This window comes from Oreochromis aureus, linkage group 22 (assembly GCF_013358895.1).
Source record: "Oreochromis aureus strain Israel breed Guangdong linkage group 22, ZZ_aureus, whole genome shotgun sequence".
Lineage (NCBI taxonomy): Eukaryota > Metazoa > Chordata > Actinopteri > Cichliformes > Cichlidae > Oreochromis > Oreochromis aureus.
The window spans coordinates 27353184-27497362 of NC_052962.1; the positions used below are offsets into that span (position 1 = coordinate 27353184).

Consider the following 144179-nt stretch of genomic DNA (forward strand, 5'->3'; position numbering starts at 1 on the left):
GCCAAAATTATTGCGACTTTCTGCAAAAAATTCCACCATATTTGCACTGTTGGTGACTTCTAGAATATTTTTTAATTGGATTACATGACAAATAAGACTTACTGTGTGGTAGTATGTGTCCAAAAAGCTTGTATTTCACTTCTGTTAAATAAAACTTTTGTCCTCTAGTAAAATTCTGAGGCTCGACCTTACTTGGAGCCAGCTCGATGCAGCTTGTTGGCGTATGTCCCAGAGCGGGATGAAGAGCTTATCCAGTAAAATTCTAGTCTCTTACTTTGGATTCCACTTTCATCCAAACATGGTCCCTTCAAAACCAGCAGGTGACATCATGGTTGCCATGTCCGTGTTTTATATACGGTCTGTGAACTGCCTTTAAACTGCATATTATCAACAAGCACACCAATTAGAGTTGCTTTGTCTGCTTTGACCACATATTTTTCTGTTTGAGACATGTCAGGCTATGTCTCAATATAAATAGTACTAAAAATAAAGCTTTGCACTGCAGACCTGACCCTGTGTGGTGATGTTCAACACGAACACCTGCTTCTCCAATATCGATGCACCATTCAAGAAAGTCAGTGTAAGAAACAAAAGCAACAGTTTAAGAAGATTTTCTTCATATTGCACCTTTGCAAGCTACCCAAACAACATAAAATGTGACTTTTCTTTCCCAAGTTTGGTTGTTGTGGTTTATCAAACGTTTCCTGATTAGTAAGCATTTGGGCTGATGGCATGCTGGCTCAGAGCGAGCCAAAGTAAAAACCAATCTCCCCCCTCATGTTACTGTAATCTGCAGCATGTGACCTCCTCTGACGGAGGGATGCTGGAAAACCTGCAGGGCTCACCAAACCAGTGGCCGCTCTGCACTGAGAGGATTTAAGGGGAAAAAACACAGCAGCTCTGGGACACATTATATTCCCACTGGTAAATCCTCTCCAACTCATTACCAAATCCTCACTGCAGGGCTGCTAATCTCTAAAGAGAGACGGACCAGGTGCCAGTCTTTTTGTAATGGAATTGCACGGCGGTTTAAGTGATTGCATCAACAATTGCTAGCCCTGATAAATTAGATTAGACGTAGAAGAATCCTGTTTGCACATTATTGCTGTAAGAAACCGAGAAACTTCATGATAATCCAAAGCAAACATCAGATGAAACGCTGTTAGCGTCGATCTACATTCTAACCACATGGCTGATTGCAGTATTGTGTTTGTGCCGGCGTGATTGGGTTTTATTCACAGCGAGGAGAGACGTGATTGGAGCTGTCAGAGAGGAAAATGACTGCAAAAATGATGCGGAAGAAAAGCCTGGCAGCAGCAGCTGTGACTGTGATGGGGAAACAATTGGGAAAATAACTGTTGCATTTGTGCTAATGGAAAAGATGCCATTAAGCTAAACCCATCAAAAAGCAGGGGGAGCACTATGAATTTCAACTCTGCTTTTGTGAAAAAGATGCTGATTTGGTGAGGCAAAATATCCCGGTTTGATCTGATGATTAACTGTTCATCTGTTCTGAAAACGTGTCTGCATGGATCGAAGACGCACGCGAAACACACTTAATAATTGGAGATGGAGAGGCTTCAAATGCTGCTCTAACACGTAATTGATAAATCACTGCTTTTACATGAATGATTAAAGGATTACACACAAACAAATGCAGCATATAATCTCTGTTTTCTAACATACAGCCGCCTCCAGCGAGTGATTGGTGGAGCTGTAACTGGGAGAAGAGCTGTGGTTTTCATCCACAGGAGCGACAGCAGATTAAAACAGAAACTCTGGAGGCCTTCGTTTGGCGCCGAAACACAGAGCTTTCCAGTGTTGGGAAGGTTACTTTTAAAATGTATTCCACTACAGAATACTGAATACATGCCCCAAAATGTATTCTGTAACGTATTCCGTTACGTTACTCAATGAGAGTAACGTATTCTGAATACTTTGGAATACTTAATATATTATCATGCTGTTTACAACTACATGAATGTCCTATTGCTGTGATTTATTACTGTTACTGAAGGTACGTAGTACGAAACGTAGTAAAGGGACCTCTGGCTAATACGTCCGGTTCCCTGTCGGGCTGGTAGCCGAAAAACTAGCTTTACTTTGTTGTCTGGGTCAACTTTGCTTGCGGGGAGAGAGAGAGGCGTTGAAAGGCTGCTCCAACGGAACTTATTTTTTCCGGAGGAAAACACGAACACAGTGTACAGTTGAGTCTTAATAGCTTACTTACAAATGGGCTCGTCAGGCACTCTTCTTGGCTGCAGTGGTTATTATTATATTTACATGCTTCCAGCTCCTGCTTTTGCTCCGTGACAGCTCGGACTTTTCCTTTCTCTCCCTCCCTCGCTCACAGACACATAACGGGTATGGTAGTCCATTCTCCTGCAGCACGGACTACACTGCCCATCAGGCTACATTCTTTAGGGCCATGCCTGTAGCATTCTGCCTTTTAGCTTAGCACAACAACAACAACAAAAAAAGCGCCTCTCACCCAGGAAACACGCAGAGAGAGAGCGCGTCACCCTGTAACCATGGCAACCGTAACGCTGCCGCCTGGAACAACATTACGTAGCTGTCAAACAAACCCAAATAATCCTGACCCGCGACAATATGAAACAGGGAAGTACCGCCGTGTATTCCATTTATTTCAACAAAGTAACTGTATTCTGAATACCACCTTTTTAAACGGTAACTGTAACGGAATACAGTTACTCATATTTTGTATTCTGAATACGTAACGGCGGTACATGTATTCCGTTACTCCCCAACACTGGAGCTTTCACAGTAACACGCATGAGTCTGAGGCTCACGCTGAGGCGCTGCTCGTGGCATCTTGGTAAACAAATCTCGGTCAGTTGCCTGATCTTCCCTCTGCAGCTGTAGAGACCTTGGGATTCTCTCATTTTCTGAGACTCAAACTCGAAATTAGATTTACAATTAACTTTGTTTTACTACTAAATGCAATTTGCTGTGAAAATAGCAGCATGAGGGCAGAGGGCTGAGGTGTGCCGACGGCCGTGATTTCTGCTGCATGCTTGCTTTAATTTTTCTTTGACTAATGAGATCTCAAAATAACGAGACGCGAAAGATGAAGCTGCTGACTTCGGTCACCTAGTTAATAAAACCTGAGGGTCAAAAGTTCACAGGAGGTTCGGAGAAGAAACCAAAACCACTCACTGCACCGCCCTGTTTACACTCTGAGTTTTGGGAGTTTGCTTTTATTTTGCTTTTTCTTGGATAAGCTCTTATTCTAAAATGTTAGCTGGGGTTCCTGATCCCTCTTTGTTAGGCACGGCCTGCTCCAGTTATCATGTTAACTGGCATCCCAAAACCAGGGATGAGTCTAGATGGGTGGCACCAACCTCCTGGTAGCTCCACACCAGTGTCACTGGGTTAGACTACTGTTAATCTTAAACCTGGATTATGCTTTTAGCATCAGCAGGTCCACTCAGGTTCACATCAGGGCGAGGGTTCATCTGAGGCCCCACATGCCTGCCTGTGTTTTGTGACTCGTTCGTGGACAATTTACATTACAAATCATCAACTACGCGTGCATCCCAGGCGCTGGACTTCAGAGGAGTATAAATGATTAACGTCTTGATGCATGCTCAATGATCCAGGTAAGTAAATCTCAAAAAGTGTATTCAGTTCATCTGGACGTAGCGTTTTCAGTGGGAGAAACGTTTCGTCACTCACACCGAGACTGAACAAGTCCCTTGGATGAGTGATGAAACGTTTCTCCCACTGAAAACGCTACATCCAGATGAACTGAATCAACTTTTTGGGATATAAATGATTAACTACTCAACCAATAAAAAGCATTTAAAGACAATTAAGTCATTAAATTGATAAATACATTAATAAATAAATAATAATAATCCAGTAAAGTAATATAGTATAATAGTTACTTTTACTTTGGGCATTTTAAGCATATTTTGATGCTAAACTTTTCTTACGTAGGATAATGACTTTTATTTAACAACCTAAATAATTCTTTCACTACTTTTCATGTAATCTGTATTATGGCACATGAAAATGAAAATCATGCCTTGTGTTTTGTACGCTATTTATTTGTGATTAAATATTTCGATTCTCTTTTTTTTCTCCCACCTCGTAATAAAACTACACAAAAAGTTGCACCGTCATGAGGGTGTGTTGCTTCAGACAGCAGCGAGGCATGAAAAACAATCCAATTCCCCCAGTTTAACAAAGTCTTCAGTCAGGTAGGACCACTGGGCATTTTTTTTGTCAGTACTTTGAAGCATAATCTAAATTAACTTTAATTTCGGTGGTCACAGGGACGTAAAAACTGCATGTATAACATTACCAGACAAAAACTCATTTAAAATAAGTTTTAAAAAGTCGGTTTTTGCCCTGTAGAAGATTTGCCTCTTCTATCTTTATTGTTTCCATGCCCCATGGATTTCTCTCTCTGTTATATATGTCTGGCTTTAATGCTTTTAAAACACTATGCAGCATTTTATGACACCCACAGATATTTTATCTTTACAAGGCCTGAGTTATTAGTCGCTTTATTTAGCTGTTTTATTCTTTAGAACTTCTCACATAGTTCCCATTTTCCAGAGGAAGATTAGGTGTTTTAAACTTCCTCTGGATCGTTCACACGTTAATGTCACGTTGCAGTCATGCGAGAGTCATTACAGTTGCAAGAATAAAGGTGTGAATTGGCATCAAACCTCCTGAGACAGGATGTCAAGACAGCCTTGTAGTCCCAGCACCTCTTTAAAGTGAAGAGAAAAAACAAGAAGCTGGCTTTTCTTCTGCAAGCTTTGGACTTTTTGATGTTCCACATTCACTAGCTGGTTAATTTGCAGTATTGTCTAAGTAAACTTTAACACTGCAATATTTACTTTTAGCTTGGTGATAGCTGAGCAGTGTGCCTCGAGTGTAATCTGTTAACCTTTTTGGAAACAAGTTTGAAAGGCTGTTTCCACACGTGAGGTCCAAACAGTTTGAACAGAATTAGGCTGGGATGTTTTCCACAGGTGTCCTCACTCACTCGTGGCAAACAGCAGGAAACGGTCCACAGCAGGAAACTATTAGAAATAGTCCCCGTCTACTGAGCTGATTTGATGTCTGTGAGTAGTAGTAGTGACGTAAATTTCATCATCGGCTACTGGCTGTTATTTTTATTGCTGTGTGCCCTTAAAGCAGTTACATTACTTTTCTGAGCTTCTGAGACAACAATGTGGGCAACAAATCATTGTCATTTATTTTTATAAAGAACTCAGAAGCTTAAACACGGATTTAAATCGAGGAAAGACATGTTTTTTCCGACTTCCACCCAGTATTCAGGTGTGAACATCCTGCTCCAGCATCACGGTGACTTTGGTGACTTTGATGTAACTTACAGAGCTACAATATTTTCTCCTTCCACATTATGCACATCCTACCCATGAAAAATACACACACACATCTGTACTCTCAGAGTATTATGTAGCACTGAGATTTGGGGAATCACAGCAGGGTGTGCGTCAAAGAGCAGGAGTCACGGCGAGGGCAGGACATCACCGAGTCGCACTAACAGGTCACCGTGGAGACAGATAAAAACTGGCAGCAAATCAGAGAATTAAGATCTCAGACTGTGAACTGAGACACGCACATATTTACTGGGGGGGAAAAAACTGCAGGCGGAGCAGTAACCATATCTAAAACCTCACTAAAAGAAAGTGGATGCTTTGTTGTGTTTGAAATGAAGCTTTTGCAATAAAACACTAAATCTAATTTTCCACATTAAAGTCTGCTTACCCTTCTTTGGAAACCTGCTGCTAATCTCAGCTAAAGGCTACATTAGCTGCTACTAGCATAACACACCCGAATCTGCAGTTGCATTGAGAATAAGGAATAATAAAGGAATGAAAAAGTCCAAGGCTGTTTTAAATGCACTCTGTAGTGGGCATGTATAAACGAGGGACACTGTTATGTTTGTGCATCCATCCAAACAGGCATTTTCTGCCACTTAAGCGGTTTTAGCTTGTGAGGGCAGCAGTCAATGCAGAGAAACCCAGATCTTCCTCTCCCCCCACCTCCTCTAGCTCATCTGAAGGGGATACCAAGGCATTCCCAAGCCAGCTGAGAAATATAATCCCTCCAGCATGCTCTGGGTCTTCCCCGGGGCATCTTCTGGTGGGATATGCTTGTAACATCTCTCCTAAGAGGATGCATCTGTTCAAGGACCCAACACACGCAATGGTTTTGCTTACTGGTTTTCACTTTATTTATCAGTTGCACACACAAAGACACAGTCAGTCCAGACCTCTGTCTCTTCCTTCACTATGAAAAGAAACGGAGACCATCATCAGTCCGATCGCCACCACCTGTGGCCTCACTTGCCTCCCGGCACCGCCCTCTTGAGCTCACTGCACCACTCCTCACCTGCAACTAAGTCAGGGACCACACCTCCGCCACAGCATCCTAGTCAGATGCATGAACCACCTCAACTGCCTCCCAGAGATGGGCAGATTGATCTAAGCATACGATACCAACACTGGTAGTGGTATTTGATCGATGCTAGCGCTAGGACTGATAGGATGCTTTGTTTCTATCCTCTTAGTATGAAGCCTACTGAATTGTGTTAAACATTTTTTTCTTTTGAAATGTAAAAAACATACATCAATTATAATCTGTGAAAAATGTGTAAACATTTTGTGCGGACTGTCATGTGAATTGTATTTATAGCCTGCAGCACATTTAAACAACAGTAGCTGACCCAAAGTGCTTTAGAGGCTGGCACAAAAAGAAATTGCTAACTGATGATGATTCATTTATAAATCATGAAACATAATCTGCCTTTACAGGTTAAAAGTATCTGTATTGGTATCAGCACCACTGGCTGATTTTCATTTGAGTCAGAAAGGTAGAATGTTAAGTTATCAACCAATATCATCAAATTAAATTAGCATTGGCTGCAGGTATAAACTTTACTGGTAGTTTAAAAATTACTAGAATGTGAAACTGAAGCAGAATTCTTGGGTCATTTGTTAGTACAGTAAGCCACACAACATTTTTTGGCTGATAATACATCTAAAATATCTCAAACAAAGTGGATAGGTCTGGTTCAGTCACAGACTATTCGCCTTAATTGAGTTTAAAATGCTCGGTTATGTAAAAAGCCCTCCGGGACTAAACAACAACAAACCCTGTTCAGTTGTTATAAGCATGTAAATCAGCTACAGAGACTGAAACCATGTTTGTAGCAGGCTGTAAACATGTTTATTCCTGCTCTAACATGGGAGTCTGTGGGGATTAACTCATATTTGGAGTTAGTCTCGAGTGGCCACCAGAGGAACTGTAGTTTATAGTCCTGGCTTTATCTTTTTGCCACTTGTATTATGTAAGTATCAGTTCCTTCCACGGGACAGTGGACAGTTTGCATCAAACATCGAGACAACAAACTTAAGGACTAATAATAACAATTATGCAGCAATCTTTACCATTAAAGGATCATTTTCTTTAAGCATGTCCGTAAATCTGGTTCATACCAAATGGTTTATCTGTTCTTCAGTTGTAAATATTCTGGGAAGAATTACACAAAAGAGCTCAAATTTATCTGCAGCTACTGTTAATTAGACCTGGAAAACACTCATAAATGTAAAAAAACATTTATTGTCACAATTATTGTTTCTACAAATCTCAAAACGTGAACAGTGCAAAGGTAGCACGACTTTCAACTGCACTGTAATTAGAAACACACAAGGTTCAACTCAATCACACGTTTCTTGCAAGTTTTTCTTTCTATGATTTGTTAGCTTTAACCATGATAAACAAGCTGGGCTTCAGTTTAGTGCGGCTTCTCCTGAGACGACAAATTTACACTTTATTTAATGTCGTACTTTATTTAAAGTTCTGTAAAAGACTCCAATAGAAGAGGTTTGTATAAAAGCAGGTTTCATGGTGAGTTTTTTCACAATAAAAGAAACATATCTGCACAACCGGATAGCACAATAAATAAACAAGGAATGTTCAGTCTCATTCCTCAGAAATCGTTTAAATTACCTCTCCAGTGCTGGTTTGTGTTTATCAGTCTAACTATCAGGAAAGGGGACGAGAGAGGAAGCAGCTCCTGCGTCACAGGGTCCAGTTTTCTGTGGACGTCGGGCTCATAGCTGCCGCTCAGAGGACGGATAGAAGCGTCCTTACTGATTCTGTATATTCAGTATATTTGTGCAGGGAAGCCTTAAAGCCACTTAAGGCTGAACATTTGAATGGGTTTTAATTACTGCATAAAGTCGACATTCATTCTGTTCATGTGGCAAAACATTAGAGAAACATTAACATACAGAGAACTTAAGTAAATGTTGAATAATTAATTTTCCCTCGCTGTCTTTTTTTCTTCCCCCCTTTTATTACTTCTGACATAATTATCTCAGTCTGCAGGCAGCGGTGTGTTACAACACAAAAACACGTCCATATTTATCATCATAAAAAGTGCTTTTTGTTTCTGTTTTTTCAATCATATCTTAAAAAAACATCTTTATATTCCATAAAAATACAAAAAAGCATAAACAGTACGATACATATAAATGTGTTATAAATGAATATAAAAGTATTTCAGCTTTCAGTTTCCTCTGCGCGCTTAAGAAAGCAGATTCTCCCAGAAAATCTGCTGAGATTACTACTTCAAAATCCTCATATACTGCAAAATTGTTTATATGTATTAAAAGAAACTCCTGCTAAAGTCCAGCTGGGTTGTCTGTGGCTGATATTTTCTCCTTAGATATCGATGAGGTGTAGCTGTTAATGGTTTGACTGGGGGACTGTTAGTTAGCGGGGACCAGCAGGATGAAACCGTCTTTACTCTTCTTGAAATCGGCGATGGTTTGACCGGCTTTGGATTCCACCGAGATGTTCTTGGGCTTGCCTCGCATGTGAATCTCCAGACCTGAGCGGCAAACCTTCACAGGAAACTGGATTTTTTTCACCCTGGAAGACAACAAAGCAAACATTTGGGTTTTAATAACTTTGCCAGAACAGATACGTGTCAATCATATAAGACTCCCTCCTAGCTGATGGTTATCATGGTTACAGGATCATCCATTAAACTGCTGGGATATTGATCTGGTCAGTTAAGTAGCAGAAGAGGTTCGGACACAAAGGCTCAGTGGGAAAATTACAAGGAGCTTTAAAAGAGGTCTACACAAGCTAAGATTCAAGAGTCCCAAACCTGCCCACTGGTGCGTGAGTTTTAGGAACATTGCATTTATTGCTGCTAATCCAAAATCTTGGGATCCCAAAGTTGCAGTGTGCTTCTCTTAGAAGTGTGTTTTGAATGTTTACCGCAACAAGACTACAACATCTCCAGAGCAGGTTACAAAGTAAAAAACACCAAAAACTCCAAAACTAAAGCATCACCACAAAATATTTGTTATTGATCACCTAACACCTGGCTGTTTGCTGAGTTCCCCTGATCAAAGCAGTATCCAGCCCCTCTGCTGACAGCTGGGGCATGGAAGTGTGACTGGGCTCGCTCGGCTGCTGCACAGTCAGCTGAAGATGATCCACTGTGAAGTCGCTGCTTCCTCCTCGACCCCCGGGGATCCTGCAGCCTCAGCGTGGCTGCCTTGACCCCGCTGCTCCACCAAACACAAGCTGGCCCGGCACATGGCTGGATCTGTGCAGCGTGCTTATAAAGAGTCTAACACTGAATCCACCTACGTCATAGTCAGAGGCCCAGGGGAGTTTGAGGCTCAGACTCCTGCTTGTAAGAATGTTTCTCTTGCGAATGTATTCTCTTCTTCTCCAATCAGCGAACACTCTCAGTTTCAATTCAAGTTAATGGTTTTAAAAAAGAGATGAAAGGCAATGTTTACATAATGACTATTTGTGGATGCCTCTGAATATTGGTAATGCGACTGATGATAAAGGCTGGCTTGTAAAGATAAGCCAACTTGGCAAGCTTGAGGTTAGTTTGGCAAGACAGACGAATGTGTTGTTTCAAAGTGTTTGTGTCATCTTCTCCCCAGACTGCATGGTCGTCTTCAAAAATATGGCTGGAAATCATAAAGGATAAAGTCCCATTTTTGGGAAGATTGCATAATTATTGTTATGCAACAGTGCTGGCAATCGCTGGTGCAAATCTGAGGAGAAACACCTGAAATCTTAGGTTTTAAATATGCAGTTTATTATAGTGTTATATAAATATATAACACTATATACATTAGTGGAATAGAGATAGGAATAGGGTGAACTGGATTATATGGTTTTTGTGAGTGCATTGTGTTTTAACTCTTCACCAAAGTCTGGGGACCTCTCATAAATTCCGTTAGAAGTACAATAAAAAAATCTCCTGCATATTAAATATAATCTGAGGCTTTGCAGATATTGATTGCAACGTCCTGATCCAAAATTGTTTGGAGAAATATTTTTTCCGCCAATTAGGCTCAGGTTCATGAATACTCGAGTTTCTCTTTGACAAGCAAGCAAAATATTTTTCTGGAAGTGGTCTTCACTGGAAATTTCAATCTTTACCTCCCTTTTGATTTGTTTGAGTTGAGCAACGACAAGTCTGTATTGAACATTTAAAGATGATGATTAGTATTAAATACATTTAACTTTCAACATAAGAGCAAATAATGAAATTTGTCATGAAACTGGTTGTCAAGTTTTTACTATAGCTAACCAACATGATTACCCTAGCTTAATTGCTAGTTTAGCAAATGAGCTCATTGGCTAAACTAGCAAATAAGCTAGTTCAGCAAATGCGTTTTCTAATTCATTTGGTATAAACTAGTCATGAAATTTTTATGAAAGCTCATCATATTTAGCCTAACTGATAGTATTCAGGTTTCTGGTATGATGTCAGAGGCACATTGTGTACATATGTGTACTCCCTGACGGGTTGGTGAGTGGTTGCTGGTTGTTGCTAGGCTAAATAATAAGAGTGCTTCACCAAAAACCTCCTTTTCTCTGTACTTTGGTGTCTAGCAGATTGTCACGGTTCTTCATAGTTTGCACGGAAGACAACGGGTTGTCTGTAAACACTGTACAAAACACTGTACTATACAAAACTCATTAAACATGTTAAGCTATCAGAGGTGTGACATTTTACTTTGAAAGACAGCTTTTTCCAGTACACAAAAATTAAACAGAAAAGTCTCTTTGCTAAGACAGTTCTGTCACTACCTTGTCACTGATGTGAGCCTGACGGGTACAACATAGTCATGTGGATTCAAGGTCTATTCTGATTTAATTAAGTTGATTAGCTGTGCAGGCTAATGTAATAAAATAGCGACTGCCTTCTTTATTCCTTCCATTTATGTTTCTATTTAAAAACCATAACAGACACCGGCTCAGACTGCTGGCACAATTACAGAGAAACACAGACGCATTCTGAATAAAACAAAAAGATTATCCTGTGGCAAACCTCATATTTGGATCAGGTAATCAAACTGCTTAAAAATATGTTTCAAGTCGATCAGTGGGGATATATTTCTTGAATTTTGTGACGGAAACTGAGATCTCTATTTTTAAAGTTGCAGATGCATTATTTGCTGTGCTCTTTCTAAAAGAGTTTGACCTCAGTCATTGCAATTTTCCAGAGCTGTGTTGCTATTCATCATGAATCACCCCAACAGGTGTGGCCCTGCTGTTTTTTTCTCAGCCAAGCCACCCCCGCCTGGCTGAACCCCCAAACCAGCTGTCCAGCCCTGCTGGGACTATGATAAACCTGACACAAAAACCCACTGACCTCCAGAGGGCTTTTTTAATTTGTGCACAATGCTGACCTCATCGTAGCACTACCAGAAGTGAAACCCAACTCCGGCAGCGGACATTGAGAAAAGCCTCTGGCTGCGCCTGAGGACAGTGGATGACAGGCTGCAGAGGCCTGTGAAGTTTTCTGCTGCAGCAACAGAATTTTGTTTTAAGGCTGAGATTGTCCACAATAACCAGACTGTCCTCCACCAACAGAAATCGGCCCAGATGTTGCTTGTGCAAACAGTTAATGTTCACAAGCACTAGATGGGGAACCACCTTTAACTAGGGGGGTCACTGGAGCACCTCACTTTGCAAATTCATTAAAAAAAAATAACAGAAAAGCCATTTTTAAAGTCTACATAACATGTTTTAGATAACGTACATAGCAGGAAAGACATTCTCTCAAGGCGCACAAGAGGATTAAAGAAGTAACTGCGGACTGGGACAGATGGGAGTCACTGACCGAGTGCACGATTTCTCAACACATTTCCATTTTTTCCAACTTAAATGATGCTTTAAAGCTGCACAAAGCATGTTGTTACATTACAGCCAAACCTCCCAGGAAGCAGTTTGGGGTGGATGGATCGGTGTACAACCAAACCGTCAATGTGTGACACTGTGGTGTCCAGCCTGTGGTTTGCATCCAGCCTTTAACCATCAATTACCACAACCATGACCCTGCCCTAACCAAACCGTTTCATTTACCTAAACCCACCCTTTAGACAACACCCTTACGAATGATTAGTTTGTTTTGATGTATTGGTTTTTGCCATTATGGACTGCTCGATTGTTTTTTTTAATATATGAAAGCTTCTCACAATAATTTTGTTGTTCTGAGTCAATTCAGCTCAGACTACAACTATTTAACAGTTGTTTTTTTTAAACAGACAAACTGCTCAGACAAACAATCCAGATTCTGGCCAAATTCTTGCACAAACCTGTTGCTCAGTAGCCAGAAATGCATCCTCACTCACTCTGAAGTTTCTGGCATGTTTGAAACTATCACCACAAAATCACAGATGCTCTCCTATCAGCCCTGATTTAAGAGAGCAGCAGTGAGAGTGAGAGCGGAGCAGTATTAAATGTAGCGGAAAATAAACAACATGGTGGCTTTAATTTCATTTGATTTGTTTTCTCGTGTAAGGTCGCGTGAGTATTGATTTCAGATGTCTCCAATCTTGTCTCACATCTATTAATGAGCAACAAAATGCCAAAAAAAACCCCCAAGACAGAGACAGTTGTGCAGTTAAATAAGTGGTTTGAGGAGCTCTTGTGGTCTGAGTTTACTTGGGTGAAGGTTTGATTCTTCTATTCTCTTTGAAAACCTCCGATATTAGATGTTAGCATTCTCTGTTGGTACTGTGCACCTAAATAGAAAATAAAAAAGAAGGCCCAGAAATGCAGCTCGACCTTGACATAAAAGTGAACCTGTTGGGATTGCCTTTTTTTCCCTTATCTTCTGTTATATATAAGGTCTAAAAAAGGCTGTTCATTTTAAACATGGCTAAAAGAGGCCAGCGTGTTTATAAAAAAATGATTGCTAAGTTTTCCGGTTTTTTTTCTATTCTTGGCTCTGTATGATGTCAATAAGAGCTGATGTCTTTAATGTAATCATCTGTGAGCATCTTTACCTGCAGGAGGGACAGTTAGTCAGAGGATAGTTAAATTATAGCCCTTTCAGTAGGATGGCAACCTCCTTGCTACTAGGTTAAAGCGGCGGGTTGCCTGATGACTGCATTTATTTTTTTTTGCTTAGGGAAACTGATTGGAAGCTGCTGCAGTGACCAGTTGGTTGTAAAGTGACTGCACAGGTCAACTGGTGGAAGACAACCGGTCTTTAAACAATCGTGCTCTGAATCAGACTGACTGTAATCACTCTCCGACAGACTGACAAAGGTTTGCAAATCTTATTTATAAACCCAGGGAATACCAACACGATGCTATCAATCTGAGTCATTCTGCACCAATAAGAAACACTCGTCTGTGCTGCGTCTCTTTACAGTAGGTGATTCAACTGGTTGCAGACTATTTGGGTTATATTTCTATATGATAACAAGATTACTGAAATTTCTGTTTATGATTGGACGGTTAAGACACATTATGACAAACCCGGTGCATGTAATGTGTTGATGTTAGTGTGACTCAGTCTTATTGCCATTTTATCACTGTCTTGATGCACCAAACTCACTTTGAGGGCAGGTCACAGATCTGGTCGCCTTCTTCAACAAGACTGCAAGCTCACTGAACAAGGTCGCAATAATTGTGTTTGCGCCACCGTCTCCAACCAATGTTTTCCTAATGTTTATACAGAGAGAAGCTAAAGCAGCTTGTGTCAGATAAACTGAGGTGCTGCACCAAGGCTTAGAATAAGATAAATAAAGATTATTTTAACTTTGAGCTGTGAACAAGCTGCACTATCACAGTCCACAAATAAAAAATATGCAGCTGCTAATGAACAGAACCAGTCGTCTTTTGTTCTTTCCTCTCATGAAGAAGAATCACACCTCAGGTTGTTGTGAATGCTGTGTGGCTAAAACAGTCACCATGATTGGAAAGCATTGGCAGGGTTACACGTGCTGCTCTCACTGCTTATGACAGGAGGAGTGAAAAGCTGTTTAATACACAGAATGCCTCAATAATAACCATTTTTCATCCATCTTTCTTTATATATACAATTTCTTCACATATTTTCAAACAAAGATACAAAGATTCCCCTCTACAAACTACCCATTGTAGCTGTCATTGTAATAGCTTATTTTTTGAATATCTCCCCTTTGGTATTGAGTTCAAAATGTCCTCCATGGAAATCATAAAATCAGTGACACATATTAGGAGACAGTCTGTACGGAGCAGTGGGATGTGGTATATAAACATGGTCCACAGGCTCCTGTCTGCAAAAACGTCCTCATGCTGCAGTCAAATAATTCATGGAGACGACGCTGCAGACAGAACTGGGGCGAGCAGCAGCTCCTGGAGGAGCCCTTGGACCCTCCACTCCTCATCTCATCTCCCCTTTTTCCACCTCCTCCTCCCCCTCTTCAGCTTTTTCCAGGACTTCTCCCTGTCATCCCCAATATGATGCTGGATGCTGATAATCCGATGTGAGTACATGCCTCTGGTGTCTCCATTATGGGGAATTACAGGCCATTTCATTTACAGCTGAGCCGCATGTGTGGTGAGGAATAGCCAGTGAGCCTGCTGAAACTCAGGGCTTCTGATGCTGTGTGTACCACTGTAGGAAAATCAGATCAACAACAACAACAGTCCCATGCAGAGTAGCTCAGAGGGAGTAATGTGCCAACACAGATAAAAGATGCTTCTAATGTCTTTTTACACAGTTTTCTTTAGAAACAGTTTGTCCTGCTGGAGGACACTGCTCAGTAAACTGAATATATTATAATATTATCAGAAGCTTCTCTTCACTTTAAACAGAAAATAGGGATCAGTGCCTCCAAGGGACAAGCGGTGACAAAGCAACCACGATTAAATCATGACTGATAATTAAAATGTAACTGCTGAACAATAAAAAGATTATCAGTCCCAAGGAGACAGAAGCATCACACACTTGTATCGGATATGCACATTATGATTAAAACATCACCTGCATTTATGTTTATGAGCCTGTGTTTCTGCACCGCTCTGCCATCAAGACTTGGAGCTGATGAATACATATATCAACTGTTAGTTTTACTGAAACAGACTGGAGAGAAGACCTCAGTCTATACACGCATTGACAGAACTATGACTGGGAAAAAGAGCGCATGTCTACGGTGGCTGAATACAAGCTATTTTATTACAGCCTATTACATTCTTGTTTCACAGAGGAATTATCCTTGTGCGAATCAATATGCTGTAACTAATACTATCAAACAAACTTATCGTAGCTGCGTCACCACGACTTATAGTTACAGCTGTGGGAAGATGCAAATCAGTCTGCTTAATAAGATAATGAAGTGAATGGAAGTATCTGATTCAGGACATCCCCCAAACTTCACCACTAACAACAGCTATTTTTTATGACTCAAATATTTAGTCGCATAAGGCGAGTACATCTGAAGTTCATCAAACAGCTTTATGTTAAATAATTTCATAAAATATTAAATCATAAGTGTGATTTGCATTTTAGAAAGCTTTGATTTCAATCCAGACGCTGTTGCTACTGATTAGAAACCATGTGCTTGAGAGTTTATAGTAGATGGACTGTTTTACTTTAGCCTTACATTAAACTACAGCACCTTCCACACCACGTGGATTCACTTTTGCTGTTGTGCCTGAGGTGGCAGTGTGGGGACTGACAGCTAAATTTATGTCTATACGAAAGGAGAAGCCAACACCTCCATCTGAGGTGATGCAAAACATAACAGATGCCATCAATGTTGCTGTGCTGTTTAAAATCACACACTGCGATGGTATCATGGTGACTAGCTGTGACCCTAAAAGATGGATGCAGCCACATTTTGAAACCAGACATGGCCTATAAGGCGAGATCTGATGGCGGCTGCCTGCTCACTGGCTAATGACTTGTGACTCACTGATCCTTAGCCAATGATCTTAAAAGGTTTACCATACTTTAAGTTTAATGGGGACCATAACTTAAAAAATAATGTTTAGTGTTTCAGTGTGACCTGAAATTAGTGATTGAGCTCATAAACTTTCCCATAGATATTTATACAGTTTTAAGTGTAAATGGTTTAACTCTCTAGAGACGAATCAAATGACAGGTTAAAGATGACGTGGCAGCAAAATGCACCATCGCCGAGTCTCCATTTCAACTTATGTTATCTTATGTTACGACAGTTATATTGTGAGTTATAGGATTTGTGTTTAGTGTTTTGGTTTTTTGGTTTTCTTGGATGTTTGTTTTAAGGCAACTTCTGAATGTCATAGATGTTGGACAAAGAGCCTCCACAGGCAAACTGTACAAGCTGTCTCCAGGTGGGAACCAGGAGGAGTGATGCACTCTGGAAGTGTCAGACCTGTGACAACTGTAAAGTCAGGTTGCGCAGTTTTTGAAGGTAAATTGAAGTATTCAAAAAAAGCCATTTGTGCCTTTGACCCTATGTGACTGTGCACCACCTTCCATATACTACGAACCCTTTTAACGTATCCTCTCCCAATCTGTCATCTACCCATCTGTCCCCTGTCACCACAGCTCATCTTACACTGTGTAGTTTATGTAAAATCTTAATTAACTCAAGAAGTCTCAAACTGTTGAGCTGTGACAACAAAACATAGTATTTTGTTTAAGAAACCTCAAAAAGTACACAATAAAGGAGGAAATGCAGCGTCTGTGGGTTGTTGCTAATTCTCTGAAGTAAAGAGTTTGTATCAGAGGCCTGTCAGATTAGATAACAAGCAGAGACAGCGACAACGTCTGCTCCTAATGATCCCACAGACCCTAGACAACATCAGACTGTCAAAACACACAAATTCTCTTGTGCAGCCATAACTTTCACTTTCTGCTTCCACCGCACATAAACACACATAAACACACATGAACACACATAGCCTGCAGATAACACTTGGGTGTGTGAAAGAACAGGCAGAAACCTGCAAAAGAAACAACAGCTTGACACCTGAAGTCATGTAACGGCACCTTCCATCAGACACTGTTAATGAGAACTTTTTGCACTGTGCAAAAGATCAAAGGTTTCCTCTTCTTCTTCTTCTTCTGGGTTCTCTGGCAACTTCTTTATCTGAATCCTCAGGTTTAGGAAAAACTGGTTCTTGAACTACACAGGTGTGCACAGACTGACCGAGCAGAGCAAAATCTGAGCACGCTCTAAAGGGACTCCAGGTCCAAAGAGGAGGCAAAACTGATGAAGGCCAAAGATCAGCACGATAGGACTGATTAGATTTCACATGTTGGACGACCAAGATGAGATGCTTTAGTTTGCAGACTGCGAACTATGTATGCGCTACACAAGATGTAGTCTGTTTATGTTCATCTGACTGAACTTCAAGTCTTCTGGTTACTTCCTCTCCCACTCTCCTTTTCCTTTGGTCTGTGTGTTTTTATGAAAAAGATTCACAAATAAAATTTTCATGCAAGTGGGAACAATTTCAGTTCATGCAGAAGCATTTTCACAACACTTCTTGCCACCCTGGACATATTTGCATTTAATAGTTTTTTTTTCCCCATTTACTTTGTATTCAGTTGAAGCTGCACAACTGAATACAGTGTGGTATGAACACTCGGTTGTGATTGGAAACTGAACTAAAGGAGAAGTTTGCCATTTATAAAACAGTGTATTTGGTTCATGATGTTAAAACTGATGTCATATTGTTGTCAGTTTAGTACATCTGAAAATGTTTAGCTTAGCACAAAGACACAGAGGGAAACACATCGTCTAAGCAGGGTGATCAAAATAACCTGCAATGCTACCCATAAAAAGGAAAAACCATAGCAAAGTTGAATTTCTCCTTCAAAGCAGGCTGTTTATCCAACTCAAGAGCACTTAAGTACTGTTTTGACTGCTGTATGCAAGAGCAATTTCACCACAAATCTCAAGTTTTGCTTCTGTAACTTTGGTTTCAAGCTGAGCAGACTTTAATGTTACAGACCATCACTGTTGATGACTCAGAGCCAAACAACAATTTTGATTGGACGAACCCACAGTCCCAGCCAGAAGGCAGAACATCGGTTTAAGAGGGTGGACCAGAAACATGCTCATTTTTGTGCACAGCGAATGCATACTGCTGGATGGCCTGCACTGAAAAGGCAAAGTAACATTCTTTGTTCACACCCTGCCCTACCTGCTAAAATGTTCATACAAAATGGAAAATCGTCAACATGTTGATGAGTTGGAGGAGATCCAGCACACCTGTGGTCAGAAATGGACTTGTAGTTTATTTTTGTGGCTAGATGCACATAGACATCATCATGTCACCCGTTTTTGGACTGTAGCCATACACAGAACAAAAAACTACCCAAAAGACACCTAAAAACATCACACTACAAACACAAGCTCACACGCAGTCAACACACAAGTAAAGACACTAAACAGAAACTGACATAGACAATACTAACCAGAAACCAAACCTCTGAAATATAACAAAACCCACGGACCCTGACACTATGGGGACTGACTTGTTTTGGAGCAAGACGCCAATAGGTGGATATTTAATGTAAAACAAAAAAAAGTGTAAAAACAAGATGTACAGCTAAACCACTTCTTAGTTTGGAGCAGTAAACTTCCTGAAGCTACTCAGATAACAAGCATTCCCTTCAACACTACATTTTTTGTATAGATCACACACACATTACATAACATCAGTCGGTTACGATTAATTATTTGTCATTACTTAACGTGACCCTGTTTGCTGTCTCCGCCTCTTTGCAATCTTCTATCCCATCCATCTTCTTCTCAGAATTTGACACTCTGTCCTCACAATCCTCCAGTTTTCCCCTTGCAGTCTTAATTAGCACTTCCCCAGCTGCCTGGCAACCATCGCTGGGGCAACAGCATCATCTGCAGTCCCCACAGCGGGGACAACGGGGGGACAAGTCTTCGGGTATGAGGTGGCTGGGCAGGCGGGGAGCCGACCATCCTGCAGGGTTCGCTTTAGCGTCATAGCGTTGATCATCACCACCCATCCATTATGATAACCATCAGCGTCATCACTAACAGTGGGCCTATCTTAACCGGCTGCCCCCTGCGTCGTGAGCCTCAGCAGGGGGGCATTCTGGGAAAAAAAAGTGATTCATACTGTAACAACAGCAGAGTGGATGCATACAGAGCGACTTCTCCGAATGGATAAAATATGATTTAAGATGCGACGCCAACACTCTGCAGACTTAAAAATGGCTCATGCACATGGCTTGAATCACTGAGTGAAAGGCACTTAAATAATTTTCCTGGTCCTGATTAATTCTCGGGACCACAGACATGTTTCTGAGATAAGAGCAAATCCGTTTAAGAGAGAGTCAATGACGGAGCGCACAAAGCAAGAGCTCAGCGTCTCCTGAAATTGATTATCGATAAGGCGGTCGAAGTTTATCAGGGGTTTTTATGCAGCAGGAACATTTGTTCCACCTCAGGGTGAGTCACTGGATAGGCAACTCTTAGTCATGCCTGCTACTGAACCCGTACTGGTGCAGATATCTTCAGCTGAGTGACGACAAAACAAACAGCCAATCATGTGCTTTGTTAAAAACATTTCATTTTTTACTGTTTAGTAGTTGGTACTAAAGCAACATTGTAGTGAAGAATGAAAATGATTGTGACGAATCCATTTGTTGCACTCAGAGGAGGATTTGGAGGCAGCACGTGTGCCGTTTGAATCCACAAAGAGGCCTTTTGATGCAGTTTCAAGGTCAGTGGCTCAGTCTGAGTGCACCCAGGAGGCTTTAAAAGTTAAACAAACAGGAGCCAACGTCTTCATAAACCTGCTCCTCCGCTGATGCTGTCTTTGATGTAAATGTGTGAGAAGGCGCTCATTAGGAAAGCATGATGTAGTATTCACTTTCTCTAAATCTTTCACAGCACATTTGATGTTTCGAACACATCTCACGGCTGTACCGTAGCATCTCCTTCATCTGCATTCATGCCGCTTTCAATTTAATTCAATCCAATACAGTTTGATTTATATAACACCGTTTCACAACAACAGCCATCTCTTCATCATCATAAAGAGCCAACGGTTTCAAAGAAAACCTCAATGAGCAGACTCGGCAACAGAGGGGAGGAAGAATTCACTTTTAACATGTAGAGACCTCTGGCAGAACAAGTGTTAGGGATGCACAGTTGGTGGGGGTGACAAGAGAGAGAAGAAGAACAAGGAAGGAACAAGACTTTTTCATGAGAAGCATAAAAGTGAATGCAAACAGTGCACATGGGCACATTTGCATGCACACTGTGCTCAGCATGTGGATAAATATGCAGGACACAAATCAGACAGGAGTAAGGCAACAAAAAGCAAGCTTTAAAGGGGGTCGAATAATGTTTTCCCTCATTTTCTGTCATAAAAATGATATTAAAATGGTGAGTTTAAAGTTTAAAAAGATATGGTTAATGTATTTGCAAGGTATACCAGTGAGCCAACAGCTTAGAATGTCTTTAAAGCTACTCTTTAATAAAAACACTGGAAATGAACAGTAAACTTTTGCTTTAATAATAAAAGCTGAAACAGAAAATTAATATTCCAACAGGGAAAACTGAACTGTGTCTTTTCAGAAAAATAGAGCAAAACCAAACCAGGAAAACAGGAACACGAGAGGAGCACAGGAGAGACAAGAAGTCAGAGAAAATGGGCTGCAAACTCAGGTAGGCAAACAAACAGAAACAAACAGATGTCCTGACAGAGAGGGAGTCAGGGAAGAGAAGGTTATATATACACATGGAGCGGAAAGGGAAATAAAGAACAAAAGAAACAAATCAGGGAGAGACAACCAATTAAAAAGGGGGCGAAAAACAAAGACTTCAAACTAGCAGAGAAGCAAACCAAGAAATAAATAAGAAACAGACACAGAAACACAGGGGACACGTGCAAAAGTACAGAATACTAAAACACAAGAGGGGAGCCAAAGAAAAACTTTGAAAGCACATAGTACCAGAAAGGGCTGTGTTAGGAAGAAATACCTGACAGAACCTGTTGTGCAAATACACAATATGCACTCTAGCTCCACTGTGTGAACACCATCAGGTAGTAAACTCAAATATGAGAATTTAGAAACTTTGCCATAAAGTTCTGTGACATCATTATTTTAAGGAGTATGCTGTACTGGGCCTGTTGTTGAGGCTATTTGGTCCATTTGGTATACCTGTAGTGAGACTGTTTGGCCTTGCTGACAGTAAGTCAGAGTCGTTCCTGTTGGGAGCTGGGCTTCACCACGGTAGCCATTTTTTTGGACAGAATTTCTTGGTGCAGTCAAAGTGGTGAAAAACAGGCCCAAGTCTTCACATTGTCCCTCTGGCTTCATTGAACATCTACAGTAGCTCAGGCTACAGCGGTTTGCAGCTCAGTGTGAAGTAGCAAGAAGGAAAATTAGCACCTCCAAGTCAAAAAGCGCATCCACACTGAAACGACTAGCAGTGATGTGACAACGGGAAACAGCAGAAACTCTGCTACATTCTGTGACCTCAAGTATAAATGGGTAAAACTACTGCTGGTGATCTTAAGTTGCCAAGTCCTGGGTTAAACTTTTCTCAAGTTCAAGGCAAGCAATCGAACTACCAGCAACTACCAGTGAGAATAAACAATGCCACTGACTGATACATTACAGCATGGTAATTATATGAGAAGGTTACCTAGGCAACTTGAGCCTTGAATGTCTGCCAGCAACTGACTTCTAGCTACAAAGTGACTTGCGACAAGCGAATTACTCCCTGTGTGGACACACCCTTGACGCCATGGTTCTCTGTAGGAGAAAGGTTATATGTCCACTCGAGTTTGGGAAACAGCTCTTGCCCCAAAGTGGAGGAGTTCAAGAATCTCAAGTTCTAAGGTTCTTGTTTCCGAGTGAGGGATTGGTGCAGCGTCTGCAAGGATGAAGAAGCTGTTGTGGTGAAGAGTGTGCTGAGTGTGAAGCAAAGCTATACACTTACACAAGGTCATTACAAAAGGGCCATGGACACAAGTGCAGAAACAAGTTTCCTCTAAAGAGTGTCGGACGAGCATTTAGAAATAAGGCGAGGAATGGAGTCATTCCAGAGGAGCATCTGGATGGGATCATTGGGGTCTAAACACGATGTGTAAACTGGACTGTTAATAGATTTTAATCTTGTTTTTCACCACATAACCCAGTCATTTTCACAGTCCTAATTCCTTGTTGTTCCTCAGGTCTAACTCACTGGTCACCCTGTAATTTAAGGCAGGTTCAGACAATGCCTTTACATTTTAAATACGAATTTGAAGCCCTGTTTGAGCTCATTGCCCCACACACAAGGTAACAACAGACTAAAAACAAAAGGTTTATGGTGATGTTGTAACCCATATTCTGAGCTGTGCTCTGAATGTGAACCCTGCTACAGGTATCCTCTTCAGTCTATACTAAGTAGCAATTTAGCAGAAACACAATAATGTGTGGATGATGAGATTACAGCTAAATGATTTCCTGAACATAATGTGATACCAAATGCATGACTATGCCTGCCTGTAATGAAAGTCACATGGTTTTCCTACATGGTTTGCCAGGGGCTAAAGTGCCATCCAGAAGGGTGAGGGAGAAGGAGAGATATTTTATTACCAACTTCCTGTAACATTAATGCTCTTTGAATTGGCCTTTTGTGAGTCACTCTCTAAAATGGATAAATGAAGCTTTTTCAGAAGACACTACAGTCACGTGTTTCATATGAAGTCTCATCACATACAGTCTGTCACACTGGAGAGTCCAAATAAACAATAAATTTGTTGTTGTTGTCAGTCTGTCATGCGCCACACACACTGCCTGTAGTCAGTGATTTCACTTTTGTATCCTTAAAACTACTGAATGTTTTTCATATGTTTTTGTTTCATAAAACTTCTCTCAGTCTTTTCTGTTGATTTTTTTAATAAGTTTATCCAGATGCTGAACAGAATCACACGAACACTACCAAATATAGTGTCTATTGTTGTGAAAATAAAGGTTAAAACCAATGATATATATATATGTATGTATGTATATATATATATATATATATATATATATATATATATATATATATATATATATATATATATATATATATATATATATATATTTATATATATATATATATGTATATATTAAATTAAACTTGTAAATTACACTTATTTTCCCTAAAGACAACTCAGACTTTTCATAATAACCTTTATATTTATTATTAAAAGTGAACATTTTTGTGCTTAAACATCCATTTTCTGCTGCTTAGTCAGGTTGCGGGTGTAGCATAATTAACAGAGAGAGAAGCCCAGATGTCCCACTTCCTCGCTACCTTTTCCAGCTCTTGTGGGGAAACGCTGAGGAATTGCCAAGCCTGCCAAGACATGTAATCTCTTCAGTGTGCCGCGAGTCTGCCCTGGAATCTCTTCCCAGTTGGACTGGGACTGCTCAGTGTGGAGGAGTAGCAGCTCTACTTTGAGTCCCCTGGCCTTAAATGACCATGTTCCTCAGCCTATCTCTAAGGGAGTGCCCATACACCTTTCAGAGGAAACTCATTTCTGCACTTTTGATTTTATTCTTTCAGTCGCTACCCACAGCTTATGACCACAGGTGATGGTATGAATGCAAATCAACTGCTTCGCTTTCATGACCAGCTCACTCTCCACCACAACAGTTCAGTGTGGTAGCGGCATCACTGCCAAAGCTGCACCAATTGGCAGCATTAACAGTTGAGGGGAGAATGAACCTCCCACTCCCCTCACTTGTGAACAAGACCCTGAGATAATGGAGCTCCTGTGCCTGAAAGCAACTAATCTGCAAACTGGAGTGAGCACTCCACACCATGACCTTAATGTGTTTACATCAAAAAAAGGAACAATATGTGTTATTCGCTATGTGAACTTGCAAACAATCTAAAATGACACCCCTGATTTAGACCATGTGTCTGATCTCTTAAAACGAGCATCTGGTCAAAGCCCAAAAGAGGGACCAAGAATATCATGGATAATGTATCACTGCCAGTTCTTTCTATAGCTACTCAACTATAATGTGTGTGGCTGTGCCATGTGATTTTGTGCACATGGGATGAATCATTCACACTTGCGCTGGTGGAAGTCAACCACACACTGCACATGTCAACAAGCCGTTTTGACCGACTTTAATTAGCAGTGCGACTGAGGGTGGATTTTGTGGCTAAATGAAGAAAATCAGTGAAGCACATGACCTGCCAGCTCTGTGGGAACTGAGAAGGAAATAGGTCAGAGTTTATATACATTATTTACACCCGTCTGGGTTAAAAGCTGCTCCTGCAGTTGCTTTGCATTCGATCAAAACTCCTATAACAAGCAATTAAGTCAAAACAAGAACCTGATCAGAAGCTGCAGGTTTGGAAAAATCTTAAAAGAGACCAAAAAAATGAGGGACAAAAACAAAAGATGGGACGAGCTGACCGAGGAGAGTTGGAGCACAAGCTGCAGCTCCTGTTGCTCCAGCCAGCAGGACCGACTGTGAGATGAACACATTGAGGACAGCCACTGAGGGAGAAAAAAAAAGGGGAGGCAGAGAAACAGGGGAGGCTATTTCAGGACTTGGATGACGCCTTTCACGACCTAAAAACTGAATTTAGAAACGAGAGGGCTGATTTCTCTCACACCTAGACTAACTGGCAAACTGTTGATGTCCAGCGAGGTCAAACAAGTCCTTGAGTCCATCATTAACAGGTGAGCATGTGTGTTTATGTGATTCTCTTTGATCTGGGCATTAACGCCTAATCACAAGTCCTCTCACATACACTTTAGGGTTAATGAACTTGCTAAGCTGTAAAGGGATGGGTGACCCAGAAGACTGCTATTAATGCAACATCGTTCCAGGTCTTTCCATATTCATAAATGAAACTGCTGATGTGGAGACGAGTGGAGAAAATGCTGGAGAAGAGTCTGGAAGGAGCAGACTGAGGAAATGAAAACAAATAAGAGTTAGTGGAGGAGAGTGCAAGTGAGGAAACTAGATCTTAACACTTTGTGGACTCAACAAATCATTCAAGTATAGGTTTACTTACAGTTACAGAGTTTAAGCCTTTCATTACATAGGCAGTGAAGACTTTAAATTAAGGTGGGCTATAAAGATTAGTGCAACAAATTTAGCATCTATATATATTAAATATGATAAAAATCTCTCTTCTGTTCCTGAGTTACTGTGCTGTATAAACACCAGAAATACGAAAAGTCAATGTGAAGTTGACCTTTGACCTTTTTAATGTAAAATGCCATCATTTCATTATTATATGGTAAAACATTAACATAGACATTTATAGTCTGCTGGATCACAGAGACCTCTAACCTCCAAAATCTACCCTACCGATAAGGAGGTTAGAGTGATGTAACAACTGGAAGGTCGGAGGTCGGTGTGAGTGTGCACATGAATATTAGGCAAGGTGCTTAAGTTTAGAAAAAAGGACTTGCATTGTTTGTGTGTAATTGGGTGAATGAGGCTTGTAACGGGGCTTTGAGTACTCAGAGTAAGGTGGAGTAAACTCATCTTTTAGTTCAAGAGGTTGTGCAACATGAAGTTAAATCCCCTTCAAGTCTTTTAAATCATTTATCAAGAATGGGGCAGTCATGAGGTCACTGTGATGTTCACCACTTCATCCTTGAGTGGTGAGGGCATTGAGCGAGTGTTTGTGTTAAATATGAAAACAGTATCTGTTTCACAAGAATGGGATTGATGAGTAACCTGAAAACAAAAAGCTACAGCCGACATGAAGCAACGCAGCAATTTGGAGCTGAACTGACATGTTGTTCAACCACATCACAAAATAAACGGGTGATCTGAGATTGTTGGGTAATATTAGTAACATCTTACTAAACTAAATCCAGTAATTAAAGCAAAGTTACAAAAACAAATATGTCATTAAAGAAAAGAAACGTGGTCTTTTCCTGCACACTCGTGCTACAATAATCTGACTCCTCTGGAAGGAGAAGGAAAAACAGAGAAAATTTTAAGGAGTAGAGGAATAAAAATAACTTTCTTTAAATGTGCTCAGGCCAGGTATCGATCTATCGACGCTGTACTGATGCACACAGCATCCACTTAAACAGGCTAATGCAAAGCTAGCAATGAAGAACCTCTGACCCAGAGAGATAGTAAAGCTGAGCATATCAGTCAAAGTTAAAGTCAGCATTATTGTCAAAAACCATATGTACAGATGATGCACAGGAATTTGAAATTGCTCCCACGGCCCTCAGTGTACACTAAACAACTGAAAAATAAAAAGATAAAAATTTAATAAAAGTTTTATATACAACACAACACAATACAATACAATCTTATATACATAATCCAGCAATGCAACCAAAGCCTGATAAGCAGTGATGAGCAGTCAGGCAGTCAGCTTTCTGTTCATACATACAGCGTAACGGGCAGAGCAATTACATTCTCTTCCACTAGAGGGCAGTACAAGTACCTGCTCTAATTAAATGGGTTGCCAACTGCCAGTAAAACCGAAGAAGACGGAGAAGAAGTGTGGGATGAAAAGAAAAAGTAGCCAATCTGACCTGTGTCCTGGAGAAAATTCCGACCCAGATGAAGGCCCTAGCATGAGTAGTGGTCAGAAGAAAGCAAAAAACGTACAAACCGAGCCAATTCTGCTGTACCTGGTGCGCGGGGAAAAAATGATCAATATGCTTTTTGTGACATTATTGTTTGGTAGTGTGCCCTGTGATTTTTCAAATTTTTCTAATTTTTGTTAACACTGACCTGCGAGTTATTCAAGGATACAAAAGGCACCTAACTCAAGGGATAAACCATTATTGTTTCTACAAATAACAGACAACTTATCATTGAACCAATTTTAGACATTTTGTTACGAGGAACCTGCTACAAAAACGCATCTTACCATGTCTTTATCTCAGTCTAAAAGAATGCCAAAGGTAACACAGTTTGACAGGTATAAAATTGTATTTTTGCACAAACAAGGTCATTCCCAAAGAGCTTTTAGCCAAAAACTTGGCATAGCTCAACAAATTGTAATTAGAAAATTAGACATGTGGAGGACAAAAGAAGAAATAGCAGCACAAAAAAACTACCTACAGCAGATAAGCAGTATCTGAAAGTCATCCAGCAAAAACCTGACGTAGTACCTGAGACATGAATCTGGCCCTTCAGTTATTCCATCTGCTGTTTGAAGTCTCATTAGAAATGGTCTCAGTGGAAGAATAGCTGTCAAGAAGCCACCCCACTCACTTATCTATTTCCTATTTTCCTACCACAATATAAAGGAATGAGTGGTAGCTCAAGACTTTTGACAAAGCACTATAGTTAATAAGTTGTACATGATGTCAGGGTGGGTTTTGGACCAAACCAATTTGATAGAGCAATTAAAGTTCATTTTATCTTACATAAAATAATTGTTGATATATTTAATATATACAGACAATAAACAATGTTCCTCTATAAGAGGAACAATAAACTCAATTTCTGGGCTAAGTGTTGTATTTTTGTATTTTATATATAAGTCAGGATCCTTCATATCGAAATCAATCCACAGACTGAGAATTTTACAATTGGTTCTGTTAAAATCTGTTCAAAAACTGTCAATATAAAGCATCTAATATCTGAAAAGTTGCACGAAGGATGTTAACAAACTGCACATTTTGTACAAACTTCTATTTATTCTGAAAGGAGTCTGTGGCCGTGATCAATAAGATTATAAACCCCCCAAATTGCCTTTTAAGTAAAAATCCTCCTAAATCTTTTGAGGCAGGAGCAGATCATACCCTAAATCCTGCCTTTAGCTCACTCATACTCCCCCAGCTGTCCCAGCAGATGGTCCAACCCCCCGAAAAACACACAAACACACACATACACAGTATTTCTCTCTTAGTAAACAGACACACTCAACACACACACACAGCTCATTCATACTGACAGCTCTGACCCAGGTGACAGGAAGAGAAAGCAGGAGAGAATCAGGGATGAGAGGATGGGGTTATGTACAGGAAAGGAGAGAGTGAAGGAGCGCGGTCTGCCGAGGGAATGAGAATCGGATGTGACATGACAGCAAACCAGACAGCTTGTCTTTGCCATCCTCACCGACAACACAGAGCGCAGATTTTACCTTGCGCCTTTAACGCTGCCTTTCCTGACCCAGTTTTGTACAACTCACTGTGTCACTGCAAACTCTCTCAGCTGTGAGCACCGGCGGCCTCACAGATCTGCTCACTTACTCTGAAGAGACGAGGAAAAGCAGCAGGAGTCACAATCACTCCATTGACTGTTTCCTCCTCTGACCGTTCTCCCCACCAAACATAAAAACTAAAATGACGTGCGCGTGACTCTCAGAGTCTGGCATCCCATTTCCTGACAGAAGGAAGCACAAGAGGAGTGTGTCTGTGTGTTGTCATCCTCACCCCCCTCTCGCACATGCGCACACACTTGCACATCTCACCCCTGACTTTGTCTCATGAGTCTCCTTTTGATGAGTAGCCTAGCTGAGGTCGCGCCCCCTTCCATTCACCGCAGATGGTGGCACAATAACAGGCGGAGAGCTGAAACCGACTCCCCCTGAGACGCCTGCCGCACCCCGACACAGAGCCACGCAGCTGCCACGGGGACCCTGCTGATATAGATACCCATACACCCCCCCTGAAAAAACCCAGACCAAAAGTCTAAGACTCGTAAAATCCACAAAAGCCTCACCGGGGATCTGGGATCAGGAAGCTGAACATACACACAGAGAGACTCATAAAAGTGGGAACACACAGAGACACATGCACCCTGGTGCGGCTGCTGACTCGCCGGCCTCTGAGCTGAGAGCAAAAACAAAACGACGGACGGGACAGAAGAAATAAAAAACATGTTGATGTGAGTCAGCTGATGGCTCAGTCTACATTTCATCTGCACTCAGTGATTCCAGAAATCACATCACATGGTTTTCAATGATGATTAGAGCATTTTGTTTGGCTTCCAACACAGCACAACTCAGTAAAAGTAACAATTTCAGCCTGTAACGCAGTAAACAACTCTAGAATCTATATGAAGGGATCACAGTCCTGGGTTTTTGAATTCTTTGTTATTCTAGAAAATTCATAAGTCGTACCTATAAGAAAGAAGAGTCTGTGATGAATTTTACAAAAAGGGAAATGAATTCAGATATGAGCTCCACTGTTTATTTATTTATTTTTTTTAATTCTCTCAGCATGAAGCTGGCAGGATTTGCAGGAGATCGATCACTGCAGACTGGGTGAGGACTCCGAGGGCAGTACTTACGACAACACGGCCACACTTAAACACACACCCGCCCACGCATGCACAACCAAAACAGTCTGCTGTGTGTGAAAGCTCGTGGGCCGTGCCATTCAAACGGAGTCTGGCAGAGATGAATGCGGGTGGATGTGAATCAGGTTTATAAACAGCAACGACAAATCGGAATCCGAGTGATAAATGTGATAAATGTCAGCGTGACTGATTCATTTCACGGTAGTTATTCAGAGCAGGACACAGACAGCGACAACTATGACAGTGATAAATGCCAAGGATATGATTTACGTAATTGTTATGCAGCGTTAATAGAGTTCGTTGTAACCGAGACATTTGGCGGGCAACAATGGGGCTAAAGCTGTGTCGTTTCTTCATGTCGCACCGAGGCCCGGAAAGCGTCAGGTTTTCATTTTGAACAATCACTTCACCGGCCGATCTCACTGATTAATTAATTAAAAGTTTTGTGAAGAGTGTTTTGTTCTAATTAAAACCTATGTAATTTTGTCAAATGAAAGTCAAAGATGCGAATTATCGGCATGAGAAAACAAATTTGTTTCTGAATTTGCGGATGATCTCTTTGAGAATGATGACCACTCTGTGCACCCTGTTACGCATGCCGCAGTGGGCCGACACATCCGCCATCTGGTTATTGTTTTCTTGCATCCTCATTAACCTGCTCTCTTCTCTGCTTCACTTCTAGTGCTGATCGTCTGTGGAGGCACACCTGCTGAGCCTCGCCTCTCCTCCATCAGCATCGGTATTCCTCAGATCCTTTTTTGAGTTTCGCTTATCACTGCCAGCCTCTCTTGTTTGTGTTCAACACTTGCAAGTAAATTTTCTTTTGTAGAACTAAACGTTTCCTGAAAGGCAGCAGTGTTGTGGCATCTCTTTTGAGCCATGAACCCCTTCAGTTAGTGCAGGGGCAGGCAGCATTTCTCCCCAGAGAGCCATACTGACTTCAATAAAGTAAGCAAAGAGCCAGACATTGGATAACTCAATCGAAACCAGGTTATATTTAACATCTTGCCAATTGTCTGAAATATACCACTACATAGGTCACTGATGAAACAGACTGCACTGAAATTGAGTTAAACAGCGGTACAGACTTCCTGCAATCATTCGTCTTCAGATTCCTGTGCATGATGCTGCCTCTGATCGACTGGCTGATTCATGGGTGTTGTTTTGTTTTCCTGTTTGCTATGTCTGGCCCAAAGGCCATATTTTACCCTTGTGAGTTTATAATTTCTTAAAGTAAACCCATTATGCTCATTTCAAGCTCCATATTTTTATCCCTTGATTCTACTAAAGATGCTTTGCATGATTCAGAAGTTCAGTATAATGCTTATTTATCTTATGCAGGGTTGTTGTTGTTGGTCTTGTTGTAGTCCCTCAGTTCATCTACTGTCTAAAACAAGCTGTTTCAATGCCACTCCTTTTATCCAACTTGTTTCTGATTGGCTGCCCCTTGCAAATAGAAAGTTATAACAGCAGGTGGGAGGGGCTGAGAGTCAGAGATGTGTGTGAGATGACCATAACTCGATATCTGCTCTCACTGACATCATAAAGACCCAACAGAAGGGAAAAAAAAACTGAACCAGAGCATTTGAAGCAGTCTGAAAACTGAGTTTTTTTGCTGACAGGGATTACTTGCACATACACTTACCTCATTATCATTAGTGTATCATCATTGTATCAACTGTAATGTATCATCATTATTATAACAGCATATTTATGGTAGAAATTCTGGCTGAAATTATTTTCTGCCAGAAGTTGTTTGACTTGTGCCTGTTTATAGGGTAACCCACACTCAGGTTAGGAACCATTGCTCCAGGAGGAAATCCCCCACAGATGTTGAATAAGTATATGCTGATGTCAGGTAATGTAATCGCACATAGCTGCAGAGCACAAAGAATCAGATTTCAAACTGAATAAACCATTTTCAGATACCATGACCGAGGCCACAGCACTTTCATATAAGCGTGAAAAATGGTAGTTTATTATCATTTCTGTCATCTTTAGGAGCAAATACTTGCATTGCAATTATCTGCAGGCTAGTACTGAGTACTTTTACCCTCTAATGTGCATTACAGGCTGACAACATAAGTATAAATGAGTGCGGGATAAAAGACAAAGGAAAAAAAACTGTCTGTAACTGACCGTGTGAAGTGGTCCACAATCGCTCCCACCAGTTCACCCACTCTGTCCTGGTTGGGGCACAGCTCGCCTCGCTGCAGGCACAGCAGGACGTCATCCTGGGAGGACGTGTGTAACGCCACCATCTGGTCGACCCCGGTGGTCACGCTCACTCCGGTAAACTGCGGAGAAAGAACACGTTAAAGGAAGATCTCAGCCAGATCCAAGGTTGAGCTCATGCTTTGTATGACTTTTTCATGTAATATGATACACTGACAGATAAACAGTCTGTAGTGAGGGTCTTATAAATAAATGAATACATATATTTTAATAATATTGGTGCTTTTATTGATAAGTTGCTTGTTATTTTTTCTGATTATGGTGGCATTGGAGCTCCATACCCTTTACCTCCAATCGAGTATTTCATAAACGCTGCATTGCTATTTTTATTTTAGCAAAAGACCAAAGGCGAGAATTCTCCTTCCACTAAAGCCTCATGCATGACCTGCCTATAGGTTGAGTGACCTTTAATATTCATCGACACAGACTGCAGCATTGGGGATTCATTTGTATAAAAGTGTCAGGGATTATAACATCAATGTACAAAACCTGTGAGTTTAATACAGTACAGCGCAGCATATCTTGGATCAAAAAAATTCAATGCCATAAATGAAGCCGGTGGATTATTTCTGCTCAGAATATGTAAGCTGGAGGTGCACGTGTGTGGGTGCAGTGAAGGGGAAGTCATGAGCTGTGACCCAGTTGGAATTAATGTACTGATTTACCGCAACGGAGGGAGAGGAGGGCAGCGGGGTGCAAATGAAAGAAGGAGGAAGAGAGAGGAAAGAAATATACCCATATAGGTCAAAGACAAAACCAGAGGAGAGACATGCAGACAGAGAAAGTGTCATGGGTTTTTAGAAAGCAAATGGAAGGACAGAGTGGACTAAGCCTCTTACGGCCTCCAGCCATACAGGTTAATCCAGCAGGGACGACAATGTGCAGGATGTCCCAGCACCGACCAACTCTGGTTAAACCTGCCCTTCAGTGAAGGGGACGCTGCACAGCTGATCTAGCAGCGTGATGCTTTTTACTGTGTTCCAAATATATTTTATAAATTACATTACTTTACTTTGTTCTATTGTATCTGCAGTACTTCTCTTTGCAGTAGCGGTGCTTAAATTACAGCTCTAAAATAACACAAGACGGATTTGACTTGAGGCACATTTATGATCTTTTCAGTTAATCGTTTACTTCAGTCTTTAAAGTTTCACTAAATAGACAAACAAACTTTGGCTGCACAGTACAAGACCATATCTTTTAGGTGCTCACTCCGTCAACCCAACAAAAAAATCTAAAAATATCCCATTTATAATTACAATATAAACGTCACAAATTTAAGAAATGCAACTGCCCTGCATTAGATATTAGTGGCTGTTTTAAGTTTTTATACTTTGCCTTCATTATCTGCTTTATTCTTATGATTAAGGTTTAAACTGGAACATAATCTAGGGGTGTCAAACATAAGGCCCGTGGGCCAGAACTGACCTGGCAAAGACCCCAATCCAGCCTGCTGGATGGCTTTGGAAAATGTGAAGGAGGGCAGGAATTTTGGACTTTTAAGTGGGTTTTTGCTAGTTTTAAAGCTTTTCCTTCCCATAAAAATCTCCCTCATTCATAAGTAATAAAATTATAGATATCTGTCATTTGACACATTTCTCCTTACAACTGAAGCTCAAAGACTCATGCTGACTGATTTCTTTCATTTACAACAGCAGCATTTCTTTACCATGTAGGAAAACTGAGAAATAATGTTGAATATTGCACTTTTTTGTCTTATCTCCTTGATTAAATCTGTAGTTAAACTTTTTACACCAACAGAAATTGGAGTTTTACGGGTTCAGCCCATATAAAATCGGAGCGGGCTGCGTGTGGCCTGCAGTATAAAATGAGTTTGAGGTCCCTGATCTAGGAGAAGACTTCATGGCAGATAAATCAAACCTAAATTCAATCATGACTCACTCCAAACACAGAAAATACAAAGGAGCGAGACATGTCCCCCAATAAATCATAAATTAGTATCTATGGGAGAGTTCTGTACCTCGAAGATCACGCTCTTTCCTGTTTTATTTTGAAATCACTGCTCCTTGTGTATTCCTTTCATTTTCATTTCTTCCTTTTCTTGGTTCCCCCTCATTGCTCATCGTCTGCTCCACCTTGATTAATCCCACCTGTTCACTATTTGCCAATAGCTCGCCTGCAGTATATAAACTCCCCGTCTTCTCTGTTGCTGTGAGATTGTGTTGTTGTGTAAAGTTTTCAGTGTTGTTTTTAGTATTCCTTCCTAGCGGTCTTTTAATTTCACTTTGATTTCTACTTTGAACATTTGACTGTTCTAAATAAAAGAGGCATTTTTCACATAGTTTATCTTTTATATAAACAAATCAAAAGTTTAATGACTGTGGAAATACTCCAGTGTGAGAAACGTCCATTAACTTTCTATCAGTTATTTAAATGACTAAATGTTTTAACAGTAATTATTTAAGCTTACAAATGGTTTATGCAAAGTGAATGCTGAGTTTTTAATTTTGTCTACATTTTCTGAAGACTGAGTAAACATAAGCGCCAGTTAAAGTCAGGTTTTCTGAATTTGACCAGTCAGAGGTACAGAGCTTGTGTTTTGCTTCAGGTTTTGACCTCAGCTGTGACCTGGGTGATATTTCTGGTGCGGGAGTCTGAGGTGCACTGCTTCTTTAATGCTGTATTCTGAGTTTCTGACCTGGATAAGACTCATATTCCTCATTCTGAGCACCAGAGTCCAATGGCACCAGCTATCTTTAGCCGCTCCGCTGCTGCATAATGATAGTTTTTAACCCTCTGGCATCTTGTAAGCGCTCTCTCTCTCTCCATTTCTCTCCTATCTCGAAAACCACTGCTGGACGTCCAGCTGTGCTGACTCATTACATCTCACGAAGGTGTTCTCAGTGAAAGCTATTTTGCATTCAGTACCTGAGTCACCTCAAAGTCTGATGGCGCTTGCACACACTAGTAATCTCCAACTTTTGTTGGAATCCATCTCAGTCTCAGATTCTCTCCTTCGAATTCACCTCAAGGAGAAACTAATGACTATTTGTAAGAAAAAAATAGGATGGAAATATCATAAACCAGTCAAACTATCACATCTTGATATTTTAACTCAGTTTAAGAAATTTCGATTTAAACGTAGATATAAAAAGAGATCCAGTGTTCCAAATGTTAAATTCTTTAATCAGCCCTTCACTTTCTGTATGTTTTCCCAACACCAAGGTTCATGCATCAAGCTGTAGAAGAAAATCATCATTTCTGTTATTTCAAGAGAACTTCAGCATCATATTAAACACTTTCAGCCTCTTGCCCTGCAGAGCCAGCAGCCCTTTGAGATTCCTGATCCAGTTTCTCAGCTGAGGTTCGCCCCATATGGCAGAAAATCTAAAGCTAAGCTTGGCAGCTGCCTCCCAAGCATGACCACGGCGTCACATGTTGACAACAAAACTTAACGTACACACACAAACACGCACACAAACACTGACTGACTGATCAACAACCTCACAATTCTTAAAGGTCATCAGCCCTGAGAGCCAAAGGAAGACTGTGTTCTCACAGTGTGAGTCCTCTTATTGCTCTTGTACTTATTGATGGATGGCTGTGACCTGGGTCAAACAGGACGGAAGATGAGTAGGTGCGCGCGTGTGTGTGTGTGTTTACACAACTGAGGGGACAGAGTAAGAAATAAAGAGCAGCCAGAATAAAGCACAAAAAGTCTGACCCACATTCATTACAGCTGTTAGGGAGTGAGTTTGCAACACTGTCTGTTTTTTTTGTATTTGTACCACACTGTAAGGACAAAACCTTTAATAAACCTACGTCTAAGGTGTAAAAAGAAAAAAAGTGCCTGAATTAAGTTAAAAGACTGGTTTCATAAACTAGGAAACGCCGCAAATATTTAAATCTTTTTTGAAGGCTTTGCTCAGAAAACATGGTCAAAATATTCATGTTATTTCCTCAGCTGAAAAAAGTCAAGATGCATCTGCCAGCTGTCAATATTCCTGCTTTGGTGATTTTCTACCACCAAAGAAAAATTTTCCAAGTTGCCAGTTGCAGACCTGGAAACCACAGGTACAATTCCAGGCCTCTGTGTCCAGCTAATCTCTTACTCGGTTGGCCAGTGTTCCTTAGTGCGAAGACATGCTGAAGGCGAGACTTTAAAATAAATCTACATAAATATCCTGGTTTTTAAACCTTAACGTAACAGTGGAACACTTTCTCTGTTTTGTAACAAAGAAAGCAGTTTGATTGTTAAATGATTTGGTCACTAAATGGTTATGAAAAGAGATATTTTATCAAATAATTTTTGAGTTTCCTCCGTAATTTGTCTTGGTTTTGTTCTGTGCTTCGTTCTTCAGGAGCTAACAGGAGAGTAACCAACGGCATGAGCTGCACCTGGGTCCAGTGAGCTTGGCTAAAAAAGCATGTTTTTGTCAGCAGTTGTGTCACACTTGCTTTCTGTCCTGATTTTGACATAAGTCTTCTGATTTGTACTTGCTTATGGGCGGCATGATTTCTGGACTTATTCATTGCTTTTTTACACATTGCCGCACATTTTACTGACTTGCTGTATACAAGTACAATAATATGTTTCTTCAGTGCTTTAATGTTTGCTGTAATGTTCCACTTAAGTGATATTTGGATGGTTAGAGTTCCTGATTTGGGAATCTACTTTTTATGTGCTTTTACACAATAATGTGAAATCTTGGTAATTTTCATGCTACTATCAAAATTTTCTGTCTAGTCAAGGCTCCTCCAGCTGGAAGGCATCAATCCATTTTATAAACTGTTTATCTAGTTCATATCTGCAGGGGGGCTGGAGTGATCTGTCACAGGCCATGAGGCCTTGACACCTGTGGCTAATTACAATCCCCAATTACCATAACACAGGAGCGTCCAACTCTCAGCCTCAAGGGCTGGTATCCTGCAGGTTTTAGATGTGTCCTTGATCCAACACATTTGATTTAAATGGTTAAATGACCTCCTCAACATGTCTTGAAGTTCTCCCTAGAGGCCTGGTAATAAACTAATCATTTGATTCAGGTGTGTTGATCCAGGGTAATTTCTAAAACCTGCAGGACACCGGCCTTTGAGGCCTGGATTTAGAGACCTTTGCCCTAACATGCACGATTGTGACTGTAGGACAGGGGTGTCGAAGTCCAGGCCTCGAGGGCCGGTGTCCTGCAGGTTTTAGATAACACCCTGGGTGAACACACCTGAATCAAATGAGTAGTTCATTACCAGGCCTCTGGAGAACCACGGCCGTTATCAATGCCCTGGGCACGCGATGCGCACGCTCGCGTTCTCGGTGAGTACGTGCTCGCCGAGAACGCACGCGAGAGCACGTACCCGCCCGAGAACGCGAGCACGGACTCGCGATATGTACAATTGGAACACCTGCGTGCGTGATGATGTCACAGGTCCGGAGTTTTTACTGCCGCCCCTCTTAATTTAACTGTGAGTAACATGTTATGAAGCTTAACTTTAATCACAGCCAAACCGGTTTACTCAGGAACAAATAAAACACTGACATAAACCAAACATTAACATTTAGAAGTGATCTAAGTGACTTATATATCATTTTTAACCTCAGTAGTGAAACCTCTATTAATAAAAATAGTGTACATGTACATACGTGTACATACCTTAATAAAAACAAGCAGATGTTAGATGTTTTTATTTTTATTTTAGTGGACACTCAATACTATAGACAGCTGCTGGGGTTTCTTTAACCTGAGTAGTGAGAAGACCGCGGGCGGGGGGGGGGAACGATGTGCCGGGAGTCCGCTGTTGAGTTTTGGACGAAATGCATTCTGGGATATATAGCTGTCCCAAGTCTACACCGATGCATGCTCGATAAAACGGGCGGATCGAGAACACATCCGGGACTTTTTCGCGTGCTCGGCTTGATGCGTACTTCGAATTGGAACAGTACTTGGTCTCCGACTGATGACGTTTCACGAGTACACGAGAACGCAAGTACGCACAAGTACGCATATTGATAAACGCCCTACAAGACATGTTGAGGAGGTAATTTAGCCATTTGAATCAGCTGTGTTGGATCAAGGTCACATCCAAAACCTGCAGGACACCGGCCCTCGAGGCCTGGACTTCGACACCTGTGCTGTAGGAGGAAGTAACCAGAGAGAAGACAGAGAACATGCTGGCCTGTGGAGTCAAACCAGTGCAGCAATGAGCCGTGTCCAGTTACAATTAAATGTCAGCCACAAACATTATATGCAATATGTGAGTTTGTACTATTTATCAGAAATGTATTATGATTAATAACTCTACAAATTGTGCATCAAAAGAGTTGAGCAGACATTCAGTCACTCTGAGACCAAATGAAAGCACAAAATAAGTATAAGGACAGTAAAGTGAATTTAGTACTGACTAAAGCAATTAATGAAAAATGAAAGCATTCATTACTGTATTAAAAACTGTAAAATAATCATATGGTCTTATGGTAAAAAGTCAGTGCCTGCAACTATGAGCATTGTTGGGGACAGAATATGTTTAATCAGTCTGGGGTTTAAGGGTGAGAGTGATGCTCTAATGCAGTGAGTTATAATGTATATCAGGCTGTAACATACGCTCAGATCCCAACAGGGTACGTTTGCAATGCTGGAAATATTGGATAAAGACAGCAGGAGTGAAGGTAAGAGCAGGGATTTATTCACTGGAGATGCTAGCAAATGAGTCTGTGTGTGAGCTTGCATTCAGAGTGTATGCTCTCCCACGTGAGTACTTACTGAGTCTAAAGGAAGCTTCTTCAGAACCTTATACTGTTTCTTTGGCTCTAATTTGTAGATGTACTTGTCTGTGATGAGCAGGCCTCGGTCTGTGCTTTTGTTGAACCTGTTCACCTGAGAGAGCAGAGCAGGGGAAAGAAAAAGCTTCAGCATGTTTGTTCATTTTCTATTTTCTGTGAAGAGCCCTTCATGCCTCTTGCAGGATCTTTTGGGTTATTTCATTTCAAACACAGGTTTTCCTTGTAAAGCAGCAAAGAAGCAACACACAAGAAGACATAAAAAAGACTGCTGTGGTGGGTCTGTGAGTCGGGGGTTGCTTCAGTTCACTGTATCAAAGGCTACGTAACTTCAAATATAACTAAGCTGTACTCATAACTTAGGCGAAGCCCTCAATGTTCAGTCCCTGATATGGAAAGTATGGCCATTATTATCCCCAGGGAGATGATAAGAGGTTCAGCATGAGGTAAAATAATAAGCAGCACTTCATTCAGGTTAAGGGAACTTGAGGACTGAATTCATAGTTCAGTTCCTTTTTATGATTGATCCTCAGATTACTTCCTGAGAAGGCTGCGTTCACTGATGGAACATGAAATATTGAAGGATGAGCTGTTACAAAAGAGAGGAAGCATGAGGGGGTGGAATGGGAAACACATCGAATGAGAAAAACATGCCAAAGCTAAAAGGAAGCAGCAGAAGAAAGAAACTCCTTGTGGCTACAAAACAGACATTTCCATTTCCCCGTGTTCTTTCCCCACATACTGTACCTTCCTACAGAAGCTCGAGAAGAGGACCTGACTGTACTCGTCTTTGTTCTTCAGCTCCTTGGAAATTCGGATGAAGCTGGCGCTGGTCTGAGGGCAGTCTCGGGCCTGCAGAAATGAATGACCAGTATTATTTCAGGAGGTCGGTTGAGGCCACCATCTTCAGTACAGATGGAATAGGAATGCACTTCGCTGTTAGTCACAAAACTCCAGGTGACCTCTCCCAGCCTCTTTTAAGCCTTTTTATCGCTTTAATTCCATAAGCAGCAGATCAAAGCTCAAGGCCCCCGGCTGCTGTTACCAGACACGGAGCCTGACGTGCCGTTTGAGACGGTCCAAAGCTGATGGGAAGTACATTTGGTGGCAAATCTAACACTCTGTTATAGTCTTCCTCCTATAAAGTGCAGCTATCACGGTCATTTCTTTAACATTTCTCCTACAATCTATTTTACATGCTTTAATATATACAGTACACGGTTTAAAGCTGTGGTTCCCAGACTGTGTGCACTGAGGAAATCCAGGTCTGACCATCGTACATTCATTTTGCAGTAAATAACTGTAGACAGACTATATAAATAAATTCAGTCTCTGTATCAGTACTTTCTGCACACTCGTTTCCCTTAAAAAATCTCTTCTATCAAAGTGAACCTCAGTCTGTTTGAGGAGTATTATGAGAGCATGACACATCAAAGGCTCTGACTGACAGCAGGGAGGATACAAAGGGGAAAACAGCTCACTTTCTTGTGCGAATCAAACCACAACTAACCACCAGTCCAGCCTATTCGCCAACTAAAGAAAAGAGAAAAAAAATCAGCAGGGAGCATAGAGGAAAGTGGAACTGCCTAATGGCTTCACTTGCCCGGAGATGTCAATGTCCCTTAATCTGAATGTGTGCTAACATGACGCCAAGAAAGCCTAAAGAGCCATTTGGAAACCAAATATCCCCTCTGAGAGAAACTAGGCCTACTTCAAAAGAGCACCGGATGCAAACCAAGAGGCTCCAGGACCGCCTGTTGATTGGTGTGAAGGTGTTTCATAAGGTGATGGAGGCAAAGAGACACTTCAAAAAACTACATCTCTCTGAAGTCTGATGGTGTAATCAAAACAATGATGTCAGAAGACAGAGGATATATTTTTCACAGGTATGAATACTGGTGTACTCTTATATTATGGCTTATCGTTTGGTGTTATTTGGAAACGGTAAGTATCCAAAAAACCTCTTAGTTTTTTAAACTTGTACCAGCTTCCTTGGTTCCAGAGGTAAATCTCAATACTACTGAGTGAACTGATATGCTAGTGTGAGTCCAAATTTCTAGCAACAGCTTAGATTCAACATCTCTGACTATGTATAAAAGATGAATGTAGCCACCATCTTTGCTGAATGGGAAAATCATTGTGTCTAAATAAGTTCATTTAAGTAATATGAAACGGGGCAGGTTCAGGCACCTTTTCCAGGTCTGAGTGTTGATTCCTTGAAAATTTTCCTTTGTTGAAGCTTAAGACTGGACATGAACCCCCTGGACTCTGTGAACTTACAACCACAGTAAGGATTCAGCCTGACTGAATGCCACGATGCATGCACTAATCTACAGGTCACTGTGGAATTAAATGATCCCTGAAGGAGGCCAGCAAGTCAGGGGCCGGCTGACAAACTAGCAAAGGGAATGACTCAGGACTCTCCGGCAGTCACGCTCATGCTCCCCGAAGGCATCTTTAAAGTCAGAAAACAACCTCATATTAGCTGGTAAATGAAGCAACTGTAGTATTCATCAATAAAGGGCTGTGTTCACACGAACAGCCCTCTTTTGGTCATGCTTCACAGCCCGAGGCACATCACATGCTCAGTATACATTCACAACAAAAGATGATCCTATACACAGCTGATTGTTCAAGTCTTTTTTAATTACTGTGATGAATTTGTGCTAAAATTTCTGCCAGTGGGCTGCAAAATTTCCAGCTGAACTAACTAAAAGGGAGTCATGTGAAATGACAACTGCTTAAGAAATTCTTCTGTTTTGGAAATTAAAGAGGCAGAAAAACAAGCAGAAAACTATAAACTACAAAATGCTTTCATGTTGTTATTAGTTCACCAGTGTTTGATAATCTGTTTCACTATTTTAACATTGATATGTTAAAATATATATAAAGAAATCAGTTTCTTTTTTTAATCTGGAGTGGAAAGTGTAAAAACGGCAGAAAAGTCAACTACTCCAGCTTTTCAATAAAATGCATTGCAATATTTTTTCAGGTGATTTCAAAAGTAGTTCTACTTTTCTAGCTGAGATTTAGGTGTGTTGTCTGAATCACAATGATCACAGAATTAATGGCTGGTTTCTTAGTTTTAGTTTTGCCATCTAGTTTATTTGGTGGTTATAGTTTGCTTTTATTCCCTGTTTAAGTTTTCTGCCTCGCGCGTGTTTTCCATGTCTTAAGTATTCATCTCTGTGTTAGGTGTTCTCATGTTCAAGTTCTAGTTTGTTGTGTGTGTTATTATTCGGTTTTACCTCCCATAATTGTGTTTCCCTGATTGCTTGCACCCAGGTATTCTCCACAGCTGTACTCATTTCCTCTAAGTAGCCTGTGTGTCTAACAACCCTCAGGTTTAATGTGTTTTGTTGGTGTTTTCTCTCATAAAATGTTGCCAATAGATTTTTATTTTGCTCACATGTATTCTTTTCTCGCAGATATAGTTCCCTGTTGGATTTTCTTTGTTTTTCTTTTGTACAATAGCATAGTACAAAAGGTCATTAAATGCACACACAAGTTTCCATATTGTCTGTGTGTCACAGTGACATCACAGAAAGGTGGATGACGAAATCTGGATGAGCCCTACTCCAGATTTCTGGTGGTCTACAAGTGAAAGTTTCATACTTTTCCACTGTTATCTGTAAAACTTAATGCACATATAAGCGTGGCATTACAAAATCTTAAATTGCACGTATTTTTCTAATGACATCTCAGACATCTGATTTTTTTTTATGAATCACTGATACATATATATATAATATACTTCTTCACACTTAAAGAAAGGAAAAAGTCTGGAGAGGTGGGGCTTTGTTGGTTTGTTTCTTTGTTTTTGTTTTTTTTGCAATGCTTTTCCTGGTCTGGATCACTCTATAACTTGTAAATATACCTCAACAAGAATGATCATGAGCCAAAACGAGTTTGACACTCCTGACCTCAACCTTCAAGAAAGTAAGAGAGTCGGTGCCTTTGTTACAAAGTCTTGACACTTCTATGGGGTGCTTTAAATATCCTCTGTTGTTGTTTCTGCTTGGAACTGTGCAAAATCAGCTAAGGTATCAGCCATACAGACCTGTCAGAGACCCCGCCCCCCTGGCAACAGCTAGTTGCTAGGGAAAAATGCATAGTTGTAGTCACACAGAGGTATAGAGTGCTGCACTAAAAAACTTATTGTTTTGCTCACTAGCAGGTTTTCACAGCCAACCTCTCTACAAAGACAAACTATTTGCCAAACTGTAGTGAAATGTGTATGAAAAGTGTGATGTAAACTGGAAACAGGGACTGTTCGCCTTAAGAGAGTAAATGGTGACTGCAGAAAAGTCAGTATCTTTTAAGCAAACTTTGGGAGCACCAATCTGCTAGTGACCTATCCATCCATCTTTGAAACTGATGACACATGGTAACAGTCAGCATCTACTCACCAAACAGTGTGGCGTGCGTGTGTGTGTTGCCTCATCTTTGCATATTAAGGTGCACACTCACAAATTTGTGAGAGATTTCATATCTCAAGAGTCCAATTTTCTTGCTTAAATAAAGGTTAAATAAATCAAGTGTCTTCCATAGGTCAAAAATAAATCCCAAAACAAATAATGCTATGACCTATTCAAACATGATGTGCTGAAAAACAACGAAGGTACCCAGGATTCATCTTGTTACTACTGTGATTCTTACATTTCCCAGGTAGTCCCTCTCCCAGGCTCGGCTGACTCCCCAGTCTTTTCTCTCTCCGCTCAGAGCCGTCATAGCTGCCACTTTGGCCCGAACCTCCAGCATGTCCGACGGCGGGATGTTTTTCACGATCTGCCTCGCCCACCACCTGACACCGAGGGATGAGAAAGAGACAGCATGCCATGAGGGTGGATATTACTTCAAAGGCCCAAATCACACAGCCAAACACTGACTCGACTTATTCTGCAGCTACTAAGAATTTAGTGACCTGAAGAGATGAGTTGATTTCAACACATGTGCTTAAAAAAGAAACCAGATTTCTGCACACTTTACAAAATGAAGATGAAAGAGACGGAGGAAGAAAGCAAGGAGGGTAGAGAAGAGGTGGAGAGAGTGGTGGGGGTGAGGGAGACGAAGTGAGGATAAAGAGGTAAGGATGAAGAAGAAGGAGTAAGACTTTAACCCTAATGGATAGAATTAGGATTAGGTTAGGGTTTGGCACTTAGTTCAGATGGTTAAACCTAGGGTTAAGAGGCTTGAATATGCATAATTCTATGTGCAGTGGGGCAGGCAGCAGTCACTGTATGGGAAACACTGCTAACAGAGAATAAATTCCAGCTAAAATATAGAACCACTTATCCAAACCACTTCAAACTCAGGGCTGTACTTCCTCAAACCCCAGAAAAGATCCACCAAGTCTGAAGTGGATCAAAAGAACGGCAAATAACAGACAGATGAATCAGTCTCGCATCTGTGCATTCAGGCTTTATCCAGCAGCCACTTCGCTTAGCTTAACAAAAAGGCTGTAAACAAGTAGAAAGGGCTGTTTCTCAATATCTCTAAATGTTAATACTTTATTAACCTCTAAAGCTAATCCACTAATTAGAAAGTTACATCTCTTTTGTTTCATCTGTAATAATGTGTCTAAATTGTTTCACATCTGAGCAGCAACCTCTGGGGATGAAAAATGAAGCCAACATGAAAATCCCCAAAGCGGCGTTTCCTAAAACTGCCACTTCAGCTTGGCTCCAAAATCAAGTCAGTCCCCAGAGACAACGATTTGATAACACCCAAGTTTAAAACTGTGTGACTGTGCATCAATTTTTATGAAGGCCAAAGTTATAAGAAACACGACAGCTCAGAGTGGCATGGGTGGGAACAGAGTCCTCCTGGTTCCCATGGACGCAGTAGGGATGGACACTGCTTCTTTTGGCTATGCTTTTATTAAATAAATAATGACACAGCATAATATGCCAGTACATGTGATGTAAAATATCCTTAGTATTTCACAGACCACAGAGAGTTGCACATTTTTATGTGCTCTGACCTGCGATGCAGCATGACTGTGATGCTGTGAAACTGCGACAGTGCTGCAGGCGGCGTCGGCCACTCCAAGCTCTTCCCATAGTCGGCCATAGTTCGCACATTAGCAAACCTCCGCTCCACCTCCCAGAAGTGCGCCTTGACCTTGTAGCGCTTATAGCAGCCCATGATGGCGTAGATGGCCCTCATCCGCCGGCACCTTGCACGAGCTAGAGTCCCGCGCCACACCTGTGGGTCAGGTTAAAAAAACAACAACAAAGGAGCGTGTGAAAGAGACAAAACAAGAGTAAAATTATTGCCTCTGCATCTCACAGCACTTAAGACAAACTTTTCCTCCAGTTAGAGTTCCAGATTTCTCTGCAGTCATAAAGTAGGTCAGAGGAAAGAGAAAAGAGAAGGGTATTTCATTGAGCAAGCGAAGTAATTGACTTTAATGCAGCTGTGCTCTGGATCGCATTAATTATCCCAATTATTGTTACAGGAAATTAGGATTCAAGCTGGCAGATGAATTTCAGTCAAACATAACCAAGAGCCACATATTCATGAGCCTGAGACAAACTGCAGTTTTTATTCTGATACCCTGAAGCCTGGTGGAAAAAACACTGTATGTTATTAACTTCAACACACTATCTGAACTGTTCCTGATGCTGAATTAGACGTCAAATTATCACATCAACGCATCTTTAAAATTAAACATTAAATCAGCTGTGAAGCATGGTGACACTTTCATGCCTCACCTTCTGCAGGAAAGTCACCAGGATGGGGATGAGGTTGTTTCTCTCCTGCTCCAGTGTGAAGAGAGACCGCGGCGTTCTCACAAACAGCTTTGTTTGGCCGTATGCTACGTCGTCCTGGAAACCATGCTGGATGACGATGGCCTCGACAGCTTCCCTGTCTGACGCCATCAGGTGGTTTGGCCAGGTGTACTCGCACGTCATTTTATACCTGAACAACATTCAGCAAGAATCAGAGAAGATGATCACATAAGTGTTTGCAGTCTGACCTCAAACTTGGGTAGAGATGGTTGATGTCAGTGAACATCACTAACTCTGCTACCTGAGAACTCAATTGCAGTTTTCTGTAAATATCCTGCAGTTTCCAAGTGTCATATTGAGGGATCAATATCAGAAGCATGACTGAGAGAATGTTCACTGTCACTGTGATTTTGACATTTGCACATTTTTGTGCACCATGAACTCTCAACGAGGGTCACACTTTATCCAGATGCTTTCTGTGATGGAGGGCAGATATCTTAATTTATGGTATTAGAGTAAAGTGTAGCTTTGATTAAAATTGGAGAAAACATTGTGACCACACCACAGTAACACTCTGACATTGTCCATGTTTTTGCTTCCTTTCATTGGCTCTCATTGAAATTTTTTAAAATCTGTATTTAATTACTTACACGGCCATGCTTCTGCCACATCTGCTCAGACCTTATTCTAATGTAGCACTTTCCTGCTCCCAGACAATTTTGTAACTTTAACCTTTTGACATTTGCTATTGTGACATTGTGCACCTGCTGACAGGCTGTTAAAGAAAAACTCAGGAGTTTATGAGTAACACAATCACACTTGAGCTTTCCAGTTTCCAGATCGGGCTCACTGCTACTTCCTCCTCTTCCCAAAAATGGAATTCAACTTGAAGGTTTGCTATTTTGAAACTGTGGAGGAGATTCAGCAGATGGTCCGAACAGGACTTTAATCCTAAAATAGCTAGGGTGCTTGCAGTGGTGCAGAATTACACAAGAAGACAACCCTGAAGGGAAAGCAACCACAGTATAAATGCTGAACATAGTCTGAGAAATGAAGCCATAAACTTTTTCTTTTTAATTACCAGCAGGGGGCGATCTCTGTAGCTCCCAAAAAAACTTCCAGTCCTGTCGAAGTCTGCCCTCCACTTTCTTGTGATGGGACCTCAGTAAACACTGTCCTGATGACTAATGACTCATTTTCTAGTTTCAGGTCATACTAATTAAACTATGGTCATTTTAATGACTTGTCCAACACATAGTGACTTCAAAAAATACAAAACATATCATCACAGGTCTTTTTAGTTGTGTTAGGTTTTGTTAAAAGAGGCACCAATTGTCTAATAGTCTAAATCTTTTCGGTAGTACTATTTACATAAATGTGTGCCGTCTTTTTAAGGTTTCAGATCAAAGTGCATTTTGGGTAAGAAAAGTAATTTTTTAAAACTTTTTTAACATATTTTACTCATGGTGTTACACTCCGCTGCTGAAGAGACCACTTCACTAGACGGTAATCACGTTTTCTTACCTCTGCAGGAAGCGAGCATAGAGCTGCCTGTAGGCAAAGCCCGCCCTGCGTACCCTCACGTTCTCCAGCAGGCCGAGGTAGGCCACCTGGTGCTGGCAGCGGGCGTCATCAAACAACACCGGTGACTTCATTTCGTTGGGCTTTATACATCGCACATAGTATGGCTCCTGCAAAACAGAACAAGTTGTTCAGCTGGCATTGTGTGAGCTTTATTTGGCTGTATTTCAACAAGCTTGTTTGCATTTTCAATAAAGTGTTACATCACTGGTGACACAGCAACACTGCACTTGGACTGATACTCTGAATGTATTTTTTCATAACACTCTTGTTTTATCACCTGCACAAACTTGAGCAGGTCTTTGATTTTTCTCAGTGTTCGCGTCACCGCTGCGGTCATCACTGTGCGAGTAAATAAACTGAACTCAGCTTGTAAACTGTCACCGAGCTGCACCACAGCCAAGCTGCAAAACTGGCAAACTGAGTTCAGTGACCTTAATCAGACTTGCAGAATGTTCCAACAAACGCCACAGTGAGCAGCTGAGCCTCACAATAGCCCAGCCCCGCGCAGCTACTCGCTAGCAGCACGCCGAGCTGCACTTTAGATGAAGCAGGGTCATGGCTGGATGCCTGAACCTTGACAGTTATAGGGGGGATGCACTACATCCTGTCAAAGAACAGAGGCTGTTGTGTTTTCACTGATTTAACTGCTCTGTCCATTAAAGACAAATAAGGCGAAGCACTTTCTGACACCAAACACTGATCCCTGTGCAGGCTTTGCCCGGAGTTTCGAATCAGCTCGGCAGCAGTTTGAGAAAATGTCAGAAAATGAAGGCTGAGAGGAAATGAAGTGGGAGGCCTGAGCACAGGTGCTTCAGTACTGCTGCTGAAGAAAACTGTCTGCTCTTTCAACGTGACCTACAGGAAAAAAAACCCTTCAGGCATGGGAGTTTACTTTCATTTCACCTCAGCCACATCATGACGAGATGCTACAGCAGCCCGGCAGCAGGCCGTCCCAAAATAACAGCAAGAAATGTCAGACTTCAGTCAGTGAGATGAGGCCAGGAGAGGTGAGGTGCACACTTTATGTACCACCTCCATCTCCTTCTCCTCCTCAGCACCCTCTAAACGCCACAAAAAGCCAGATAGGATGAGGACAACCTAAAAACACTGCTACTCCCTGACACCATAAGGAACAGACTGCTATGTATACACGTAAATGCTACACTTCTTCTTCCTCTTCCGATGTTTGTTATGCACCATCCAAAGGAGACATCACACAAACACATTGGCAGTCTCAGAATAGTCTGTGAGTCATGCAGGCTTACAGGGACCAGAACCGCCTATAACTGGTGCAGAGCATCAGTACAGACAGCAGAGTAAACTGGGGAGATGATCTATGCCGGTACTAAACACAAACTCTGACACAGAAATATAAACAAATCTGTAGGTTTCCAGAGTATTTGATTTGACTTCAATTTATGTTCTACAAAAACCAGCAAAATAAATGCTGCACTGGACTCAATCTTTCATATGTGTTTTACTAGATTAAAGTCTGTAACCTATATAAAGAAATGTGTTATGTGTTTATGAAAACAGCATATAAAAAACACAAACCATAGAATTATAGACTGGCTGTATAGCTAATGAGACAGTCATTCCACAAAGCTAAATCAGGCAGTAGCTAAATCCAATCATGATGGAAGAAAGAAGTCTACTAAAATCCTCTAAAGCTAACAAGCTTAGAGCAACTCTGTAATTGGGTAACTTCCTGGAGAGTGATGCTAAATAATGAAAGAAAGGCATATGAAATTTTACTTGATAAGACGGGCATGTAGCTTAGCTAAAGCTAAATCTAAAATGACTGATTCAAATATATCTTTTCTTACGTTTAATTAAATTATATCTTGGTAATTTATCTAATGATTTGAGGGAAAGGCATTTTGTCTATTTCTAAAGTTAGCAAGCTTATAGAAACTCAGTAACTGGGCAGAAACTAGGTAGCTAAGCTAAATAAAGCAAGAAAAGGCTAATTAAATGCAAGCTTGTGATTAGCCTACATTAGCTTTAGCTGAAGCTAAACTAAACTGAACAATATTACTAGAATCATTTTTATTCTTTCTTTTTTAGTGAGATTTTATTTTGGTAATTTAACCAAGCTTGAGCTAAAAACTAAATTTCTCACTAACTCACTAATTAGGTATTAATTAGGTAACTACGCAGCTAAGCTAAATAAAATGAGATATGCAGCTGGTGATATAACCACTTTGTTTTAGTTAAAGCTAAATCCAAACTGAACAAATCCGCCTTAACTGGTTTGTGCCTTTTAATAAAGTGACATTTTGGTAGTTCTAATAATTGAGAAAAAACAAACAAACTCAAATAAAGCTAACAAGACTACATTAATAAGTAGATAGCTACACTATAAAAAAGAGAACTATTTGAAATATCATCTGGTGAGACGGCCACCTACAGTATATGTGTTCAAAAGTACTGGGTCACCTACACATTAAACCTACAAGAGCTGGCCATGGAAACCATACCATAAAGCTCTCAGCGCACAGTTTTTGTGCTGATGTTAATGCCAGAGGAGGCCTTTGGGACTTTTAAGTGTTATGCTACATTGTGACTGAGCTCTTGTAGTTCCTAAACACCACAGATATTGTGGGAGATCTAAGAGGAAAGACATTTCACTAACTGATGGCATCTTACTACAATACCACACACAAATTCAGCGAGCCCTTTAGAACGACTCTGAACATTTCCAATAAGAGGGGAAATCCAACTATTTCAAATTCTGGCTTGAATGGACTAACCAGCGCTACAGCCTAAAAGTGTAATGGTGATAGGGTAAAAGTAACATATTTGGCACTTTTCATTATTTTTTCAGTATAAAAGCAAATACTTTACTGTAAGCATAATAGACGCTACAAGTCATTTTAGAGCATTCACCATTTTGACCTCACACCAAACTACTAACATTTACTAGCAGTTATCTTATACAATCAGGTGCTATCAAGGTAGCACTAGGTAGGAAAAGGTACCGTTGTAAAGCCTTAACCATCCAATCAGCACACTTTTGCAAAACACTGTTCTCTCTAAGTAGACGGAGTGGTAGCGATTAATATAATTATCTTGAAACAGACATAAAGCAGCGGTATTATGGATTAACATATTTACAAACTAGTTTAGAAATCAGTTTTCTCAACTTTAATGCTTCTTCATTTACTACTCTTTGACTGTGTGGACATCAAACGTGCATTAATTAGCTGAAAATACATCCACAGCCTCCCTCTGGGGTTAAGAGAAGAAACGAGGAAGTCGATCATAAGCAGAAATTACTGACCTTGCACGCCAGTTTATCAACCAAAGCCACAATGGAGTTCTTGAACAGGGTGGCAGCAGTCAAAGGCCGCTTGGTGACCTCTGTGATGCTCAGATGTCCATCTGGCCACATCTCCTTTAGGACTGGGTTGGCACTATGAGAAGCAAGAAAGCGGGGTAAAGAGTAAAGAAAGGACACCATTAACTAGGCTACCAGAGGAGGGATGTGCAGACCGAGGGAAGAAGAAACTCATATATACACATGACCCAGTTAATGAACTGTCAAGAGTATTATGATGCTGGGAAAAACTGTCAGTGATGCTTGTGTTTGGCACCTGTTGTACATAAGGCGCTTGAAGTCTTGGAAAAGCAGGTCCTTGTTCTTGTCCAAAAAGCCCTCAACGGAATATCTGCAATAGATGTAGAGAGGGTGATATGACAGTAATTATTTAGTAATGAGAGGGAGGCCCCATTGATGAGTATTTGGAGCGAACAATAACAATCAAGATGCTAAAGTTACACAGAAGTCGGACTAAAATAGCAACAGAGTTTAAAGAGTAAGCGTCTGCCACTCAAAGGGTCGCTATCATTAACTGCACTCTCTGCTACTAATGACTCACAGACCTCCGGCAAAGGATTAGAGCAAGAGTCATGCTGCTTAGTCAATTTACAAATTAGGTACATGGTCAAATTCTCCCCATGGCTCACGTTTAGATGAAAAGAACTGTCTACAAACTAATCTGTCTGCCTTTTTTTTTCTCTCCACAAACTGCTCAGTTGGTTTTGATGAGGCATCGGTGGGAGGTCACAGGCACATTGTAAGGCACAGTTACATAAGCTGTCCAGCTCCGGGGGATGAGCCTGCTGTAGTGTAAGCATTGCCTCATAAAAACCTCTCCCTCATATTCACAGTGTAACAATATGATGCACAGTGTGGATGCATTTCTGACTTTAAAGAGTGCATCCCTTTTATTGGACTGTGCACATAACCTGTAAAAGCACATAACCTTTAAAACCGGTAAAAGCACCAAAACAAAAATGTATACAAATATTCCCCTAAAATTACATTCTTTTAAACTACATTATATATAGGGGTTTTCTACTCTTATCACCCAGTTACAGGACTTTGGACTATAATCCACATTAACATAATCACAACAATGACACGTTTGGGACACTTTTGGGGTTCAGTGTCTCACTAAAGGACACGTATGTATGCTGATTATCACAAGTTGGGACCCAGTCATCAACTTCCTGATTACTGCAGGACTTGTTTTACCTTCAACTACTAAACCACTGGTTCTCAAACGTTCTCTGTCTTTCCCCACTTGAGGTTCCCTTAGCTCTGGAGGCAGAGGCAGATCATCTACTAATTGGAAGGTTGGTGGTTCAATCCCTGCCATGCCAAAGTATCCTTGTACAAGACACTGAACCCTGAGTTGCGCTCTGATGTGTTCACTGGAGTGTGAATGTTATATAGAAAAGCACGATTGTAAGTGAATGAAAGCATTATATAAGCACCAGTCCATTTAGAAGCTAGAAAGCCCTGAAACAGCCTTACTTTTATCCAGTTATTAACAATAATAAAGTATTCAACATGAATTTTACTTTCAATAAAGGCCACCCCATTGGCTTCAGAATACTCTTGTTTATTTTAAATTAGCTTCCCTTCATATTCAGTCCAATGCCAGAGCAAATGAGTCAGTGTCTGGTCTGATTTGCACTGTTTCTTGGGGGGCATATGATGGCAAAAACGTCCATATTTGAAGTCTGTAAAGGCTTATGCTGGACAGAATGATTTCACTGCACACTCTAGCATCCTAAGTTCAAGTCCAACATGTCACAGATTTCCATAATAGACAGTGTAAAAGTTGGACATAGCCTCCAGATCTTAGAAAGGATGCCAACGTGGAAGTGCCTTAAATCTGTATTTTAATGGCCACCAGGGGGCGATACCTGTGGCTCCAAAGAGACTTCCAGGCCTATAGAAGTCAAAGGGGAAATGGTCCAGGATTCGTTAACAACTTATCAATGCCTATGACAGATGTGTCTCCTTGGCTCTCAGAAGTCAATATAACCTGATCAGATTTCTTGGAGGCTTGTTGGAGTAAGACAGTGTGAAAAGAAGGTGAGGGTTCAGGACTCACAACAAGAAGCCACAGCACTCATTTACAAGAGTAGGAAAGCTGTTGCGACAGAGCAGACAGGAGAGGACAGGCAAAGACAAAGGCAGCCGGTCTCCAGAGACACGACAATGATTTAGAGGAACGTATATTAAAGTATGAAGGTCAAGGCTGGTGCAAGGAGACCGCTGAGTGGTACAAGGTGAAAGGGAGCACATATGGAGAGAGTCAGGTGACAAAGACGTGAGATGTCCTGCAATATAAAGCTGTAGAGTAGGAATATATGAAACTGTATATCTTTCCTGAAAGTGCTGCATGTGCAGGCTGAAATTCTGCAGGGATTTAAAAGCGCGGATAGCAACGAGAGCCAGGTGAGAGTTGCAGAACAGAAGCAGGAGAAGAGGAAACAGGATGAGAAAAGACAGAGGAAAAAGGAGGAGAGAACAAAGTAGGTCAAAGCTTCTGATACTGGTGGTTTGGTGAGAGTGGAGAAGGGGGGCCAGCGGGTGGTGAGGAAGAGAATATATTTAGCCAGAGTAAGGAAAGACTGAGACGGGATGGGATGGGACAGGGGATGGTGCCACCAGGAAGCAATATACGAGAGGTGACAGCTCAGCTGGAGAGACCCCGTCGTGGCCCTGAGGTGATCAGGGGCCGGATGATGGGGACACGTAGTGACAGGGACAGCCATCTGTCATGACTTACTGCAGGTCTGTGACACACGCTCTTATCCAGCCCGTCATGTTACTGCTGGCAGGAGTGGGACGCAACTGTAGTTTCAGACCCTGATGACATGGTTTTTCTTGGATGCTCATGACTAAACAATTAAACAAACTTAATATTCAATAATTTAACCCTCTCAGACTCAGCGTACGTGTGTGTTTTTTCTCTCACAGCGCAGTGGTCTGGCGATCAAAATTAATCTGCTTATCTTTCCAAAATGTCTAACCCTAACCCTAATGTCCAGACGAAAAGGAGGATTTATGAGCGTTAGAAGTTAGAAGGGAGTTAGACAGTTGAATTTTACACAATATCGTATTCTGACTGAAGTATTTGTATAAAATCAAAAACATACAGCGCTGCTTTAGCTTTAGACATAAACAAGGATGAAAAGCTAAATACAAGGAACATTTGGCAGGTTAGTGAAGTTGGCCTAGTTGACTTACAGGAAAGTGAAAAAAGCATTAAGTACAACCTTACTGCTTCCATAGTTACATCATCACTTAACAAGGCTGAATGGAGCACTCCATCTCTGACCTGATGTGCCAGATGTTTGTTACTAAGAAAACATCTGGGGAGAACGTTTAAGGACAGGCACTTTCAAAAATGATTACCTGGTATTTGGATGAACCATCTGTTTATCACTGTCTAACTGGCTAATTTCATCCAATCAGATCAACGAACCACTCGACATAGAGAGCTAGATGCAGCTGAAAGGGAGTGAGCCATCAGTCCAACCAGACAAATGGTTAGCATGTTGTAAGGTGATTCTTTGTAAGCAAAATCTTCATTTAAAAAGCATCTGCAGGCAATGAAAAGAACTTCAGAAAGTTCTTGACTAACACTGATGTTGATCAACCAACTGTCACATTATTTTGATCAAGTGGTTGACTCAAACTTTTTCTTTTGGAGTAGCATTAAAAAAAGCATACATTTGTGAAATAATTGAAATTAATAGAGTAATTCTTAAAAGAGTCTTGTTAGTTACAACCCTAATAATAAAATGAACAGCTACTTGCACATTACTGCATCAGTAATAATATTTTGTCTCATATACTACATCACTACTACAAGGACCTTTTCTTTTATGCATTTCAGGGGAATAGAAACACTATTGCTAACAGTGGGTGAGAGCGATCCTGAACTGATGCATGAAATTGTCCTGTGTTTCTGTGTGTGTTTGACATCCTGTTAGCCTGGATTTCCCAGAGTCACAGAACCTCAATAAACCTCCTTCAGTACTCTTTGATTACTGCTGCTGTATCACACAGAGACAAAATTGTCTCATCAGCTGGCTCCATCTCTCCTCATCCTCCTCCACTTGCGTGTTCCCTTGACATATTAATGTCCTTCCCTCTCTAGATTGAGGGCAGTACACGTGAGCTGTGGGGATCCAAAGCCACGGCGGGTGACTGCTGGCCAGGGGCCTCATCTGGCCGCCGCAGTGTTTAAATCCCGATAAGGAAATGGAGCAGTGATGGAGAAGGAAGCTGAGCAAAGTGTTTCTTCTGTAGTCTGTGTGTCATAAACCAAGCAACCACTAACATCAATGAAAAATAAATTCAACTTTCAGAGCAGGCTAAAAGCTAAAAAGCTCAATATGCATATATCAGTTTTATAGCCGTACATTTGATTTATGATGTCATCTGTCCTATAAATTGTTTTCTAGCAGCTCAGAACGCCTCCTGTTTGACTTTAGTAAAGTACACTTTTGCAAGCCGCTGCCAGGGTAACTATAGTTTTTTTTTTAGTTTTTAATTTTTAGATTTAGTCTACTTTTACAAGTATAATTTATCTGTACATTTACTACAGGGTCATGGTTGCAGGGGCATATGTAGATACCCAGACCTCCTTATTAAAGGCCACCTCATCCAGCGTGACATTCAAAGCCTGACATTATTAACGTTATTTCCCCAGTGTCCCGGGTCTTCCAGAAGGCCATCTCCTAGTTGGACTGGCCCAAAATGTCTCGTCTAGGAGGCATCTAAAAGGCATCCTAGTCATATATCTGAATCACCATACCTGCCTCCTTTCAAGGTGGAGGAGTAAGAGCCCAGACAGTTTTAACTGCTTTTATCTGCTTCAGCGTTTGCAGTGTTTTTGCTATAATGATAAAGGCTGATCTAAGCAAGTTTTCAGAACATATCTTATAAACACTTGACTCATAGTCATGTTTACCCTCCAGTCTCAATAAACATATCCAAAAATGTCACTAAAACGAAACATGCTTTTAAAAATCTTTACTATCTCTACTTACCTTTTATTAACAATCATTAAAATATCTTATTTTTCACACATAGTTTAGATTTTTGTGTAGTTTTAGTGAACTAAAATAACCTTTGTCACTACAACAAAGACGACATCAGTAATGAACGGTTGTCTGTCTCTCTGTATTATCCCTGAGGTGGACTGATGACCTGTACCCCGCCTCTGTCTCCCCACGACAGCTGGAACAGACTCCAGCACTCCTGTGACTTCAAACTAGATATGTGATCAAGAAAATAAATGGATGGAATTCATTCTATGTGTTGTAAAACATATATTTAAATTATCTTTATGTGATTTAAAATTTGACGCATAAAATGTTAGCGGTTCGGAAGTTTTTGGACATGAATGTCCACTGATCCTGTAGGAAATCATGTCTTTCCAGCTCTTGTAAGCAGATGTGTGCGTGTCCTCTCCGTGCCTCCACATTGCCCTGTTTATGTGCACAGTCGTGTCCTACTCACATATGTATATGTGACATCTGAACCCCACTGTAATCTGTGGAAACATCCACTGTCCATACAATTATACATTAAGTGGATATGAAAAGTGACAACATCTTTCCAGGATTGCACAGATTTTGGTAAACATGGGAATTTACTACATATTCTGCTCAGTAAAGCTGTCACTCTGGACCACTGGAGCCCAAATGATGTCATTGCCATGAGCTGACCTCCTTTAATAGGATTATATGGCTTACACTCGTGAACTCAAGCACAGCAGCCTGTCATTATTTTTTCTCCACAGAGAGGCCTTGGACTGAAAAACATGACAACAAACAGTGCAAAATGTAGCGACTCACGTGACGTCTCCGGCATAGTGGCGAATACGGAAGTGTTTCTGAAAGTCCATGCTTTTGTCAGTGGGGCTGAGCTGGAAACAAGAGAAGACAATGTGAGTGAAACATGATCTATTTAACTCAATTACAGACATCTTCAGTATCAACTTTATGAGGAGCTTTGGAGATCCTGCACTTCATAAAGCATCTCATATCTGGAGCAAACCTAAAAGGAAAAATATTGGAGAAACTCTGCTCTCTACTGGTAAAACCTCAAAACTGCACCTGTTCTTTTAGGTAACTATGGGTGTTTTTATTCTCCTCTATATTTAAATAAAAAAAATAAAAAAAAACCTACAAACATTTAAACGGTATTGTGCAAAATTCTCAAACCGCCTCTCATTTCTTCACATTTTGAACACTGAGATACCAGATCATCGATTTACTGAAACATGGAAACATGAATACAAACACAGTATATAAGAAAAACTTTGCCCCAAACCATGACACAGCTTAAATCGCGTTTTACAGATGGCCGTTGACCTTCTCTGTACACAGTGATAACAATTTGGACCAGAAATTTCAAATTCGGTCTCATCACTCCGTAACACCTGCTACCACTGATTTTCACTCCAGCTCTGATGTAATTTGGCATACCTCAGCCTTCTCTCCCCGTTTCCCTTCCTTAAGAGTGCCATCTAGAGCGCCACCCTTCTATTTCTGATGAGGCTTCAGTGAACAGTGGATGATTGAACTGAAGGGCCAAATGCATCTCTCAGGTTCTGTGTCAGGTCTTTGCTGTTTTTATGTCTGATTTCCTGACAGGACTTTCAGATACTGTTCATTTGATTTTAGGACTGTCACTTCCTCTTTATCTGGACTTGTTTGTTTTCCTCAATTTCTTAATGACAGAGTGCACACCACGCTGAGTTATGCATGATAACTTTTCAACCAATAGTTCTTTGAGAATCAACCTCTTGGTACAAAAACATATTTTATGCCTGTCAAACTGTCATCTCTGGTATTTTTCATATATGAAATAAAGAAATGCAAATAGGCTGTTTTTGCATCAGGCTGCTAATAAGTGCCCACAGACATATTTTAAAATTGGTTCTTTGCTAAGTTGTCTGTGTAAAGACAACACGGGTTCCTACCTTTCCTTGAGTTAGGTGCCTTTTTATCTTTGAATGATTTTTAAGTCAGTGTTAAGTAGCTTAACAAACAAGTAAAACATTCCTCTGATAAAGGTCAGGTAAAAGGACTGGAAATGAGTGAAAAAGCAGCCAATGTCCCAAGTAAAACATATGAAGGACCTTCAGACAGTCTAAAGAACTGTTGCTCAACAATTCCTTTAAATATTGTGACTGGTTAAATTATACGTCCACATAAATGGACATTTCTAGTCCTTCAAGGCTCAGCACTGCCTTCCATTTACTAATATCTGAAAGAAGATTTCATCTCATTTATTGATTCTGACTAGTTTGGATTTGTCTCAACCTTTATCCAACAAATTGCTTCACAGAATTGCTTCACTGGCTTTACTGGTTTTGTTTTTACATGTTTACAATCCACCCTTCCTGAAAATGAGCGAAACTCAATTTATTTTAGGTTGTAGCATTTCCACTGCTTTACTTCGGTGCTTCTAACCTACAAAAGGCAAATATTGGCATTTCTATTTTGGCAAATGATCAGATTTCTTCCTTCTTTTGCCTTTTAGGTTTACTGTAAGTCTGATGAGAACACGTTGAGAATAAAACCACTTCCTTCCCAGTTAATTCTGAAAGTTCGAGATCCTGTTTTTAAACCACTTTGTGTTAAAAACATTTAAAGATCTTCTGCTTTTGTTAAGAAGCTTGATAACCTCATCATGTTATAATTCACAAAAACAAATACTTTTATTATTGTGCACTGGCAGAAGTGCTAATGAAACCCAGTCATTATGAAAGCATCTTTCCAAGTATGAAGCAAATTTCTCCTAAACTTGCTAAATAATGCCTTGGCCAGGCAGAGGATGTGCTCTTTGAGTGCCCTTTTAATTGTGTGCTACTATTAGAGAGTATAAGGTTATTTTCTAACCTTCAAGTCTATTAAGGGAATCGTAGCGTAAATGTTACATGAGGAGACGTAGTAATTAGTTCTGACCTTGCGGGAGGTGTAGTGGGGGTGCTGTGCCAGTTTGGTGTCCATGCTGTCCAAGCAGACTGTGTCAGTGACTTTTCCAACAGTGAGGCAAGCCTCATCCAGAATGGAGATGATGCCTTTGTGGGCCTGCTCCACCAGGTCGACAATGATCTGGTTGTTGAAGTATTCGATCTGCGCATAAAGAGCATGACTGTCAGTACAAAGAAAGAACAGATTGGTTTGTGAATGAAGTGGTTGCTCTTGTTACTGCACGAGAATTTTGTTCTGTTCATGTGAGCTTTCGTGACAGATGTGTCCACATACAGAGAGTGCGTGGTTTTGGTCAGTTTCTTGGTTTTGCAATGACACCCCAATACAAACAGATTCACACATTGTTATATATCTGATGTTAAAATAAACTACAAGTAACGAGAGTCAACACAACAAGAGACTAGCAGTGATGTCGTAATCGGAGGCCATGGGATCTCAGTGAAAATCAACAACATGTGGCAACAAAAGGCAACGTAAGAGTCAGCAGTGCAAAGCTAAAGGGTAACTTTTCTCAACTTTGAGGTGAGTGATTGAAGAGACTACAAATGGGAGTGAAAGATGCTTATTGACATAAGAAAGTGTGTAAAAGACATGAGAGGGTTACCTAAGCAACCAGGTGTCCACTAGTGAGCACACAGGTCAGGGTTTTAAGCTCACACGAAACTCGTGTCTTTTCGTGACACTTTAAATCCAACACTTGATTAGAAGATTTTCAATCTGAAAACCTGTGATTTAAGAGTTTCCTTTTTAGATCAGCATTATGAAGGATAGCTGTAGCTTCTGGAAGCGAAAAGTGAAGCCAATGCACAAGTTTCTATAACCTGCATTAGTTTTAATAGAGTCCAGCAGGGGGCGACTCATCTGGCTGCAGAAAGACTTCTTGCATAGGCATCTATGGGGAAAAGGTCCTTGGCTCACTTTGTCTGTGTCCTCAGTAAACACTTTGATGAAGACTTCAGTGGATAAATCATAAATAAAACATGAAGCTAATTTGTAATTTATGGTCCTCATTAAAGTCAGAAATGAGGATTATCCAGGGTGTGCTAATTTGCAAAAAAAATTCTCACTGACAAGTCCAGTGTCCTCAGTTTCCCTCATTTGAACTGACCAAACAGTGAGGGGCTGTTCTGGGTTTGGGGGACAGTAATGCTACATGGGTTATCCAAAGTAAAAGTATAATTAAAACACGAATTTGAGATGGGATGGGAACCACTGAAGTTGATGTTGAATGCAAAAAACACTTTTAATCTCCCAGCCTGACCTTTAGATACACATAGACGCAACATTACATTTCAAAGTCAGAGTTTTTGGGTAGTTTTGCATAGTTCACTGTAAAATTATGGCTATTTATCTCATACTGGGTTTTGATGCCCACTTCATCCCCTGTCTGAAATCCAGCTTTCCTCTGATTGGCTGCCTCTCTCAAACAGAAGGTTTAAACAGCAGGAGTGTGAGGCTTCAGTGCAAGATCTGTTTGCCTGAGATGACCATATAAAGACATCTCCCTATTTGAATCACAGAGACAAGGCGAGAGAAATCTGTCTGGAACGGAGCATATCAAGTGGTCTGAAAGCTGACCTTTTGACCTTATTATTTTAAATTTTGTCATATTTCAGCATCCACCACTGGAACCGGATATATAATACAAGAGAAACAATGACAGGCTCACTTTGAGTAAGAACAAATATGGACGCAGCAGTTCTTGAGCAAGTGCTTGTGTTTGTGTGTTTTCCTCACATGTTGCCAGGTGATGCCTTCTCTCTGATATTCGTCTTGTTCCTGTCTGAGGATCAGCTCGATGAAAAGCTGCTGCAGCTTCTCGTTGCAGTAATTGATGCAGAACTGCTCAAAGCTGGCCAAAAACAGCGGAACAAACACTTGAGCAACAGCATCAACAATGACTTGTATTCACAAGAAAAGAGGGCGGATGTCAAAACACTGTTGTGACACCCACCTGTTGTTGTCAAAGATCTCAAAGCCATAGATATCCAGCACACCAATTACAGTGTTTTTCCCATGCAGCACTGGGTCGTAGTCTTTCACCTCAATGATGCTGTTGATGCGGCTGACGATCCAGCCGAAAAGCCTTTCATAGAGAGCCTGTAGGAGAGAAGGCAGAGCTTAAAATAATGTGACAACTGTGAAAATATGATAAAAGGAAAACACCTCACTGTATGTTGTAAACATCTATATTCATCCTCAGTAGCTGTAACACCATTTAGCTTTACAGTTAATGTGATCGTGTTGAGCTATTTTGGGCCTGTTTCTGGCACCTTGGCAAAAGCATCCCGTCCAAAGCAGGCATCCTGCTCTGTGTGCCCCTTCTCAATGACCTCGCCTCCTCCAGTGGCCACCGTGCGGTACAGGAGGCTCTTATTGACGCTGTCCGGTTCTGTGGCCGTCAGTTCTGAGATGTGATTCACAACTTCTTGTCCCACAATATTAACGCTCTCACCATCGCTCTCAAATTGCATATTGCCCTGAAAAAGAAACCAATATATTTCATTGGATGCTTAAAGTATATTAACCAATTTATGTTTTTGGTGTATTTCAAGAAAAGTCATTAAACTGAGCTCTAAAATACCAAAAGCAGAATGGTGGCGAGGATCTGATAAACTGAGTTGATCTCCTCTTTTGAGAAGCCAATAACTTCCAGTGCGCTCAACACGGCTTTGTGGCTCGAGCGATCATTGTTGGAGGTCTGGAAAGCGAAGAGATAAAATAAAAATGCAAAACAAAACAAATTTGCTTCTCCGTGACAGATGGGCTGCTGGGAATATTTTTCCAAATTATGCAAAAAATTTAAAAAAGATTCATTTTAAAATTCAGACAGTTTGTTTAATTTATATCAGTTATTCAAACTTTTATTCACTCTTAAACTAAAACTCTCAAGATGATATACTCACAGCAGTTTCCGCTCCCTCTTTGGTATAAACATAAACAGCAGGATCATTCTGCAGGTGAAACGACTGCAGCATTTCATCAGAGCCTCCACGCAGCAGCTATGAAAACACAGCAAATATACCAGCTCAGCACCATTGTGACTGCACAGCTGTGCAGGCATCACTGGGCAGGTGACATTTATTGTGGAGGTTAGATTGCACAACCTCGTTATTGCTGCGGAGTGAACGTGTTCATGTGTTCATGTGTTCATGTGATAATTGCGATAACTGTTTTACAGCAGAAGTGCAGACTGCGGTTTACCTGATAGAACGAGTGGAAGTTCCTCTCACCTCCTTGCTGTTGCACCACCCTGGACTTGAACAGGAAAACAGATTATGGTAGCAAATAAAAAATGCTACCTAAGGTACTCTTACAGTATTATACGATTATTCTGTGATGACGAAGCTTTTTCAAGAGTTACTTTCAGTCAGGTGCAGTTTCTGTAACCAATGTTAAGGTCATTCCTCAAAATGTGTTACACATTATTCGGTTCCATAATGAAAAATAATGCATTACTTTACTTATTCCTTAGAGGAGGAAATAACTTAAGACTACTCCATCCAGCCCCTTTAATTCAGGGTCACATGTGGGTTTTGAAGGCTATCCCAGGTGTCATGAGGTGAGAGGCAGCAGACGGCCTGGACAGCTCAATAGTCTATAACAAGGTTAGACTCCCTAATTAAGCAAAAGCACACAGAGAGAACCCCAAAAGAATTTGAAACCTGGGACCTTCTTACTATGATTTAACAACTACCACTCTACATCCTATTAGTTTTCTGCTACTGTATTACACGACCTGTGTGACTGCTATATATCTGCAAACCTCAGACAATTGGCGTTAGCTGGAATATACATCCATATATGTTTTCTAAGGAGCTTGGAAAGAAAAGCAACTGGACTTTCTTTCCAAGCTCAGATCACCATCATCTGGATGACTGAGAACACAAACATCCATATATGTTCATATATGTTCTCAGACTAAATAAATATTAGAACTGGAAGAATAAGACTAAATGTATCCTAAATATATTTGGTCACTTTGAATGCAAAACTGACAATAAATAAATCTGTCTGTTTGTTAGAATTTGTTCTCTTTTGCTCACTGACATTAAATGAAATATTTATCTGACAAACTCGACTTCTAACCTTTAAAATTGAAAATTGAAAAATATCATTACACCTTTACTACATACTACAGTCCAAAAAGGAACCGTGAAAACAACACTATGCACTCAGAAAAATGAAATTGGGTGGTTGTTACATTTACACAACTCTAACTTGTAATTTGAACAAAATAATTTCATGTTTATATGGTGAACGTAATTAAATCATGTAGGATCTGTGTGAAATTCAACAACTTCATTTGTTCTTGTTGAGATGACGTGACACAATCTAGTTGGAGTGCAGTGGTTAGTTGACTGGACTCATGAAATGCACAGGATCACACGAGACTTCAAACCACAGGAAAACCAAACACACACTACGTAGACGCTATTGCTACTTATTCATTGTGGTTTAACCTGTCAAGTACAAACATGTAGAAAAAATTCTGTATCAAGCCTTATAATCATAGCTTTCCTACTTTTTAAAGTCTGGATTGACAGCCTGGTGGCATGGCGGTTAGCACTGCAGCCTGGGTTCAAAACCAAATCCACAGTCTGGCTGGGTTTGCAGTGGGTTCTCTCTGAGTACTATGGTTTCCTCCCACAGTTAAAAGTCATTAGTTAATTAGTTAGGTGGTGATGCTAAATTACCCATAAATGTGAACATGAGTGCAAATGGTTGTCTGTCTCTCTGTGTTAGCCTTGCGACACACTGGCCCCACACCTGTCCAGGGTTTACTCCGCCTCTCACCCTGTCACATCTGGGATAGGCCCCAGTGTGAACAGAGCATCACATGTGATGCTAGTCAGCTGCCATTTTCAGATATCAAAGATTAATATTTCCCTGGATGTTTCTGAAACACCGGTGAAAAGTTTTACCTCCAAGAAGGACTTTCATGGCTTTTCCGAACACCAAATGAGCTTTTAGTGGAAGACTACACATGTACAGTCCACATACAGTAAAAATATAAGCATTTGCATATGTATCGTCCTAATAAACAATTATGCTTTAGTAAATGAGTTAAACAGCAAAAGTAGTGTGGAAGAAAAGAATTTTCACAGTGCTGATGGTTTTCTTTTGTCTCTGCTGTGGTGTCAAAAATTAATTTCTCCAGGAAAAACTGTCTTTGCTTTGTGTTTTAGACAACTACAACTCCAGTGCACCATGCAAATAAGACCAGACCACCTAGTTTTGGAGGAAAAAGTCCAAATCTCCACCAGCTGTATTTCTAGCACTGTTTCAGTTTTTCATCTCTGGATTTTTTTTTGCTGCTTCGAGACAGCGTGGTTATTTCTGCCCTCTGAGAATAAATCATGGCACCATCATTTAAACTGGATCTGAGTGTCAGACGGTTTTTTAACAGAGCGGATAAATACAGCAGCATCAAGTACCCCCAGGTGAGCAATTCATTAACGCGCAGCAGCAGGAGGATAGAGGCTTCACAGACACATCTATTCATGGATGTTCCCTCACACCTCTTTGTTATCACCTCATGAAACATTCATGTTCAGCAGGAAAGATGTAATTTAAAAGCTAAATGAGAAGAACTTTTTGGTACTTTTCAGCAGAGGCTCGCTGTGAAGGCCCTCTCTCTGCAGTTTAAACCCTTTCATCATCTCACCTTCTCCAGCAGGTAGTTGTTGATGTGTCCTCCGGTGGGATCGCCGTTGAAGTTGAAGTTGATGTCCATGTACTTGCCGAAGCGGCTGGAGTTGTCGTTGCGATTTGTCTTGGCGTTCCCAAAGGCCTCCAACACGCAGTTGGACTTCAGCAGCACATTCTTCACACTGATTGATCACGTTGTGGTAACCGATGATGGATTTACAGAATCAGCCATGAGGGAGGTAAAGTGCAGTCACAGGAATAGAAGAATGACAAGTTATTTATGGCAACATCAAATTAAAATAAAACCTATGAACCTAATGATCACGTGAGGGCTCACCTCTCGACCTCTGCCCTCTGGCTTGGGTTTGTGATTGCTGCAATGTACTGCATGATGTATTTACTGGCTTCTGTTTTGCCGGCCCCACTTTCACCTGCAACGCAAAAAATGTTTCACAACCTTTTTGAGCATGGAAGTGAATATAATATCAGAATAATTACATGATGTGAAAAAATGGCATCTCACTGACATGAGAATGTATTTAAGCAGCATGCCATCTAATGAATGAGGATACAGACATTTGGTCAACGCAGTAATAATCACTATCCAGCAGATCATATTGTTTGACAACCTTTATAGTACTATATCTATTCCTGTCTGCATAAAATAAGTCTTACATCCTGCCTGCCTACAGAGTGAAAGAAATAAGTAATAGTAAAATACAGTATACTTTATTTATGGCAAAGGTTGAAAAAATCCCCCTCTTACAATAGCCAACAAAATATATATATATATACAAAAAAAGCTTGGATACACAGAACAGGCACATATCTGAATGCACATATATTTACACAATGATAAAACAGTTTGATCAATGAGGTAAAAACTACACAAAGGTAAAGCGCTCAGAAATAAACTAAAAAATCAAACATAAGCCAAACACCCAAGCTATGGTGTGACTCATCACCTGATGACATCTTGCTTTTGACCAAAAAAGGAGTATAAATTACATTTACACAATTACAGTGTGTGAATGTGTGCGTGAATGGGTGGATGACTGAACGTGTAAAGCGCTTTGGGGTCCTTAGGGACTATGTAAAGCGCTATACAAATACAGTCCATTTACCATTTCCAAAAATACCCAGCTGAGTATTAAAACTGCATTAAGCGGAAACCCAACACCAAACACAGGGCTGATTTGTGTATGTGAAAATACGTCAGCGTTATTGTTTTGCCTTCATATAAGTAAAACCACACTCTCCCATGCTGTCACCTGTTTAACCCTAAATTGATTTTACAGTCACTGGTTTTGACTTGACCTCAGTTCTGTATCCCTATTGTAAAACCTGTATAGGTTTTAACTATACTAATATGTACTACTGTAATTAACAGTGATAAAAGTCTCCCATTATAGGACTAGATTTTCTAAAGCCTGAAAACAGTGTATGAATCTAGGTTGCTCCAGGAACACTGTGATTACAATTCAGTCAAAGGTCACGCAAAAAACGTATTTTTAAATCCAGATTTAGGCAAGCTGCCTGTTCAGGTAATGATAGAAAACCAGTTTACTAATTAATACTGCTACTGGTATAGCCACCTTATTTGGTATAGTTAAAAGTATAGCATCCATGCTTCCTAACTATTCATTATTTCCTAATTAATTAAATAACTTTTGTTTCTAGCATTAACCTCAATGTCCCAACATAACAGTTAACTTTGAGATTAGCATCATGCTAGTTAACTAAGGACCGTGGAAAAAAATTAAGAAAGCGACTGGACTTCTTTAAGTGGGTTGAAAGGCCTTCACAACACTTAAAGAAGTCCAGTCGCTTTCTTTGGTAGTGTAGATCCTGAGACTACCATGACCTGAATGACCGAGAACCTATACAAGCTAGTTAGCTTTGCGTTTTAAATGTTAGCACGGTGCTTTAAGCTAAATGTTCACATTATTATTATGTTAACTGTTGAATTAACAATGATACTAAGTGGTAAGTGCAATGTTTTTATATTGGGTTGAACATAACTTGCCTGTTCTTCTTGGTAACTGTGTAAAGCTAACTGCTATGCTAAGAGACCAGCTAAAAAAACACTTTTTGTGTTTTGAAGTGCTGATAGAGAATTCTAACTTTCTATTAAACAATAGTACTATTGTAAGCCTACAAAGCTGTGAGGTCACTTTTACAATAGAAAAAATCCTAACAGTTAAAAATTCTAACAACCTGATAACTTACACTCACCAGCCACTTTGTTAGGCGCATTTGTTCAACTACTCATTAAGGTATCTAATCAGTTGATCACATCCCAATACTTCACTCTTGATGTCTACTATGGACATGAAAGTGAGTTCACTGTACTCAAAAGGCCTTCACAGTTCCCTGATCTCAGTCCAATACAGCACCTTTGAGATGTGGTGCAATGGGTGAATGACATCATGTGCAGCAGACAAATCTGCAGCAACTGTGTGATGATGTCATGTGAACATGGACCAAAATTTTAGAAGAATGCTGCCAGCACCTTGATGAATCCATGCCATGAAAAATTAAGTCTGTTCTGAAGGCAAAAAGGGGTTCACCTTAGTGCTAGCAAGGTGCACCTAAATCAATTTTACATTTTTAATTCCATATTTTTGTCAAAGCACAAACAAAGAAAAGCAGAGTCACACTTAAGAGGGTTCATATTTTGACTAAAGTTTAGTTTTCTCTTTAATTTCCCTTTAAGTAGCTTTGAAGTTGTTAAAATGATCTCATTCCTCATTGGATTGTTCCAAATATTTAATAAAATAAAATCAGAGAAACCAAACAAGGTTTCAACATTGAACAGAAATCCCACCAGTCAGACATTTCAAGCTTATTATGAGGTTATTGAAAGTAAACAGCAGTGAGGTTAGTCGGACCTGATATGACGATGCAGGTGTCTTTGGCCCGTCTCTTCATGGCTTTATAGGCAGCATCAGACACTGCATACAGGTGAGGAGGGTTTTCATACAGCTCACGGCCTCGGTACGCTTCAATGTTATCTTTGCCGTAAATGTCCATCTGTCTGTATGGGTTAACGGAGACGACCACTTCTCCGATGTAGGTGTAGATTCGGCCCTTCTCAAACCTAACAAGACAAAAGGCAATCGCATACACCTGCTGTTATTAAAGATGGCATTTGTGGTATAGATATTCCAAATGCAGTAACTGCAGACCTGCTGTGGACATTTGAGATTAAAAGAAGACACAAAGCACAGTATTCAGCCATAGAGTCAAGATCAACCACAGATCAGCTGATCTTAGTGCTAGCTCATATCTACTTATACCCTTTTACAGAGCAAGTTAGCAAATCAAATGCATGTATTAAGCTCCTTTGTGCATGAATAAGCCACTGTGCAACTTGCCTCTATGTCAGCCTCCTTTTTTCAATACTTTTTCTGACTCAGCCAATGTCATATATTTTCTATCTGTATCTGTTTCTCCAGTTCACTCTCTTGTTAACGGGCAAGCAGGTGCAATTTAGCTGCATTTGCCATTAATTTTTTCACAATGCACATGAAAATGAAGATCATGCACCACTATGTCACAGCTGACAGGAAGTGACACAAGTGTCTGCATACTGAAAGCAGGAAATGAAACTTGTGGCTCGAAGGGCGTCACCAAGCCTTGGGTAATCTAACTGTGGGTTTGTTGAGCTGGGAGGGGTTAAGACTACATGCCACAGAGGTTAAACAGGTTGCTAGAATGAATAAGACCTAACAGTCGTGTTGCATGTATAGCTTTGTAGATGGTAGGTGTTGTGTTTGCTCAACATGTGGCAGAAATGCTGTGTCTCAACTCAGAGGTTGGAATCTGTCTTAAGGAATGATTACTGTTTATTTCATGGTGTTTTTAATTTAATGTGCTTGTGCTGGCTCTTTGGGTCAGGCTAAGTTTCAGGCTCCACCAGGATATGAAAGTAAGTTCAGACCACTTGCATAATTGTCTAAAACTTTAACCTAAAAACCATCAACATACTAAAACTTGCGCATGTGCTTTTATTATAACCGTTGTGTAATTTGTTGGTTTATTGTTCACCCATAGAGCCAGTTTAGAATCACCAATAAACAACTATGTTTTGGACTGTGAGAAGTAGCTTGAGTACCTGGGCAGAACAACGGCACAGGAAGAACGCACAAACTCTTCAGAGAAAGGCCAGCCAGCAGATAGGAAACAAGGAATCTTTTTGCATTGAGGCCATAGTGTTAACCACTCCCTGATCAGTGCTGTGAATGTGAGTGTGAAACATTGTCAGTCTCTCTGCATCGGTCCTGCGATTCACTGTTAACATTATCATTGCATTACACCTGCCTCTGGCACTGTGACAGCAGAGATACGCTCCAGGCCCTGAACTGGTTCAGCGATTAAAAATAGATGGATGAGTTTATTGCTTCTAATTCATTTTATCTGCTCCAATGTGGTCATTGTGCTGCCAATTTTAGTCATGCTACTAGCTGTCAGACACCAAAACTGCTTCTTGTTTCAGCTGTTCCCACTTGGGGTCACCGTAGTGGGAACAGTTCTTGCATCCCCTTCTGTCAAACCAACCCTCTGCATGCCCTCCTGCACTACACGAAAAAAACATCGTAGAAACAAAAGTTAGTAAACTATGTTATGCTTTTTATTTTTATGTTTGTGGACTATTTGTGCATGGCTGATGTATTCAAGCTCAGTTTAACAGCTTCTATAGTTACGTTCTTCCAACCAGAGTATTCAGGCAATAATTAGCTATACCAGAGAAACAAGAGGGAGACGTGGCTCTATCAGAGAATCCTGAATTTGAAATCTATTGGAGAATTTTATAGCGGCAAAGATGTTGATAGAATAATAATGTTCAAGAAGAAAAAGCTGTTTATCTTGTGCATAGTTTTGAAGCAGTTTTCATTCAGATTTGATGACTATGCAGTTTTTACATGCTAGTTGTCATCAAAGTCATTGGAAATTAGAATAGTGTTTTTCAAACAACTGACAAAAGTGGCCAAAAGCATTTCCAAGGCAGTTGACAAGTGCTGAGACCTGTTTCTATTACTACTACAAACATCTTTTAAATGGCATAAATTAAGAAAATAAGATAAAAACTTGGTTTCTTCATAATTTGGGGAATTTGTTCGTTACAGCTGTTAAAAATTAGGTTAACCTTTTGAGGTTTAAGTCATCATAGGTGGTAACTCCAACACTAAAACCCTAAACCAATTAATTTTTTTAAATCCGTGTCAGTTATAATATTTTTTTGTTTGTTTCTCCATAGCCAAGCCTTGGCAGAACAGTGTAAAGAAAACAAAAACAAAATTGTCACCCATGGCTTAGACCTAAGCCATCAGCGAGTTGGGTCTAAAGTCAACTCAGAGGGTCAAGCACAGGGTGTTGCACACTCAACCTTTCAACTGCAAGGTGATGGCTGGAAAACCTGCTGGGAGCAAGTCTCCACACACTCTCAGACTGACTCAGTGTGACTGCAATCTCTCGCAGATTAATTGGCAAAAGTTTCACTATAACTGTACTCTAACTTATAAATGCAGACAGAGTCACGACACATTGTAAACAATATGAGTTGGTCTGTGCTGAAGAGCGCAACTAAACTGCACAACATCTATTCAGGTTATAATCCTACATTATATTATATAATGGTAAACCTACATTAAAACAAGGTTGCCGAGCAGATATGACATTTTGCTCTAAATCTTTGTGTCTGTGCATGAAGACAGCAGCTGTAAAAGACAGCAAAAGATTTGCAGTGTTTGACTATTTGTCGCAGTTGTTGTATTATCACAAATAGATTGCATGTAATTGGCAACTTGACCCCATTAAATTGCAAGCGGATAGCAGACTGTATCGAAATATATGTAACTGAATGTTGTAAATTTTGTTTGTGCATTGTGAATCGCCAACAAGAAACAAGATAGAAATTAGCAGTAGCTGTAAAATCTATGTGCAGCACATCCGTGTTGGAAGAGACGGATTGAAACTATGTTAAAATTGATTGTCCCTTTCAAACAAATGTCGTATTAATGCACCGGAGTTGCTTTGAAGATTGCAACTGACAGCGAGTGGTCCCAACCTGGTCCTCATTTCCAAAGCAACCATTTGAAAGGCAACAAGGCTGCAAGTTCACTGTACATGATTGCACTATTTTTGGTCGTGCCACAGTCCCCAGCCATGATGTTCCTTAGTATGGCTGTAGCATAGGTTAAACTACTTTACATGTTAGTAAATGAGGGTTAGTCCTTAATGATTTTTAAAATTTGAATGCATTCAAATACATCAATCCATGTACTGATGAAGAGTTCAAAGTAATTAAGTATTTAGAGGTGTCAGTAATCGTGTAGTTTCTGTAAGTATTTATAAAGTATCTCCCAAATGCAGCCAAGAAATGCAAACTTTCTTTCCCTGGATTGAGAGAGTGCAGCCATTGCAGACCTCAGTATCTATAATTTATGCCCCGTTCAAGTTATTCATATCAGCTCATACAGTAAAAGTGTTCTGACTGACTGAATGGTACTTAGTAGTATTCCCAAATTGCAGATGGCTGAAAAATCTAAAGAAAAAAAACATGAAGAATCTGATGAGGTGTTTGTGCACCAGATATAACCATTAAAAGCTCCTACACACCTTATTAGTCATTCTTCAGGTCTTGGGAACTGTTAGGAAGGAATATCATTTTTCCAAAAGATATAATACTTTTGGTATTTTGATAAAGGTGGAAAGCAAATGATTCATCAAAACATTTACTGACCTCTTGAAATCTATGAATGGGGACACCATCCTCAAAGAGACCACTCCCATTAGGAAAGAAATGTTTCATTACTGGTAAAAGTCTATCAGTCATAAAACCTTTGTAATGATTCAGTGAATGTTTCCTCATAGGAGACTAGCAGACTATGATCATGTCACTAAAGTACTTCTTAAAGTGACCAGACACCTTATTTCAAACTTTTTCCTTTAATTTGTCTCCTGTCTATGAGTTTGGTAGTTGTTCTTTGGCCCCAGACAAGTCTGATCAAGCTTCTGATGAAACTCTATGGTGCCAGGCCAGAGTGATGTGAAAAATGTTCATCTAGAGCCATCAGCTGTGCACACGTCAGCTGAGATAGTGTGATTATTCTCTCTAAGTCTCATTTAACAGTGTCTGACATTCTGGTGTTTTGGCTCCCTCTGCTCATCCTTCAGGATGATGATGGCCTGGATAAAAAGTGCCGTGTGACTTCTCACAATTTGAAATGAGGACACGGTGCCCCTCTAAGAGGACTCTGAGGAAGCGAGAAAAGTCTGGACCGAAAGCATTTACACGCTAAAAGTCATAAAACAAAACCAGAAAAAATTTATATCTGGATATTAAACTGTTTAGGTTTGGTCTGTTGCCATGCGTGTAATTTGTTTCCCTTGACAGTCAACGAGGTGTGGTGGTGAACAGATCAACCACAAGCATTTACACTGAAGCTGAGCGGGAAAGTGGGGGTAGAAGTGAGTCATGGTCTTTTTTTCCCCTTTTATGTTTTATTGTAACATCCTCTCTTAGCCACAAGCTTATAAATTCAACACGCCAAACTGTTAGTATCAGTATTGTTGTATGAAATTTATACCGTTGTTTTTTAACATGTACATGTTAAATCCTGTCAGTATTCACCTTAATTTATCTTTAATTTTTTTATTCCTTCATAGCTGGCTAAACAAAGATAAGTAAAACCCAGCTGTTTTCCTTCACATACCACCCGGTACACGTGAAGTATAACCCTCTGCATCTCTGTCATCCAGCTGCTTCCACCCTCCTCCTCCCCTCCCTTCCTCCTCTCTAACTGTATCTCAGGCCTTACCTCAGCTTCAGATTTTCCATAAACTGCTCCATCGTGACCTCGTCCAGGAGCACAAAGTCTGACTTCCCAAACTCCAGACCTTCCAGCTCCGCCATCCCTGCTTGAACTCGCTAGACACAAAAAAAATAAAAGACAGACCAAACCCTGGGGAACAGAAAGCACCTCAAGGAAGAAGAAAGAGAAGTATGCTCGACTTCTGGGACCCGGTAGTGTGTAGAGAGTGCGCTGTAGGCGTGGCGTGATCTTTGGTTGGGTCTTGAGGCTGTGTTCAGTCAAGTCACTGCTGTGGTAACATGCTACAGCACGTCATGCTGTCAGTCACTCGCCTGTGCCCTCACACGGACCTATATAAATAGGAGGAGGCTATCTTTAAAAGCTCAAACCGCTTCTGCATCCTCCTTCGGCTCTGTCTTCCTGCCACACGTTGTCCAAATTTCTTAGCTGTCACTGAGCAATGCTTAACGCGCTTGCCTTTCAGCCGTGTCTTTTTGTGTGTCTGTGTGTGGATGTGCGTTTTTTGTTTTACTTATATCTTTACTTTCCAGGAACAGAAACTCACATCTGAGAAGCTGCCAGACAAGAACAGTTAACCTCGCTAATTTTGGGGTAGAGAAATGGTCTTTATCTCATGGCATTTCCTTTCTTAGTTCTGCATCAGCAATGCATCATGTTCCTCAGAGATTTCTCTCAAACCAGTTTCCAGTTTGTAGATGGTGAAGATAAGGTTTTCCAGCAGCATGTTAGTATGTAAGTATGGGTGATTAAGTTCAGAGCATACAGGAATGTTGACAAAGACAGATTTCCAAACCCATTTTGACTAAACATTGCCCCATTTTTGGCTTTTAGTCAAAGATCATGAAGCAATGAATAAGTAAGAGCTAAATTTAGATAAAAGGTTGACAAATAAAAAAAGAATTATCGAGACTTATCCACTATCAACATACAGTAAGCAGCTATTAACTTCAAGATGACTCAAGATCTCAAATCTAGGAAAAGTTCCCACCTCACACCCTCAGTATCATCAGATTTGTTTCTACAATAACTTAAGCCAAGCAAAATTTCATCTTCATACTGTGAAAATTTCAGGCTCTTGTCGTGCGTACACTGGGGTGGGTTTGGCACTCTTTACATTGTTTGATCCGTTTCATTCTCAGAACTGCAAAAGGTGTTAAATCTCTGTGAAAAACTGCAACCGAATTAATTTTACAGCCTTTTCAAGTGTCAGGACCTCAAGCTAAAATCATTTTGACACTCACTCAACTTTAAGCATTAGTATCATGGGGCTTATTACTGCACCAGTTTCAAATCTAACAACAAAAACAAGCATTAGCATTCTGGATGTTTTATTTAAGATACTTTAAGCTGCTTCTTTGGCACCATGGAGCAAATACACTGGATGTTTTATCCAGTATTATAATTCATTGAAGAAAACTTCAAAAAATGTAGCAAAAACACACAAATTAAACTGAACAAACAAGGGACATAAATCAAAGTCAATTTTTAAAGTAGATTTGAAGAAGCCTAGGAGACGCTGCAGGCGGATCTCCTCCCAGCATATAAGCGTTTCCCTGTTTTATTGTCTGTTTGTCTCTAAATGGGGCTGTAATTCACAAAAAGAGCATCAGTTCTTGTTAAATGAGACTTGAAACTAGAGACTGAGGACAGTAACTTATCAGGAAAGTGTGTATTGGGGCCTGAAATCAAGTGAGCAGTTAGGTCAATTTTCCACAGAAATCAATACAGTGGGGTTCCCTTTTGAAACTAAAGCACTGCCCCCTGCTGGTGATCAGAAATAATGCAGGTATTTCAGACGCTTCCATATTAGCTTCGTTTTATAAACGTGGCAGTCTCATTTAAATATATATATATATATATATATATATATATATATATATATATATATATATATATATATATATATATATATATATATATATATATATATATATATATATATATTCAACCTCATCTTTTCTGAGCGGTTAATGATGAATTTGGCTTTCAGTTGACTTTGATTAATTATGTCTTCAGCCTTTATTAGAAACATGTTCAGATAAAAATGGTGACGTGTAGAAAATGACGGAAAAACATCACTTCCTCTAAATTTGTCTAAGTATAGAGTAAGACCAAAGACTTGATGAATAGATGCCTAAAAATGTATTTATTCTCAAACCTTGAAGCCCATTTAGCCCATTTGGATGAACTCATACATTCAGATGATTACATCTGGATTCCTCTCAGCACCGAGTCAGTGAGTCTAAACTCGGTCTTCATTTCCAACATGCTCCTGCAGTTCGCACTTATCTTTCCAAGCACAGACAAGTGACACAGCATGACTCAGCTGGACTGTTTTTGCCATGATGAGGCAAATCCATGCCTGTATTGTCTCTTTTGATGAATGGAGTCTGTGATAAGGATAAGAAGCTGCTTTTTATGAAAACCATAAAAGTTTTGCTCTAATATGATGTGGAAGTGCTTTTAAACCTGCATTTTTTCCAGTGACCAGCAAGAGGCGACTCCTCTGGGCGAAGAAGCCTGGTTTTATATTGTCCTTTAGACGTGATTAAGGAAATTCACGGAAAGGATGTCTCATTTTGTTAAATGCCTGTTGCCTTCATTTCCTCTCCTCCCTTGCCTCCTCCGCTTGTATCTCTTGTGGAAGAGATTAAAATGTGAGGAGAGGAAGTAAGAACGTGCACACTGGGAAATGGACATATTTTGGCAATCCCCACTTACCCAACCAATTATCCAAGAAGAACTATACACATGATCTGGGTTAACTAAACTTTCCTGTCTATTTACAAGAAAAGGGAACTTTTGAACCCTGATCAGTGTGTTAAGAACTACTTAAAATGATAGAAACCATATTTGGGAAAAATGTTTTTAGGGTGCGGGCTTTATGCCGTATCCTGAAGTCAGACCAAAGTCAGTCACACCATGAATCAAGTTGGTAAATCCACACACTCACTGGCTAATGACTTGTGATTGGTCACCATGCCCTGGATAATCATCCTTTTTGACTCTAATACTCTGGCTATGACACAAAATTTCTAACCTGTGTCTTTGTTTCTTTCTATAAAGTACTTTTACTTTCTTTAAAGTGCTCAAGTAGAGTAGAAAAGCACTATATAAGAGTCAGTCAATTTACCAAACTGGATCTGAAAACTCCTCCTGTGCCTTCAGGAGTTTAACAAACAAACTCGGTGCACAGGTACATCTTAGCCTCTTAAAGTTCCTATCTATTTCAGATATAATGATGACATCATGCTATGAACACCTAGCAACAACCTAAAAAGTCTTAATGCACCGGAAACAACAAAAAAAGACATTATATCATTTTTAGAAAAAGACCTGTTTTTTTCCATTTTAATTTCTTGTCAGTAGCTCAACAATAACGATCTGATTTATATCCACAAATGTTTAATCAAAACTGTATAGCAACCACCTAGCAAAAGGCTAGCACTGACTATTTTTAGCTACCGCCCCTGTGACTTTGTATGTAAGCTTTCCAACATCGCAAACAGGCCAAAAACACTGTAGCTCTTTAAGCACTAGTGACCATAATTCACTTAATTTCCCTAATTTAGAAGAAAACAAAATTAGCAATTAGCTCCATCAAAAAAGTGTACTGTGGTCACAGATTAAGGAAGTTGAGGGTTGTTTTCCCATAGACTATGCGACTGGAAATCTTTTTGCATCTAGAATTGTTGCCCCCTGGTGGTCAATAAAAAGAATGCATTTTTCAGGTTCTATACTTTTCAGACACCGAAGCTGTTGTCTGTGGTTTTCATATTTAATGCTAAGAATCAACTTGCGTAACCTTTAAGTCAGCATGAATGGGGGAGTCTTTATGATAAAAAATGCCAACAAAAGTCATTTGATGAAGTCTGTGAAACAGCTGAAAGCTTCAGTAAAGCGCTAACTTGAGGTTGACATGGGATTGGTGTGATTTGGCTTCTCTAACTGTTGAAGTAAAACTGGTTATCTTTAAGTTTTCTGTCTTGATGAATAAAAAATATGTCAGTATTTGATTTCATGTTCAGTGTGTGACTGAACCTAGCAACAGACTGATAACAAAACAGGGAAACCACAACATGAGGCTGCATGGAGACATTTCTCATCATACTAATGTTTTTTCTTTATTAAGTAAAAAAACAGCCTTTGAATCATAATCATAGTCATCAGTGTGTGGTATTGTTGCTTTACACTTGATACATACACTTACTGGAAACTACACGTGTAAAGGGACTTTTTGACCAAAAAACAAAACGCCTACCTACTGCAGGGCGTTCATCTACCTCTTGGCATCCTCTAGCCTCCTTTAAGTGTCCAATCCTAAATCTTTTTACCACAAAATGGCAGCAAAATCCACTCAAACACTCAGCTGGTCTTTCAGTTACTACAGTGAGCCTGTTAGATCCTCATCAATACTTCCTCTCTCAGGTCAGATCAACGTCAGAGACGTTTTCACTTCCTGCTCTGGCTTCCTCTCATCTTTTTCTGACTCCAACCAGGCGCTGCACTTCGGTGTTACAGGGAAAATGTAATAACACAGAGCACACAGTCACTAAAAGATCCAGAAGGAAAACACAGGTGTACCACATTTAATAAACATCACATGCCCTTAAAATGTGCACAGTGCTTGCTTTTTATTCACTGGTTTATACATTCACATACTTTGCATTTCAGTGAGTCATTATGATCCAGAGCAAATACCGATGTGTGAAATATTAAACAATGGTGGTGCAACCATCAAACATAACGATTAAGAGATGTCAGTCAACTGAGTTGACAATAAAAACGATTCATTAACTATTAAATACAGAGTCATGGTCTCTTCAGTTAGTCTCACTGTCGTCTTATCTTTGGGCTGCTCAATTTATGGGTCACAGTGGATCATCTGCCTCCATCTCACCCTGCCCTTAGCATCCCCCTCTGTCACACCAACCCTCTGCATGTCCTCCGTCATGACATCCTGGTCTTCCTCTTTTACCCCTTCATATTAAGCATGTCCATTATATCCATTATCCCTCCTCTGCATATGTCCATGTCCTGCCTCTTTAACGTTAATCCTTTTTATGTAAAGCTTATTTTTAGTGTTTAAAATGTTAAAAAAAATCTACTTTTAAAGAGTGTTGTGTCAGAATCAAAATCAGAATATTGCACCACAAAACAGAAATAAGTCAATGTTTACACTTAAACTATTAAAAAAAGTTAAAGGTAAACAATGGAGCTAAACATCTACACAGCTGATATTATAAAGATAGGCGTACTTGGTGTACCTGCCAGCATTGACAGGTTTGAGGCACGAACCTTCATTCTTCAAGCAGTCTGGACTTTATCCAAATGAACCTCTGGAAAATCTCCCAAAGTCTGAACAGCATAAATGACCGACTTCATTCAAAGGTCACCAGAGGATAATTAGATCTGACCCGACTGACAGATTACACCATCATCTAACAAGTCTGAGTGTAAAAAAGCAGCAATAAAACAGTTCAATCATAAACAGAAAATGAACAGAAAACGTCCTTTGGTTTAAGCTCCTTAGACATGAAATCTGCTTTTTTTCTTGTTTAAACAGAACATTGATTCACATTTCTTTGGGTTTTGAAAGCTTGTTTACAACACTACACAAACTATTTATTAATTTAGTCGATTCTAAGTAAAAGTCAGATTTGAAACTCTTCAGATTAAAAAAAAAGGGTAGGATGGAGCTGTTTCTTTAAAATGACTAATCACTGGGTGGCTCCATCGACTACATATTGACCAGAAGACTCAGAAAAGGGGAAGAAGGCAGGGCTCACCTCTACCTCCTCTGTTGTTGTATGTAATTATTAAACAGGAAACTGATTTCCTGGGTGGTTTTTTACTGGTGGGGAGGTCCACAGTCTCATGCTTTATGCAGACATTTTATTACTTCTGGTTTCAGATGACTAGCTCTGTTTCAGTATTGTCAGGTGAACAGAGCTAAGTCAGACACACCGGTGGTATCTGCAAAAATAAAATATAAACTTTTGTATCTTTTCAGAAGAATAATCGGACATTTTGAAAAATATGCAGATTAATTATAAATCTTTTGTTTTTTTAAATGTCAAATTATTCTTTGCAGAAACAGCACCAGGCTAGGACATATTCTCCCCCCAAAACACGTTTTTTGTCTGGATTAAATAAACAAGATGTAAAGTGTTTCATGGTGAGGTTTAGTGTCATTCTCCAGTCGTTATGCTAAGCTAAGCTAACCACTGATCTAGGCTGCATTTCCTTTAAAGGCAAACGCATATTCCTTTCAAGCTTGAGCCCTGGTTTCAGTATTAGTGGTGTAACACCACACAGGTACTCAGTAAGAAAAAAACCATGCATTTAGACCCTTTTAAATACTCACACACAAGAAGAACAACAGTGCTCTGCTTTGTGTCAACAGAGATTCTCTATCATTTCTTTTTTAAATTTCTATTTATCTTTTTAAATGTGTTCTTTATCTCATTGGAGTTAATTCTGAAAAGGTTTTTGAACTTGGATGATTTCTGAGGTGAAGGTTTACTTTCTCTTGGCTGGCTATGGTAAGCATCAACTTCCCGCCCAGTCGTGGCATCTTTCTGTTCATCATCCCGGTGCTTCGATGGCGAGTAACCTGCGGCTCCACCGGGTGATGTATCAGGGTTGGCAGCTATTTCTGTGCTTTTGCGATTAGTCGGTGGAGCGGAGCTGCTCCTTCCCCTGGAGCCTTTAGCTGAGGCTCTCCCCGTGCGTCCGTGCCGGTCACGCCCATCCAGCAACCTCTGCTTTAACTCGAAGCTCTCGCGAGATGAGCCAATAAGATGGAGCCTGTCGCCCATCTCGCACACCAGCACCAAACCGTCGATGTTTCCTTTTTTCTTAATTTTCGTTAAAAGCGTTTTGCCATCATCAGACATGTCCTGCAGGGGAACTTCCTGTGTGCGTAGTGTATTGCTGAGAGAAGCCATAAGGCTCTGCACTTTACTCAGTGCTGTCTTTGAGTTCCTCCCCGTTAAAGTGATTTTGACCATATCACCACAATCCTTTGCTTTCATTTTCACATCATGGCTGATCAGGATGCTGTCCATTTCTTTTTCCCTGAACCGGTCAGCATACTTGAACACATCTGCATCAATGACAAACGTCTCCTCTCTGTGCCTGAGGGAACCACGCTGGTCTGGGGACGAGGCTGCAGCGTACCCCTGAGAGGCTGGACGGCTACGAGAAGGGCCTGGCGCTGATGATGAGGAGGAGGTGGGGGAAGATAGAGCAGCATGTGGGGGCTTCTTTCTGCGACTGTAGTTTTTGGGAATGGCTCCAGAGGATGCAGCTGGGGTTGGTGAGGATGATGAGGATGGCGACATTTTGGTTTGTGATAAGGGAAGCTGTTCTAATTCAGCCTTTACCTCTTTGAGCTTAGAAAAACGACCCTTTACACGCACCTGACCTTCTCCTACATCATGCATCTCAAAGCCATGCGACCTGAGGATATTCTTCACTTCTCTCTCATCTTGAAACTCTTTCAAATGTAGTGTTGCCTCCACTGGGAAATCCATCTGAGGACAAGGGAGAGGGAGAGAAGGACCAACAGCATGAATACATAAAGGATAAATCTGACCTAATAGAACATAAATAACAGTAAATGTTCAAGTTACCTCAGACATTTTCACGGTTAAACGATACTGTTGATCATCGATCTGCAGCACATCAGTCTGCTAAATTCAGCAGGAACTGTTAAAAAAAGAGGTTAAAATTCTTTTATAGCCTCAACTTGGGCATTAAAGTGTCCTGATTCACTGAAATAAAATATAATCAAATCCCTTATACCTCTCACCTAGTGCTGGTAAATTTATTATAATGTTTTGGTTCATGTGACCTCTGACAGGCAGTAAGCGTAAAGGTGGCATGAGTAAATATTTAATCGTTTATATGTTTTAAGTTTATTTTCTCTGATGATCTCTGATTTTCCTTCAGAAATAAACACATTTTTAAAAAAGAATTTTTAATATAAAGCAAGAAGTAACTGGAATGATACTGTGCACTCACAAATTAACTAAAAACATGCAGGAAATGTCTTTATTTTTGTCAGTTTGGTTGAATTTGTTTTTGTATTTACAGAGGCTCTGGGCATCTACGTGACTGTGAACCAACTTGCTGTTAAAATGGGTTGTTATTGTGATATCTGTTCTGAACTTTTAAAAAATGTACTCCTGACAAACATCCTCCATCATATAATAATTAAGAAAACTAAAGCTTACACTGAACCTAACAAAAACTAAAGAATAAAAAAATAAAAACCATAAACACCAACCTAAAACAAGCAAACCCACTCTGCAAACTAAATTTCTGCAAACTAATATTCACTGCACAGCTTGTTTCAGAGGATGAACTGAGGTCTCCGATAGGGCCCGGGATCAGATAAAGAAAGACTATTTTGACCTGTGAATCATGCAAAGCTACTCCATCAGAGTCCAAGACAGAAACGGGAGCGCTGAGGCATTTTTAACGTTGTTGCATTTCATTATACCGCCTACAGAGGGCGCTAAAGTATCACAGATTAATGCACCCTGAATGGCTGAAATTATTATTATCCACACAGAAACTTTCAACCCATGTCAAACACCTTCACCTCCAACTGACCCCCTGTTTAAGGTCAGCTGAGGTGGACTCACCCTCTGGTCCTGGGCTATGATGACGGCCTGTCCGGGCAGGTGAGAGGGGCACACCCACAGCACCTCCCCTCCTCCGTGCTTAGCTCTGAGGAAATAAACTGGTGTTTTTTAGCTGTCTTGTCACCTGGTGAAACACCTGGACCCCCCAACAGCCTAACCAGGCTTCCCTGCTTATGCATCTTCAGGAAGGAGCTGGAAACACCTTGAGACTCACTTGTTTTCTACTTTCTGGTGCCAGAGAGACAAAGCACGGGATCTGTGGCGTTTAGTTAGTTTAATCGAAAGTGAAAGTAGCGCTTTGAGGTCAGTCATAGACACAAAACATGTGCAGATTAGCATTACTGACCCGCAAAATGGAATAAAAGATGTGCAGGTATGATGTGCAGCCACTGCAAAGCAAAAACTTCTGATTTTAAACCCCTGTAAACTTTTTTTTACGAACACTGCTCCTGCTGATTCAGGAGATTACCTCATCATAGTTTCATTACAAACACCAGAAACAGACTGAACCGGCACACCGACGATCTGACGACCCACAACTTACTGTTACTGCTCACTTCTCTGTCTTCATGACACCGGGTCTGTTTACTCCACAGCCCCGTGGAAGTCAGGACGAAATCGAAACTCACACGTCATGTCCGCCACACACTTTTTACACAGAAAACCATGCAAAATATATAATTTATTACCACCAATAATTAAATTATAGCTTAAAAATAAACCAGTTTTAAATGAAATCTCTTGGGATACATTAAAATAGGTTCATTTACACTTTAAAAAGATGTTGGTTCACTTCCGCCTCATTCACAGACTAAAATGTCTCACTGTTGTGTAAATGTCGTTAGAAGCCATTAAACTTGTCATATCAATTTATTAGTGTTAGATAAACAGAGAAACCCAATTAGATCACGGTCACCCTTTAAAGTCAAACAGGTCTTTAACCTTTAGTGCCTAGATGTAATGCAATGGCGCCCTCACGTGGATGTAATGCAGAATTAAACATTTAGGCAGAATTAGTTGTCTTGGGACAAACCTCCACAGCTGCTAATCCCCCTACATAAAGCATCTACACAAAACATTTTGTAGAGGGCATTAGCAGCCGTGACAGTTTGTCTTCAAATAACAACTTAACTTTTTATCTTTAAATAGTACTTTTTTCAATAATTTTTTTCTTAATGTTCCCCTAATACTCCATCGTACACCTAAGCATCCTATTAGATACGCCTCTGGTATCAGTTTCAAAATCCTGTCACCTTGTTAACGCATTCACGACATTATCAGAAAACTTGACCTCTGAGGTCAAGGTCACTGAGATTTGAACTCTCCAAGATTTTTAATAGATGTACCTACAGTATCAATTTAAAACTCTAATCATTCTCCAGTTATCACATTTACAAACGGTCCCCTCACCCAGCACGGTGTTGACAATACCCCACAAGCCATTTATGGCTGGGGGATATAAAAAAAAAAAAAAATCTTACCATCTATGGGCAGGACAAACTTTTATCAAATGTATTAGTGTTCTGAAACTTATTTTTATTCATTATATATTGGGACAAAAGAGGCTGAATATGAAGCTGCCAGGGGGAGCAAAGGGAAGACCACAGAGATTTAATAGATGTATTGAAAGAGGACATGTTGGTGTGACAGAGGAAAGATGGTCGGGGACAGGCCGAGATGGAGGCAGATGATCTGCTGTGGCCACCTCTACAGGGAGTGCAGAATTATTAGGCAACTTCCTTTCCTTTGGCAAAATGGGTCAAAAGAAGGACTTGACAGGCTCAGAAAAGTCAAAAATAGTGAGATATCTTGCAGAGGGATGCAGCAGTCTTAAAATTGCAAAGCTTCTGAAGCGTGATCATCGAACAATCAAGCGTTTCATTCAAAATAGTCAACAGGGTCGCAAGAAGCGTGTGGAAAAACCAAGGCGCAAAATAACTGCCCATGAACTGAGAAAAGTCAAGCGTGCAGCTGCCAAGATGCCACTTGCCACCAGTTTGGCCATATTTCAGAGCTGCAACATCACTGGAGTGCCCAAAAGCACAAGGTGTGCAATACTCAGAGACATGGCCAAGGTAAGAAAGGCTGAAAGACGACCACCACTGAACAAGACACACAAGCTGAAACGTCAAGACTGGGCCAAGAAATATCTCAAGACTGATTTTTCTAAGGTTTTATGGACTGATGAAATGAGAGTGAGTCTTGATGGGCCAGATGGATGGGCCCGTGGCTGGATTGGTAAAGGGCAGAGAGCTCCAGTCCGACTCAGACGCCAGCAAGGTGGAGGTGGAGTAATGGTTTGGGCTGGTATCATCAAAGATGAGCTTGTGGGGCCTTTTCGGGTTGAGGATGGAGTCAAGCTCAACTCCCAGTCCTACTGCCAGTTTCTGGAAGACACCTTCTTCAAGCAGTGGTACAGGAAGAAGTCTGCATCCTTCAAGAAAAACATGATTTTCATGCAGGACAATGCTCCATCACACGCGCGTCCAAGTACTCCACAGCGTGACTGGCAAGAAAGGGTATAAAAGAAGAAAAACTAATGACATGGCCTCCTTGTTCACCTGATCTGAACCCCATTGAGAACCTGTGGTCCATCATCAAATGTGAGATTTACAAGGAGGGAAAACAGTACACCTCTCTGAACAGTGTCTGGGAGGCTGTGGTTGCTGCTGCACGCAATGTTGATGGTGAACAGATCAAAACACTGACAGAATCCATGGATGGCAGGCTTTTGAGTGTCCTTGCAAAGAAAGGTGGCTATATTGGTCGCTGATTTGTTTTTGTTTTGTTTTTGAATGTCAGAAATGTATATTTGTGAATGTGGAGATGTTATATTGGTTTCACTGGTAAAAATAAATAATTGAAATGGGTATATATTTGTTTTTGTTACGTTGCCTAATAATTATGCACAGTAATAGTCACCTGCACACACAGATATCCCCTAAAAGCTAAAGCTAAAACTAAAAACTACTTCCAAAAACATTCAGCTTTGATATTAATGAGTTTTTGGGTTCATTGAGAACATGGTTGTTGTTCAATAATAAAATTATTCCTCAAAAATACAACTTGCCTAATAATTCTGCACTCCCTGTAAAGGTGAAGTGAAGTTCTCCAGAGGGCTGGTAATGAACTCTGTTTGATTTCTGTGTGTGGACCCAGGGTGAGATCTAAAACCTGCAGGACACTGGACCTTGAGGCCTGGAGTTCCCCATCCAGCTCTAAGGGGATGGGGTTTGGGGCGGTATAACAGGAGCAGAGAAGCTGCAGAGGCGTGTGAGACTGCAACTCTGCTTCCTGGTCCCAACTCTGAATAGTCACGTTTTGGAGGGTTAATAAATTTGGAAGAACAAGCAGCTAAACATGTCACTCCTGGTCTGATGTGTCATTACAGCCGATGTGAATTACAATGTTACTGAATTTACATTTAGCCTTAGCCAGCAGTTTTAAACTTCTCTCAATGTCACCTACTCTGGCCCCTGGAAGGAATGAAATAAATAAAATCAGATCCATTTTCATTATTTTATTTTAATGTTTCTCTAGTATTAATTTCAGCTGGTCAAACACTTTCATGTGTTTAAATTTGTAACAGATTATAATCGATTTATCTCTGTGCAATACATTTTTCTAGTTTCTTTAGTGTCACAGATTCTTTCCACATTAAACCACAAAATCTGCAAGTCAACTTAACCAACAAGTGCTTCAAACGACAGTCAACCTGTACATTACTAAAGCAGTGCAATAAAAATAATATTTTAATCTTTATTTCTTTTGCTCGATCAACTGGTTCTCCGGCTCTTTTGTTCTCTGCAGATTTCGTCCAATCTAAGAAGAAGAAGAAGAAGAAGAAGAAGAAAAAAAAAAAAGAAACGACAAAGTTTAGTAAAAGGGTTTTAAAAAATAAAAATAAAAGATGTCAGATATTCATGGATTCATTTTCTCACCTGTGAAGTCAGACTCTTAAATCTCTGGCGCTTTGAGCAACAACAACCATCCGCACGATGACTGGAGAGCTTTCCTCTGGAAGCAGCGCCGTGCTAGAAAAGATGAAACACAGGTTTCACTTACAGAACTGTTTATGTGCAAACTGACAGACATCACCCAACAACCTGAGTGAGCAGGACTAAACGTACACACGCAAAAGTTCACTAAATAAACATTTGTTTATTTATTTGCGCCTGACGTCTAAATGCTGAAACATGGCAGATTTAACAGAAATATGTTACTGATGTTAAACACGTAATTCTTTTTGTAAACACAGGATTTAGTGGTGGGTAATGGAGCTGAGTGAGGCTCCTGTCTGTGAGAGGACCGTAAAACAATTCGCACTTCTGGATTTAATGAAAGAGCCTTTGTGTTAGTCCAGAACTGCTGCTATGACACTTACTACAGTTAAGAGATGTCCAGGTGAACGTGTGAGACAGCCACTTGGCATCTATTGAGACATCAACAGCAGATACATGCAACAGAAAAACAGTTTCAGTAAAGAAGCTAAAATACAACACTCGAGTGTTACAACAAGCCTTCAGCTCCAATTTAAACAGTAAAATAATGTTGGAGGTTTACCTATAACCCTGCAGTGAGAGTGGTCACAGCAGGGCCTCAAACAGCCTCACATTACTCTAGCAGACACAAGAGGAAAGGACAGAGCCACTGCAGGCTGAGCCTCGCTGGAAAGTCTGCACACCACCTACACATTCACGTCATGCGTGACGGAAGATGGCGATGAAGAGATTACCTTATTTGCAACTCGTGGTCCACGCGCCATAGAGGAACTGAAGATGGCAGCTGCCCATATTCATGTGCTACTCCTTATGAGTCATTGCTGAAGAAGCCAGCCGCCTGTGTAAACGCAGAGAAAGATAAATGTGAGGTTTACGTGGTTTGAGATCCATTTCAAATATTAGTATCTGTAAACTTCAGCAAGGAATTTTGCCTGAAATGTGACCTAACTTTACTTCTGACAGTATTTTTGAACTTTTTAGAAATACTGAAGGTTTCAGATTCTGCAGGACAAAAAGTCTCTTTGCAGAAGGTTTAACACACATCTTTTCATACCTGGAAGCTGCTTCTATCTTTTACGCCGTCTGTGTGTGGACATTAGTAATGCACAGAAATAAGGAACAAAACAAAAACAAAACAAAACAACCTGTCCACTTTGTCGGAGGTTTACCTATAACCCTGCAGCGAGTGGTCACAGCAGGGCCTCAAACAGCCTCACATTTCTCTAGCAGACACAAGAGGAAAGGACAGAGCCACTGCAGGCTGAGCCTCGCTGGAAAGGTCTGCAAACCAACTAAATGAGGGAAGATTATGATGAAGAAATTACCATGGTTACATCTGGTGACCCATACGCCATTGATGGCAGCGGCCAGCCTTCATGCACTGCTCCTGTGGATTAATGCACAATCCAGCCACCTGAATAAACACAAATGTACAGAGACAACTATTTGATACAATGAAAACCAAAATGGCTAAAATCACTCTAAAATCGGCTCACTTTGTCTGAGGTTTACCTATAACCCTGCCATGATGGGTCACAGCAGGGCCTCAAACAGCCTCACATTTCTCTAGCAGACACAACAGGAAAGGACAGAGCCACCGCAGGCTGAGCCTCGCTGGAAAGGTCTGCAGGATTTTCAGAACAACACCGTAAAATGTTTTCAGCCTGTGGACCCAAAGTAAGAAACACCGGCTGTTGTCAAACTCAGTCTGCCATGTGTGAGACAGCCAGTTAGAAGAAACGAAAAAGAAACGCGGCGTATAAAACTTTAAAACACGACTAATGTAAAAATAATTAAATTGTAACGTAACCTACCCGCTTCAAAGTCATAACTTGGTGTGTGAAAGTCGAAACACTTCATATTTCAGGTTGGATGGAAGCAGATTAATCAAACGCACCGTCACGTTCGTCCACGGAATTCAACTGGAGACTCTGTGCGAATGTGACGTAGTTTTACAAGGGCTTTGGAGCGTGATGTCACGGGGGTGGGCGTGGAAAGGATTTTGGCCCGATCCGCCATTTTGGGGGTCTAGCGCAAGTGAAAAGGGAGCGAAGGCACACACAACAGCCATGGAATGCACCTTTCAGTTGTTTGCCAACCGCCAATACAAATGTAAGAAGAAGAAGAAGAAGAAGAAGAACAACAACAACAACAACAACAACAGCCATGGTTCGTATTTGCTGTGTGGTCGGTTGTAAAGTTAGATCGCACGACCGGCAAGAGAATAAGCTTGAAAAGGGTTTATCTTTTCATTCTTTCCCAACCTGGAAGCAACATGAGGCAGCTCATGTATCGGATGTTACCAAATGAAGGCGTCTAGCCTGGATAGTAGCTGTGAGACAAGCTGATATCCAGCTCTCTTCCATCTCCAAATATCTGTTGGTGCTCCAGACAGTTTCATTCCGGTAAGTTCTAAATATGTTCATATCACTCTTTATAGCCTATTAGTTTTATTTTCGATGCACTCTGAGCTCATAGCAAATTAGAACAAACATCCTACTGAGTGATTTTGCAGCACTACCTTCTCTTTATAGAGTTTCTAATTATTTGGCATTATTGCAGCAAACCAGCCTATGAAATGGATGAAACACATCGTGACTGGGTTCCAGTGCTACATAAGGGACCTGCTTCAAACATACCACCATGCCAATCAGATTACTTCTTCCATGTGAGGGTGAAGAGGTGACCCTTCTGGATAAGATGGTGAAGGTTTGCTGTGTTTGTTGAACAGTGTGGTAGTAAAACCAGGGAACAATGAAACTTGCTCCTGTTAAATATTCTTAAGTCTTTTGCTGTATAAATAGTGGTATTTTTTTTTTCAAAAGATACAGTAAATAATGTTAGTAGTGGGTGATATCATGTAAACACTGTCATGATTTTGTGTAAACATTTTGTCTTTTATAAACTATAAATGACCTGGATTCTACATTGTAACTGATGTGATGTTCTATAAAGTGGTTTTAATAATAAAAAAAGGCAAAACTTAGTTTGTTTCTTTATTCAATTTTTGAACAGTGGTACTCAGTCAGTACATATTCAGTAAATGCAAATTATTTACATGGCAGTGCACTTCAGGCATAAATCTGGACCCCTATATAAAACATTATGTTTTCCAGCAGGGGGCAGTAAAAGACCAAAGATGGCTACCGAATGTTGGTTTGAATTTTTTTTCCTTTGTAAATTTTTTAAATCAATAAATACATAGAAATATATATACATGCATAGATAAATAAAGCTAAACGGTTAAGAATGTAAAACTATGACAAAAATAATAATAGACACATTTAATAAAAATAAGTTTAAATCTTTTTAAAGGATAGGGGTTTTCTATTGGTTACCAGTTTCAGTGACTTACTCAGGAGGTTAAACTTGTTCATCCACTGATTTATGCATGATCAGTTTTGAAGTACTTACTTTATGTGTAAGCAAGCCTCCCTAATAACAATAAAGGATTGACAACACTCTCCACACAGATTGTTGCACTTGTTAGGTGAAACAAGGAATTTTTAAGCAATCTTATCAGAATCAGCTTACCCTATTATTCCCTAAGGAAAGTATGTGGGTTACAGTTATCACATTCTCAAACAAAGGATACATTCCAGTTCTTAAAGCAGAGAAAAAAGCGTGGTGGTGGTGACGAAAGAAGCTGTAGTTGGTTGGCAGGGTCAGCAGCAGACCACTGGGAGTCATTTGATGATGGCCCTTGGCTCAGGTCACTTTGCTGTTAAGAAATGGATCAATGAACTGATCATCATTGGGACAGTTGACTTTGAGCAGATAATATCCTTAACACATATCCATTTGTTTTGCAGTTTTTGAGTAAGGTTATGTTTGAAAACTAGATGCAAAAGCTCTTCGTGGTTTCAGTATCCTTACTCATGCTGGGTACCATGATTGCTGCAGAACACTAAAGTACTGTGGCAGGAATAATTAAACTGATGTTACACTGCAATAGCTTATTGGCAATATGGGTGGTTAAGTTTTTCATTACCAAATTGTATGAATGCTTGTAAGTTAAAGTATATCAGTAGAATTCAGCTAAGAGGGTATATTGGCTTGGGTTGGCCTGGATCTCTGAGGTTCATCCATAATCCCGATGCTGTTGGTTGGTAAGTATGCAAAGGAATTTTAGTGTACAGTCTGTGGAAAAACATCACCAACACTGAAGTTAGAGAAAAAAAAGAATTTCTTAAAAAGAATTTACCAAAATCTATACATATAAAGCAAATCATAATACATTAAAAACTTGAGCTTAATAAATCTGTTTTTCTCAAGCCAAAAACACTAAACTACTGTTATTTTTTTTTTTTAGAATCACCACATTATGGGATCACACCAAAGCAAATACATGCAGGTTTAAGAAAAGTGCTTTAAAAATATTTTCCTTGGACTGAGCTGTTGTGCTCTTCTAATAAAAATTTAATTAGCAGTAGTTTCTCTAATGGATGTTACATAAGACTTTACTGAATAGAACCTTACCCATATAAGAAAAACATTTTGAAAAGTGCTTTTTATCTACCACCATGGACTATTTCTACGTAGGAGGGCTTTTATAACCCAGTGGACAGCCGTTGGTGGTGGGTGTTGGCAGCTCTGGAGCGTCCATGAGGAGATCTCTTGTGGTCGATGAGTCATATTGCATGGCGGTACAACAATGCGAGCTACAGACGAGCAACCGTCTGCCCGGGCCTGCACCATCAGCAGACGTCCGAAAAGAATTTCAGCTTTGTTTGCCTGCAGTGACGCTCGCTCAGCTGACACGGCCTACATACAGATGAAGGCCTAAAAGTGACAAAACACAGGTTAATATTTTTGGCAAGATGCTGAGACTTAAAGAAAAACTGATAGATTTTTAAAACCTACATAAACTGTAAACAATAAACCAAATATATAATAATCCTATTTCAGCCTTTAATTCCAAAAGTGTTTTGTTTCATGAGGAGATCTACCCGAAACAGCTCTAAACTGTTTCGATCAGAGAGAGGTTGAAATTGAGATGATTTTATTTCAGCCTCTGGTCAAAAATGACCAAAAATAAGAAAATTCTTATTCTAATGTTAGCTTTCCTTTCACATCAGTTATTAGATCATAAAAAGAAAGGAAAGTAGTCCCTGCTGGTGTCATGTGCTCATGTCTTATACATGGAACTTTGGGATTTTACAAACCAATATCAAAAACTTGGGTGTTGCCACCAAGTTGTTTTCAGAAAATCAACTAAATTATGATTGGTGCTTGCTTATGATTTAGCTTTATTTATCCAGGAAGAAGGACACAACAGTGTCCCAGATCTTCAGAAAAAAACTAATTTCTGGGTGAGTGCAGCCGGCAGCTGTGCTGTGTTCATTGGTTGTGGCTGCCTCTGATGAACATGCTGACCCAGTGTGTCCCAGACGTGTTCAATAGGAGACATACTGGCACTGAATGTGAGCCAGGAAAGCTGCAGCAACAGCTCAGCTGCACAAACCCAGCCTCAGTCGGCTTCAGTTAGTGTCTGTATCAGTCAGTGAGTATGGTGCCACTGATGGCACCGCTGTGCAAACACTGTGTTGTTTTGTTTGTTTGTTCTTTGGATGTGTGTGTACTGAGACTCTCGACGTGAGAATGCAGTAAATTAAACTAATTTTGTGTGAGTTGATTTGAGTTTGATCAAACAAATTATCATCTCACCATTGATTTAAAGTAATCACAGAACACTTTGGGTTTTCTAAGGCATTGAAGACAAAGACTAGAAAGATATTTCACAACATAAAGCTTGTGCTTCTTTAATGATACCAGCATGAAATTATTCTAATGTCCCGTTTGAAGCTTGTGTGTTGCTTCTAATTTACCCCCCGAGAAACTGAACTAAAAATTAAGAAGCACATACTTGAGCAAATAGATCATATTTTTCAGTTTTTCAAAGTTTTCAACTTAAGTGTCAAAAATAATTTTATTAAACAATTTTGAGCTCTTAACCACATCTACAGCCGCTCTACACATCCACTGCAGCTCTTTGCAAGAACGTTTTTTTCAGCTGAGTGTGAGGATGCAAATGCACAACACAGTCATAGTGGACGTTAGCTGGTCTTTACCCTGCCAGATCCTGAACACAAAGTCTTTGTAATGTTGGATAGCACAGGTAACAGCATAGTGTGTTACCCACCAGTGGTTGGATGCACACTCTACCCAGGGAGCACCTGTATCTAAACCACATCCAGCATTGTGAAGTCATCTGAATCAGATTATTTCCTGCTGTGTGTGTTGCAACTATACAAAAAATGTCTAACTTATTCTCTCAAAGTGATCTGAGATCATGTGTTAAGAGGGCTTATATACAAGAAAAGCTTCCAAAAGACAGGCAGTGTTGTATTCCCCAGTTTAAAAGCATGACCTTAATACCTTTATCATCTTATAATGACGCCGCTAAATTGTTATTTATGGCAGCTGTAGAACATTTTGTTTCATTGGAGGGGTTACAGAGGTCACTTCCCAGAGGGACCAAGCACAGTTCACTTAAAAGAGGAGCCTCCACACAGAAGCTGAGTCATTACATTCATACAATTGAGGCTTCTTTGTTATGTGAACTCTTAAAGGCGCCCCTTGGTCCTTTCTGCATGAGTGAACCCAGTCTCAAAAGATTTCCACCACAGCACTGTGGGTTGTTTTAGACCAGAGGTGGGCAATTAATTTTCCCAAGGGGCCACATGAGAAACTGGGACTGTTCCGGAGGACTTCACCAATAAACTTACAAAGAGATAAAATTAATACTGAGCATAATTGAGTTTAGCGTACCCACCCACAAAAAATGTCCTGACAGTTTGCAAAGTTAATTGTCGTGGGTAATAAAAAGCTTTATTATACTGAATAGAGAGAAACAGGAACCATGCGAGTCTTAATCAAGTTGAATGGCTGGAGAGAGGTTAGATAGCAAAATTAAATTTCTGGCGTCACAGAATTGGCCCGATCACAGAAACCACTTCATTGCCAAACCTGAAGTGTAATCCAGCTAAAGGCCTTTTGGCGAGCAGGCAGCGAATGCTGCTCCATGTGATGTCACCGCCTCTGATTTGTTTCAAGGTGACGCTCCGAGGCTCAGCACCAGCTGAGAGAGTAACACGTAACGACTCCACCCTAAGAGCCTTTTCTCAGAATCACTTTGAGGTCACATAATTTACTTTAAATCCAGCTGCCAAGTGCATTCACATCCCCCATTTATGTATATTTATATAAATGCAGTGTAGAAAAAGGGAGCTGCAGGATTTGTTTGACTTAAGTGAGACTTATGTAATGCGCATTAGACCATATTGGGTCGGGATGTGAATAACGCCTTTGTGTAAATCAGCTGACCAATGAAGGGACTGCTGAAGCTAACGATTAACTGACCCATAACTGCTATTTTGATAATTGTTTAACCACAAGAGCTATAAATTTGAGAGAGCTGTCACAGAACTGATCAGACGTTAAAACCATGTAAAGTTTACATATAAATCTCAAAGGTAGCCTCATAAGTTATTGATGCACATTATAAATCTTATTAAACAACAACAAGTTTACCAATCTAACAATCTGCAATGTCTGTCTCCATTTTTACCCCTCTGACTTTAATCTTTACTGGCAGGGCCCCTTCTGTTTTCGTGTTGGGGAACATTCTTGTGGCCCTTCTCAGTTCGGTCTGATCTGCATGCTACATCAATGATGGAAAACAAGGAGAGCTGAGGTGCAGCTGAGGCTCCAGCTGGTTCCTCCCCCTGTACAGGAGCTCCCGGCTACTCTTATGAAACAGCGCCGTAATTTGCAGGACTGCGGTTTGGGAATAATTGTGGTTTGACGCAGAGTTTTGTTTTAGTGAACACATAATCCTTTCCACCTGATCCCTCCCTTCTGAAAGGAGGTGAAAGCCTCCACGACACTAGGTTGAGAAACATGGAAACCCAGCAGAGTTAAATGGTTTAAGTCGGCACCTGATTTTTCTGTCTAACTCGACTGAAATTTGACAAACATCACATATGAACCCCAGGAGGATGAGGAAGAGTGCATCCAGTCCGTTTACGCCCGTGGTTATAATTCAGGAGCTGGATCACACACACTAAGAAGTTTTCCAGTGCACGATCTTCTCACTGTGCATGTGAGTCAGGCTCTTAACACTACACGGTGCTCGAGGCAGGATGTTCCCTCTCTGTCCCACTGAGTCAGCTTTTTCTCATCACCCACCCGCCTCCTGTGTGGCACCATATCGCCACCTCTGCACCACTAATCCATGCCCTCTCCCAACACCTAGCCAGCTTTTTCCCCGGTTCTCTTTCTATCAATGGCACTACCATCGAAAGCTTAAACCCTGGTTATTTAAAGAGGCCAGATCCTCCTCTAATAGCCTTATCACATGACATACACTCCTGACTTCATGACTATGCAGATACTCTCATCGTTGCCTGCATGGGTTCGGGGAAATATGCATCATGAGTTAGTGAAGTGCAGTCAGTATCCTTTTCTAGAATCAAGAAAGATGCTTAAATTATTCTTATTTTAATCTAAAAAAGTGTTGAGTGTTTTCAGTCCTGAGCAATATTATTCAGCTAAGCACACTGCTTTCACAGCCTGCAGTGTGGAGAAAGAAAAAAAAAATGTTACTCATTAGTGTTTCCAGTCCAAGTGGATCAAAATGTTTTGTTCTTAAGACTTCAAAACAAGAACACATTGCACATGAAAAAGGATTTCCCCAAGGTAAAGCAATAGCATTAGTGATAAGAGCATTTTTATGATCAGCAACCGGAGTTACACTGCCTGCTCAGAAATGTTTCACAATGGAGGCGATGATTGTTTTGTTGTCACCGTTTATTGCAATCCTGTACTGCCCCGCGCAAGTATAAGCCAATAAAAATACCAGAGTCACATCAGGTATTAGAATGAGCGCCACGGTTGTTTTTTTCCATGTGTCTGCATTTATGGTTTCTTGTGCTGTCACATGCGGTGAACATGCAGGGCGATGCTGACAGAAGAGTGACTGATACGTCTGAGCGCGTGGAAAAATCCTCAGGTCACAGTGGGGCTTTAGCCACACGCGGTTGACACACTTAATCTAATCCATCCTGAGTTCTCACACTCGGGCCTGGATGATGGAAAAACACACAATCAAATCTTTAAAAAACAAACAAACAGTGTTTCCGTTTAAACATAAATAATCAACACTGCACAGCAAACAAGCAGATCCAATTTCCTTTCAGTAGGAGCTCTAAAACAGAAAAAGAATACAATAATATTACCACGGAAAGCTTGAACCCTGGTTATTTATTAAAGAGAAACTATTTATATAACTTTAATAACACTTTAATTTATGGTCATTGCTTATGTGCAGCCTGAGGTTGGCCACAGACTAAATGAACTATGCAGGCTACGGGGTCGGTGAAGGACAAATTGTACCTGCTTCCCAAAATGCTTCACTAAGTAAAAAAGCACAAATGGAAGTTGTTTTTTTTCTACTTTTATGGTCTTAGCAGTAACTGTTAGGGAGCTGCTCTTCTGTCACTCTGTTGATCATCTTTGGGTTTCAGTGGGGGATACACTCGCAGATTACCACATCTCGATTTCAGCCACATGCTTCTTGAGAAACTCTTTTGCACACTTTTGTAAATTGGAGCTGATCAAAATGTGGCCACTGATTGAGTCACTTTGGAGTTTTTAAGTGTTTTCCGTTTGTTTTTACTGCTGTTTCAGTGCTGTAGTCCTACATCTTAGACTATTGCTAGTTTGCATTTTAGATTTCATGTTTGCATTTCTTTATTATTCTACTAAATCATCAGTCTTAGTTCTGGTGCTCTTTAAGCCCGTTAACCAACATTAAAATGTGATTGAAATCTCTCTGTGATGTGATCATACAAGACATTTCCAAAAAACTGTCAGTACCGATACTTTTGAAATATACGATGACCAAATAGTGCCGTGTCTTCAGTGCCTTCAGAATCAATTTAGGAATCAATCTGGTACCAAAGTATTACTTTTTGTGACATCTTGGTTAAGTACAACTGATATATTCTATTATTTTACTTTATTTGTTTTTCACTTTGATTGAACTCTTTTGTGTTGTGTAATTTTTATATGACTTGTTTTGTCACAAACAACAGCCTCGTGATGTCATAAGGTTGTTGTGGTCTCAAACCTGGGGAAATGGAAGGTTTTGTATCAGGAAGGCCATCCGACATAAAGTCTATGTGAAATCAGACATGCAGGAACAATTCGCTGTTTAAGCCTTTGGGAAATGAAAGGAACTGAATCTGTCTTGTTTTTTCATATTAAATAAAATGTAATTAATTAAATGTAATTTAATTTGATAATTTATTTAAGCTATCTTGCTATAGATTCTGAGTCACCTTTGGCTGTTGTAATGAAGGACTGTTGTAATGGCTACTTTTGTGTCATAAATACACTGCTTCTTCTCTTCTCATTCACTGGCCTTTGCAAATAAAACCAGTGAGGGGTTCAATAGGCGCCTTGTCAGCACTGGTGCCTAATAAATCTCAGTATTTTCCTTATCTGGAGCCAGATCTGAAAAGGAAACTATTCCTAGTCTTGAGTCAAACCCACAGACAGGAGGTAAAAAGTGAACATAGCCACAATAATCTTACTGAGGCAAATGCATGCTCATATGGTACTAACTCATAACCTTCAGCATGTCCTGCTTTGTTGTCTGTTTTGCTGTAAATGGGACCATAAATTTAAAAATGAATATCATGCTCTGTTAAAGAAAACTTTAAACTGGGAACTTACACTAAAAAGTATTAGAAAAATACATTGCTGCTGTAATAAATCATGTGAACTGTAGGGCACTGTAGGACTTTTTCATCTGTCAGAGGATCTACCCCCTGTTCGCCATATGAAGGAGTGCAGGTCAGATGCACTGGTTTCACTATGTCTGTTGTTCTTAATAACGTATGATCAAACCTTTGCACCATTCTCTGTTTGTGATTATCTGGCCAGAGGAAGCGAATGCTGGTTATACTTGAAGCCTCCCTGACCCACGCGGCAGCAGCTTGGCACACATCGCATATCCACAGCAGAGACTCATGAGCGGAGCTGAAGACTGATTTGATTGCTGCAGTGACTAGCACTCCATCAGACAGGCAGTAATTGTGAAGTAGATGTGAGGAGGCAGACAGAGGCGGGGGGCAGAGCACAAGCAGCTTGACAGCAGGCCAGGTTAGAGGGAGGAAGTCCGGAACATGCTGATCTTCTGCTGCCGCTTATAATTGGTCGTCTGTTTCTCTGCTTACCTGTGGGTGTTTTCAAAAAGAAGCCACAGTGTCACTGCGCCTCCTGCCCGGAGTCCACGTATTTGGGGTTTAATGGTGCACATGTGGGAACCCTTTTTATCTGCACAGCAGTTCTACTGGGAAAATCAATTAACAAAGGCTAATGGAAACACTGTTTTGGGTTTTTTTTCCCCCTCTGATGGCTTTAATCCACTTAGATTTTTGGGAGGGTGGATGTTTTTAAGCAGTGCTCCACATGTCTGTGTGCTTCAGTGACTTTATCAGATTATCATACTTGGTTTTCCCCTCTCTGCCTAAAGAAAAACAAATCCAGAGTACTTACTTCACAGAAGCTTATGTGTCCACTTTTTACTGTAAATGAGGTGCAAGATACTGCTCGCTTTGCATGAATGAAAGAGGTAAAAACCACAACAAAGTCACTGAAACACTGTGTTTCTGCCTCATTCAGCAGAACAATAAAAAAAGAAGAGGCGTTGGCTACTGTTAACTTAGATATAAATACCACTAAGTGAAAAGAACCTAGTTTCAGACAAAGTTTTCCTAGAGACAATATTACCAAAACTGCAAGCAGCCGTAAGGGTTGATTATACTCTGTTGCGAACATCAAGGACTACAGTCATAGTCAGAGAAAACAGGTAGCCCGTCACCCTCATCGTATGACCCTAATGGACTAGCAGGCATGGAATGTATAATCCCTGCCTTATGCATGATTTAGACTCCTACGGGAAATCAAGGTCGTAACTTACGACAAAACCAGAAGCTCCTCTTAGCCCCACACACAACCTTTCACGCCAATCAGTTGCTTAGGGCTTGTGGACCTAATGTCTATTTACATTTCTCAAGTTACGTGGAAGGTGATGGTGTAGGGTTAAAAGGGTTTTCTGTTAGACTGTAAGTTACGACATAGATATTCAGGCATCATGTGCTGGCTAAATTTGTCCCTTGATTTTGCAGCTTGCACAGACCTAACCACTGAAACAGGTCCATGCCTTTGACATTTGTTTCTATCTTTAGCACGACTTCAGAGTACATGGAGAGGGAGCAAGCAGGCAATTAGTCTGCAAGGGGAATTTTATTTTGAAAATTGACCACTGTGCCACACAGACCCACATGCTCACCAACTGATGATGAGAAATTTACATTACAATGTTAAATGTCCACCACCTGAAATTTCACCCAGACACAATGGAGTCCCTAGCAAACCCTAGTGGATGTGGAAAGTATAATCCCAAGTTTAAGGGTTGGGTAAATAAATGTGTAATGCTATAGGATTACATGAAAACAGCCTCACTCACGCAGGCCAAGAGACTAAATCCACAACCATCTGGGAATCCCTGCTTGTAGGGAAAATTGTTCTCCCCAACCAGTTGGCAAGTGGTTGCTGGTGTTTGTGGCCTGTGTGACTGTGTTAAAGCCACAGTCACACAGGCCACAAATGCCAGCAAGGATGGTCAGTGACCCAGCACTTGTATCCACGGGTCATGACGGAAAAATTTGTATTTCTGTGGGCTTTTAATCTGATTTTAAAATACTAGAGCAGTGCTAAACAGGGGTAACACTTGAAATTTAAACCTAAATCATGGTGGCATTGCCATGGCATAGATACAGTCAAGCTTTATTACTGTGTTTTATGGTGGTTGTTAATCTGTGTTTTAGACTCTTTTTTTTTTTGCTGTGTAGATGTTATGGCAAGACTCTAAAAAGTAGGAATAAAGTAGCTTTTACAGTAGTTTAATTTGAATTTTTATTTAATAGAATAGAATAGAATAGAATAGAATAAACCTTTATTATCCCATGGATGAGAGATTTCGGTGTTACAGAGCTCTTACAGCAAGGGAAAATAAAATATAAAAGGAAGACATAACCCCTAATAGTTAAAACTTGAATCCTTCCTATGAAGCTATTATGAGAAACTGCTCAACACTGATGTACAATACGTTGACAGTACAGTAAAGCATCTTTCTATTGTAGTTCATAAAAATACGTTCATTCAGCTTTCCTCGACATGATTTTTAATGTGATTATTCACCAGTTTTGTCTCTGTGAACAACTAATACTGAAATGCTGAAGGCTGAGGTTACTGTGTGGTACGTCTTTTATGCAAATTTGCTCTTGAGGGATATCATCTTATCTGTGGCCTTCATTGTCACAGTTCCTTTCGCTGCAGAATTTAAAGTTTAACAGTTAAACGATGAATCACTTCAGTCCTCCGGTAAAAACCCAACATCACCCTCATCTCCCTTGTCAGCTTACGTGGAGGTTATTCTTGACTTTTAACTAAAGGGCAAAAGCTCTCTGAGACCAAGGCCAACTAAGGCAGTCGCAGCCATGGCAACAAGTTCTCAGGACCTGACCTTTTGTGGCCTCCCTCCCACTGATACCTGTTTTCATACAGAGCCCACCACCTACACACAAGAGCCTCACTTTACACTGAAAACAGAGCAAGGTTTAGCTAAATTAAGGCAAACTGTTGAGTCATTCATGCAGAGAACACTTGAAATAAACTTCACTATACCCACCTGAATTATCTGAGTCATGCCTAAACTAATTTACAGTTATGCAATGTGTTCTTTATGATACAATTTAACCCGGTAAACTCATGATGTGGTACTAACTAGGGGTTACTGTATTTGGGCTCAAACCACCATCATAAGCTTAAATCTCTGGTTTTACGTAAAGCTGGCTGAGGTGGGAGTAGTGGGGGGGCTGTTGGCGACAAGAATCTGAGAACTTTACCAGCAACAAAAACCAAACCATTTAAAAATGAAGAGGTTTAATGTTTTTAATCATGGGCAGACCTCATGTCCCTATAAACATACATCAGGAGATGTGGCTGACACGTAACGACATGCCAAACAAAAAGCAGTCTGTTTGCAGCCATAAACGGTGGTTTGGTTGGAGCTCATAAAAACAAATATGTCTTTGGTAACAAAGACAGAAACACCCACTGGCCACTTCTTTAGGTACATCAGTTGGTACTGAGGGGCCCAAAGTGTGCAAGAAAATATCCCTCAGACCATCACACCAGCAGCAGCAGCCTGAACTGTGCATACAACACAGGATGGATCCATGCTTCCATGTTGCCTATGCCACTCTTCTGCATACTTCTATTGTAACAAGCCATTATTTATATACCTTTATCACCTTTTTGTCCAATGAACTGAACTTACTTGATATTTTTTAATTTTTCAGAGCGTTCTCTATAAATTGTCCTGGTGAATCTAAAGCCTGTCGGTGCCCAAGGTAAAAATTACAGTGCCCCACCAACCAGCGTTCATCATAATTATGTTATAAATCATCTATATTTTATTTTAATCTTGTGTTTTTATGTATTTATTTAGGGAAAGTCAAATTGAGTACATTTTAGACTTTGTCAGAGACAGACATCTCCTGGTGTGTTTAACTAGCACTTAAGAATTTTGCAATTATGATGTTTTTCAGGTATTTTATTTGATTAAAAGTATATTTATATTTAAAGTATATTTACAGTAATGCACTGAGAAGTAAGAGACTGTTTTTCCCGAAAATGCAGACCCCCCCATCCTTCCCCAATAATTTCCATGATGCCCCTCCATGCCCCTGCTTTCGGTACACCCTGTTGGAATTTTCCACCATGATATAATCAGCTGACTGCTGTCGATCAATGCTGCCATCCCAGGCCAGCAGGTTTAGAGACACTGTGATCTGTTGGCAGTTTTCCATGTCAGTAGGCTCAGTGATTAGGGCTCTCATTGGGACTGGGCAGCAGACATCTGTCTCTGAAGTGTAGTATCTGCAGCCCAGATCCCACAGGATACTCTGCTAGTCCCAAATGAACTGAAAAAAAAAACGAAAAAAAAAAAACACACCCACTGATTACTTCACTTGTGGCACTTTTCATCTTTTAGCTAGAAGCTTTATGTTGTCCACAGTTTCCCAGGAGACTCTAAGTGAACTCTCTCCTTATGTTGCCTGCATACACTGCTGCGTTTGATTGTGAGGTTTAAGCTTAATCTGCTGTTTGACTCATTGTAATTTGGCTCAGGTCATTAGTGGGCACAAGATAGTTGCCACAAATGTGCATGATTAGTCCTTCATTTTCAAATTTTGTGACCCGGGATAATAATTTGAAGATCACCAGACTAATTGCTGGTGATTAGTCACTTTGAATCAGACTTAAATATCTCAGCAAACTTTAAAGTACATGTAGTGGTCCAGCCTTTGCTTAGGTTGCTTAAGTTTCCACATTAATCCCAAGCTGCTCTCCGATGCATCCACTGCAGCATGAATGTTTGATAGAAAGCATAGAAAAGTGCTTGTGTGAATGAGTGAATGGGGCAAGTTCTATAAAGTGCTTTGAGTGCAGGTAGAGAATAAAAGTGCCATAAAAGGACCAGTGTGTTTACCACTGACTGTGTTGTGTTTACAGCCAAATAGGAAGTGCTAGCATGCCAGGAAGCTAAGCTAGATAGCTTACTGCAAACAAACCAAACATCACTGTTAGTGTTAGCAATGTTAGCACGGACACGTTAGTGTTCTTAAGTTAGCCTGCCCAGTTTTCTGCCAGCTTATTTAAGCCCTTCACAATCTTCTGTCTTAAGGATTAATAAAGTATTCTGATTCTGATTGTTTTCTTTTTATTTCGGTTGTCCTAATGTCTTTGTTGCATGCACATTATATCTCATACATTTGTCCACTGATATGGAGTTACACACACACGATGATTAACATTAAGTTAAATAAATCTTTGGTAGTTCATAATCAGTTGGTGGCATGACTCCATTCTGTACTGCAGTGTACAAGCCAGTTGTACCAAGGTAATAGAAATTTGAGTGGAGCACTTTGTAACTTTGTTAAGAATTGTACCGTATAACTAAGTTTATTATAACAAAGATTATTATTAATTACCATTGTTTCTTTCATGTTTACTATTATTACTGTATTACTTTTCATGTTTTTCTTTGGTAGCTGTGTTTCGCTTGTCATTTTTTTGTTGTTTTTTCAGTCCCTCCTGAAATGGATGGATGTTTGTGTACTTTTTCTTCAGCTGTTAGAGCTCACGTTTTGTTACGTTATTCTCCCTCTGCCACTACAACGTGACACACTCTCCTGGAGCACATGTCGTTAAATTGTTTATTAAAACGCAAAAAAGCTTAAAATTGCTTACATGTGAAGTTAAAACCAATAAAAGTGCATCATTATGGTCAAATATAAGCTTTAAATTGCTTGTTTACACTATAGTTGTTCAGTATCCAGTAAAGCCTCAGTCCCTAAAATGTTGACAGCTTGCAGTGTTTTCTCGTCTCATCAGAATAAGCTGCGTGACCTGATGGTGGAGCTATGAACAGAAAACAGCAGAGAGCACAGACTAAATAACAAAAACAAAATGTTGCCTCTTAGTGAACTTTATTCAGCAGGAGTCGTCAAAAACGGCAGGGCAACAAATGCACATAACACCAGATGTTTGCAGTCATCCTGGGCGGTGAGCTGCTATAATTAGCCAGACACATTTGATTCGCAGCCAAGGAAAGAACATATCTGCAGGAGGCTAAGTCCAAACCATCCCCAGTGCTGCCGGGAACTACTCGGCTCACTTTTGATGTCTCTGCGGGAAACACTCATGTCATAAAAATACGGTCTGGGCTGCAAGGGACAGTCACGCATGTGTGGAAAACACTCACAGAGCCCGAAGTCTCCACTATCTCTGAAGATAACCTACATACAGGAGAACTCTTTTTCTGCACGACGACTTGTGCTACAAAGAGATCCGCTTAAAAGTCAGCGGCATCAATTCTCAGTACATCTGGCACAAATCGCAGCGTTAATCTCCTGAAGTTTGCTGTGTGCCTCAGCTTGTTTGTGCCTCTGCTCCTCCAGCTGTTGCTGAGATCTGGTGACAGGCCAGCGAGCGACATTTCAGGACAGATTTCGAGTTCGTTCAGATGTTCACTCACATAAACCTAACACGACCCTAAATGTGAGTCCCAAACATAGCATTGCTGGACCCAAAGGAGAAAACAACTAAAGGACCACCGTGCAAGTTGTCGTGCTGTGGAAGAGACCATAACTATGTTAAAAACACCACCATCTCTGAAGCATTCTGGTTTTGTGTTTTATGTGTTAACTGAGAAAAACATGTTAAATTCTGAGGAATGTTTAGTGACTTCTGGGCTGGTTATTGGTCAGCTGCAGTAAAAGTCTCATTATCAAAAGCCTATAATTTTCTCTTAAACCCCAGTGTGATGTTTTTGTACTTTGGCATTCATTTCTGAGCTTAATTTCAGACTTCAGCATCACAATAATGAGCACAATAATATGTGGAGATAAAATACATTGGGCATTAAAACTAAAACGAATATTGGATGTGACTGTGGATCATTTTATCCTTCCTAGTTTTGTATCTTAGACATCTCTTAATGTCCTGTTTGATTTTAAGTGTGTTTAAGTTGTATAAAGTATACTTTACTACTTTGGTTTCATTTGGATTACATAATAATGGAGTCATACCCAGTGTTGGTCAAGTTACTTGAAAAAAGTAATTAGTAATTAATTACTGATTACTTATTTTCAAAAGTAATTAGTTACTTAGTTACTTTTAAAAAACATGATACACAACCTGAATAGGTAATAAGGTAATAGACCTTTCAGGCCAATTCTACTTTTTATGCATAATCTATCATATAAAATGTAATCAAATGAAAAAATCTCTTTTTAAAACTTGTTTTATGAGTTTTAATCTTTTAACTTTTTGCACATTGCATCAAGCAAAAGTTAAATTTCAACAGTCTTTGACTGTAAGAAACTTGTTTAACATTTAAACCCATTTTCTCCATCTTCCAGCATATTTTGTGTTCACACTCACTCTTTCAAATAGATGCAAGTAAAACAGCAGAAAATAAATAAAATCAAAGACTCAGCAGCACTAAGTCCTGTCACTCTTAAATCTATTGTCGCCTGTTAAGCAGGAGTGGAGCAGGTGGAGGTTTGCCCTGTGCTGCAGCGGTCATGTCAGTGGGAGGATCCAGGGGTTTCTCTGTTTATTTCACATTCCCGTGGCAGCGTGCTAGGTACTTGCTCAGAAGTTTAGGGGGTTTTTTCACTGTAAAAAGAAATTGTCTTCCCACACAGTGTATGCTAATGTTTTATGTATATGTATATATATATTATCCATTGTTAATCTGCACACGTCTGTTACCACGAACGTCGCACGCCCTTACGTCATTGTCATGAGACACTCTCACAAACAAAATCACGGTTTAGTAACGCAGTAATGCCACGTGCTTACAGGAAAGTAACAGTAATTTAATTACTTTTTTGCAATAGTAATCCCTTACTTTACTCGTTACTTGAAAAAAGTAATCAGATTACTGTTTTCACTTCTCATGTGTGCCGCTTTTGTACATAGACCATCTGAATAATACATGTAACCACAGACCCATCTACTTCTTACATGCTGGGACTAAATGATGAGTTACTGGTTTATTTTTGAGACCTTTTACAAGTTCTGCTGCACTGTGCTTTTAGGCTTGTGGCTCAATCGTGGAGCTCCTACTCTTAATCTCTGGCTGCAAGCTGTGTGAAGTATCATTCCTTTTGAAACCTTTTCTGCAGCATTAAAGGATAAACCCTTTTTATCCTATCAGCCCCGGGACCCATTTCTTAAGTACCTGGGTGCCTCTGCATCTCAAAGGATGAGCTTGGCACTTTTGGATCATGCCTGGAAAAAAGGATAGGAAATCATAGTTTGATATGATACTAGCATGCAGTATGTATTACAAAAATACTGCTTGTAGCTGGTAGTAGGTGAGATTGGGTTGAAATTTAAGCCCAGGTATTTGGAACTTAAATAAAGAGTCAATACTTATCTGACAAAGAGTTTTCACAGGATGCTGTGTGAATACACGCTTACTGCTTCCATAGGAATGAAGAAGGTAAGTATCAGCCTGCTGCTGCTAATCATGTAGACACATTTATAAAAGTAGAGGTTGTGCTGGTCTGCCCACTCAGGAGTATGTTAACACAGTCTTCCCAGGAGTGGATGTCCCAGTGAATTCACTACAAGATCAGGCAGTAAAAAACAAACAAACCAATAGCTACATCCCAAACTCTAGAGTCCTCATTTTGCATGTTAAATGTGAAATTTTATGACAGTAAAATTAGAAAAGCACAATAGCAAATCTACAGAAGTATGGCTGAAAAAGAAAAGAATCAAGGTACTACTATGGCCCAGACAAAGTCCAGACCTCACCCTGATTAAAATGTAGTGCTGACAGAGCTGTGCTTAAGCAAAAGCCTGCAAACTTCAGTAAAATAAGTCAATGTTGTAAAGACGAATTTGCCAAAATCCTCTGCAACAATGCAAGAGATGGATAAAAGTCATATAGAAAACCATTGCTGCATGTTTTTGTTACTAAAGGTGGCTCTACCAGCCCCTGAATCATGTGATTTATTCACAGGCGTGTGATTCCCTAATTTCACAGCCAACTTACCTGGAGGTTTATGTTTGCTGTATTTTGACAAAGCTAGTACAAAAACATTTCCAAATGTTGAAACATTGCTCTAAAACTTCAAGAAGAGATGTCCAAACTCGGTATTTTTATTGTACATTTAAGATCTATCATGTTTTGCTATCAAACTCCCCCTCTTGCCTCTTTGAAACATACAATAATAATTCCCTGCCATCCATGATTAATAAAGACTCTTATTTTATCACATAATGCAGTTTGCTGAATCTATCTGGTTCTAATTACTAACCTAATAAAGTTTTTCCATTTTCTTGTACCTGCCCAGGACATTAGATGCTATTATGATGACAAATGAACACACACACATGACCTGAGGATAAACCTCCTGGTCCATCCTCCCACTTTATCCATTCATCCCATTCATCCACTCATTCATTCATGAAGACAGATTAAGCTATTAAATCCCTCGCGCACTATTCTCTCCAATCCCCTTCATGTACCCGGACTACATTATAAATCTGAGGGTGGGAGGTGGTGGTCGGAGTGGTGGGGGAAGAGGATGCAGATGCTTTTATTTTTGAATGATTTTTTCCCCAGATTATTGCAGAGAATCATGCACTGGAGGCCAGATAATCCAAATTACGCACACAGAAGACGTATAATCCACTCCCAGCTGTTGAGATGAATATCGGCCAGACGTACTTGATGTTCCCAGCTCACCACAGAAACATGAAAGCAGCCATAAAATAACAAGTGCAGACAGATTTTATTTGTTGCCCATTTGATTTACTGCTTTAATTATCTCCAACAAAGCTGCTATTCCCACATAAATGCCAATGCTTTTATTGTTTGTGGCTTTAAATGTCACAGCATGTCCACATTCATTCTCTGAGACTTCTGCACACACAGGATTACATTTATTGGATTATTGAAATTAAAAGGCCTAAAAATATCTGACTTCTATTTATCTGCTTACTATGTACAAATTCAGATATTATTACTTCTTTAAGCCACTTTCCTTTCACCTCCATTTTTTAAATGTGACAGCAGTTTTAAACCTTGGTCTCATGACTGAATAAGCATCTTATGTAAAGGTCACAGAGGCAATCTCAGGCTATAACATTTCCAATAAGCATACGGCAGCAAACTGAATGACGTCAAAGAACACTCCACATGAATAAATCTTTTTATTCAGTATTTATTTCTCACAAGCACAATTAAAAATCCAAAGGGGGTAAAGCTGGAGCATCACACATATGACCACATGGTGCAGTCTGGTCCAGTGGATGGTTTTATAGAGCATAAACACAGAAGAGAATGAGGGCAACATTTTCAGATTTCTGTGCTGCAAGTTGTTAAAAGATCACATCATTAAAGTATTAATTTAATCAGATTGAGAGGTGTGAGTCACTGTCAGCTGCACAGCCTTCTTACATTACACACGGCCTCCCAAACCACACCAAAGTAAGATGAGCCACGGAAAAGTGTGCTGCACTTTTCTTTGACTCGCATTTCTTTGTAATGACAACAGACGAGTTTTATGGTTCCTCTTTCAGTCTGTTTCACCTCTCTACCTTTTCTGGTGTCTTTCCCGTTTGTATTTCTGTGCATCCTTCCCAGATGTGTCGCTTCCATCTCCTCAGCTGTCTCCTGTGGCGTCGACCTCCCGAGTTGCTTTGCCTTTGCTGCTCCAGGTCTTGCCCCATCGCCGGGCAGGTATCCAGAACAGCTACTTATATTTGGACTCTTGTGCTCCCTGTTTTCTTTTTGTTTGGTTTAAAATGGCTGTTGTAATTTGTGTAATGTAATAGAGTCATATTACTTTTTCTTGCAGGCAACACAATGAGGCATAAAGAGAGATGAGGGCATGCATAGGTAATGTGCTTAGGTGTGGAGACTTAGCAGGTGGGAGAAAAATAAGATTTAATTTTGTGAAAATTGCAGGACTTCTTGTCTGCTAAGAAATTTTTTGGCACCAGTGATGAGGTTCTGAATGGTTAGTGCAGCAACAGATGGAAATTGAACCTGACTGGATCCAAACTGCCATTAACCCCACAGAAGAAGAAAAAGGATTAAGACTAAGATGCATCATTACTACCATTCTTGTTTAACTGTGACTCACTAAATAAACCATACACGGATTACTGACCAAACTCTATCTGTGAATTTGTGGCAGCGTTGAAAAAACATCCAACATGCATCAGGTTGCATTCCAGGTATTTCTAGCAGTAGCTGAATGGTTTTGCCGCTATCGAGCAAACAAAGCCTGTTTCTCTGACTGCTTCTACTGGAACACAGTCACGCTGGGTTCCAACATCCGACTTCCGAGAAAATAGGAATGCAACAGAAAGAAAGTTTTCCCACGCACTCCCCACGAGATTGTCTGCCTGCTTTAGTGGCAGTTAGTGCAGCAGGTAAATGAAGCTTTCAAACATATACAAGTTCCTTTGGAGCAATTAATTTCAGAAGTGTTATTTTCCACTTGAATTTTCATTTTGGGATTCTTTTTTATTTCTTTTACTAAATTTCACCAACTAAATATATGCCAGCAGTTTTTCTCTTACTTTCTATTATTTTGACTCCATCTCCAGAGTTTCTTTGTGTCCAATAAAACTAAATAATTTCAGTGACATGATTCCAGCCTGCAATATGTCTTATAAAAGCTGCAGCTCCTCAGTGCTGTGTAGGTAACAGATGACCTTTTTACTTCTTTTATCTCGCTATGATGCATAAGACCAGATTTGATTTGAACATTGAAAATTAATCGAATGACTTTGACAGTAAATTTCATGTAATCAGTGCACGAATGCTCCTTTACTCTTGGTTCAGCTCTCTCATGCTGGCACACCCTGGCATCATTTAATCATTAACATGCAACAAGGACAGACAGATAACTATTTACTGTCACACCAACAGACACTTTAAAATCACCAGTTAACCTGACCAGCATGACTTCGGACCAGTGAGGTGATTGATGCACCACTGTGCTGCCCGGCTATTTGTTACACTGGTCGACTCACGTTACTAATCCATCTACATTATCAAGTTAGTTTGGTTAGTGTTTTACCTTCTTCTAGCTTAGTCCATGATAAACAGACTGTAATTTATTTAATGCTTTTCTTTTTTCTCTCACCTAACACTCACAGCACTCTTTGCATGCAAACCCAGATAGATGCACGAGACATTTCAACCACCGACCTCCTGAACAGCAGATAACCCACTCTAAATCCTGAGCTAACATCAATAACAACCTTAATAATAATAATCCAGGACATGTGACTGAAAACTGTATTATTACACACCACACCCTTGTTAGCAAAAATTCTTCTGAAGACTTCTGAGTTTGGCTTGAACTGTGATCTGACACTTAGTTGAACAAAGCAGGTCTAGTTTGGTTTATCTGACAAAAAAAACCTAATATAAATAATTGGCATTATTAAAATAGAAATCATAAAAGTGTTCAATGAAGAGTATGCACCAATGTTTGATACTTGCACCCACCTGTGAGCAATTTCCAACCACCCACTTATCCTTTTTCTGGGTTGTGGGGGTGTCGGAGCCTATCCCAGCTGTCTTAGAGCAAGAAGCAGGGTCCACCCTGGACAGGTCGCCAGTCTGTCGCAGCAACAGGCCACTATTTACACTCACATTCATACCTATGGGCAATTTAGAGTTTCCAGTTAATCTATCCCCACTAACTGCATGTCTTTGGACTATGGGAGGAAGCCGGAGTACCCAGAGAGAACCCACCCACAGGAAACACAGGGAGAACATGCAAACTCACACAGAAAGGCTCTGGTCTGATTGTGGAATTGAACTCAGGACGTTCTTGGTGTGAGGCCACCGTGCCACTGTGCTGCCTGTGAGCAATTTCCCTGTAGTTTTCTCTGCTGCACTAAATCTCTGATGTTGTAAAATAGTGCTCTCTCCAAGTCTCACCTATTTTCTCCCACTACTCCAGATTTTGATACCTGCCTGCCTTCTCTACAGTGCTTCTCCCTCTGAGGTCCCTCTCTCTGTCACTGTACCTTTCTGACCCGGCCATTTAACCTTGTGAACATGATTATCCAAGCAGTTAAACTTTAAACTTTAATTTTGAAATCTCTGTAAAAAAAAAGAAAAGAATCTGCTCCTACAAGATGCAAAGTCGTTATTTTATTATTAATAATGATTGCTTTTGGCACAGATGATCCTCTATATAACTTTTTGCTAGCTAGATGCACAGGTTCTCCCCGTGTCTGCGTGCATATGAATATGAATAGTTGTCTAGCCCTTTGAGAGACGATCAGTACAGGGTGTACCCTCACTCTTACCCTATGACGACCCCCTCCCCCCTGAATTGGATAACCGAAAGAAAATGAATGGATGTTAACAGTAACCACAAACTATCCAGCAGGATGCCATGCCATGTCACAAAGCTCAAATCAATTCAATCTGGCTTCCTAAACATGACAATGAGCTCACTGTACTAAAATGGCCTCCACAGTCACCAGATTTCTATCTAACAGAACACCTTTGGGATGTGGTGGAACCAGAGATTTGCATCACCTTGTTGAATTAATGCTCTGAAGAAAAATAAAACAGCTCTGAGGGCCAAAGGGGTCAACAACTGTGTACGAGCTTGATATACCTATAAATTTAATTATGACTGCAAGCATTAGTCTTTTCAATAAACCTAACCAAACAGTAGTTAAAAAAACCAAAACAAACAAAAGTCCATGTGAATAGCTCGGACCCCACACAGTGTTCTGATAGCTGTTTATCATTTTTATTTGTGCTGTTTGAGCTCACTGCACCACTCCTCCCCTGCAGCTGAACCTGGGACCGCACCTCCGCCACAATCCAAACAGCTGAATTTCACTTATCTGCAACTGTATTATTATTTAAATAATTCTTCTTATTTAAATCTGAACCTTTAAAGACTTCACAATAGCCGGAGTGTTCCCCGAGCCTGTCATATTCTGTTGAACATCACAATAATGTGATGTTGCACGAGTCTTCTTTCAAAGGTCAACCATCTGAATGTTTTCTCTTCAACTCAAAGCAGGTCTTGCCAAGCAATGTTCCACCCAATGTCTAAAAGTCACCTCACAGATCTTTAAATAACAGCACGCGGCATAGTTTAAACTGCATGTCTGTGAAAGTATGTGAGCTCCCCTTTCAAATGAATGGTCTCCACACAACAACGTGCATGTATGTACAAGAGATGCACTCTTGCTTTTAATGCAAGTCTGCTTTCAGTCACATTAGTTGCCATTATAGGGACACATTAGAGCTAATAAAGCCAATAAAGGTTAAAACCTGGTGACTGTAGAAGAAAGGCAGCATTATATAACTGTCATCGCATATTAGCCTAAATCCACTCATGTGGATGCCCTCCCTCATGAGCAGAATCATAAGCAGAAAAAATGTGTCTGGAAAATACAGATGAAGGGGGAAAAAGTGGGATGAAGGTCAGGAATGCTGATGGTTGTAAAAATGCATTCCCGGCTTGTGTCATATGACTCTGTAACACAAGGAGCTGGGTCTGACGGTTCACGCCTGCAGTCTGCAGCAGCGATCTGATTCTGGTTCCCATGATTTAGCTCAGTAACCCCCTGCTCTCGTGAGAAAATGGGCAAAAGGCTGTTTTAGGGCACATGAGGCTCATTAACAGTCACCTGCTTAGGAGAGTTATGTAAGAACAAATCATCAGGATGATGCTCCAGTTTCTGATGATCAGGATCACAAACTCCATGTCCAGGGTATGGGAATGACAAGGATGCCAAATTGATTCAAGGTCTATGTAGAAAAAAGAAGACACCACATGAAAAAAGCTTAAATCAACACTCAAGTGTGATTTAGTGTCGTTTATGGTCCAGGAACCTCTTAAAACTGTAGCAGCACTTCAGTTCTCATAAAAAAGGAGGAAAGAGTTTCCGATAATCCCTTTTAATACCCCAAAGTCCTGGAATGGTTAATGCTCTTCTTCAAGTTGTTATTTCATTAGTAGTTGTGCTGTGTTTGATCTTTTACTGCTGTGTGAGCTTGTTGTGGTTTTTATGGCAGGAAAACAGTGTTAGCTACCAATGATCCACCATAACTGAGGTTACCGGGGTGATTAGAGAGGCCGATCAGTGCTCATGTGTGTTATTATATTCAGAAAGAAGCTAACGGGGGGGGGATCCTCTCCAGGTTTTATGTTTGCATGTTTTATTTGGAGCAGACAGGAGTGACTGACATGGGAATGTTGTGATCCCAGATTTACCAGGCATGGGGTGGAGGTAAAGTGTGCTAAACAGTTGAAATAGACCAATTTTTATCAAAAATATCTCCTCAGTGACATTTGAGCCTTCAAGTTTGTTTGGTATAAAGCTGTAGTTTTCATCCTTTTGGGCTTTTGACCCCTTAAAACGAGGCAAAGTCTGTTTTTTCCTTATTGTGATGTGAGGCTGATTGGGAATTACTGCAGAAACATGCCATGTTTCTGGGATTTAATATTTAACAGCACAGTTTTTGTGGTAGTTTAAAGCCACCAAATGATTTTGTAAGTGCACTTTATACTGTAGAATTCACTGTAATGTTTCACTCTTTCTGCCAGTGTCCAGTGGGAAAACCATGCCTCATAACACGTGCTAAACTGCATAGTCATGTTTGTGTCTTCATAACTGGAACATAAAGTGCTGGGACATGAACTCAAACCCTTGGCACCTCTTAATGTTTTATTTAGATTCTTCACACTGACATGGACCTGCTCTGACTGCTTCGTCTGTCCCAGCAAACACATGCACTCACAGACACAGCAATAATTTAATATGCTCACGCTTTGAAGATGGGTATCACAGGTGCCCGTAGCATGCTGCGTCCAGACTGTGGCATTTCACACTGTGCACATCGCCGGTTAATTTGCAGCCTGTGTACAAGCTGAGCTATGTTTGGAGTCTCCTTGGATGTTGAACGGTTACACAAGCCTATCAACTCATCTTTTTCTTTTACATAAACACACTCCAGCCTGCTGCTTCCTGCTGCATCAGGCTAAGCTGTGCAGCAGTTACAGACTGATAAATCAGGAGGATATGAGATGCTGCTATGCAGAGAGAGATTTCGAAGGTAACTGTAAAAGATGTCCTCTTATCCCAAACTGAGCTTGCACACAGCAAACTTCAAAGAGTGAAGAGCATCAGGCAGAGAAAGCAGAGGCCTGAGCCGCGGTCTTTGATCTGATATCTGGTTAAATGAACCATCTGCTTTCTGAGGAGCCACAAGTAGGAGCCACTTCCTTCCCTGGATGAATTACAAAGGCTACTTTCATCTGGGTCAGCAAGCAAGGAAGGAACCAGTTCAGTTTGGAAAATATAGAGCTATAGTTTCTGCACAATTGTTTTCTCCATGCATAGTTAAGTTCAATGTAATCCTGGCAGGGCTATGTACGGAGGTAGTTAAGTTTAAATGAATGAAGCATCATATTCATGTATGGAGTCTGCAGCAGGTGTTCAGGTTGGATGCTGGGCATACAAAGTATTTAAGTTTGACCAGCAATTTAGAGCCAGGCTTTGTTTTACGTAAGGAAAAGTTTGTGGTTTTGATTGCACCCCATCAGTAGGCAGCAATTTAAGTTAACTCTGCCAGAGATTACAACGCACTTAACTGAGCATGACTAGAAAAACAATCTGTGCCGAAACGTATCCGTATATTTTCCAAAGTGAGCATCTTCCTTGCTTACTGACCCAGATGGAAGTAGCTTTTCTAATTTAGGAGGCTTTAATATGTTGGATGCTATTATGCATGATATTATGGGATGCACCACGGCATCAGCTCAATTTAAAACTCTTTATTCTTTATTTAGAGCCCCATTAGATGTTACCACAGCAACAATCATTCTTCCTGAGATCAGATTAAATAAAACCGTTAATTAATGTTAAAGAAAAATACTCTCAGTCAGTGACAATGAAGCGATATTTAAACCAGCAGTTGTGTCGTGTTTGATCAGTCTTCAGGATTTAATTATGAAAAAATGCTACTTTTTTCTCTGCTATAAATAAATCTAGACTTAGAAGAGTTTCTTCTAACAATGGCCAATGTTTTAATTTATTTATTATAATCAGGGTTTGTATTTCTTGCATTGATAACTTATTATTGCATGTGACAAAAAAGCCTTTGATCTGTTATCCTTGTATCCTTCTGCTTCTAAGATTAGCTTTAAAACTTCCTTTTAGTTAAAGTTGGATTATATGACTGTCTGGGAGACTTCCCACAATGCATTCAGAAACGTCTTTGTCCCTCTTTACACTATTTTAACAAACCACTTTTGTAAATCTTTAACTCTTGTTAAAGTTTGTTGTTTTGTTGTCCCCCTAAGCTTCCTATTTTCTCTTCTTTTTCCTCCTCAACCTTCATGGTGGCTGCTGCTCTCTGATCCTGCCTCTGCGGGAGGTTTCTTTCTTTTAAAAGGGAGTTCTTCCTTCCTGCATTTGCCAAATGCAGGTCCTTTGGTTTCTCTATAACATTTTAGGGCCTTTGCATTGCAATATAAAGTGCCTTGTTGAGAAGTGGTGCTATGTCCATAAAACTTAAAGAACGTTTTATAACATGATATAGAGGGCTGTTCTTTTTCTATAAATGCACCAGAAAAAGACTTCAGTCAGTAAAACTAATTAGCAATAAGCAGTGCAGTGCACCTTCAAAAAGAATTAGAGGTCCAGAGATCTGTGAAGCAGATTAAAAGTAGATCCAAGAGGGACTGTGACCAGCTGTCTTAGGGCAAAAGGATTGTGTAGACAGACACAGGCAACCAATCACACCTACAATCAATTTAGACTCACCAATTAACTCCATGCATGTCTTTGGATTTTCAGAGGAAGTCAGAGTACCCAGAGAGACCCCACAGAGACTCAGGGGGAACAGGCAAACCACACAAAGACCTGCTCTTTACAGCAAGACGGTTTCAGATGAGGGTTATGGTAACCACTGCACCACCGTGCACCCTCACCTGAAACAACATAGAAATAAAACCTATCTGCACTTTACCTTGTTTACACTCACAGTCTACCAGTAGTTTTTCCTGCAACTGTATGTTTTGTGTCAATTCAAGCATTTCCTGCCTTTTATTTTATTTAAAAACACCAGATTTGTGTTAATTTGACACACAGGATTAATGTTTGTCTCTAATCGCATGCATGTGATCCAGTTTCTCTTTCACTGGGTATAAGTAGATGTAAGTTGCTGATTAAAACCTTCTTATTCTGCACTTCACTTTTGTGTCTTTGCTACATTTTAGGTGAACTTTTATTCAGATCCATAAATAATAATGTCTTCCTCAGAGCAGCTTGTTCGGAACACGTTGTTCTACATGTCTGCAAACACAACATCTGATATCGGCGCTATTGTCCTCGTCTCCAGAGGAGGTGCCAACATGGGCCGTATTCCAATATGAGAAAGATTATCCTTTGATCGTTCACTCAGCTCAGGTCAGGCCTGCATTAAACTTAGACTGGCTGAGTATATGTTGAAGAGGATTGGGCCTGTGGCGTGACGCTGACGTGATTTTCTTCCACTTGTGAAACATTCCACATTTATTTCTAACTAAGTATTGTTCATTCATGCAGTCACAGCACGCTAAGGACTTTCTCCCACATGCTTTGCTTTGTCTGCAGAGCTGCATGAAACCCAGCTGGGCGAGGCAGACGATCGACCTGGCTGTCGAGTAGTGCGTCAAAGCGATGACAGAGTGCTATTTTTAAACGGCATTGACAAGCCATTATCACTGTAAATGAAAGGGTGGAGGAATGTGGGGTTAAATTAAGCACCGTGTTTCTAAAAATCCTAACAGGGTATCGGCCTACAGTTTTGACGTCAACAAGAAAAAAAAAACTTTCCTTTGGGAGTCATGACAGCAGCATTGTCCCTATGTTTATGTAATACTATGCTTTTGTGTCAGAACGGGGAGGCAATGACACAAATTAGATGCACACAGCTGAACCAGTGCACCATCTTGGCCTAAAAAAGCTAAAAAGGGTTTAGTCATTCTGCAATCCGACCCTGTGTGAAGGGGAAATAGTGCAGGTTAATATCCTTACACAGATGCATCAATATTTTCGTGATAAAAACACGGTCACATGCACTGCAGTGACCCACTTCCACCTGTGTCTATAAACCAAGATGAGAGAAAAGCTGTTCTCTGCAGGGGAGCTATGGAAAATTCCTCCTTTAGTGGCCAAAGAAACAGCGTGGGGCCCTGAAGACGCCTGGACCAACTTGGCATTGATGGGGAGAATAACTGCCTTATCTGAAGAGTCCCTTGGAAGCAAAAGCATTTCTCAGCATCAGACACTCCTGAAAGAGAAATGTGGATAAGCTATAACAACCTTCTGGAACAAAGACAAAACTTTCTGAATAATCCATAAATTCTCGCAGTAAGCGTTTCTTTCACCCCTACATGACCCAGTGCCCTCTGTCAATGTTTAACAAAGACTGAAGGTTAAACGTGAAGCAGTTGCATAACAATGTTTTGCATGACAGCGCCATGACTAACCCCTTAACCTCTCGTCTTCACGCACATAGCTGTCGCTATTTTTATTCCCCTTCATCCTTGACCTTGCAAGTGAATCTCTAAACAATCTGAAGGAAATATTCATTTCCAGACATCCAACCTCCACACGTAAGGAAAATCACAGCCCGGTTCATGAAGGTTAAACAATAAAGTGCTTCGCAAACAAACCATAATCCATTTAAATATCTTTCTACTTTGACCGCTCATGTTTTATAGGCAAAGGGAAGATCACTGAGTTGTACTCAGAACAATGGCAGCACGTTATGTTCAGTGACACAACCGGAGGGCTGTTAAACGTGGTTTCACTACGAGCCAAACGTGAGACTCATATCAAAAGTCAAACATACAATCATGAAAAAGACCTTTTCACAAAAATGCACGCAGTCCTGTGAAAAACTAAGATCACCCTACTGTTTCCACAGGAATAAGAGGGTAGGTAGCAGGCAGGTCCTGCTACTAATCTGCTAATCAAATGCACTTAACTAATCATCAGCAACTCTGTGCACCTCTATAAAAGGTTTTGGCAGTTTATTGGTGTGTGTTATTAATTGTTATTAATTGTTATTAATGTCACACTCTTACCTAGAAATGGACGTCCCAGCAAATTCAACCTAATGTTATATCGTAGCATCTGAACAAACCAAAAGACTTCTGCAACAATGTCCTGAATAGAAACCTGAATAAATAAATCTCAGTGACGTGAAGCAACTTTGTAAGAGTGGGCTATTCATAGCAAAGCGGCACTTGGCGATCTGATTATTTTCTCCAAATATTATTGTTAGGTTTTTACCTTACAGTATAAAACACCTTGAGGCAGCTGTTACTGTGAATTGGTGCAATATAAATAAAACTAAACTGAATTGAATTAAATGGATAAACACACCCCCAAGGCCTATGAATGGATCCTGGGGTGGTTGAAGGGTTTTAAACAGCAGGCAGAAATCCACGAATAGAGGGAGCGATGGGAACCTTTGTTTCTTAAACAGACCTCCAAATCAGGAGACTTTGTTTGGTATATGAGGGGGGGGAGTGATCTGCTTTTGGTGTAGTATTTAAGCTCAAGATTTAAAGCAGCACGAAGGAAAGACTGAATCATCGCTCTTGTTTGAAAAGCTCCCTTTTAACCTCTCTCTCACACACAGAGAGGTCATCTTTTACTCTGAACACTGAAAGAAATTTCCAAGACTTACTGGTAACACTTCACCTGCTGTGATGGATGTCCCCTTTGTTCCTGCGCCTCATGGAGAGTAATTTCTCCTGTATTAACAAGAGAAAGTTCTTCCAGTAGGATGAGCCATCACTTATAAGGAGGAGAAGCAGGAACTTAGATCTGGAAGTAGTGTCACACCATTTGGCTCCTGATGTTGTACAGTACACGGATGATTCAATTACTCTGTAACGGTTACATAAGAAGAAACATGAGCAGCAGAGGACACAGGGCTGCCTGTAGCAGTCCCTGCAAAGTGGAGGCTGCAGACAGCCACTTTGCAGGAATTAAACCAAATTTGGCAAAGAAGATTTAATCAAGTCATTTCTACATTTCATTTAAGTCTTTGCTTGTGGTCCAGCTGGTGCCAGTTTGGCACACTCCAGATGGGCATCAAACATGGCGACGAATTATAGAATGTATTTCTGTAACAAATGGACTGTGCATTCGAAAGACCGCGAAGCATCCGAGGTTGATGTCAGTCACAGGACAGCGGGTTTGCTTATGTAAGTGAGGTGATATCACACACAGGATGGAATAGCTGTGTTTGCCTTAGGATGATGTTCCCTCTTTCATAACACTTCATGTATTCTTAATCTTCCATCAGATAAGCTCTCACCTCCTTTTTACATCCTGCACACTTATCCCATCTCTCTCCGGTTTGAACCCATCGCTCGCTAAGTGTGACCACGACACTGGCAACTAGAACAGTGGACTTGCTGGACTTGTTGGCATTGCTGAATAAATTACTTTGCCCTATGCATATGCATTTACATAACACTCTAATTCTGAATAAAGAATGATTCCCTTAATTTTGACTTTATTTATTAAACAATCTATAATTAAATGAGCCTTTAAAAAACATGACCTGTGCTTTTCAACTCAATGCCACATACCCCGACAGGACACGTCTGCGTCACACTGAAGGCAATGCTTACAATGCGTCAAATGAGGCGCAGCATGTTTCAAAGCCTCTCTGTTCTTTGTTGCTCAAAATAGCATAGGGTTTATTTTGATGGAAGAGATGGACAGAGAGAACAGATGAGGAGGGCAGGAAGTGAAACATAGGAACACCACACAGAATCAAGCCAATTTTCAAAATAAAAGACTACGACCACGAGTCCTCTACAGTCCTAGGGCAGCGGTCCCCAACCTCTTTTGCGCCACGGACTGGTTTATGTCTGACAATATTTTCACAGACCGGCCTTTAAGGTGTCGCAGATAAATACAAATACATCAAAATAAAACCAGTACAGGTACCAAAAAAAGAAGATTTATTCATAACACATGGGAAAAGACCCAGGGAAACCAAGTTAATGATAAAAAAAATAGCGATAAAGACTGATAAAAACTCTGAAAACCATAAATTTCACACCTTAGCCTCAACTCTTGCGGCCCGGTACCAAACGACTTATGGACCAGTACTGATCTGTGGAGTTTTTTTTTTTTTTTTTTACATATTCAGTATCAGTGCTTAGACTTGTTTTTGGACAGTGGTTACCCTTATCTGATTTAAATTTGGCTAATCTCCCCTCAAGGTTCTCCTCTTGGGTAGCTTCCAAGACAGCTGCTGTTTTTAGATGACTCTCTTCAAGTCCAGTTATGACCACTTGCAATTTTCATTCTGCAATTTTACCACAAACCCCCAAACTTGAGGAGAGATAGGATCATCTTGACCCAAATTTCGTATCAAGGATTTTCACTGCTGATGAATGCTGGGTGTCTGGCTATGTCTAAGTCTAAGGATGTGTATTAGGTAAAGAGCAAGACTAGGTGAATGTTTGTTAGGTTTTTTGTTTTTTTTTGTCAAAAAAACTGTGAATTATTCCTCAAAGGTGAGATTTCAGTGCTGGAATTTTTGGGCCATACCAACCCAGTTTTTCCTCATGAGCTGGGTCACTTTAAAGATTTTGCTCCCTGCACTTCAGTGTGAAATGAAAATCATATTGAAGAAACATCACTTTGATGCAATGTAACAGGAAGCATAATGTGGCTTCCACCGAGAGATTCGAGAAAGATGCAGATTCAAAAGAGTTGCCTGACAAGATGATTTTTACAGGGCGATAAGCCAAATTTAAGAGGTAAGGTTTCTGATTTGTATAGCCCCATTTCCAGAACTTCACAAGTTTAAATGAAGTGATTTGGACACATCCTCATGTAATATTAAATGCATACATATAGTTAACAAAAAAGAAGATATATCATTTTGCATCAGAGTCAAGGATTTTACAAAAATAGCAAACTCATGAAAGAAAAAGAGACCTACTGCTCTTTGTCACCATCTGACCAGAGCGGTTAGGGTCATTGTGGCCTGATGTGCTTAGAAAACTGAAGTTAGACAGGCATACAGTACCCTGTCCCCAGGTCTTCTCTTCCCATAGAGACATAACTCAGAACCATGGCATGCCCACGATGAAGTAGTAATGATTTATGACAGGTTCAAAAGCTGAATAATATGAATTTAAGGAGGTTTATCTTCCATTTCATGGCTGAACCAGGGGAGTCATTGAAAACCAGCTTAAATCGTGCTGTCAGCCCACACTCAGTGGTCCCGTGTATCTTGGAACATCACGGTCATGCTTCACTGACACCGAATTTTAATGGCGAGAGAGAAATGCTAAGCTCATCTCCATCCGGTGAATCACAATCTCTCACATCTCAGAGAACATCCAGACTGGAGCTGACAGGCCGCCCACAAGTGGTCAGATCCATCAGCTCGTCATCAAGAAGCAGCTTAATGATTGGCATTGATGCAGTCTGGAGCACATAAACCTAAGTTTTACTCATATAATCACTGCATGTTACACATGGACATAGTATGCTAGTAGGACTTATTTTTTGGACAGGGCATTTTGAAGCTCTCACCATGTTGATTTTTTAAATGGTAAATGGCCTTTGTATAGTGCTTTTACTCAGTCCCTAAGGACCAAAGCACTTTACACTACATTCAGTCATTCACCCATTCACACACTGGCAATGGCAAGCTACATTGTAGCCACAGCCACCCTGGGGCGCACTGACAGAGGTGAGGCTGCCGGACACTGGTGCCACCGGGCCCTCTGACCACCACCAGTAGGCAACATGGGGTTAGTATCTTGCCCAAGGATATTTGGCATGCAGCCAGGAGGCAGCCTGGGATCGAACCACCAACCTTCTGATTAGTGGCTGACCTGCTGTGCCACCTGAGCTACAGCCACCCCAAAGCTAGAAGTTACTAAATTTGAAGAACAAAATAGGAAGTACAAATATATCAGCTGATCCTAGCAAGCTCCTTTCTTCCATAAAGTGTGCAAATTAATGGCTAATTAGCTAAGAAACAGACACTACTTTTTCAGTTGTCAAACTTTTTGGATTATCTTTACCACATTAGTAAGCCATATTCACACACACACACACACACACACACACACACACACACACACACACACACACACTAAGTCCAGATTAAAGAAATTAAAGTAGTGAAAGTGACGCCTAGCAGAGTCAGGCTGGCTTTCAGTTACCTGTATCTGAATACCTGTCAATCAATACAACATCCATACAATAAATACTGAATAATAGTTTTCTCTGGTCCAAAACAGAGTGTTGGGTCTCAGACAATATAGAAATAAAAAATAAACACCAGCACTCGCTGAAAAAAATACTTGATATAAATATTTTTCAATGGACAGAATGATAGATCAGCAACAATCCATCATCAGCATAATTCCTCATCCTGAGGATGGACTTTAACTCCAGTCTTGAACTGCAGCTGGTATTCCTACAGCCTCACTGAGCTACAGCATAGTGGCTCAAACTCTACAAGCTGAAGGTCATCTCTAACCAGACTCAGCAGGAGCTGTAGAGGATCACCAGAGCAGAACAGAGGCTACCGCTGTCTTCTGCAATCCAAGAAGGAGGAATGAGAGTTTATCCGACCGTGGGACTCAAGACTCAGGACATCTGAGTGACAACAGCAACTTGACCAGACTGCAGGGAAACATGAGACAGGAAGGCAAAGCAAAACAGAGTGAGGGGACTTCTTATTTTTAAATAAATCATGTTGTTGGCTCAGAAGGATTAAAGAATAAAAATAAATCACAAGATAAACGTTGGCAGGGATTAGTACACCTGGGAACCTGCCAAAATAAAGTTTGTCTGGGTAGAGTCCAAAGCTGTTTTTGTACCAAGCTCTATGTTTTGTGATGCTGTTAAGTTGAGCATTTTATCATAGGAGTTCTCCTCAAATGAATTTATACAGTGCCAAATCACAGCAACAGTTGCCTCGAGGCGCTTTATCTCTGCAATAATACAGAGAAAACAGAAAATCCCAACAATCAGATGGAGAAAGTGGTTTGGCGATAGTGGGAAGGAAAAACTCCCTTTTATAAGGAAGAAACCTTTGGCAGAACAAGGTTTAGGGAGGGGCAGCTGTCTGCCGTATGTCTGTGGGGATTGGCTCACTTTTGGAGCCAGCTTCAAGTGGCCACAAGTGGAACTGCATGTTTTGCTTGAGCTTCATTTTTTCTGGCCCACTTGGCTTTATTTTAAAATTTCACTGTTTGGAAGTTACAGTTCAATCACATCCCTCTAATGTCCCTCAGTCCCATCATAATCCATGCAAACCATTTATAGAAAATAGACTGGATGATGTAGTTTGTAGCTCTCTGCAATCTGTGGTGTTCTGGTGTAATTAACACAATATGAACAGTGAGCCGTTGTATCATACATGTAATCACATAAATCCTTCCCCAGTTCAGACCAGGGATTTGTCCAGAAAACTGGTTAGAGCAGCTGCTGGTTTCATCTCAGTGAATGGGCTAGCCTTTCTCCCAAAATCACTGATTGACTGAGAATTGATTCATCTCAGATTTTCCAACTAATACAATCTAGGACAGTTTGTTTTTTGAGAAACAGTGGAGGTTATTATTGATTATCAGGTCAACAGCTAACCTTGTCTAATATTGAACAAGGTTGCTAGAAGATAGCTCAGGTTAAGAATTACTAACTTTTACTGTTTTTAATGCAAACAGGAGAGTCCAAAGTAAGTGTAAGTGATAAAAAATTATTAATAAATGGTGAAAACTAAAACTAAACAGTAGCACTCAGAAATGTTTTGCTCCTTGATCAGAGCTGCTTAGTGCTAGTTGCTGCAACAAGTGTAGGCTGCTGGGGGATTCCCATGACGCATTGGGTATTTCTTCTTCAGTCACCTTTCACGTTCACTATGTGTTAACAGAAATCTCTGCATACTTGTTGTTAATCTCTGTCTCTCTTCCACAGCATGTCTTTTGTCCTGTCTTCCTTCTCGCATCCCAACCAGTCGAGGCAGACGGCCGCCCCTTCCTGAGCTGGTTCTGCCGGAGGTTTCTTCCTGTTAAAAGGGAGTTTTTCCTTCCCACTGTTGCCAAATTGCTTTCCCATAGGGGGTCATATGATTGTTGGGTTCTTCTCTGTATGCATTGTTGTAGGGTCTACCTTACAAAATAAAGCACCTTGAGGCGATTTGAGGCGCTGTATAAATAAAATTGAATTGAATTGAATTAAACAGGTAAACATAACTTGATGTAACTGAAACCTCCAGATTCCTCCAGTTGTATGAATTTAGATTTAATAAATTTTGAATTAACCGGAGCCGAACAAATGAATTAAAGTGAAACTGAACACGTCTGTAACCTGATTAAGTTTGCTGTATGAATCTGTATCTTTATGTGTATTTAAGAGGGGACTGTACTGCAGACACCAGAAAGAATTACTAACGATTACTGTCCTTGTTACAGGCAACACACAGGTTTATAACAGAAAACAAATACAGAAAAAAAAACGCTGCTACCTGCTGATGAAGTGTGCAGGTGGCAGCTGAGCGGCTTTGCTATTCTTATTCTATCTCAATTTTCCATCTGGCATTGTATGATGTCTGAAGTTCAGAAAATGAATAATCCTGCATGATGCAGCAGAAAGTCGTTGGCTTCAATCTCCTGTTAAAACTTTCCATTAAAAGACTGCACGCAGGATTAAAATGGACAGGTTGATGCATGGAGAAAACCAAGGCCAGGGTTTTATAAAGAGGAGATCAAATAATTAAGATTTCACTCCGAACCTTGCTAGATTCCTAACAACATGCCAAACGCAGACATTCAGTCTGTGGTTTCCCTCTGTTCTGATGCTGTTTTCCATTTAGTCCATTTCTCCCTCATTTTCTTTTCCATTTCTGGCCAATCCTGACAACACACAGACAATGAAACTCACAGCGTCGGCCTTTTCCAGCCTCACAGGGAGCCAATTACATGCCGTCGATATGTGCATCAGTCCACATCAGTGCTTTGAGGCAGTTTCCAGTTATGGGAGCAGCAGGCACTCCAATCGAATGACACTGATGAGTGACATCAAATTATTAGGTAACATACTGCACGTTGAGAGGAAATAATTTACTGAATACAGCATATAACCATAAAGTGTAACTAAAGCTCATTTTAATTAGACAATTTTAGGAATGGTTTAATTAAAACATTATAGTCCATAAAGTATGTAATAAATACTCAACAAAGGTTCCAGTAGCCCCATTTGGTGTTAAGCTCTGTTTATTACTTTATTAGAATAACTGCTGATATTAAAGTGTTGAACCACTATATATGATGATAGCAAATGTGCAACTCTTTTTCTTAATTTGTCGAGGTTTTGGAAACAGTCAACCATTGTTATTTTGGTAAACAGAGTAAACAATGTTGTTTTTTCTGTGAATGCTGTAAGTTGGTTTGCAAATTACTTGTCATCTAGAACACAATATGTCAACTTCTCCGGGTCTTCTTTCTCTTTTTCTCTGTATCCAAAGATGTTCCCCAGGGCTCCATGTTAGGACCACTGCTCTTCTCTCTATATAATCAACCTTTGTGATAATTTATCAAATGCTGCCATTTTTATGCAGATGACACATTTATCTACTGTTCGCCACCTTCAGTAGTACAAACCCTCGAATTTCTGCAATCTGCCTTTGATGATGTTTACTTTTCAACTTAAATGCAAATCCAACTTCATGTTATCCTCAAATGACAAAAGATCCAAACCATTCAAGGGGCTGAAATTTACATGGTTACATCTTATAAGTATCTATTATCCAAATTTATCTTTAAAAAAGATACTTGTGTCCAAGTTAAAGTTTCTTTTTTAAGAATAAATGTTGTTTCTCTCTCCAAGTTAGGAAATACTTCATCTCTGCAATTTATTTACTTTCATTGGATTACAGCAGGGGTGTCCAACTCCAGGCCTCGAGGGCCCGTGTCCTGCAGGTTTTAGATGTGTCCTTGTTCCAACACAGCTGGTTTAAATGGCTAAATTACCTCCTCAACATGTCTTAAAGATCTTCAGAGGCCTCGTAATGAACTAATCATTTGATTCAGGTGTGATGACCCAGGGTAAGGTCTAAAACCTGCAGGAAATCGGCACTTTAGGGCTGGAGTTGGATTACAATGATCTGCTATCTATGAATTCACCAGACCAGTTATTAAAAAGGTTGGAGACTGTCTATCATTGTGCGTTACGTTTTATTATTGGTTGTAAAAACTGTGTACATCACTGTACATCTGTATGTGTACAAACCACAGTCACTACGGCCTACAGTCTTAATTCCTTTATAAAGGAGTGACAAAACATTAGTGTGATTACTTTTAATCTTGTTTGTGTTCACTTGTCTGTATTGAACACCAATTGTAATTTTTTCTTTAGCTGTTATATGTATATGTGTTCTTTTTGTTAGACTGTCTGCTGCCCTCTTGGTCAGGTCTCTCCTGGAAAAGTGATTTTAATCTCAATGAGACTTTTACTTGCATAATTAATAGAAGATGGACTTTCTAACCTCATCAGTTAATATGGTCAGTATTTCACAGATATGGATCTCATGGCTGTTAAATGTTTAACTGTATTGCATTGCACTGAACTACTATGTTTAGTAAGCTCTGGATAACAGACATTCCAGGATTGTAGAAGCATTAATGATTTACTTTAGCTTGTTCTTTAATCAGTCACCGTACGGACACAAATATTTACTTTACATAGTTATCGCTACAGAACAAATCACAGTTTGGAATAAAATGAGCCTCCTAACAGTTATAAACACACTTTATCCCAGCCAACATTTTGATGTTGAATAACCATCAGCTGGCACAGTAACTCATGACATTTATGTCCCAGATGTAACCTTGCTGTATTGTGTGCATGCTTTGAACATCAATGGGATGTCCATGTTAGACTTTCTAGCAAGAGAAAGTTGGTATTCAAGAAATGCTTTACATTATCATTTCAGAATAAACAGATCCAGTTCTTAAGACCAAATTACTTACATCATAAGTTTATAATGCTGACATCGGTGACAGAAAGTTCATGGTTATGCTGTTCAAGATATGATAAGTCCATCATACAACAGCAAAGCTAGAAATTACATGTAGGTAATTGTAAATGGCTGTGTTGCTCCAGTAACACTGGTCTTTGGCGATTGCATGCAGCGGTAATTTTGTATTCAAAGAAAACGATGATACATGCATTTATTTATTTATTTTATTTTAATAATATGATATTTCTTGCTTTTTGAGAAATAATATGCATAGAAATATCACATCTATCCCCCTGTCCTGCAGTTTTTCAAGTCATACCACGACCAGCCAGTTTTGATCCAGAATATAATGTTAGTGTATGAACCATGTTTGCTGGGAACCACTGAACATCTGCAAGCTGTCTGCAACATGTTTAGGGTTAGAGTTAGGAATAGGATTACATAGAAAGTTAAAAGTCAAAACAAACAAACAAAAAAACATGTTAGGTAAAATTATCTAGTTTTTTAGAACTGTGGTTATGCAAAGAGTGGTTAAAAATCAACCCAACTCCAAGCCTTTCCTTAAGGTTTTCACAAGTGGCCTGGTGAAGTCCTCTCCACTGTGCAATTCCCTAAACGTCCTCATGCAACAGTCCACTCATCTGTCAATCTAAGCGTTTGTAGTAAATGATAAGCATTGTAAGATTCGCTTACAATACTTTAAATTATGCTATCAGCGATAGAGTTCAGGTTGAATAGGTCAACTAATCATGCTGCCAATGATCTTGCTGCAGTTGTGTTTCACAGCTGGGTGAATCCTTTAGCTTAAAAACAGAGGCAGGCTTGCTTGTGCCTCATCTTCAACCACCAGAGTTTCTGAAACACTTCGGTTGAGAACTTTCAGAGATACAAAGTAGCACCATAGAATTTATCATGAGCTCAGTAATGATACTTGACGTAACAGAAGCGGATGTAAACACAGGTGAAATGAAACTATTTCTTCAGGAAGGTTATTAAAGATGTTTGTGGTGATGAGTGGATTCAAATAGCACTTTTCCTAATTGAGAAAGCGCGTGCATCTTGCTTCTGATTCACTCACGCATTAAACACAGATGGCAACAAGCGCATATATAAGATGCAGCGTAACCTTTGGGAGCCAGTTGGCTGATGCTGAGCTATAATAAGATGTGATGACGCAAGTGTTATTAACCTGCATCAAAAATAACTTCTGCTTCAAAGCTGCACTTGACTGCACTAAATATCAAATAAATATGAAAGTGGGGAATTTACCATAACTGTAAGGATACTGGAGTTAAAATCACCCAGAAGACAGTGTTTTTATAGCTTTTGAAATTGGCAAGTTTAGCATGTTTTCCATAATGTATTTATAGTATACAGCCTGCATTTATACATAGTGCTTTTCTACCCTCATTTTTGGATGAAATTCACCCATTCACACACATTTACACAATTCTTCTATTGTGTAAATATATATTTTCCTTTTGCACACACCAGTGACACATTAGTGGGCAGTTTTGGGGGTATTTTGATATGTTGCCCAAGGACACTCTTGACATGTGAACTGGAGGAGGCAGTCCAATAAGTGAACTTACTGTTTATTTTCCAATGTAACCTTTGTTTATTATTCTTAAAAAAAAGTGAAGTAATCATTAAAATTACATTTACAAAGAAACTCAGACCAAGAAAGAAAGTAAACCAAGATATGTGCAAACCTTCGGTAATTAAATATCAAACAGACTTTTAATACTCAGGGTTTTTTTTTGTCTTTGCACATCTAGTTGATTTTATCAGTGATGATTTCAAGGTTACATCAAGAATTTACAGGAAACACACACTTGCTGTTATGAGATCAGGTCTGAGATTTGATTCCTGTTCATATAAGAAGATCTCATTTCTTATCTCTGACTTTGCACTGTCACTTCGGTGAAGCGGGAGTAGCATTAACCCAGATTCAGTCCAGCACTCACTTCTTATGCAACTCCGCCATCTGAGTAAGGCAGCATAGCCTAGGGTCTGATCCTTCCTTTGCAAGCAGAGTCAGAGAGGAATGAAAAGACAAACCCCTCACATAGATGTACAGAAAACAACTTCACTAAAGGCTACTCAGGAATAAAAGCCACTCCATTCATTGACTGCAGTTCCTCAGGCCATTTGACATCAGCGTCGGTTGTCGATTGTGCATTCAGTCGTGCATCAACTCAGTCGGGAAAAAGCTAAAGAGCTTTGGTCTTTGAGAAGGATTCAAGTTTCTCTGCTGCACTGGCCTTTAGGTTTATGTAAGAAGAAGACTGGTGATGGAGCCGAATGACGTCAGGGACCTTTGGTACATGAAGTGCGACTTGAGAGATGAATTTATAAAAAGTCATCAAGAGCCTCAAACAAAGAAAGGTTTAACAGGTCAGGATGACTTAACTGGATCATCATGCATCATCAGTTTGTTTAGTCATGTAACTAGTCACATTTTTAGCATTGTATATCTCTTAGGATGTTTGGCTCCCACTTCCTGTTTAAACATCATTTCAGCAAAGTTAAATCTCTATGTTTCGCACCTTCTGTCTATTTAAGATGGTTTGAATTCAAGAGATTCACAGGGTTGTGTAAGATGTTCCTTTAATGTAGCTGAAAATTCACTGAGCTCAGCAATAGCAGCATTTTTTTCATTCTTGATACCAATCGGCGCAGTTAATTGTAAACAGAGACCAAGAGAGCAGAATGTGCTAGACTAAACAACTCCATGTTATGGAGACAAGTTATTGATTAATATGTGAACTGGAAGCAGAACGTTAAGTTCTTATGGAAACATTTCCAGGGCAGATTTCCTGACCCTGTGTATTTGAAAAAGTAATCAGCCTTGCTCCGTTTCCCATGTACCACAGCTGTAGTGTGGACATCCGTTTCCCATTATAGCATTTTTAATCACTAGTTTACATATCTAAGGGTTACATTTCCGCCACAGCTGGATGGTACAGACCTGCTGGCAGCAAGCCCCCCTCGGGTTGCACAACTTGGGTCCCATTCTGGTTGTGAGCGAGGTCAGACAGAGGGGCACAGACTGTATAATGTAATCCTCCCAGATTGCCTGTGTGGGTAGAGACGATTAGTGTGTCTGAAGACTCTTCTAGTGACTGTATTTTTTTTTTTTTCTGTTTTGCATGTCTAAACTTACATAACTCTGAGAGCTGAGGGAAGCAAACAACAATTAACTGGTAGGACTTGCATGCTTAAGTTAGTGCAACAGTCTAAATCTACCCCTATTTACGAAAAATGATCCGGTGGAAAATTTTCTTTGCAGCTATGCTTGGTAACTTATTGATGTTGGAGATTCTGTTTTGCAAGGAGTTCTCTCTAGCATGACTAATGCTGAAATGGTGACTCAGTGGAAAACATTTAGTATGGACTCCATCAATCCATTTTCTGTTGCTTATTCTGGTCTGTGTTACATGGGCAGCACACTAAGCAGACCTCCTCCAGCTCTTCTGAGAAGACATTGAGGGCTTTCTTGTAAAATCTCCATTATATCCTGGGTCCATCCCAGGGTCTCCTTCCACTTGGATATTGCCAAAATCCATCACCTAGGAGTGATACTCCTTGAACCAGCACAAATGGCTCCTTGTGGAGGAGTAGCGACTCTACTCTGAGACCCAGTGAACTCTTCACCCTATAAGGGAAAGCTCAGATACCCTTCGGGGGAAAGCTCATTTAATTTCTCCTGCTCGTATAAGTAATCTTATTCTTTCTGTCACTACTCACAGCTCATGCCCACAGGTGAGAGAAGCTCAACCAGTAAATTGACAGGTTTTTTTTTGCCACACTCGGCTCATTCATCACTATTAGTGATTGGTGTAGCCTTTTCACCCAGACACCACACCAATCGCTCTGTTGATCTCTTGCTACCATCTTCCCTTTCTTGTGAATAAGTTTGTTACATGTTAGAGTTTTGAGTTTTTGGAATTTAAATACCTATTCATTTTGATTTTCTCGAATGGGTTTGAGTTTTGTAGTCTGCAGTTTACAGTCCAGGTTTTCTTCAGCTCTGTTTGTTCCCCCTGTATTCTAGCTTCTTTTGGTGTTTTGAGTCATTATTTTAGTCTAGCCTCCTTGGTATTGTCTTGTACCTTGTTCTCAAGGATTTTCTGGTTTTATTTTGTTAGACCTCTGTGTCTTGTACTATGCTCTTAGTTTTACTTCCTTTGTCTTAATTAGTTTCAGCTGTGTCTTGTTACCCTGGTGTTTCCATTCTTTCTAATTACCACTTACATCTTTTAAAGCAGACGTGTCCAACTCCAGACTTCGAGGGCCGGTGTCCTGCAGGTTTTAGATGTGTCCTTGATCCAACACAGCTGATTTAAATGGCTAAATTACCTCCTCAACATGTCTTGAAGTTCTCCAGAGGCCTGGTAATGAACTAATCATGTAATTCAGGTGTGTTGACCCAGGGTGAGATCTAAAACCTGCAGGACACCGGCCCTTGAGGCCTGGAGTTGGACACCCCTGTTTTAAAGCCTCTGTTTCCCATAGCTCTTAGATCAGGGGTGTCCAACTCCAGGCCTCGAGGGCCACTAGACTCCGGACCATGACAAAAGTAATATGCAGGCAAATAGATTAATACCAAATACAGCCTGCAAAAAGTGCTGTAGGCTGTAATTGTAATCTGTGTTTAGACTTAGCTGGCTCTGAAAAGTAAAAGTAATTATTGTCTAAGACATATTTTTAGGTCCAAGTCCAACAGCTCAATTGCATGTTACAGTTTAGGCTCTGCAGGGATTCAATAGTGTCAACTGAATTGAACTAAAACATCCAAAGTGGGTGCTACAAACCAAGCCTTACCCTCTAGTGAAAACAGTCAGTATTTTGGGGAGTTTGGTGTTAGCAGGTGAATATCTGGGTCAGGGTTACAAATGCGGTTGAAAAGATATGCTTGCATTAGTTGCAGTTCTTTCGCGCAGCAGCATTGTGTTCCCCTGTGTTCAGTCATGAAATGTTGGGTAACTAAACAGTCAACATACATAAAGCAACATGAACAGGTCATATAAAAAGGCCTCAAATCTGACCTCAAATATCTGGTCCAAAAGGTGGGTCATACTGGGCTGAATGCCGAGCAACAGCCTTTGTCAGCGACAAAAGAGTTCACGTAAGTCAGGTCTTTGATTTTCAGGCTTTCAAAGAGCAACGACGAACTGAAAGCATCAACTGGGTCCAAACTGCAGGTGTGCAGGTAAAAGAATGAAATATGACCTGCCTCTGTGAACGTGAGTAATGTGACTTAGTTAAATTTAATTTAATACTGCTTTTCATGAACTATTTGTAGTGTCTTAGCTGCCCCTACCCTTTGGTTAAACATCAGTGAATCAAAAGAAAAAATCTACCTAAGTAAATTTAAGTACAACTGTAAGGTATTTTTCTATTTTTTTTCTCTTCATGCATCTTTACACTTGTGCTCTGATGCATTTCAGAAGTAGAAACGTAACACTTTTTAAATGTATCTGCTTCTGAAAGTTGCAGCTGCGATGCTTCTGCAGATGTAGTCACATGAAAAAGAAAGCACATTCTTACTCCTTTATAGGAATTAAGAGGGGAAGCAGCCACCAGGCCCTGTTAAGCAAATGTACTTTATTCATTGATTATCAGCACATGTGAGCACCTCTGTAAAAGCAGAGGTTAATTAACTCTGTGGCCAAACCTGAGAGCTACATCTCAGACTCTACAGGCATCAGTCAGCATGTTAAATATTAAAGTTCGTGACAGCACAATTATAAAAAGACAGAACAAGTATTTTTGGAAGGTTTTCCTGGAAAAAAAGCCTCTTTCCCCTAAAAAGAACATGGCAACACAGCTTAGTTTGGCAAAGCTGTGTCTAAACAAACCACAAGACTTCTGCAAAAATGTCACCATGGTGGTGGAAGGAGATGATTTGTATATCAAAATATTCTCGAGTCAAATGTGAGGCTGACAGCTACAGCTCAGCTGAAACTGAGTCATGAAACAGGACAACGATCCCAAACACAGCTACAAACCAAACAACAAGCAAAATGGCTAAAAAAAGAAAAGAACCAAACTGCTGCAATTCTAGACCTCAGCTTGATTGAAATGCTGTGGTGGGACCTTAAGAGAGCTGCAGATAAATGAATATCCACAGACCTCAATGAACTGAAGCAACATTGAATTCCTCCACAATGATGTGAAAGAATGATAAAGTAACACAGAAGATGATTACTTTAAGCTATTGCTGCTAAAGGGGGCCATTGAATCCTGGAGCATTCTTAGTTTTTCACGAACTCCTGTAAAACATTTGGGATGATAGATCGAGGCAAGTGAAGAGCAGAATGGAAAGAAGAGCCACAATTATGCAAAAAGTAAAATATTGCTTTATGCTGGAACACAGCATTACTGGTTTGAATTAGATTAAAACAGTTTTTTTCTACTGTTTTCTTTCTTTTTTCTTTTAATTTCTAATTTCCTTTCAGAATTTTAAAAAATGAACTTAAGTGTTGTCAAGTTGCCAGCAATGGACGTCATCTATTTAGTTTAACATGCAAAGACAAGTAGGTCAAGCGCTGCCTGTAGGTTTTTAATAAATATTCAAATGAATTTCGTCTGTGGGTTTCCTGAGAGCTTTTCTCTACGCATGTTCCTGCTCCTGAGTGGGTCACACACACTCTGTTTGTTCGTGAGCTGATGTTTTGCATACCATGCCCGGTTAGCCGGTTTTCCCTGTTGATACTACAACCAGAAACTGCAGCTGCAGGTTACATCACAACATTTTACTAAACAATTTCTTCAGAATTGGCACGAATGCTTAGAGCGCCTTAAATATTTCAGAGATTTCTAACTGGTGGCAGGCTTTGAAACAAACATTGCATCGAGAAAACTCGGTGAAAGATGGCAAACAAAAGGCCCATTCTGCAGCCTCGCCATCACGGAAAAGTCTCGAACATTCTGTTAGTTCCCCCCGCCCTCTCGACCGTGAAGCCGTGATGTGACGACACATGCTTCCCACATGTTGTTCCGTTTTTGCACGCACTTGTTTCTGCATGCAGTGAGTGTGAGAGCGCCGCCAGAGAGACAAACGTCAGCGTTAGATTCGCTTTTCTTTTCTGAATAATGAAGAAGAGCTTCATCTGACCTATGTTAACAGATTGTAGGCACGGCACTTAAGTTTACACACAGCAACACACCGTGGAGTTTTTAAATAGCAGTGGAAGACATATTCAGATTTCTCATTTTCTCTGGCCTCATGAGTCCCCTCCTCTGCATAAAGCTGGTCACTTTCTCCAACGTGGCAGCCCCTCTGGTCTCGCCTCTGCTGCTCTCACTCACTTCCTTTTGTAGAGCGTATAATGTCTGTGTGCCCCAGATATAAAGATGGTGACCAGTCTGGGGCAGTTTCCATCATCTCATATGCAGGTTGACCTACAATGAAAGCAGTTTTCTGTATAATATAGGACAACTGCATGAAATATTAATATCCTAAAAAGACTAATTTCCTTAATAATGCATGGATATAAGATAGAATACAGAAAACCAGCATATCTAATGTTAGTGTTTGTGTTGTAATTCTTCAAGCTGACCATCCAATGGGTATTTACTCTGTCTGCCTGCTGTCCTATAACCTTTAGTGCTCTGCTCTTATCCAGCGAGGCCCATTTCATAAATTTCAGTATTCTTGGCTTGCTAATTTTCTTATTTGGGGATAAAGGGTTTCAGTGTTATAAAGGCTTCTATAGACTCAGCACAGACTGCTGTATACAGTGTAAATACTTTACAGATCAGTGGTTTTCAGACTTTTTGTGATCCAGTTACACCAGAGGGAAAGCCAGATTTTCAAGGCACACCTTCAGGCTATTCAAATGTATACACAAAAGTTTTTGTTGTGTGGTTGTTCCAGTAAGCCGGAGGTCTACTGATCGGTTCAATTCCCAGTTCCTGTAGTCCACATGCATCCATATGAGTGTGTGAATATCAGGCTAAAAGTGCTTGTGTGATTGGGTGAATTCAGGCTGAGGGTGGCCGGCATCACCCAGTCCAGCTGAAAGGGTAAGATGGGTTAACTTCCTCCTTGTTAACCATGTGACTGTAAATCAGAGCCTTTAAAGTGTCACACAGGGATAATTCACACGACCAGGCAACTGCTCGAACTGACTGGACTAATATCTATTTATGTAATTAGTCATATTCTGAACATGTCTTATTACCGAAATTCAGACCTTCTCAGTTCTGCTGCTTCATATTCATTCAGATGTTTAATTAAAAGCACGTCTCTTGCATGCACCTTCAAAGATGAGGGGGTTAATTCAGCAGCCTAGACTTCTTCATTCTTGTTGCTCTTGAACGTCCTTTCAAAAGCAAATTATGCACTTATTTATGTAAGCCTTTTCAAAATGTCAAGTACTCTCACATCTTTGATCAGTACACACCGGCTCAATCAGTTATTATAGAGAGTGCCCTTAACCAGGCGAAGCAGAGCTTCAAAGCTTTAGTCATACATTAATTTTAACAAACCAGAGCCACACTGGTTGGATGAAATTATTTAAAAGCTGTAAAGTTAAACTTTTAAAAGAGAGTTTGACATTTTGGGAAATCCTTATGTTTAATCACTTGCTCGTGGAAGAGTGAGAGAAAAGATTTATACCACACTTTGTTTGCTATGAGGCCTTTATGTTAGCTGCGAATAATGACATAAAATAGAGAGACAGCTGTTTTTTTATGAAAGGTAAGAACTCAGTTTTTACCAGTTATTAAGTAAAGAACAGTGAAGAAGCTGTGAAGAGCAAGAAGGGGGATGACATGCAGGAAGGAGCCTGGAGTTCAACCCATGGTGCTGCAAGAAGGACTATTCCAAACTTATTCTGTTCACAAGCATCAATGCAGACTCAGTGAAGAGTGAAATATGCTGGTACTGTCAGACTATAGACAAATGTATATTAAGCATGAACTAAAGGGGAACAAATCATTTTCATTTCCACAGGTCAGCGGTTGGCTCAGCTTTTTTTTGTTGTTGAGGTATATATTTGCATTGACGTCAATGCTGAGCAGCTCCTCTCCAAACAATCAGAGCCAACAACTGTAGTCATAACAAACTGCTGCTTTAATTCAATCATGGCTCTATTCACACAACAGTGAAACAAGAACTGCACGAGCCACTGGGGCTTGAAGATGATCATTCAGGCTTTTCCTTTTGTTTGTGTCATATTTTAGTTTTTGAATGTGTTGTCGAGAAAGACAAAGATTTCAGAGAAGCTTTTTTTTGTAGCTTCATGTGTAGGCCTACTTTTGATGCAGCTTTTTAAGGTTAAAGCGTGTGAAAAACTGATTTCTGGTAATGCCAGTAATCCTTTTGTTAAGCAGTGGATATTAATAACGCTTATAAGATGACTGGGGAAGCTTTCGGATTGGCCTGTGTTAAAAAACAGGAAGGCATATGATTTATTTGAGCCTGTGCAATGTCTTAACATGCCTGCAGCTTGCAGCATGACCGATTTATGGCAGAAGAAATGAGGAGTGTCAGCAAACACAAAGCTCATTCAGGTTCTAATATGTAGCTTCAGTCATTTACCTCTGTCCAGATGTTACGTAGATTAAAGCTTTATGGTTTGGCTAACATGTATTGTTAATCGTATTTAAAAAGCCTAAATGAGTCAGAAGAGCAGCGTGCACACAAATGTAGAAGTCCCACCAAAGAGGGGAAATGAATGAACAAAGTGTGCATGTGAAACAAAGGCAAAACAGCCTGAACCGGAGGAGCAATGCTAATGCTAACCGGTGGCTATAGCTAAATAACGACGATTGTTGATAGCTGCAAAAATTGGGTCCCAAACAATTTTATATCAGTCAGCAATAAGTGTGAATTTAAAGGAATTTTTGTGCACCACAAGCAGCAGGGCATCTTCTCCAAGTGAGATTCAGCTCCACTGCCACAAGCTAGCATGCTCCATGTCAGATTTATTTCATTCCACACAAACTCAATGTGTTTTCAGTGAGCTACAGTGCCTCAAGGAAATAAAAACAACAAAACACAACTTCACAAATAAATCAAATACAAATTAACACACACAGAAAAGAAAAACACACATTTACTGGGGACTCGTGCTTCAGGGAGAAGTTGATGCTGTAACTTGACGTTGGTAGAATCCATTAAGTCAGCTCAGCCTGCAGCATTTGTGCTCTGGCTGTTCAGCACCGTCGATTCCTCCTCCTGCACATCTGGATACTTTTTTGCTGCAGTTTTTGAATTTATCAGTTAAAAAAAACAACAACAGTCATTTAGGTTTAATGAATAATAATCATAGCAAATTCTTGAGGGTGATTGCTAAAACTATCAGAATGGATGTGAGGAATGTTTGAACATGAAAAAACGCCTAAAACAATAAAGAGTGAGGGCCCAGGAAAGAAAAGCATCCCAGCATTTTATTTGTTACTGTGGCGGCTGGCACTGTACCGTATTTAACACATAACCCACCAGCACGAGCATAAATACCAGCAGCGTCGCCCAGTTACATTTAATAGTACAGGTCTTTACACACCAGGCACGTAAAATCTGTGTGAATATTTTTTTTAATTTTTTCGACTCAACTTTTCTTAATGCAGCTGTTCACATCGACCCGTAATTTTGCAGGACCAGTTTGTGGCATTAATGTTTTTTCAGCTCAAGATTTTTAAATTAGCAAACAAAACATACAAAAGCTGTCCTAAAGCTTCAACTCCTGGATCAAACCATGAAATTATCCTTGCTGCTGCCTTCTCTTGAGAATCGGATGAACCCAGAATCTTTTTTCTTGTTTAAGGACATAAGGACCAACTCATCATCACTTGATGTCAACTCTGTCTTTCTCACACTGCGTAAATTTTTGCACAATTTTGTGTTGTGGCACATGGAACAGCTTATTCCAAAGAACAGGACCACAGTGACTGAAAGCTCCTTTAGCACAGTTATATCTAATTATGCGAACAGCTACAAGATCTGCGCCTATTGACCGACCACATCCATCAACTGAGAATTTTGTGAACTAGTAGAAGGATTTTGAAGGTAATCATGTGCTGAACTGGAAGCCAGTGAAGGGGCTTCAGTACTGGGGTAATGTGGTCAAATATCTATGTTGCTGCATTGTGAAGAAGTTGAAGTCGTTCTATGCTTCGATGAAGTGGAGGGTTGCATCTTAAAGGGCATCTGCAAAGAAATCAGTGTCAAAACAAAGTTGTAGACCCAAGTTTGAAATAAGGGAGTATCCTAAGGTTCTCCTGAGAGCTTGAAAAATGCAAAAAACCAGACCTTCTTTTTCATGCTCCTGAAACTACCCTGACCTGGTTGACTGAGAACCTCCACAAACGTACAGTTGACCTTATTTCTGTTAAATTGAGCCCCTTTCTGTTATGTAACTTATTTTGTTTTTACCTCATCGAGCTATTTGAGGTCATTTTCTTTTAATAATCTATTCTGCTTTATCTAACACAACACGACACCACTTTGTCATGCTGTGTCAGTGTTTTCACTGCTGTGACAGGGATTTCCAAACTTTTGGGATAGGTAAAGAATGCCTTATCTTATCGAGCTGAAACCAATGATCTGTTGTTAACATGATGTCAACAGCTCATCGCCAACTCATCCATATGACTTCAACCTAAGCACTGAGTGTGTTTGAGTCCACAGAAGTCTACCTGCCAAGTGTGAAGCTGACGGTATGACAGGTTGCACATGACAGACACACGCATACAGACACACACTTCGTCCTTGATTATTCAATAAAGCCAGTCTGAGGGCGAAAAAACACACGGTTGCCCAACAAAAGAGTGAAACCATGTTTAGCAATACAATGACACATCATAGACACCGGTCAATGCGCACATTCATGCTGGATTACTTTGAAACCTGAATACAATATTTCCACTGTTTATCTAGTGATCATGATAACAATGAGTGACTGTTGTAAAACCATGTCTTTGAGATGTTATTCCAACTGGACTTCCTGAATGTGTCACTGAATTAAAATAAACAACAGCACTAAAGTAGCCTTCTAATAACACAATGGTGCCACTAATCCAATTTCCCACATTTATTAAAGAAGAAGCCTTCTCTTTCTTGTTGAAGGAAACCTTTATGATCACCACAAGCCAAAATAAAACTAACAAATATGACTCTAACTGTGATTGCTACAATAAGTTGCATTTTTTGATTTTAATCTAATTAACATTTGCCTGCACCAGATTAATTTACACAGTTAGTTAGAAGCCCTTCAGACCACTATACAGCCATCAACAGTGGCACCACCCACAGAGATTCAGCTGCTAAGCTGCCTGAGAAACATTTGTCCAACTAAAATGTGCACAAACAGACCCAAACTCCACGTGCACAACAGCTCGAGCTGGAGGTCTGCACTAAATCCAGTTTGTTCCGCCTGACTCTGCATGAACCGTATGGATCATAAAGTGTGTTTGGGTACGTTGTTAAACTCATATGGAGGGTCAGGCTGCCAAAAACAGGCAGTCCTCCCACAGCGTCTGCACCTGCAGGCCAGAGCTTCTCCTCCACGGGCTCCTTTCTTTTTTAGCCTCCCTACTCTGGGTGTTACATAACAAACTCCTCCACTGCACAAGAGAGCAGTCAAAACACATGAGCTTCAAAATGATTCCTACATTGCGCCATTAACCACGGGCAATAAGATGTTATGGGTTTTGTTTTGTTTTGGGATAAAGCAACTCTCTGAGGATTACCAGAAGACATCAGAGAGCTTTCTTTTAAAAATCTTTTTGGCTTTAAGCAGAAATTTCTGGCTTCATACACAGAAAACAGAAAACAAAGGAACAGTTTTTATTGCTGGGGCTGGTCAATCTTATGCAAATATGCACTGAAAAAGCACTAGTTCATTTTCTAGTTCCTTATAATGTTAAACTGAATATATTTGCAGTTTTTAATCTAGTCAATGAATAGTTAGTAAAAAAAAATAAAGCTAAAATTCAAATTTTTTTCAAGTCTTTTGATGTCATAAAATGTGGAAATCATTTTGGAAAAAAACAAACCAGTTTAAATTTGGTATTATTGATTAACATATTATTAATTTATGCAAACAATAAATCAATTGTTTCACCCTTAACCAAAATAAAGAATCAATGCATGAAGAAAATAACTAGAAAATTAAAATATAATGGTGTTCCTGCTGTAACTGCTTATATGAAAGGTCAGACACAGGTCAGGTCAGACACAGTGGAAACTATGCAAGGCCACAGGTGAGAAAAAGCAACAAAAACAAGAAACTCTGGAGTTTTTGGAAAGTTTGACGATGTCTGTCTTCTCTTTTTTCAATCTGGCAAGTGGGAGGTGAAAGAAAGGGTTTCAGTACAGTAACAGGATAATCACAGAGGAGGAAACAAGAACAGAAAGTAAAACTGTCAAATAACATGATGAGGAAATATAGGAAATAAGGCCTGGAAATTACATAAAAAATAATTTGAAAAAAACACCAAACCACGGGAATTAAACCTCCTCTGTCAAACAGTTAAAGTGCAGTTTCCGTCCAGAGCTGTGTTCAATTTGTGGTCAAAGTCTGAGGGAAATTTGGTCTCAGCCCCTCCTCAGGTATGGTATTAAATGTTGACCCGAAGTTATATTTCATCAATTATTATTTTTGTTGTATGTTTTTATTTGGTGGAACATAATATGGGGAAGCTGACCTTTGTCACAGAGGGTTTCCTTCTTGCTGCTCCTTCTATCACAAACTACCCCAACACTCGTCTCCACCAGCTCCACCCTGCTTGCACTCCCTTCTTCACCTCTTGTAAACTGTTGGTTGCTACAAATGTTTGATCCCACATTTTTAAACTGATTTACCTTCACTCCTTCTGCTCCTTGCACCTGTCTCCTTCTCACATGTATGAGTTCTGTTTTGCTTCTACTGTTGTCAGAATTAGATTAATTCTTGATCTATGACCACAAACATGTGGCGACATGACGATGATCAGCTAAGGGTCATTGATAAATTGTTCACAGCTGACTACCAAAATTTAATCAGCTGGTCCATGAGTCAAAGTTGGTGTTCGTCACATGTTTGAGGCGTTCAAGAATTATCGAGTTTAAAGTGACCTTTTAACTGTGGCCTCCAACGTTTAATCAATGCATCCTTCAGTTTAAGTGTCTGAGTTTGCATTTTGTGAGAATTTGACAGACAAACAAATTTATGTAATGCACATCAGCCCCTGAGACATTAAATAAAAATGCTTTAGGGACCTTTAGTCTGATCTTAGCGTCATGACCCCAAATGTGAAATTTTCAGGAGTTCCAGCCAGAAAAAGCAAAACAAAAGAAAATCTAAGAGAGATTTGCTTTGAGAGAAAGAGGCACCGCACTGTGTAATCAGAGTATTTATACTTGCAGACATTATGTAAATGTTGTCGTCATGTTCTTTTGGAAAAGTGCACTGACTGGTCATCAACTCTTGTTGCTTTGGGCCTGCACCTGCTGCCTGCTTCTCATCTCCAGAGCTTTACCCACAGCCTCCGTCATGGCAGACAGGCTCATTAATATTAAAGTCGTCCTCTTCTAAACTCTCTCCAGCCCACTAAAGACCACTGATGTCATCTAATCCTCCCTCTGCCCAGCTGACATGTAACTGTACATCTGGATTTAAAAGCTCTGCGGGGTGACGCAGCATTATGTTCTTTGACATTTATCTCGAGCAACTTTTGGATGGCCGGGATGGATTCTTGGCAGCATCGCCGCATCATGTCTACTTCCTGCTGGCCGTGAATCTGCAGCATATTCATCTAACTGAAGGCTGAAAAGCTATCAAACTCATTTACTGGAGTTATATAAACACATAAACGTCATCTCTGCACAAACAGGAAAAAACAAGAAATAATTAAACCCCACACTCAGGCACCAAAATAGATGCCTGCTCTCCAGAACCATCGCTGCTTTATTATAGATGCTACAGCGATTTTGTTTATTCATAAATGACATAAGAAACTAGGTCTTCTGTGGGGCGACTAAAACCAAAGGAAATTACAAATCTTAATATCAGAGTTGCCTTATTGCGGTTTAAGTAAAAAGCAATTTATGCACATTTCTAAATACCAATAAGCTGCCCTAAAACACTTACTCTAGCAAAAACACAGCTCTAACTTATCTCACAGAGGCAGCAGGAGCTCTTGTTCGGTCTTTAAGAATAACTTTAAGATTTTTCATGTTTCTTTTTAAATAAATAACCTTACTCTGATGTGACTGGCTGAGCTGAGGATGGCACGTTATGTGAGGCCTTGCCTGAAGAGGACTGAGGAGGATCAGAGAGGAACTTCCTACACACACACTGTACGGTGTAAACTCCAGGCTGAAGTGTAGAATAACCAAGAAAAGTCTGTAAAATACCAGCAGCTCGAGAGAAGACTTATCGTTCTAACTTTGACAGGTGGGTGTCCGAGCGAGCACCTACGTAGACACACAGAGGTTCATGTTTTGCCACACGCAAGACTAAATACCTGAATAGAGGCTTTAAAATTTTCTGCTGTAATTTGACTGAAAATTCTTATGTGTTTTCACTTTTTTAGAATATTTTTCTGGAATTATTTATATTTAACTGCATAAATGTGGTGATAAAAAACACATACTGCAAAGATTTTTTTTTAACCTTCAGTCCAAAGATCCAAAAAACCCACAATATTTAAAACAGAAAAGCCTGGAGCTCCTATTCAGCTGAAAGTTTGTTAGATATATGGTTAATAAATTACAGTTAATACATCTGTTGATTGATCAGGAGATTAAGTATTCAGTATTCTTATAACTTTAATCTTGACATGTTGGATGAGCTTCTGAAATTGAATACATAATCCAAAAATAGGGAAATTAACTGGTATCGGACATATCTGGGACGCACGACTGATGAGGAGCATTTTCAAGCTGGAACTGACCCAATCCAGATTTTTTTATTTGATAAAATACATTTAGATGTTTATTTTTTACAATATGTTTAAAATAGGAATTATTTACGTCAACAGGTGTTTATGGGGAATTGTGTGTTATTGTCTTCAGCTTGTCCAACTCAGGGCTGCAGGGGGGCTAACACACAGAGTGAGCCAATTACTCTCATGTATATTAACATGTTAAACCGAAAAATACAACACTGCACCTACTAAACATCATACATGCAATGACTGACATTAGGATCTATTGGTATTAATTTAGCACCAGTCTGCTAAAGTAAAGCTTCAGTGAGATGCTAGACTGAGACTCATACACCTTACACCCTGAGCTGCAACCCTGCAACCATGCTTCAGATTCCACCAGACGCAGCACATTTTCACCGCGGGCTCCACGTCCTTTAATAGCACCAGGTCTTTTTTTCACATAAAGCATAATTTATGTTCCTGCAAATGCGTCGGTCTGTATAAATATTTCTTTTTGGACAGCAGACGGAGACAGCTTTTTACCAACTGCAAACATGCTCGCATGCACTCCTCCAAAATCCCAAATGCAGATCGGTGGGTGCATATGTGGGATTCTGATTGGATGAAAAGTGGGCAACAGCAGAATTCACCCCCTCCAGCGACAGCAGGCACTCTCTGCAGGTAGATGCGCAGGTTGACTGCCTTCGCTCTACCCTCGCTCCAGCATAAAATGAGCACAAGTTGTGGCAAACGGGAAGTTCAAAAAAGAAAAAGCATGACGGCCAATTTTCAAAATTAAATACCCCTTGCAGAGTAAATGCTTGCTTCTTAAATGCTCCCGGTGTACTCTGAATTTGAGCTAAAGATGGAACAATAATGGATAGGGGTCAAGACGTCACAAGCAGGCAACTGTTTCTGTGGGTAGGCCTGTCCAAGCAGCAAAATTAAGGGGTAAATTTAGCCAACACATACAGCTGAGATCATGCTTTCCAATGTCCGCTACTCTGCTAGGATCCCCTCATGTCATCAGACGGTGAGCGTGAGGGTCCGTGTGGTACCAGCCAACCAGAATACAGTACAATATGACAAACACTCATGCACTTCATGCAGACTTTCAAGAAGCATAAGAGCGCCGTGTCTCCCGCTGCGGTGTTTGTCTCCACAGCAGAGTATAATGAAAGTACCAAAGACTGCAGTTCCTCTAGTGGCCACTTGAGGCTGGTTCCATGCAGATATGGCAACACATTCTCATCCTGAAGGTTTGTCTGGTGCCTCCTGTAATAAGTTGCTCTGTACCATCAGTGTCCTGAGGCATTTGAGAAACAACAGCCTGGATAAGGAAGCTCATCAGGAAGTTGGAGGTGTAGTTGTGGCATCACTTCCAGGGTTAACAACCAGGAGACCTTTGTTCACATTCCCACTGGAGCCTTTGCATTTTGCACAGTTACACTGTAAAATATAACTTGTTGTTTCAACTTAAAAATATGAGGTAAAGGGCTGCCTTAAAATTTTAAGTTAAGTCAAGAAATAGAGTTTGTTCTTATAACACAACCAATTGTTATCTTAACGAAAAATCACATGTTGTCTAAACTTTCATCTTAGTTTAGTTGACTGAGATTTGTTAGTCAGTTCAACTCCTTTAATTGTCATTTTTACTTGGGAAAACCCTTTCAGCTAAATTAAAATAATCTATTGTTTAAACTCTTGTCCTAGTTCAGTTGACTTGGGTTTTTTAGTTAATTCAAATACTTTAGTAGTTCTTTTAACTTAGGAATCTATTTTAGCTTAACTAACATAATCTGTTAGCTAAGTTGATTTAAGTTTATTAATTACCTGAGCTCCTTAAGGTAGCTGAGTGAACTTGTAAATCAGTTTCATTTTAATTATCAGAGTTGATTGACTGGATGTAAAGAAAATGTGTATTAAACATCTTAAGTTTTGTTTTGTTTTTTAGCTTTCTAACATCCATTTCAGCAAAACTACCTGTTAGGTTTATCTTAGATCTCAGGTTTAAATATCTACATTCCTTTAAATTAATTTTCTGTTGTTTACAGAAAAAAAAATAAAACCCCACAGATTCCATTAAAGTCTATCTGATCATTTCATACAGAAAGTTTGTTTTAAGAACATGACAAGACAATTACTCATGAGCACCCAACATTCACCATTTATTGTGCCATCTTAGTCATCTGAGAAACAGAAAAATCAGTGACGTAGCTCATCTTTCTCACAATCCATCAAAACTCAAAGGCTGCTCCCTGTGAAACAATAAATTTGAACTTGGTCTTGAGCCCAGTTTGGGTGAAGATTAAATTCTGACCAATACTCTAGGAGCAGTAGTGATTCTTGTGAAGTAACAACATAAAGTCTGCATTAATGTAATGTATCAACAGGACACTTGCTATTTTAGAAAAGTTATTCTTTACATTTGCAAAATTTTTAAACTTCATTGTGCTCAGTCACACCTGTTAGCATAAAACTTGAAATATTAAAATAGTACAAAACCTTTGATAAGTGACAGTAAAGATCAGTTTATAACAAGTAAGACATCAAACTCTTGTATTTGTCTTCGTTTACAATTGCAACAAATTCCACAGAACCAATATCTCTGAAAATGAGTGCATGCTTCTGAAACATTTGATAATATGAATATTTCAGAAACATCAGTTTGAGTCTGCTCAATTGCAAAACAAAGGAAAAACTACTGACTTGCATGAGATAAGCATCTGCAGAGTCCAGCATTATATTGTTGTTCACATAAGTTTCTTAAACCATGAACAAATGAGTAATTGTCTAATATGGAATGTAAAGTGTAGTCATTTAGTGACATACAAAAGTGAGAATGAGAACTTGCAAGAATAAAAAAACAAACAGTAAAATAAAAACTGTCCTTAACACTAAGGAGCATACAATTACAGTTCTGCATGGCTTTCTGCAAGAGTCTGTTTCTTAGACCATGCACTAGTGAGATGCACTGCCTTCCACCAATGTTCATTAGGACGTTCTGAATGACTTCAAAGATGTCCTTAAGTTCCGTTGGATAGTCTATGTTGAGGGCAAAAAGAAGGCCCATCAGCATGGAAATGGCACTTGAGACATCCCTCAGATTAGACAGGATTACTGCCGCCTCAAGGACAACCAACACATCGATGATGTCTTCTTCTTTCACCATCGCAATGCCAACTTTCATCCTCTTAGAAAACGTGTCTTCAATACCTGTCGGCTATAAAAGGGTTCAAAGACAAAAAAAGAAGAAAAAAAATTACACAATTACAATTACACAATATCCCTTGTGCTTAACAATTCATGTCTTTCCAAAGAAGAGCCATACTGATGCTTTGGATGATGGTGATTGGCTTTGGGTAACACTTATTAGTTGTTAAAGTTTTTTCAGAATGAGATATGCACCCCCATGTTACAAATCCATTTCTTGCTTTAAACAAAGACCATGTTCATAAATAACTGAGCATGTCTTCAATTGCAGAATTCAAACAAAATTTTCAATTTAAATGGTAAATGGCTCAGATTTGTATAGCGCTTTACTAGTCCCCTAAGGACTCCAAAGCGCTTTACACATTCAGTCATTCACACACATGGGTGGATGACTGAATCGTGGCTGAAGAGTTGACAGTTCGTCTTATAATTGGAAGGTTGCCGGTTCGAGCCCCGGCTCCGACAGTTTCAGTCGTTGTGTCCTTGGGCAAGACACTTCACCTGTTGCCTACTGGTGGTGGTCAGAGGGCCCGGTGGTGCCAGTGTCCGGCAGCCTCGCCTCTGCCAGTGCGCCCCAGGGCGGCTGTGGCTACAATGTAGCTTGCCATCACCAGTGTGTGAATTTAAATCTACTTATGCTAAATATTGGCTGTGCTCTAAACCAAATCTGGCTGAGAATACATGAAATGTGCAAACTGCAGCTACACTACAGGATCAGATTGTGGCTCCATAGACAATGCTTCTTTAATCAGTTTATTGATTAAAGTTTATTTTTCCCCCTATATTAACAGCATGAAAAAAGAGCATATAGACATGGCTGAACAGGTTGCATAATTGGCACTGAATATCAACATCCACCTTTACCCAGCTGCCCAATGACTCTCGGCCAGTAACCTTTAATTGCTTACCCAGTCTACACAGTCTATTTTCCAGGGTCCAGGACATTTCACCAAAGTATTGCCCCCACAGCTGTAGCAGCCACTGCAGCCCCTTAAATATCCTAATATCTCTGCCATTACAATATACAATGTGAGAAATCAAACGTAAAGCTGAAGTGAACAGTACAGCAGC

The 144179-nt window shown here is 40.2% G+C and overlaps 2 protein-coding genes, 1 long non-coding RNA gene and 3 other non-coding genes across 15 annotated transcripts; all 6 read right to left on the minus strand.

Annotated features, from left to right (window-relative positions):
- Positions 1–7606: 7606 nt before the first annotated feature.
- On the minus strand, positions 7607–76101 carry myo1g (myosin IG). 5 transcript variants are annotated; one of them, XM_031756795.2, is made up of 23 exons: positions 75908–76101; positions 71632–71741; positions 66700–66908; positions 64146–64239; positions 63825–63990; positions 61361–61414; positions 61063–61158; positions 60741–60857; positions 60430–60636; positions 60111–60256; positions 59894–60008; positions 58127–58297; positions 56009–56079; positions 50434–50508; positions 50121–50253; positions 46778–46944; positions 45236–45443; positions 44503–44726; positions 43179–43323; positions 39267–39371; positions 38503–38616; positions 31691–31848; positions 7607–8943 (listed from the first exon to the last, which is right to left on the minus strand). In XM_031756795.2, exons 2-23 carry the CDS (start codon positions 71724–71726, stop codon positions 8781–8783), a joined length of 3033 nt encoding a protein of 1010 aa, XP_031612655.1. In that variant the 5' UTR covers positions 71727–71741; positions 75908–76101; the 3' UTR covers positions 7607–8780. The 5 variants fall into 5 exon arrangements, with proteins under 5 accessions (XP_031612655.1, XP_039461546.1, XP_031612654.1 ...); XM_039605612.1 differs by lacking the exon at positions 71632–71741 and having other exon boundaries at positions 75908–76088; XM_031756794.2 differs by lacking the exon at positions 75908–76101 and having other exon boundaries at positions 71632–71975.
- A 119-nt stretch (positions 76102–76220) lies between these two features.
- si:dkey-154b15.1 lies at positions 76221–80911 on the minus strand. Of its 5 annotated transcripts, XM_039605616.1 has the most exons (4): positions 80845–80911; positions 80301–80385; positions 79284–79359; positions 76221–79184 (listed from the first exon to the last, which is right to left on the minus strand). In XM_039605616.1, the coding sequence occupies exons 3-4, from the start codon at positions 79290–79292 to the stop codon at positions 78063–78065; spliced, it is 1131 nt and encodes a 376-aa protein (XP_039461550.1). In that variant the 5' UTR covers positions 79293–79359; positions 80301–80385; positions 80845–80911; the 3' UTR covers positions 76221–78062. The 5 variants fall into 5 exon arrangements, with proteins under 5 accessions (XP_039461550.1, XP_039461551.1, XP_031612646.2 ...); XM_039605617.1 differs by lacking the exon at positions 80301–80385 and having other exon boundaries at positions 80845–80905; XM_031756786.2 differs by having other exon boundaries at positions 80301–80905.
- A 2894-nt stretch (positions 80912–83805) lies between these two features.
- On the minus strand, positions 83806–86253 carry LOC120435499. Of its 2 annotated transcripts, XR_005609774.1 has the most exons (7): positions 86116–86247; positions 85814–85965; positions 85627–85715; positions 85036–85139; positions 84685–84732; positions 84242–84334; positions 83806–84122 (listed from the first exon to the last, which is right to left on the minus strand). It is a non-coding gene; the product is annotated as an uncharacterized LOC120435499 (long non-coding RNA). The 2 variants fall into 2 exon arrangements; XR_005609773.1 differs by lacking the exon at positions 85814–85965 and having other exon boundaries at positions 86116–86253.
- Positions 84847–84982, minus strand: LOC116333548. The gene has a single exon (XR_004200465.2). It is a non-coding gene; the product is annotated as a small nucleolar RNA SNORA9 (small nucleolar RNA).
- Positions 85454–85588, minus strand: LOC116333549. The gene has a single exon (XR_004200466.1). It is a non-coding gene; the product is annotated as a small nucleolar RNA SNORA9 (small nucleolar RNA).
- Positions 85797–85931, minus strand: LOC116333547. Its single transcript, XR_004200464.2, has one exon. It is a non-coding gene; the product is annotated as a small nucleolar RNA SNORA9 (small nucleolar RNA).
- Positions 86254–144179: the final 57926 nt, after the last annotated feature.

Excerpts from the sequence above, each read along its gene's own strand:
- myo1g (XM_031756795.2), bottom strand. The coding sequence starts at position 71,726 with ATGGCGGAGCTGGAAGGTCTGGAGTTTGGGAAGTCAGACTTTGTGCTC. Across the intron at positions 63,991-64,145 it reads CAGAGGGCAGAGGTCGAGAG|TGTGAAGAATGTGCTGCTGA; the intron begins GTGAGCCCTCAC and ends GTGATCAATCAG. Across the intron at positions 39,372-43,178 it reads AGAGGGACTACCTGGGAAAT|GCCCGAGACTGCCCTCAGAC; the intron begins GTAAGAATCACA and ends TCATTTCTGCAG.